Source organism: Hydra viridissima, unplaced genomic scaffold, assembly GCF_058129835.1.
Source record: "Hydra viridissima isolate aposymbiotic clone 2 unplaced genomic scaffold, HvirCarnegie_v1 scaffold_6, whole genome shotgun sequence".
Lineage (NCBI taxonomy): Eukaryota > Metazoa > Cnidaria > Hydrozoa > Anthoathecata > Hydridae > Hydra > Hydra viridissima.
This window is the reverse complement of record NW_028324305.1, coordinates 16,262,658-16,406,836: the sequence shown is the minus strand read 5'-3', so window position 1 is coordinate 16,406,836 and position 144,179 is coordinate 16,262,658. Positions and strand designations below refer to the sequence as shown.

Genomic DNA, 144,179 nt, shown 5'->3' with positions numbered 1-144,179 from the left:
AAATTTTTTTCAATAACTGGCATGAAATCTCATTACTCAATACAATCTAAGTTTGAAAAAATTAAATCCTCTTGAAAATGAAACAATGTAATTGCGGGATTAGCATTTGCCTTTGAAAAACAAAATCTTTGCAAATTAAGATCTAAGAGCATTAAACGCATTCTTCATCTCAATAATGAATGTAAAAACATGCCATATATTGAACGGCTGAGTAGAAAAAGAACAATATTCTAAAAAATAAGAAAAATTTACTGAGATTTTGCAGCTGAATTTCATCAAATAAGAGAATATAAAGGAAATAATTTATAAAATTTCTTTAATTTAGTTTCTAAATGTTATGTTACAGAGTAGCGATTACGTATCGTGCGAAAGATGATAAATGAAATTTTTTAATTGTTAAGATTTTGAGATTTGAAATTACATAGGTGGTCGAAAAGCAGTGTGCAAAGCAACAAAGTGGCAGATATAAGGTATGAAGGAGGACTCATCGATTTTTGAGAAATGCCTCAGAAATTCTCTAAAAAAAAATAATTAAAATTACAGGTTTTCCAACAGTTATCCAATAACATTTAAGATCTATGGAATCTGAAGGCCATAAAAACTGCAGAACAATGAAACTACGGAACGCAAGAATAATTTTATATTTTATGAAGAGCTTTTCCAATATTAAGTTGTAGTGAACTCACGTAAACCTTCAACGAAATCCGTGAAAAATGTAATTCTTAAAATACAGTTAGAATTGTTTTAAGAAGAACATTGATGTTCATACAGACGTTAGAAAACCGATGACGGCCAAAAACCAAATAATGCCACCGCCACCTCGCAATCTTAACTAAATTTTATTGAGTTGATATTGCGGGGGCCGTTTTATTTGGAGAATATTCTAAATACTATTTTTGAAGGTCACCGTTGTTGCGCCAATTTTAATTAATTGCAGTAGCTTTTTTTAATCGATTTATTACGCTATTATGGTGGCATTTTAGAGTACCATCATGTTTCAGTATGAAACGCAAATATAACAGTTCCAGGAGGATAAAAAACTTTCTCAATAAAAAATTAGACAATTAAAAATTAATTAAAAACTAAACAATTTTAAGCATGTTGGACAATTAAGTTTTTGATTACAGAAAAGAGATCTGAAAATGACTTGTAAAAAATGTTTACATAGAGAACAAAGCAATAAAATTGCTATAACAATATAAAATATTGTCAATAGCAATTTTATTGCTTTGTTAGTTTTGGAGTTTAGATATTGGTGATGAATTGAGTAAAGTTTTTTTAAAGTGTTTAGGTTTTTGTTACTTCAGTCCCAATGGACTACATGCTAGCCACTTTCCAACACTGCAATCATTTTTCACTACATACTGAAAATTGTGTTTCAATAACCAAAACGAACATTAACGACAACCTAAAAACCCTCATTGTTTCTCCATGAACACTATGACATCAGTATCTCAATCCACCATTAGAAAGAGAAATGTCAATACTTACCTCAACGATTAAGATGCTACGTTTAAAAGATTAAGCACTTAAGAAAGAAAGTCGATACCTTCGTAAAAAAAAGTCAATTAAAAAAACAAAAATAAACAAAAATGTGTATTTTAAACATCAACTATTACCAATCAAAAATAGTTTCAAAAAATGAATTTAATGAAAAAGGACTTTTGGGTAAACAACGGATTGCAATTCTAAGGATTAATTTGGTCCCGGGAATCCTCTAAAACTACACCAAACTTTTTTCATTCAACCTTGTTTATTGATTACTTTGTTTAAGCTTAATATATACTTTGAAACATAACATATTATTGTTTTATAGTATATATTATATTATGCTTATATTATGCTTGTTTATTGTTATGTTTTTATTGCATATATCATTATTACTGCACATTATTAAAAGAAAAAAGACTTCTTATTCCTCCTGAGTTAATAGCTCAACTTCCCATCTTTCCATTTTTTGCACAACTTTTTAATTTTTTAAGAAGAGGTTAGAAGTTGTGTTTACAAAGTAAACATGAAAATTCGTCTGTTGCGTCTCTCCTAACGTAAACACTAAAATTAAAGCCCCACATGATCGAATTCAAAAAAACGTCAACATCTTTTCAATAAGCTTTTGTAACCCTTTACAAATGTTAAACACCGAGCTTCAGATTTTAGAATAGGAAAACAGTTCAATAAATATCATCGGGCCATTTTCAACAGCATTCTTAACCGTTGTGTTTCTTAAAACCATGCGTATCAGGATTTGGATGGATTTTGCTTTGTTGGAATGTAGATAAATGAAATGTAGAGACTTTATTCCTATTTAGGTTGTTAAGAGCAATTGACATAATGTATAGGAAAACGTTTATACGTCTATTGCAAACTGTCTGACACGTTCGTGAAGATTGAGTGATATTCATCTTTTGAATATTGCTTCCGACTTTGACGTAAAATGTTGAAAATCATCACCAAGAGTTTAAAACAAATTCAATATTAAAAAAACTTAATATTGAGTTGATTAGATGAGTTAGCCGTCTTTGTTTCTTTTTTTTTTGTTTTTGATCTTCAGTTTTTTTTACAAATAACAGGTAGCTAATCACCCCTGATCAGCAATAATGTATGCATGAATTTAAAACAGCTTAAGGTTGTCACCGTACCCGGTTTAGTCCATCATTTATCACCGTCTTTGCTAAACCTTCTTCAGTAAAGTAAGATTTCAGTTCTATTAAGAAAAGAAAAACAGAAGCATTGAAGCTGTGATGCCTTTTTTAAGAAAACCGCCTTACTATGATATGTTTAATATTTAATTGCGATACTCATCCTTTTAAAGAAGGTTAATCTTTATGTCTACACATTTTTTCTTGACAACTGAGTTACACAACAAACTTATGTTATATAACATATACTTTAAAACTGTCCGAAACAGTAAATGTAAGATATTTGTTTCTTTATCTTCATATAGTTTGACTTTGTTTTCACCTATCAAATCGGCATTTAGGCGTAACAGTTTGAGATTGATTTTTTCTTTTCATGGAAAGAGCTAAATAATAATAGTTAATAAATGAAAACAAGCAGGCAAAAATCTCAAATCTATTACACACCGTCAAAAATAGCTTCAATCAAAGTTTAGTTGTTAGCTAAATTGTAAGCATTTCAGACTTAAGTTAGCAATCTGTGCACAGAAGATAAAAATAAACCTTATAATTGCAAACATTATTGAAAAAAATAAAAAAGAGCTAAATAATAACCCACCCAACATGAGACGACTTGAAGACGTATGTAACTTATCTTTAACTCGTCTAGACGTCTACAACTACTTAAAGACGTGTTTATAACGGCTTTTCCATACCTCATTAAGACGTCTTCCGACAACCAGTTTAAGATGTCCGTAAGATATCTTAACAAGACGTCTTTCGGAATGACCAGTTGAAGATGCCTTTCGGAATAACTAGTTTAAGGTGTCTGTCGGAATAACCAGTTTAAGACGTCCGTAAGACATCTTAACAAGATGTCTTTCGGTATAACCAGTTTAAGACGTCTTTAGGAATAACCAGTTTAAGAAGTCTTTTGGTATAACCAGTTTAAGACGTCTTTCGGAATAATCAGTTTAAGATATCTTTAATCATGAACATTTCCCACCCAACAACAAGTTGTCTTAAAGACAAATTCAAGACGACTTGAAATTGGTATTAAAGATGTGTTAAACTGGTCTCAAACGAAACACTGTAAGTCGTCTTATTTAAAACGTCTTAAAGTTGTCTTATTTAACACCTATTAATGACGGCTTATAAAGACGTGTGTCTATATATATATATATATACATATATATATATATATATATATATATATATATATATATATATATATATATATATATATATATATATATATATATATATATATATATATATATATATATATATATATATATATATATATAGGACTAAGCTGGCGAATGAAGGACCAAGGAATTGAATGAAATCAGATCTTGATAAAAAAAAGTATATTTAAGCTTTTTTATATTTAGCTATACTTTTTTTAGTCATTTTAAATTTATGCCTACTGGTCTATTTTATCATTCACAGACTTTGTTAACACGAAAAAAGTTCCCAAATTTACAAATGTTCATCTTGAAAAAATAAACATTTCGTCGCCTTAGAGGGCAGAGGTTCTATCTCCATTTTGGGTAGTTTTGAAGGAGAACAAAAACAAAGTTTGAGCATTAAGCATAAATCAGCAATTTCATTTTTTGTTAGTGTTAATGTTTTCTTCTCCTACTATGTGGAGATAGACCCGCTGCTAATCTGATTCTAGCACTTAAAATAGATGTCCCTAAAGTCATAGTTGAATTTGAGCACAACATGGAGATAGAACCTCTGCCCTCTAAGGCGACGATTTGTAAAATATTCAGTTTTTCAGTGACTGAATTATACATAGACAACTAGACGTGAAACACCTGATTTTAAAAACAAACTTTTTTTCAATAGCCGCATATGAAGACTTCAGTGAAAAAACCAGCTACGCTACATTTTTCTTAATTTGAGAAAATCAGTTTAAAGTTTAAAACGTTTCTCGTAACTTTGTTCATTGGTTTTTTATATAGAATAATTGCAGCAATCTTATCACTAAAAAAAAAAAAGAAGAAAACCTTTAAGGTAATTTTATTTGAGAAAATAATGTATTATATCACTACATAGATATCATGCTTTTTTCCTTGAAAACTATTTATTAGACGTAAATCTTGTACAAAATTTAATAATTGAAAAACAGAATAATGATTGAACATAACCAATCAGAGCACAGAACACAGGTTAACATAAACGCTAAAAAACTTGTAAACAATAATATTTTCTAGTATTTTATTGGTGAAACAACTGAATTGGGATCTTAAAATAATCGTGTATTATCTTGAGATGAGTGGCTTTATTAAACGAATCGTTGCAGGTTTTAGTAATCACGTGATCTTTCAAAACAATCAAAGCTACGGACAACGTTCTTTGTTCCAAACGTAACCCTGAAGATTACTCATTACTTAATCGGGTTCCGTTTCATTTTACCCTCTTTTGAAAAGGCTGGGATGATTTTCTCACTTCATAGTTTAAAAAATAAATGAAATAAAACACGCTTCTTTGAAAAACAAAAACAATTCAAAAGTTTTAAACATGCGACATGGCTGTTGTTTCCAATAAGGCGAATATATTTAACATATTTTGATTCCTCAATTAAATGAAAGCCATTGTTTTGAGCAAAATCAAAATTTAATTCTATTACTAATATTTTTATTTTATTCTAAACATTTTTTGCCTTTATTTAAATAGCATCTATTCTCCCCAAATTATTTAAATAGTGCCCACTCCTCCCGAATTCTGTACCTTAAAAAAATTTTACAACTGTTTGAAAAATTATTTTTCAAAGGGATGTGTGAGATTTACAAAAGTTTATTAAAAAAAAATAACTTTTATCAATATCACAACCTAAACTTCACAACTTTATTCATAAACCATCTTGCGTCTTTATATCATCTTGGGCCTTTAAACCATCTTGCGCCTTTAAATCATCTTGCGCCTTAAAAAATGATAACAATACTTCATTAAGAGTCTCTAAAGTAGCTCTTTTGTGTTTTCTGTTAAATGAAAATTTTTTTTTTTAAAGTTTTACTCAACTTTTCATTTAGCTGTTGTAAAATTTAAATGGTTAAGGTTTTGTTTTCAACTGAATTTTTTAGTGATGACATAAACATAATTTGATATCAATTTTAAAGACTTTTCCATAGAAGCATAGATATTTTTACTGTCGCAACATGTTAATACATAGGTTTTTATTGAATTAAAGGAAACCTCACAATTGAAAAATAGCAAGTCGACTAGAAATTCTAAATACAATTGATTCATCTGTGATACAGATCAGTTAAGCAGCAGTCATTTAAAGCAAAACGTTCTAGAAACAGAAGAACCTTTTTTCAATTACGGCGCAAATAGAATTTCTTCAAAACTTTGCTCATAAAGAATTCAACTTTACAACTAAATTTGATTTAGAAATTCTCTGTCGTTCTCTTTTAAGTCAGAATTTGGTAAAAATAACTGTACCAGTGTAACTTGTGCACTTAGATAATTCTCCGGCAGCCGAAATCTCGCGAAAGTAAGTGAATTATATATTTTGACATCCAATGATGGTATTTCTAGATCTAAGGTTTTACTAACCTCCAGAAAATGATTTCATTTTAAACCTTTCGCGTACTAAGTAATGTTAAATTATATGATTCGCCCCTCTTACATTGTTTCATTTGGCAAAATATGAATCTGTATAAAATGATGTTTTGACCCCATCCCCATCCCCCCACCCCCACCTCCACTCCCAATCCAAAAAAATAATTTACTGAAGGAATTTATCATTTTCTCACTAAAATGATTTGAAAAAATATACAGTTTAATAAAAAATATAATATTAAGAACATGGTAACTAAAAGGTACATAATGATAAAAATAATATAATTCGTACAACTGCAAGTTTACGTTTAAGTCAATTTATTTAAAGTTAAATAAAAGTGGAAATCCTTCTCAGTAGTGGTCAACAGGAAAACCACTCAGTTATTTGGAATGGGCGGGGGTCATTGAAGACAGGACTTTAAGTGTTTCTTAATTCTTTTCTTAAATTTTTTCTTTTCTTTTCTTAATTCTATTATAAATAAGGTAAAATGTTATAATTCTTGAAGGTTTCACTATTCCTTTGATAATAGTCATCAGGTCATTTTGACAATTAAGTTCTTCATGCATAGTCCGAATAGTAGTCATACTTCTAGCCCGAGATCTTTTTACAACCTAAAACTTTTTTCACTTTTTTTTTTTTAACTGATTAACTTAACTTATCTGATAATTTACTATATATATATTTTTTTTAAACTGAAAAAGTTGCATATAAAGTGTTCCAGTAGAGTTCACTTATTTTTTTTTGCTTCGTGAGCGCAACCGTAAATGGTTGTTGTTCTTTGACAACAAATCTGGTAGTTACTTAATCCTAAAATCACATGGAAACATCTCATTGGTCAGACTGTAACAACATGGGGAAAAGTCCTATTGGTAAGAATGTAACAATAGTGACACTAACATAACTTATGCTTTCTCGGATTTAAAATCGCCTATCTAAATAAACTAACCGACCAATCCCCAAAAAAGGCTGTAGCTTCTAATTAATTTTATTTCATATATTTTACTTGTTATAGACATATACATGTCGTACATACATATACATAACAGACATAACATACATGCATTACATGGCATTGCATTTTATTACATTACATTACATTAATATTACATTAACATTACATTTACATTTTCATTTACATTTTCATTTACATTTACATTACATTACATTTAGATGTATAGGGGAACATGGGGCAAGATGACGAACGTTTTGAAAAGCGCCTATATCTTATTCAATAACTGTTTCAATAAGTAAAACTTTATCAAAAAGTGGAAAAAAAATCATTATGCGTCACATATATATAAAAACCAATATGAAAATTAAAAATTACCAAAGTTACCTCAAATTATCATTTGCCCTGTATGCGCGGCAAGGTGGCGACTTTAAATAAAGTAAGTTCCATTATACCATTACCTTCTCAATTAACACGATATCATAAATTCTAGTTAATAAGGTAGGTAATACAAACGGTTATGTAATTTTTTAAACAATTAAACTATATATTTATATAGGGCTATGCAAAAAAAAGTCTACTAATCAGTTCATAGCAAATTCCAACACAACAAAATAAAGCAAATGTCAAACAAAATATTTTAATGCATAATAAAGCAATGTAATAATGACTAAGCTACACAAAAGTTATTTCAGTACAGGTTTATGGTAAAACATGTACTTTGGCGAAACGACAAACGAGTCATCTTGCCCCGTTCATCTTGCCCCTAGGCTACTTAATCTTCAAAATGACTCAGAACTCTACATAAATAAGTTATCATACTTAATACTACTTGTGTGGCTTCCAAATTGAGCAAACTGAATGAGAACTTTTTGCTTACCTATGGCTGGTGATGTAATGATGAAATAAATCAAATACAAGTGGATAAATTTTTTTTTTCCTTTATATTGGAAAAAACCTTTTTAATAATTATCTTTTATTCCGAAAGCAATATTTTAAAGAAAGCATTTATAAATCTAATAGATGTAATCTGGTTTCCTTTCAGCTACAGTCAGATTTCATATTTAGTTGAGTTTTGAAGATAACAATATGCTTTCATCTTGCCCCATTCGTCATCTAACCCTATGCTCCCCTACTAGATGAATTTTAGTTTTCTTTTTGATCCAAAATTAAAGCAGCAACAAATGCTTCACATTAAAAAAAACTTGTTGCCATGTATTGATTGCGTTGGTCAGTAATATTTTAAATCCCAAATCACCTGCTGGAACGTCCTCAATTTCTATTTTAATTTAAATCTACCGAACGTAAAAATCGCTCATTGATAATTTTGTGGTTTGAAAATCAATTATGGCGGAATGTATTGGTAAAAGTGCATCAAAATATTCATCTGTTAAGCAACATTTAATTTCAACTTTTCGTGTCTTAGCCTTTCATATGCTTCAGCGTTGGTACGGAAATTTTCTATAATCAAAAAAAAAAAGGAATCCCAGCTTGGTTTTATTTCTATTTTCAAATAGTGTAGGCTTCACTATAATTCCCCTCCTTCATTTTATAAAGCGCCTATACCAATTTCTTTTATTTGATCAAGTGTGTTTTGGAGAATATTTGATGTCTTCGTCATGTTCTTTCCCTGACCTGTGCAAGTTGCTAAGATATCATTAGCATAAAAATTTTCCAATTTTTCTAATCACTTTTTCTAACTAGGCAGCAAAAGTCTCGCCAAACTGTTGACCTTCTTGAGTAAGCATGTCTAAGGTTCTGTCAGCTATTTACCCGTCCTTCACATATCTACAGCACTCCAAACACGCTTCTTCCATATCGCGACGCACTATCAAGCATCAACGAGACAGGAACATTTTCAGTTTCTTCTCTTATGAGCAAAAAATATTTTTACACGCAAGTTGAATGTAGCGTTTCATGCTGTGACAGTTTATAACAGTTTTGAAGCCTTTGAGTGCATTTTTCACTGAAGACATTTTGTCCGATTTCATCAGCTGACAAGTTCCGGTTCATCATTAATCGAATCATTTCTCTAATTATTATAATTATTATAAATAATATAATAATCAATTAATTGATTTTTAACAAATTCCAGCTTGATTCGTTTCATTAATTGAATCTCATCATCATTTCTATTTCATGTTGCCGAAGTTGCTTAAACTAATTTAATTTCGTCCGCTTTTTCTTTATTTTTTCAAACTAGGTGATCTTTGAGGTTACTTATATTGTCTTTGTAAAACTTTTTGTACATTTTACACTTTCCTTCTTCATTAATTTCAAATTAACTTTTCAATGTTTTATGCAATCATTTATTTCCTACAATTGGCTTTAAATTATAGCAATCATGTTTAATACAACCGTTTTAATCGCAAAAAATCAATTATTCGATAAAGAATCGTTTTTTAGTACAGGGAGGAAAATCGTTTTAATACCTCAAACTTTGATGCGGGCTTTCCTTGGCATCATACTTTAATCGCTTTAATTGAAAATTAAATTCAGTGTTGCCAACATTTTTTACATGTGAAATGCCAAAAGCGTGAATGTAAAATGCTTAAGTAACGCCATTTTTCAAATCGTGGCTTTTTCAAAATGATTTCGTCACTTTATTTTGAACAAACTTAAAACCTTAGGCTCGAGCGTTTTGCTTCTAAAAAAACAAATGCTATTTAAATACATTTGTGTTAGCTTAGTGCTTATTTCCAAGTTGGATCAACAAGTTAATCTTCGGATTGGAAGTCCAAAGGTTTTTTTTTTATCATCCTTAAAAATCATGAGGAGTAAAAATTAATTTCCCCTTTTTTTCCAAAACAAATACTTATTCAAGATATTTAATTTTTCTGTGTCAAAATGCTAAAACAAAGCTAAAAAACCGTAAAATGCCTTTGGATCAAAGAAATGCCAATTTTCCAAATATTAGCGTCCCATGATGCCTTATCGCAACGGCGGTCTAATTTAGGGGAGCAGAAACTTATAAATATTTGATTCTAAGGCTTTTATTAGTAGTTCATTTGTTTGAGTTGCATCAATTGCAATCTGGAAAGTGATAGTTTTTCTTTAAAAAACGTGCAAGAAAAAATTTGATATTTGTATTATTTGAAATAAATTTTCGGTTAAAATCACAACTCTTCAAAAAACAATTGTAACAGTTCGGTTAAATTAAACGATATATTTTGGCAGGAGATTTTTTTACGGTTAAAATCGTGTTCTAACCGCTGCTTGAGATTTTCAATTGTTTTTTAATCTTTAATATTGTTATGATGCTGACCAATTAGTTGACGAAATCTTTATGAGTAGTTTATGTTATAAAGATAAATTATTGTAAGGATTGAGCCAAGAAAATCATTCATAGTGGTTTTTTTAATTCAACCAAAATGTCTGAATATTGAACCTAATTTGTTGTATCACATAAGCTTAACTCTTAACTTACTGTATGTAGCACCACTTCATTAATGTTTCCTTTTTCTCGTTATAATGACTGATGGTTGATGTTTTTTTAAAACAAAAATGTTAAGTTATTGTGTTATGGAACTCAGTTAAAGATGCGAAAAAGTTTTATAAATCTGCTACCCAAAAAAAGTTTAGTCGCCCCATCTGCCCCCACCAATCTACGCCACCTTTTTTTATTAATTAGATTTTTTGGTAATTTTTTGCTTTAATTGTTGTGAAAAATTAAAGTTCTATTTGTTTCATAGCATCTAAAAAACAAATTGTCAAGCAACATGCAAGTGTATGATTATAATATTCAAATATTATAATCATACAGTTTAATGTTGCTCGACAATTTTTTAGTCGAACTGTTTGAATAAAAAATTTTACTCAAATATTTTGAATGAATCGACTTTTAGTCGACTTAGTCGATTTAAAACTGTATTAGTCAATTTTGGTCGACTTTAAAAAATACATATATATATATATATATATATATATATATATATATATATATATATATATATATATATATATATATATATATATACAAGGGTTGAATTAAGGCATCGCGAATTGCGATATCTGTGAAAATATCTGGTCTCCAAAGTTTCAGTTTATGGAAAACCACGAAATTTACGGAACAGGCGAATAAACTTTAATAAAGTTTATTCGCCTATTCCGTAAATTTCGTGGTTTTCTATAAATAAATATTAATAATAGGCGAATAAACTTTAATAAAGTTTATTCGCCTATTCCGTAAATTTCGTGATTTTCCATAAACTGAAACTTTGAAGACCAGATACTTTCACAGATATCGCAATTCGCGATGCCTCAATTCAACCCTTGATATATATATATATATATATATATATATATATATATATATATATATATATATATATATTAAAGTTGTATTTATTTCAAATACAAAATCTCGTGCTTGTATAAGAGTGCTATATTTCCTACAAATATATATATATATATATATATATATATATATATATATATATATATATATATATATATATATATATGTATATATATATATATATATATATATATATATATATATATATATATATATATATATATATATATATAATTTATTTAATTTTTTCATTTGATCAAAAATAATTTCAACGGAAGCTGTTCAACAGTAAAAGTACCGCTTGGAAACCGACGACGTATTTCACGATTACCGATTGTTAAATTCGCCTATGTGTATGTAACAACTTATTATAATAGTGCTTCATTATTATAGAAAGAAATTTGCTTTCTTTCATTGTTTGTTTATTTTGGCCCTCAAGATTAAACTGTAGGTGATTCAAAACAAACAAGTCAATAAAAACCAAGGAAGATGTCGTAAAGGTTACATTAATGTAATGAGATAGCTTGCTCAACTTCCACACTCAAATCTGGAAGTTAAAACTTCTTAACAAGAAGTAAGAACTCAAAATTCCCCTTTCAGAAGCATGAACAAGAAAAGCGCGGGAAATAATTAGAAACTTAGACTATTTATAGCCAGAGGAAATAAATTTTTGTGAAATGAATTTATGATACACCTTTTTTTTTTTTTTCTCTTTGACCAAAGGAATAGTGTTTAATTAATTATAATTAGATATGTCTAAACAAACATAAACAGATTTTATAAATTTATTCTTTCTATAGGATCAACCTTCATTATCCGTTCAAATAATTTGCTATTTCTTAATTACTCACAAAATAGATTTTTAAAAAATTAATTTTTTCGTGAACTTTTAACAACTGTCATTCATTATCGAAGTATTTTTTTAAGACTTTTTGGTTCTTTTTAAGTAATTGTCTGTCATTACCAAAGTTTTTTTTCTTAGACAGGAGCAAGCTAATCCTAAAAATGTTTAAGATCATCTGTATTTAATTTGTAACAGTTATTCTGACTTTTTTATTAATTGAACAACGCTGTATTTAGTTTTCAATTGTAATATCTCCGTTAGGTGTTATCTCAGTTAAGTATTATCTCAGAACTAAATCTTTATTTGAGTAAGAGTATACTTACCAAAGGATACTAAGAAAAATGAATAATCTATTTATTAGTTAGCATTTGTTATTTACGACGGACATCATGAAAGATATTTAAATACTTTGAGGAGCATAAATAGTTTCTATGATATCTCAGGATCTATTAACGAGTGCCATTCAGTAATCCTCTTATGAGGAGTATTTTCAACGCTTTTCCAATGAGATGCAGTCGCAGAATGCGGGAAACATTCGCTAAATATAACGTGCCCAATAATCTGATCTCCTCCAACAGCTTTACTATTTACTAAAGAAATCACCAAAGTGTAAGATTGAAGTGGTGAATCGACATTAGTATATAGATCAAATTCTAAAGATTCGTTAAAGTCCGCATGACTGCTGTAGAGTTTTGTAGCAGTATCTTTTCTTTCAAAATAATCGTACTTTATTAAAGAGACTACCGCGAAGATATCTAAAACAATCATAAAATTACTTTTTTTAAAAAAAAAAGAAAAGAAGTCGGTTAAAAAAACACATCCAAAAAAATCCGAATAAAACCTATTCGCTTTTAAAACGCCAACCATTTTTACTTACGATTTGTAGACTTTGGAAGATTTTTGGCTTTGTGAATAATTACTTCGAGTTTACTAGATGTTGCCTGATTATTCAATGAAACCATTAGCAACGGCCTCGAACCCTTCTAAAAATGAGTATTATAAACATTTTATATAAACTGTATTTTCTCAATAAGATAACATGTTTTGGAAACAAAAGAATAAAAAAAAGAAAAAAAGTTTGAAAGATTCTCTTACTTTTTTCGCTTTTACGAAAAGGTCAACTGTAAACGTCTCTGAAGCGTTTAAATCCAATGAACTTAATGCAATATCAACCTCGCCTAATAACTCGCTGCGCAATAAACGCGAGTGGTTGTATACTTTTAGTTTTAGCTTGTATTTATTCATATCTTCTTTCAAAATATCCGGGAAAACCATTCTCTCGTCAATGAAAGGGTTTTTTTTTCCTATTTGATATTTGCTATTTTGCTTGTGCATTTTTCCAGGTATCAAATATGCTCGTACAAATGGATTCACTTCGTTTACCGGTTTTTCAGAGGCTAAGTCCATCAGTCTCAATATATGGATTGTTAAAACATTATATTCTTGAGAATAATCCGATCTGAATGTTAAATGTCCTGCCAACTTATACATTTGCTTTGAATTAGAGTTCCTTTTTCTATGAAACCTCGCGATTCGTTTTTTCGATTCACCGACGGTTGTACTTTCAAATAGTTCCTCGTTCTGGCTACCTCCACTTTGATCAGTCAAACTGTAATTGCTGTCTTGAGAAGATCTTCTCATAGAATCTAGAATTATCACAGATTCAAAATCCTCCTCATTAACTGTAATACAAAACAAAAAACACTTCAAGTAAAAAAGTTCAATAAACTTAAATAACTTTAACCTTTAGATAATAACTTTAAATAGTTCATTAAGTCGTTTGAAATTAACTCTTGCGATTCTCTCTTTCCCGGCTCGATAGGCATCGAGTTAACACTTGTTGCATCGCAACTTTCATAGCCGTCGCTAACAGATACTCTCTTCGTCAAATAATCTGGAATTAATGAATTAGAAAATCTTTTCGTTGAGTTAACAGGCTGTAAAAAACAAAAGTAATCCATTATGGTTAGTATCTCCATTCTTATTAATATACAAAAATTTAATATGATATAAAGTTTAATATAATATGAAAATAGATAAGATAAATAGGAGATTATTTTCATGCTTTTTGAAGTAGATAAATTAATATATTATTATTAACATGACGTATTCTATGATATTGTTTTATTGCATTCACTGTATTTAATAAGTTATATATATATATATATATATATATATATATATATATATATATATATATATATATATATATATATATATATAATCAGGCGCGGATCTAAGGGGTGGCCAATTGCCACATAGTTTAAACTTAACGGCAGCCACATTAGTTTTGGGTTTTTTCGCTTAAGGAATATCCCTAATAATTTAAATTTGTCTGCATTAATTTACGGATTTCGTCTCTAGAGATTCCTGCTATGGCCACAACGGTTCTTATTACACCGTTACCAACGTTTTATTCAATCAATAAATGCTATGAAAAATTTTTAAAATACCGATCTTTTATTAAAATTTCAACCGTGAAAATAAAATTTGGCCACACAGTTACAAATTCCGCGCTTGTATATATACACTAATCTACTACTTTTTAAATACAGTAAATGCAATAAAACAATATATAACATGAACTATATTATTTAATGTTATTTCATTTTATATTATGTTACTGCATTGCCTTAATATAATATGTATGATTCATATAATATAACATAACACAATAATACGATTTTGCAATAATACAATGATACAATAAAATAAACAATATTCATGTTATATATTCTGTAAAATATTCTGATATTCAAAAATAAAAAAATCAAAATCTCACCAATTCATTTCCTATATAGAAATCCGATTGAATAAATGGTTGCTGTGCTTTTACAGTCCTGTAGGATAGAGGAATCTCAAATTGTTTGATATCAACAAGACTGCCTTTTGATGGTTTTGCTTTGTGTTTAAAAAATTCTTTCGATTTCTCTACATACCTCCACAGAAAGTAAACAACAAGCGTAAGTACAACTGCTAATATGATTCCAACTATTGCCAAGATGACTAAACCAAAGTAACATAAGTTTTTTTCAAGAAAAACTTTTCAGTTGTTACAAACATACACACACATACACATATACATACACATACACATACACACACACACACACACACACACACACACACACACACACACACATACACAAACACATACACACATACAATCCAAATAGTTTTAGAGCCTTTAAATGAAGAAGCAGGTCAAATTGTATTTAACAAATGCTAGATTTTGTTTCATTTTAGAATTATACTTTTCTAATAAAAACTTACTGATGATATTCATATATGAAATTTATTGAAAAAAAAAGTTTTTTTTCAATAACATGAAATCTCATTACTCATTACAACTTATGGAAAGTTTTTTGAAAAAATTAAATCCTCTTGAAAATGGAGCAAATTAATTGCGGGATTAGCATGTCTTTGAAAAATAAAATCTTGGCAATTAAAGATCTATCAACTAGCATTAAACGTATCCCTTATTTCGATAATGAATGTAAAATCATGTCATAAATTATATCTTGAAGTTTTATTTACTTGTGTTCATTTCTTATTTAGTACTTTTTTTAAAGCAATATTAATTTTTTTTTTTTTTGGCTCTATTTTAAACGCTGGTATTTGTTTTATGAAAGACCGTTTTTTAACTTAAGCATTATCCTGTCATGTAAGCATAATGAAAGGACATATGAATGGATTATTTTCTTACTTAAATTTATTCATTTTCAAAAAATAGCTTCTTAAAAAAAAGAAAAAAGAAAAAAAAAGAAGCATTCAAAAAAAACTTTACGACGCCACTCGTCATTCACGTCATCTGCATCAAAAAAGTAAATGACGTGCAAAAGAGGAATTCCAATTAATAACAAATGCATAGATGACGTGCAAAAAGATGAATGTCACCAAGTAATAAATTCCCACCTTATTTTTAATAAAATTTTTTAACTTTTTTACTACTTTTTATTTACTTGTTTGTTTCTTTTTTTATTCAGTTTTATCGAGTGTATATCTAAAAAAAATGCCGGAAAATATTGTAAAAAAATATTTAGGCCTACAAGATTTTAATTTGGTTTTTTCGTTCTATTTTCTTCTCAAACCAATTCTTATTCGTTACTATTTTCTGACACGTTTTTTTATATAAGAAACTTGTTTATAAGAAACTAGTACTAGAAGCCCAGAAATCTTTAGAAACTATTTATACTAAGTTACTTTTTGATAAAAAAAAAAAAAAAGCTTTTTTTATTAAGAGTTCGAGAAATATTTCTTAATTTGTGTTTTGTTCAGGGACAAATCTGAGGATTACATTGCATTGAATTGACTTTGATGGAATGCAAGTAATTTAAGTTGACTGTAAAACATATTATCATAATTGTTAACATTTTTTCAAATTGCATTTTACTTACTTTTTTTCTCTTTTGATAATCTGAATTTTAAGAAACTCTAAAGGAACTTTTAACAATAGAGTTGTGAAAAATTAGCCTTAAAACAAGAAACTCTCTTGTACTAAGGCATGCTATCGGAAAAATCTGCCCACCTTTCTTGATCAAAAAAGGATGTAAGAAAGCTTAAATGTATTTAAATCAATATATTTCTGAAAAATTAAGACTTTAAAGATTACATATAAATAGGGAAAAAAAAAAATTTAAGTTTTACAGAAAATTCTGACTTTCTTTTTGATACCTCCCATAAGTTTCTGGACAGAGTGATTTTTGTAAGTTTTAGCAGCATAATCCCATTTTTTCTTCAAATCTGTAGCTGATTTTACTGTTTTTCCACTCAATTTCAATTTCTTTTTTATGATGGCCCAATATTTTTCAATAGACGTAATTCGGGGGCAGTTTGGAGGATTCATCTTTTGAGTAATGTATTGTGGCTAAATCAGGCCAAAACAATACTGAAGTACTTCTATGAGCTTTAATTAGTCGTTTTATACGAGAAAGACAACATTTCACGTATTTCGAAGATTTCATTGTGCCCAAACAAACATGAATTGGCGATTTTTTGCCGCAAGAGCTAAATGCCCTGCCAAATCATCAATTTTTTCGAAAATTTATCAATCATTACATACTTGTATTTATCACTCACATTTTCTCTTATTTTAGAAGCATAGTAGCACTGCCCAGGAATTTGTTTAAAATCCATTTTAACATAAGTTTCATCATCCATCAAAATGCATCCATTATGTTTTGTTAACAAGTTGTCATACAACTTTAGAGCTCGACTCTTTGCGGTTGAATTTTGTTTATCGTTTCGATTTGGCATTTTAACTACTTTAAAACTTTGATATCCAAGTCTCTGTCGCCATTTGTGTACAAAAAAAATTGGAAACCTTCAGTTTTTTCGCTCAATATCTATCAGACCAATCAGGATGTTCTTCCAATGAAGTCTCTAACCGTTCGAGAGCTCTAGGATTTGCTGTTTAAGGCTTATCACTTAAACGACGATATAGCTTTGTAATAAATAATCCAGCAGCAGAAAAAGTTCGTTCAGCCTCCACAGAGGTTTGTGGAATGGTTAGCAGGGTATTGTGGAATAGCTCTTTTGATTTGGAGTTCGAGTCTCGGTTGCTACAAAATATTGAACTCTTTGTTTATAAATGATAAAATATTTGGCAGTTTCTTGCAGGTTAAACTGGTTGACTCTTGTAATAAGTTTTCAAGTATTTTTGTGACTATTTTTTTTTTTTGTTCAATCCTTGTCTTTTGATCACTAAATCGGCCATTTTTTTCATTAATGAAGTACCATCTGTAACTGTATAAACAATTGAAGTTTCAACAACAAGACCAAACACAGCCAAATAATTTTTAAGAATGCTGAGACATTTTTCAGCGGGAAATGTACCTGATATCCTAAATATACTAAGATTGTTTTGACCGTTTTGGTCATAAACATTAACATTCATGTATCATCGATTCCTTGAAGAAGTAATCATCCACTGAAATACTGAAACGCTCATTTTTTTCGATTTTTTACTTCAACTTTATGTTTAATTTCTGTCCGAATCAAGCCATGTAAACGATAGAATAGCGACATTACCAATGATTCACCTTTAGGAAGTTTTAGTTCTTTATGCAATAGGGCTGATTGAAGAAACTTACTGCAGCAAATTGAATGAATACGTATTCTCTTTCTTTAGAAGTTTTAAAACAATACCTTCTAAGGTGTCTGATTTCTTCTTGAAGAATAATGATGTTCAGGTTTTCGTTCCTGTTTTTTTTTTTTTTTTTTTTGTTTTTTTGTGGTAGTTTTTCACAATCTCATTTATTTTCAAAAATTTCATGTTTTGTTTGGAGATGACGAGATAACCAGCAATTAGACCATCCTTTGCAAGCTGAGATCTTATTACTGTCTGTCAATCGACTGTAGTACTGCCAAACATAAGATTGATTTTGTCGAACAGAAATTTTAATTTATTCTTCAAAACGGTTCTTTTTATTTACACATTCAATGTATTACACATTCCAAGACCATCCTAAATCCGGAACGTCACAAAAAATACGGAGTGCGAGAATAATCTAAAATTATTGTAAACTCACTTAAATCTTCAACGAAGTTCGTGAAAAATGTGATTTTTAAAATACAATTGGAAACATTTTTAAAAAAATATTGATGTTTATGTAGTCTTTAAAAAACCGATGAGGCCAGAGATCGGCACAAAAGACTAAGATGGTATAAGAAGAGAATCGTGTTTTTCTAAAAGCCAAATAACTCTCTAAACAGAGGGTTATGATTTAGTTAAGATTGCGAGGTAGCAGTGGGAGTGTCGGTATTTGGGGCGGCTTTAACTCTAAATGAGTAGGTTTGTATAATATCTATACAGGTCAAATCAACCAAAACACCTATATAGACGTTAGAGAACAGCAAATAGATTTGGAGAGCAGCCTTAAGCAAAGTTTGCAGCAAATTGTAAAATCGATGTAATAGATGCATAGCTTGCAAGAAAGCAAGAGGGGGATGTTTTAAACACTTTTAAAATTGGCGTAACAACACTAAACTTTTGAAGTTTATTGTTGTTGCGCCAATTTTAATTTACCGCAGTTTTCTTTTTTATTTTATTTTGTACTTTTAATGTTTTAAAATGAAAGTAAAAATAAAAACTTAGGTCAAGATCATTGTTATGATAACTTTGATTTATTGATTTATTGTTATTATTTATGTAAAAAAATTTTATATAAATTACAGACTACAAACTATTTAGATAATCTTCGATCAATTTCATTTGCTTGACTTTTTCTTTTCTTTTTATAATTAACAAATTATTTTTATTACCAAATACTTTTATCAAACAAATAATCCTTCACGGGAAAAAAAAAAAAAAAAAACAAAAAAACAAATCAGTAATATTTTGGATGCTCTTTTTTTTTTTTTTGACTTTTGAAAAATTAGATTTCAACTTTCGATAACGTTAAAATAAATAGATCAGGTGTTCAATATATATATATATATTAATGTTTGAGAGATGGTAGTATTTTAACAGATTTCTTCTATAGCCCAAAAGAGCAAATAAAGAGATAATAACAAAGTTTTCAAAAGGGCACTATATACTATAGATTATATTTTCGCAAATATAATAGTTCCGGGAGGATAAAACACTTTCTAAATTAAAAAAAAAAGACAATATTAAAAACTAAACAATGTTAAGCATTGCTAAACAATAAAGTTTTTTTGATTACAGAAATAAAACCTGAAAATGACGTGTAAAAAGTGTTTACATAGAGAACAAAGCAATAAAAATGCATCATAATACATAATAGTCTTACTCTACAAAAACATATTGGAGTAATTCAAAAAAGGACACGCGTTAAAAGGATACACAATTAAAAAAGTCACACGGAATAATAAAGCCGCCTTAAGAAAGAATAAACGTTTGTAAATCATATTTAAATACTATGACGTTAGCCAATCCGACGTTGCTATTAATACCCGAAATGAATAAAAGAAAAAAAAAAACCGCTAGAAAGAAATGTTAATTGGTTTAAAAAAAGGTATCTTTATATGAATGGATAACTGCAGAAAAGCTACTAGTCCACAAATCCTGATTTTACATGAAAGACAAGAAGCTGTTTTGACACTTTATTTTCAATCTTGGTTTTTTTAAAAATTATTTTTCAGTTATCCAACGGTTAATTCTAACTTTTTTTGTCTTTCCTGTATAATCAGTATTTTTCCCGAATTTTTCAAATGAAAGAATATTCTTTGACAGAATATTCCTTTGTTCGATTATTTTTCGAACGAATATTCGTTAGAGCGAATATCATTCGTTTCAGCGAAAAAATAATCTCGTACAAATATATTTGTTTAAGTTTAAATATTGCATACATGGCCGCCGAGAGGGGAAGGTAGTCGAGGAAGATTTCCGGTGCCCCGTGTGTGTACAAATAATTTTTTGAAATAATTTTTAAAAGATTTAAATAGTTTTGACTATTAAAAGATTTAATTAACTTTCATTTTTAATTTTCAACGACCAGAGTACGCTTCTATTGGTTTTGGGTATATAGTTGATTATAATGAGAGCCCCTTAAGAAAACTTCCCCAGGGCCCGAAATATCTCTCGGTGACTATGATTGCATATGATTCGAAAAAAGCGTTAGTTATAGCAATGAGATCGAATAATTGAAGTTCAAATTCCCTTAACATAGTTAGCTTATTAATAATTTAACTGTGTCAAGGGAGTTATTTGCAGTATTTAAAAACTATCGCATATTAAATATTCTGATAAGTAATCTTTTTTTATTACTAGATATTAGGATTTCTTTGACATTGGCGATAAGACTTGGCTAAATATACCAAATTTACAAATGAATTTATCAATAACCTACTAAATCTAATATTTTAGGAAGGAAATTTTTTCCCAAAGAAGCAAAAAAGTAAGAAGAAATTTAGAAGAAAGAATAAATGTAGCCAATGTTATAGAATAATCAGCAGCCTAGCGATTAGTTTTATAGAAAGTATTCTCTTAACGAACATTTATTTGTTAAACGAATATTCGTACGAATACGAATGTAAACGATTATTCCTCAAACGAATATTTGTTAATGGAACTCTACAAAACACTTAAAAGAAGGCATACTGATCAATACAACGCTATGCGTAAAAAACTCAATCAATATTTTAGACCAAAAAATATATATATATACGATATATAAAGATTACATTTTTACGAACATAAAACAAATTGAAGAGGAGAGCACTATGAACTTTGTCACTCGATTAAAGATTAAAATTGAGAGTGATAATTACGTAAATACGAATTACATAAATGAGTTCGCATTATAAAAGCGCGTTATAAAAACGCACAAAGAAGATGGAATTGTCACCTTAAATTTAAATACAACGTAATTAAAAGTTTAAAGATTAAAAATTGATTGCAAATTATGAAGATAGGGAAACATGGGTTAAGATGAAGAATGGGGGAAAGATGACGACATACCGCTATTTTCAAAACTTAACTAAATATGAAAGCTGACGGTAGCTGAGAGTAGATTATATCTATTAGATTTACTTATGCTTTCTTTAAAAAGATTATATAGTATAAAAATATATATATAGTTTAATTGTTTTAAAAATTACAAAACCAATAATATTACTTATCTTATAAATTAGAACTTTGATACCGTGTTATTTGAGAAGGTAATGGCATCATGGAACTTGCTTTTTTTTAAAGTTGCCATCTTGCCCAGCATGCGAGCTGCAGGGTGCGGCAGCGATTCGCGAACTAATTTTTGGCTAGGTTTTGTGATGTAAATATAATACTTCCGCATTTTAGTTTTATTGATTAATGTTCAATCACCATCTTAGATTTTAATAAAATTGTGAATAAAAAACATCTTAGTTAAAAGTTTTACAGTGGAAGACAAAAGAACCGAAGCTTTGAATTTGATACACGCGGGTTTGCCTGCACGTGAAGTGATTAGTGTTTCTGGAGTGTCTAAAACTATATTTTATAAAGTGAAAAAACGTGACAGTGCTGAGAGAGGCAAAATGCCATCTTCAGTGAACAATAAAGTTTATTGAAAGATTACAGAAAAACTTAAAAGGCATGTTGAAAATAATTCTATTGTATCCATTAGAAAGACAGCAAAATTGTTCAATATTGATGAGAGGACAGTCAGAAGAACTCTAAAAACACTTAGAAAATTCAGTGTGGCCCAACCTTCATGTCAATTTTTGACAGAAAGACTAAAAACTTTACAATTGGAGCAATCAAAGAAAAAACCACTTGTGCTCAGTGTGCTTCCAGCTTACTGAGCACAAGTGGTTTAACGAAAAAGAAGATGAAAGTTCAAAAAAATAATGTTGTATCGTCTTTTGATTGTGTTAATATTTCTGATCGCCGTGCACTCTTCGTGGTTGGAACAGTTGCTCAGGCTCTTATTCACTCTCTAAAAGATTTATCATTGTCGTAAAGCACAATCCGCAGAGAAAGGCGATCTGTTCGTGAAGCGCTGACTACAGCTGACAAGGTTGATTTCTCTCCTCATGATCCACTTCTTCTGCATTTGGATGGAAAGCGCTTACCTGATATCAAAAAAAAGTGGATAGAATTGTTATTCTTGTGACTGGTGGTGGGGTGGAAAAATTGCTGGGCGTTCCAAAGATTGATCGAAGTACAGGTGAGCAACAGGCTGATGCTTGCATGAAGGCTCTTAAAGATTGGAAATTGGAAGAACTTGTTCAGGGACTGGTTTTTTACACTACTTCATCCAACACTGGGTTTAACATTGGTGCCTGCACAATAATAGAGCAGAATCTTGATCGTAATCTTATATGGATAGCATGCAGACACCATGTCTTTGAAGTCATACTTTCCACCAATTTCATGACTGCATTTGGAAGCAGTGGATGACCTGAAGTTGGAATTTTTAACCGTTTCAAGAAGCAATAGCTGCAATCAACAAGGATGTGTTCACTATAGGGAATGAAGAATTGTATAACTGTGATTTTTTTCTCAAACTCCGTGAAGAAATGGTAGTGTATTATAGTGAAGCAATTAAAGGTCAACAACCCAGGGATGATTACTTAGAACTCTTGAGTTTGTGCCTTATTCTTCTAGGAGAATCAACTGCAACATCGGAGTTGATTGTTAAGTTTCGGGCACCAGGTGCAACACACAATGCACGTTGGATGGCAAAAGCTATATAATGTATGAAGATATATTTGTTTCAGAATCAATTTGTTATTACTGCAAAGGATAAGAAAGGAATAACAGGCATAAATCTTTTTGTGGCATTTATATACGGACAGTTTAGGAATGAAGCTTCGTTAGCTGAACGAGCACCATTCAATGATGCCAAGCTTCTTCAACGAATTCAAGAATATCCAAATCGTACAATTGCAATTAATGCAGCAAAAGCTTTTCATCGCCATCTGTGGTATTTTTCTAAACATCTAATAGGATTGGCTTTCTTTGATTCCCATGTCGACAACAACACCAAGAGAGACATGATAAATAACCTGAAGCAACAGCCAAAACAGATATCTCTCAAAAGACTTGATGCTGCCACATTCAATTGTCACAGTATATTGTCTTCCTTCGTTACACAACGCACTGCAGAACTTTTCGATCTAATTTTGAAGAATGGCAAAGAAAAAGCTGAATCATTTTTAATGAAAGAATCTTCAGAGTGGGAAATGGATTCAATATATCTTGAAATGAAGCACAAGGTTCGTCAAATAAAGGTCGTCAACGATTGCGCGGAACAAGGCATAGCACTTAAAACATCCTTCAACAAAATATATCATCCGATTTGACTCAAATTTTGGAAAATAATTACTATTGTCATATAGAACAAGGGCAAGCTTGAGGACAACTAAAGTTTTGAACCTAAAAATTTTGCATCACCCTAATTTGTATATTAGCTTACTAAAACGTTATGTGGTGCCATGGCTGAAGAAGACATTCCCAGAAAACAATTACATCTTTCAACAGGGAAATGCACCTTTTCATGGGTCCAGAAAAGCTCAACAATATCTTCAGGACAATATGGCTAATTTCTGGCCTAAACACTTTAGGCCACCATCCAGCCCTGACCTGAATCCCCATGACTACAGTATGTGGAGCGTAGTTGAGAGTAAGGCTTGCAAAAAGACCCACTTAAGTGTCAAGTCACTAAAGTCATTAATTACCCATGCTAGGAAATCATTGTCAAAGGACTCTATAATAAGCACCTGCCAGTCCTTCCGCCCTTGGCTTGAATCAGTGATCAAAAAAAAAAGGGAAGCTAATTGAATGTTAAGGTGGGAAAAGTATTTATCTTCAACTTTTCTCCTATTAATATTCCATGAATGCAATTTTTTAGTGCTTTAAAAATTCATTTTGAAAAATGTTCTAAAAAGTTCGCGAATCGCTGCCGCACCCTGTATATCATTTATTTAAAAATTGATAAATCCTCGAAATCCTGATGGGATAGACAAAATTTCAATTCGTATTTGTAATCAACAGTCCAAATTTAATTAGAATTTAGTTTAAAATTTTTTGCCTTAACTTAAATACAACGTCAATTTTTTTACGAATTAATTAGTAATACGCCGTAAGTGATTTAAATCAATCTGTTCGATGTTCGATTTAAATCAATGGGTTCGATTCTAAAAACACTTTATAATTATTGTGTAACAGTTAAAACTAGAATATTTGGTAAGAAAAAATCATATATTTCGTTAAAAAAAGATTTCAATTGAGTTTTTATTGCGTCCTGAAAAATAATTAAGATGAATTAAGTTGTATTTAAATTTAAGGTGACAATTTCATCTCCTTTGTACGTTTTTATAAGGCGAACTCATTTACGTAATTCGTATTTACGTAATTATCACTCTCAACAGTTTCTCCTGTTTGAGAAGACTTATTGCACTGATATCGCTTGGGATACGATTTTCTATCAGCTTTCGTTCTATCGTTATCATTAATATGTGTTTCCCTTTGTATAAATATATATCAGGTTTTAAAAGATTTTTTTATAAATTTTATACAGTTAAATTCCAGTAACTCGTACACTGGTTAGTTTGAATTTTTATTGTCTTGAACTGTGGTCTCTTGAAAAAAAAATTATGGAAAAAGAATCGCTTAAGTGGAACCATTTCTTTGGTCCCTAGAATTTCGACTTACCGGGATTTAACCGTATTACGCATCAACTCGTTTCTTTCTTCAAATGCTACAGTAACTAAAATTTGCTTTCTCTCTTTAGCTATGTATTTCTTGTTTAGATATTTTGAATCTAATTTTCCTCGACGTTAATAACTTTTTTACGAAAATCTACTTTAATATTATGTCTCTTCTTTGCATTTTGCTTCTCGTATTTTTTTTTGCTTTTGCATACTTTTTATCTTGATGTTCTCTCACTTCTCTCACTTCTCTCACTTCTCTCACTTCTCTCACTTCTCTCACTTCTCTCACTTCTCTCACTTCTCTCACTTCTCTCACTTCTCTCACTTCTCTCACTTCTCTCACTTCTCTCACTTCTCTCACTTCTCTCACTTCTCTCACTTCTCTCACTTCTCTCACTTATCTCACTTCTTTAAACATAAAAAATAAATGTCCTTCAATACTCGTTGAAAAAATCACGTGGTTTTTTCAACGAGTATTGAAGGACATTTATTTTTTATGTTTCTATTGAATAACAATGTGCTGATGGTTTTCCGGTTATGGTATGAGGAGCACACCTAGGGGACGGACGGGCAAAAAGGATAGATCGGGCATAAAGAAGACTTGGTCTAGTTTACCACAGAATTGGTTGAAAATTACAAATGTAGTTTTACTGGCCACACTGAAAGGGTGGCCGGGTAGTAGAACGAATTTCTGCATATAGTTGGAGAATTCTCTAAACAGAAAGAAAATTCTGGTGTTTTTTCCAAAAATACAGCTGGCAAAAGGTGGTTTAAGAATTTCAAGCTCCGCCACCCAACACTAGCCCTGAGATCTCCTGAATCAACATCTATAGCTTGAAAAAGTTGTTTTATTTGAGGAAAATACTAATTGTTTTTTTTTTAACTTTTAATTTTGATATGACTATTTTTTATCCAAACATTGTAACCAAAAAAGTAAACTAAATGTATGACTATAATATCTATTTTTTATTCATTTTTAAAACTAACATATCCTCCTTGCCCGTCCGTCCCCTATAATTTCCATGTATAAATTGAAGATCCAAATTCTACCCATTAAATGAGTTGTTTTCCCTATTACTTGCATGAATCTTTCTACTATACCGTATGCTTGCGAATATCGCGGTGTTATTTTAATATTTTTTAAAGTTTACATTTTCAAAAAACGTATGCTTGCGAATATCGCGGTGTTATTTTAATATTTTTTAAAATTTACATTTTCAAAAAACAATTTTTAAGATTCGTTTTAAAATCAAAGTAAATAATTTTTCTAGTTTATTTATAATAATTGGTGCTGTCGTGAGTTTCATTACATCAACAAACGGGTATATGGAGTATTTATCTTCCCAGCTAGCCTATACAGACGGATCCCGTGCGGTATTGAACCGGGAATCTGGTATGGTTATCATGTGGGTTGTGGCACCGGGAGTCAGACGGGAACCGTACGGTTTTCCTGGGTGCTAACGCTACTCATCGACTGTATTAGAATTTATCTCATGTGCGAAGCTTGAAATTGCCTTATTGTTGTGTGAAAGTTTTTTGCGATATTTTGTTAATATTATATTTCTTTTACGCTTTAATGTTGTTTCTTTTTCAAATAGTGGTGTATATTTTTTTGTTGTGTGAAAGTTTTTTGCGATACTTTGTTGATATTATATTTCTTTTACGCTTTAGAGTTGTATCTTTTTCAAATAGTGATATATATTTTTTTGCATATGTTTTTCAAATATTTCTTTAAAGTATCCCTTTCTTAAATTATGATTGTCGGGTAAGAACAACTTTTTTTGCTTTTTGATTGCAGTAAAACTTTTTTGAGGATAACTTTTTTAGTGACAGTATTTTGGGTATTGTAGTTTCATTATTATGTTTTGGTTATGTTTGCAATAACTATTAATTGATAATTCTATGTTGATTTTTGAAAATTGATTGAAACATTAAGTTGAAAACACTGGTTTTGAGTTGTCTGAATGAGATACTGTAATTACACTACGTGCGGAAGCAATTACAAAGAATGGATATTGCGCAGTTTCCTTAAAATCCCATAAACATAGTTTGAGCGGTATTTTTATGGACATATTTGAGTTGATTTGTAAAGTATAAATTGAAGGTAAATTTTTTGTGGAGGGGAGTTTTTTATTTAAATAGAAAATGAAGAATTGAAACGTAGTTTTCACTGCGAGAAAGCAACATATACGTAGTTAATAATTTTTACCGCAGATAGTTTATAAAATCTATCTTCATTTAAATTATAATAAAGTTATTTTAGTAATTGAGAAATATTTATAACCTAATAAGATTTTGTTACCCATATACTTTTTTTATACTATTTGTTATCATATTATTATTTATTTAATTTTTACTAATTAATTAATTTGTTAATAGAAAAATATTTTGTAAAATTAGGAAGATATACAGCTGCGAAAAATAAAATAGCACCACCACCAAAAATTGGTTGAAATTAGAATTTTTAACTATTTTTGATATTTTGAAAAAATAATTTTTATAGAAAACAAAATATACAAGTTTTAATATATAGTATTCATTTATTGAAAAATTTTTTTAAAAAATCAAATAAAACGCGAAAAAAATAATAGCACCACAGCTTTAATGTATACTTTAAAATAAGGAAATATTATGAGATCAATTGTTTTAAACATTTTACTATAAATATTAGTTATTTCTTAACATATTAGTATTTTGTAGCGTGACCTTTATTGGCAATGACGGCTACACAACGTCTTGGTATCGAGTTAATCAAGCCCTGACATTGCTTTGGCCGAATTTTGCTCCATCTCTCCTTAACTACGTTCCAAAGTGACTCCTTCGTGGTGGGTTTGGCAGCAGCAATCACCTCCTTTACGTCAGCCCACAAATTCTCGTTAAGATCTGGCGACTGTGCTGGCCACTCCATAATGTCACTTTCTGCTCCTCAAAACCAATTCTTCGCCTTCTTGCTAGTGCGCTTTGGGTCATTGTCTTGTTGGAACACCCAGGACAACGGCGTTTCATAGTCTGCATACGGCAACATCACTTTATCCAATATATCAACATAAACGTGTTGGCCCATAATAGTAGTAATGTGATGAATGGGCCCTACTCCGAAATAAGAAAAGCATGCCCATATTATTATACTACAACCTCCATGTTTAATAGTTTTGATAGTATATTTTGGATTGTATTCTGCATTCGGCAGTCTTCTGACATACGCCCGAGAGCCTTTTCCAACATAAAGCACTATCTTACTTTCGTCTGTCCTTAAAAAATTCCTCCATTTTTCGAGTAGCCAATTTGAGTGTTTTTTAGCAAACGCAATACGGTTTACAACATGTCTGGCTCTTAGAAGTGGAACTCTTCTGGGGCTACAGGCTTTTAATCGATTAACTCGCAGACATCTCCGAACTGTTTGTACTGTTGCATCGATGTTAAAGTCCTTTTTCAGCTCGATAGCTGTTTTAAAAGGTCCCTTTTTAGCCTGTCGGACTAAGCGATTGGCCAGCAATGTTGAAGTTGAACGTTTTCGACCACGTGTTTCAGGCTTTTCTTGAAATTTTATGGCATTTCTTACCATTTTATTGGAACACTCAACTAAACGACCAACTTCTCTATAAGATTTCCCTGCTGATATCAACTTTTCGATCAGTTCTCGTTTTTCTGCACTTCAATGCTTTCCGCGTCCCATTTTTATATGTAAATGTCTCCTACTAATAAAACGAATAAAACAGCGAAAAAAACCCAACGCTTGGTATTTTCACAATTATTTTTACCGTTACCAGAGTATTTTACAACAAAAGAGTGTGTGGTGCTATTTTATTTTTCGGTCAGAATTGGCATTTTCGATTAAAATCGAGCAACACCAAGCAGTTTTTTTCCCAAAATGATTTGTTTTAGAAAATAGCCATGTTAGCTAATATTTTAAACAGCAAAGCTACAAAAAATATTTATTTTGCATGGTGTTTTCTTAACAAAAAGGAAAATACGCTTAGTGGTGCTATTTTATTTTTCGCAGCTGTAAGTAACGTTACAATGCGTTCAGACAGAAAAAAAGTAGAAACTTGCCGCTGAAATAGCAAGAATCGTGAAAGAAGTATCATGCAATGAATCCGAGTCGCTGAATAATATTTCAGACTGCAATTCTTCTAGTTCTGTAAGTAGTTGTCAAGCATGTCCAATTGTCAACAATACTTTGTTATCCGAGTCTTCTCCTAAAATTCCTATAAATTCATGCAGGTGGGATGCTGGTAACAATCTAAGTTTACCTTTTACTAACTCTATCTTTAGTTTCGAAGAATCTAGTGATAACATCGAATGGAAAGCTTGTTTGCATGGTGATTTAGACACTGATGATATTGATGGCAATAATTGCGTAACAAAAGTGAATGAAAGTGTATCAGGTGAAATAAAGCAATGGGCGGTTGAACTTAACATATCTCTTAGTGCTATAAATAATTTGCTTCAAATTTTCAGAAAAATCAAATTTAGATTTGTCTAAAGAGGCTTGAACACTTCTTAGAACTGATCGAAAAATTATTACTGTTTCTGTAGCTAGTGGTGAATATTTTTATATAAGATTAAAACACTGGTCATCTTTGCTTCTAAATAAAAATCTTCAATTTCATCTGATATTACACAGCCTATAATTCACATAAATATTGATGGTATTCCTTTATTTAATAGCTCAAACATTTCTCTCAGGCCAATTCTTGGTTCGAGTGTAGAACTTGAAAGTAACAATACCTTTCCTAGTTCTTGTCAGTAATGGTGGAGGCATTTTGACACAATTTATCAAGAGAAACATGGCCTATTTAATGGCACCTAAGCTAGCGTGATTGTGTAACTTGACTGGCCAACGAAGTAAAATTAAATTTCGAGCACTGCCATGCTTTCAGATTTTGTTTAGTAAGTATTCACTTCAAATTTGGAGGCCCACATTTAATGGCAACATATTAATCTTGAGTTATTTATTTAGATCACAACATTTAGCCCAGAAAAGTAATACTTGCTAAATTGAGTAATAACAATAATTATTTAACATGTATATTGCGGCATCAACATAATTGTTTTATATGTATTTAGGTGCTGCTTAATAAAACTTTGCCACTAAGGACACAACCAAGGAGATGCTTGAGAAGAAACTTTTTAGGTGGTTTGGAAATTCCAGGGACCGTAGGGAAGGGAGGCGAAAACCGAAAGAGAAGAATGCAACAGAACCCGATAATGTAATACAAGAGCCTGATGGTGCAGCTATAAATGTTGGACAGTAAACAATGTTTTGTGATCTAGCATCAGTAAAGAGCTTAAAAACTGTTTGCCATAGTCTAAGTTATGATTGAATGAAATTAGTGCACAATGTGATCTGTTTTTCAAGCACTGTATTCATTATACTAGTTTGTTCAGCCTGTAAATATATTTTGCCTTATAGCCCACAGGGTCTGAAATACTCTTATTTTTTCAATTCAGTTATGCTCGTTAAAAGTTTATTTAACTAACTGTTATTACCTGTAAACATTCATGTATATTTCTTGGTATATTTTCAATCAGTTATGACTTGCAGTGATGCAGAATTGCAACTTGCATCATTAGTATGTTATATGACAGTATTGATGCATTTTTTGAAAACTTGATGGTTTACGACTTCTATATTGCTTTGTTTTTAAATAGACTTATCAGTTTTAGCAAATATTTTTGGAAGCTTAATTGTTTCCATTAATAAAATGCACCTTATCTGCCAGCAATAATAATAATAATAATAATAATAATAATAATAATAATAATAATAATAATAATAATAATAATAATAAAAATAATAATAATAATAATAATAATAATAATAATAATGATAATAATAATAATAGTAATAATAATAATAATAATAATAATAATAATAATAGTAATAATAATAATAATAATAATAATAATAATAATAATAATAATAATAATAATAATAATAATAATAATAATAATAATAATAATAATAATAATAATAATAATAATAATAATAATGATAATAATAGTAATAATAATAATGAAAATAATAATAATGATAATAATAGTAACAATAATAATAACAATAATAATAATAATAATAATAATAGTAATAATAATAATAACAATAATAATAATTATTATTATACCTTCATTACCTGGGATTTATGTGGGATCCATGCGGGTTATTCCAGCTGAATACCAACTGGGTCCCGTATGGGTTTCGTTTGCTATCCCGGCTAAATACCGTCTGGGTCCCGGCTGTGTTTTCTGGCGGGAATCCCGGACGGGTCTCGTTTGGATCCCGCGGACAAAAACCGGCGGGATCAAGCTGGGTTACCCGTACGGGCCCCGTCCTGCGGCCCAGCCGGGACCCACCCACAAAAAGTTTACATAAGCCGCCATTTTATCTGACTTATTAGGTATATCATTTTGAATACAGTTTCTGGATATAAAATCTGCTATGCTCTCTACTCTTTTTTTATATGCTATGTTAAAATCGTATACTGCAATTTGATTTGCCATCTTGCAATGCATAAATTTAGTTTATAACCAGAAAAAAAAATAAATTTAAGCGGTTTGTGGTCCACCACAACCTTAAAGTTTACATACAGATAAGAATGTAACTTTTCAATGTACCATAACAAAGCAAGAGCTTCCTTTTCTGCAATGCTATATTTAAACTCAGACGCTGTCAATGATCTACTTATGCGGCAGATTGACTTGATTCCAACATCTTCTTTTTTTAAAAGTAGTCCTCTTATAGTATGATTACTCGCATCGATAACTAACTGCACTTCTTTGTACGGATCGTAAAAAGTTATCATATAATAATTCATGTTTTTTTCACCTTTTTTAAGTCAGTAATTTTTGAATTTTTGGAAAACGAAGTTTTGACGAGTTAAATTTTTGTGAAATGAGTTTGATGCACCATTTTTTTTTTTTTTGACAGAATATATGAATAGTTATGTCTAACTAATTATGTAAAGTTACGTCTTACAAATTGTATATTAAGGCATCCCTTTCCATCCCGTACTTTTCAACTTTCATTAAAAAGGTTGGCCCCTAGTATTTTTTTACCTTTAAGTACAAGTGGGTACCCAAAAGGGTGGGCATATAAATTTATCAAAATAAAAGCAACACTCGCAAAATTAGACCATAATTTTTGTAAATACTAACTCAAATGGGGGATGGCGGAGCAAAATTTAAAATGTGTAAGAGTAACCCATGTGGATGGAATAAAAAACGATTTTTTTTTTCAACAGATTGGATGTTAATAAATATGGATTTTTCGGAAAATTTGGAGAAGTGCGTAAGCCCCCTTATACCCCATTTAACGGTGGCAGGTTTCATAAATGCTTATTCAACAATACAATTTTAAGGTTATAAAATTTAATGAACAAAAGTTAAACTCATTTTGAGCAAATCTCCATAATTTATTCAGTTAAAGTCACTAAAAATGACTTTAATGAAGATTAAAATCAATAGAGGTCCGTCTTACTACTAAAAAGAGGCATTATCGCTCTATTTTCTGCTCTTGCTCGGATAAAACCATTTCTTCTCTCGAAACCAAAGACTGCTTGAGATGTTCCAGTTACCTAAAAAAAAACTAATTGATTTAAAAACTATTTTCATGAGAGCAAATTTTTTCTTAAATTTTTTAAAATTAAAATACATTATTAAGCATAAGGAAAATTAATATTACCTCCTTAACTACCCTTTCAACTCCTTGGGTGTGAACAGGGAAATATGGAAATGCGATTGGACACTCCAGGAATTTTTTGTAGGTCATTATTGTTCATTTGACAGATAAAGATAAGTTTATAGACTTCTTTCCATGTTAAAAGTTCAGCCTATGTGATTGGATGCAAGTTTAAATTAGGAATCTCGTATGCTCTGGGAACTAGGCTTCCCATTTCCTGATGTTCTCTAATTTCCAAAATTATATTAACAGCGAATTCCTTTTCAATCTTGTTTTCAAAATTCCGTTTCAAAAGTTTTGGCTGCAAAGTAATGTTTGCAATAAGATTTCAGAATAAGAATGCCACGATGAAGATCTCACATATTTTTGAATAATTTTCTGTACATTTTCATCTTGAAGTTTTATCAAACAGAATACCAGAAACATCTCCAGACTCAAATCTTTTCTATCCAGTAATGACACTCATATCTACGACTCTATACACTTTATTTTTGTCCAGCAATAAAAAAAGAGCTAATTCTGAAATAATTTTAGCCTCCGCCAAATCCTTTAGATAGCCTGAAGCAATTGGAGCAGTGACAATGTTTGAAATATCTAGTTGCAATAAAAGCCATATTTTGAATCTTCATAAAATTTCGCATTACTTTAAAATCCTCACTTTTATCTAATTCATCAGTATTTTCTATTGAAAAGACGATTTTCTGTTGAAATGATGATTTTGTACAAGTACTGCATCCCGTGCTTTTACAAATACATTGTTTTTACCATAAACACTTGTTCCCAATCAATCTTCATTATCTGTTCAAGTTATTATTTCTTCATCACTCAAAAAAGTAGTTTTTCCAATTTAAGACTTTTTGGTTCTTTTTAAGTAATTGTCTCTCATTACCAAAGTTTTTTTTCTTAGACAGGAGCAAGCTAATCCTAAAAATGTTTAAGATCATCTGTATTTAATTTGTAACAGTTATTCTGACTTTTTTATTCATAGCACAAACGCTGTATTTAGTTTTCAATTGTAATATCTCCGTTAGGTGTTATCTCAGTTAAGTATTATCTCAGGTAGGAACTAAATTTTTATTTGAGTAAGAGTATACTTACCAAAGGATACTAAGAAAAATGAATAATCTATTTATTAGGTAGCATTTATTATTCACGACGGACATTATGAAAAATATTTAAATACTTTGAGGAGCATAAATAGTTTCTATGATATCTCAGGATCTATTAACGAGTGCCATTCAGTAATCCTCTTATGAGGAGTATTTTCAACGCTTTTCCAATGAGATGCAGTCGCATAATTTGGAAAACATTTGCTAAATATAACGTGCCCAATAATCTGATCTCTTCCAAAAACTTTACTATTTACTAAAGAAATCACCAAAGAGTAAGATTGAAGTGGTGAATCGACATTAGTATATAAATCAAATTCCAAAGATTCGTTAAAGTTCGCATGGTTGCTGTAGAGTTTTAAAGCAGTATCTTTTCTTTCAAAATAGTCATGCGTTATTAAAGAAACTATCATATAGATATCTAAAACAATTATAAAATTATTTTTTTTAAAAAAAAAAGAAAAAAAGTTGGCTAAAAAAAGACTTTCAGAAAAAATCCGAATAAAACTTTTTCGCTTTTAAAACGTCAACTTTTTTACTTACGATTTGTAGACTTTGGAAGGTTTTTGGCTTTGTGGATAATTACTTCAAGTTTATTGGACGTTGCCTGATGATTCAGTGAAACCATTAGCAATGACTTCAAACATATCTTATAACAAACATTATATAAATTTTATGTGAACTGTACTTTCTCAATAAAATAACTTTTGTTTTGGAAACAAAAGAAGAAAAAAAGAAAAAAAGTTTGAAAGATATTCTTACTTTTTTCGCTTTTACGAAAAGGTCAACTGCAAATGTCTCTGACTCAAATATATCTAAATCCAGTGAACTTAATGCAATGCCAACTTCGCCTAATAACTCGCTGCGCAACAAACGCGAGTGGTTGTATACTTTTAGTTTTAGCTTGTATTTATTCATATCTTCTTTCAAAATATCCGGGAAAACCATTCTCTCGTCAATGAAACAGTTTTTTTTTCCTATTTGATATTTGCTATTTTGCTTGTGCATTTTTCCAGGTAACAAATATGCTCGCACAAAAGGATTCACTTCGTTTATCGGTTTTTCAGAGGCTAAGTTCATTAGTCTCAATATATGGACCGTTAAAACTTTATTTTCTTCAGAATAATCCGGTCTGAATGTTAAATGTCCTGCCAACTTATACATTTGCTTCGAATAAGAGTTCTTTTTTCTATGAAACCTCGCAATTCGTCTTTTTGATTCACCGACGGTTGTACTTTCAAACATTTCCTCGTTCTGACTGCTTACACTTCCATCAGTCAAACTGTAGCTACTCTCTTGAGAAGATTTTCTTCTTGAATCTAGTATTATCACAGGTTCAAAGTCCTCTTCATTAACTGTAAAACAGAACTAAAAACGCTTCAAGTAAAAAAGTTTAATAAATAAAAATAATTTTAACCTTTAGATAATAACTTTAAATAGTTCATTAAGCCGTTTGACATTAACTCTTGTGGTTCTCTCTTTCTCGGCTCGACAGGTGTCGAGTAAACACTCGTTGCATCGCTACTTTCATAGCCGTCCCTAACAGATACTCTCTTCGTCAAATGATCTGGAATTAAGGAATTAGAAAATCTTTTCGTTGAATTAACATGCTGCAAAAAAACAAAAGCAATCCATTATGGTTAGTATCTCCATTCTAATTAATATACAAAAAGTTTAAAAAAAAGGTAAATAGGAGCAGCTTTTTAGGATTTTTTTTAAAAAAACAATCTGCTGCTCGTTGAAGTTGATTACATAAATAATAATAAATATAACATAAATAACATTACAATAACATATAACATTAAATAAATTATAATAATAAATCATTAAATAATATATAACAATGTAACATACGGTAGTTCCATAAACCGTAGTATTTTACATTATTTTTATTGGATTTACCGGATTTAACTAGAAGTACATTGGTTATTATTGATAAAATGGAAAATGAGAAGAAAAAAAAAAATTAAAAACATCATCTTGTTTTACCCAACTCAAACATATAACATTCAATCGAAGATAAGTGCGAGACACCCGAAACACCTAGGCGGACGTACATGTACAGTTACGTGAAAAATAAGTCAGTCACATCATTGAAGTTTAAAACTGTTCTCACCAAAAATAAATATAACATAAATAACATTATAATAAATGAAACTAGAACTTCAATTGTAACTACACTGATAAAACGGTAATAATTCAATTAGTAAGGCACGCGACAATTCTGTAATTCTTTTATGATTTTTACAAACAAGTCGAGATCAGAGACAAACGCTAATCAAAAGATAACTGGTAAAACCTGTTTCTGAGAGTCATAATTAAAAGGTTGAAATTAATTACACTGACGAACTTGAATATAAAATTTATTGTTTATGCAGCATCTGAGGAAACATTTGAAAAAATCTCGAGGAAAAAAATTAATTTCGCATTTTTTTGTTTGTTGAGATTTTAAGGAGATTCTCCTTTGGGGAGAACTTTATGAGATGATTCTCCTTTTGGAAGAATTTCATGAAAAGAAGTTTAGGGAAAAATTAAAAAGAGAATTTTTTTGAGGAGGATTTTAAAAAAGAGTTTTTTGGAAAAAAAAGAAAGAGAAAAAGAGAATGATATCAAAGTAAGAATAATTCTGATATAGAAAGACACTTTGGTCACGAGTCAAAAGGTGGTAAGAAAAAATATTTGAGTGACTTTGAGTACGTATATTACTTGTATTCATAAATAAATATTCATAAGATAAATAGCTGAGAGTATTATCAGGAGATAAACTGTTGAGAATACATTCATGAGATAAATAGCTGAGAATGTATTCAGGAGACAAATTGTTGAGAATACATTCGTGAGATAAATAGCTGAGAATATATTCAGGAGATAAATTGTTGAGAATACATTCGTGAGATAAATAGTTGAGAATATTTATTAAGTAATGTAAGAAAAGAAAAACCAATGGTAATTATTTTTGTTATTTTGTACTTCGATTTAGGCGTTATTATTATTATCGTTACTTTATTAATTAACATTTTTTATTTAAAAGTTTCACCACCAACCTCAAATTTTATTCCCGCACTACTCAAAAACACCACCCTTACAACATACTCACCGCCACACCTCACCGCCACACTCCCATCATCCACACATAAAAAATCCCACCCTCACATTATATTATAGTGCATTATATATTATGGGCTAATATAATATATAACATTACATTATCATATATTATCATACATTATAATACATCTAATATTGTATTACATTTTATTATAATAATATAACATAACATATAATATAACAATAACTTAATTAGTATAGCATAATACAATAATAGATTAATTTAACAATATAATAAAATATATAATATTTAGATAAACAGATTTGCAAAAACAAAATATTCTAAATCTTACCAATTCATTTTTGCAATAGAAATCCGACTGAATAAAAGGTTGCTGTGCTTTTACAGTCCTGTAGGACATAGGGGCCTCAAATTGTTGAATATCAATTAGACGACATTTTGAAGATTTTGTTTTTCGTTTTAAACCTTTTCTCGAATTTTCTACAAACCTCCACAGAACATAAACAACAAGCGTAAGAACAACTGCTAATATGATTCCAACTATTGCTAAGATGACTAAACCAAAACAATAAAATATTTTTCAAGAAAAACTCTTCAGTTGTCAGACACACACATTCACACACGCACGCGCACACACAGATATATCTAACATATTGTATGTATATATATATATATATATATATATATATATATATATATATATATATATATATATATATATATATATATATATATATGCAAAAACCCATATGCTTTTTAATTATTGATACTGTTTCTGATGAAAACTTACCAAATAGATTCATAGTTGAAATTTATTGAAAAAATGCTTTTAAATAGCTGGCATGAAGTCGCATTACTCATTGCAAAAATAGTAAAGTAGACAAAATAACGTCTAAAAAATAAGTAAATCTCATTAATGATTAAAACCTAAGTTTAAAAAAAACTAAATCCTCTTGAAAATGGAACAAAGTGGGATAAGCCCTTGCATTTGGAAAACTTTGCAAACAAAATCTTTGCAATTTAAGATCTAACACCATTAAACGCATTCTTCATCTCGATAATGAATGTAAAAACATCCCCCTCAAATTAAACAGCTGAGTAGAAAAAAAATGATATCAATCAAATCTATTGATAAAAGTTTTGTATTTGTAATTAATATGTGTAATTGATATTTCAAAATATAGGAAAAATAAAGTGAGATACTAATTGAACGCCATTATGAAGCTGAAAAGAAAGTTAACCGAAGAAGTGTATAAGAGATAATATTTCATAGACTTCCCTTAATGTAGTTTCTGCATTTGATGTAAGACGTGCTAAAGACGTTCAAAAGATGTGCAAAAGATGTGCAAGAGACGTGCAAAAGACGTGCAAAAGACGTGCAAAAGACGTGCAAAAGATGTTACCGAGTAACAAGTAAATTCACACTTCGTTTTAATAAATTTTATTAATTTTTATTTCTTTTTAACTGGTTTATTTTTTTTTCGATTGTTTATATAAAAATATACTGGAAAGTATTGTAAAAAAATGGACCCTCAAAATTTTTAATTTGTTTCCGTTCTATTTTCTTTTCAAACAACAATTTATTGCCATTTTCTCAATCAATGTTTGTTTGATTTATTTCTATAAAAAAAACGCTGCAAAAAATTGCTGACTAGTTTACTCATGCTTAAGATTTTTCTGCTGTTGAGATTTGTTGAAGATTTTAAAGATTAAATACATAAAAGCTGTTCGAAAAGAAGTAAGCGAAGCAACAAAGAGGCAGATAATATGTATAAAGGAGGACTCGTCGATTTTTGAGAAATGCATCAAAAATTCTCTAAAAAAAACTAAAATGACAGTTTTTCCAACAGGTACCCAACACTTTTTAAGATCCGGTTTTCCAACGTTAAGTTATGGTGAACTCAAGTAAACCTTCAACGAAATCCGTGAAAAACGTGATTCTTCAAATACAGTTAGAAATATTTTTAGAACAATATTGATGTTCATAAAGACGTTAGAAAACCGATGACGGCCAGAGATCGGCCCTAAGTACAAAATGACGCTCAGAGATCGGCCCAAAGAACAAAATGATGGCCAGAGATCGGCAGAAATGACTAAGATGGTAAAAGGAGAGAATCGTGTTTTTCCAAAAACCAAAATATGCCACCGCCACCTCGCAATCTCAACTCAATAAGATTGAGTTGTGATTTACGTGAATTTTATTGCGCGAAATTATTACATTGCGGTGTAATATAATAAATTTGCGCAATGAAATTCTTTATCTTTGCAAAAGAAAAGAATGAAATGGATTATCTTTAAAAAAGAAAAAAAAAGATGCTAATAACTTTAGCATAAAAATCGAAATTAAATCAAACATTTTTACTGGCGATAAATGAATTTTCAAACAAAAGAAGTTTAAAAAGACGGTGAAATTTAATAGACAATCTATTGTTATCGAGGCAGTCGTAAATAACTGACATTTTTTATAGACATTCTATTGTTATCATGGCAGTCGCGAAATACTGAGGATAGTAGATTAAATGTATATGCAAAACGACGCGCATTTAAATATTTTACTGTTAAATAATTATGAAATTGTAGTATAGCAATGTACACTGGAAGGAGGGGGGATGGAGGGGGCAGCAGTGAAACATCTCTCAAGACTGCAAATAAACGTTTGATAAGCTTATTCATTAAAACTATTACAGTTTTGGAAGATAGAAAAGACCAAATGCACAGACTAAAACTAGAAATGATTGAGTTACAAAAACGTCTTTGTAACCCAGTGATTCCCAACGTTTGGCGCTTGCCCCACCGGTGGAGCGTAGGAAATTTTCAGGGGGCAGTTATGAAATTTATTAAAGTTCCAAAAAAAGGAGGCAAATTAGATTCTAAATAAATTTTATAATTGCCTCCTTTTTTTCGAACCTAAATAAATTTTGTAATTGCCCCCTGAAAATTTCCTACGCTCCACCGGTGGGGTACGCGCTCCACGTTGGGAATCACTGTTGTAACTCGATGTGGTTATGTGATCTTACAGGGAAGTGAGGTGGAGTAGTGAGGTGGAGTAGTGGAGAAGTGAGGTGGAGTAGCGCATAATGAATGCACTTTAAGCTACATATGTGCAATGTATTTACATAATGTAAATATAATAATAGTGGTATTTTATACAAAGTGCATCTACTATGTTGAAGAAACATTCAGCAAAATCAAATTTATCAATAAATCAGCTTGATTAGTAGAAAACACATTTTTTTAACTATTTTTTTTTGACAGCAATACTAATTATAACGATTATTCAGAAACTTTTCAATGTCCATGAAACTTTCTTTAGAGCCATCATTTACAACTCAGATGTTGTGAAAAACGAGGAAATGTAAAAGTTAGTTTTAAACGTTTCACTCTATTTTTCCATGCTAGTATTTTTCCCTATTAAATTGTGCTTCGCTTAAAAAAATATTTTTACCTGTGCGTATTCAATCTTAACTGAAGTAAATGTTTAAAACTTTTACATTTCCTCATTTTTCACAACATTGAAAATAAAACAAAGTAATTCTGGGATTATCCTTTCCATTTGAAAAAAAAAATCTTTGTAATTTAAGATCTAACAGCATTAAACGCATTCTTCATCTCAATAATGAATGTAAAAACATGCCATAAATTGAACAGCTGAGTAGAAAAAGAATGAAAAAATACGAAAATTAAAGTGAGATGCTCATTGAATGCCATTATGAAGCTGAAAAGTAAATTCATCTAATAAGCATATATAGGATTATATTTCATAGACTTCCTTTAATGTAGTTTCTACATTTAATGTAAGACGTGCAAAAGGTGAGAAAAAGACGTGCAAAAGACGTGCAAAAGATGTACCCGAAAAACAATTAAATTCAGACTTTATTCTATTAAGTTTTTTTGTTATTTTTTAGTTTTTTACTGGTTTATTCTTTTTTTCGAGTGTTTGTATAAAAGTATACTGGAAAGTATTGTAAAAAATTGGACCCACAAATTTTTAAAGTTATTTCCGTTTTATTTTCTTCACAAACCAACTGTTATTTATTTTTTATTTATTACTTTTTTCTTAACTAATTTTAGCTTGATTCGTTTCTATAAAAAAACGCTGCAAAAAAATTTGCAAATGATGACCAGTTTACTCATGCTTAAGATTTTTCAGTTGTTGAGATTTTGAAACTTGAAAGATTAAATACATAAAAGCGTTCGAAAAGAAGTGAGTGAAGTAACAAAGTGGCAGATGATAGGTATGAAGGAGGACTCATCGATTTTTGAGAAATGCATAGAAAATTCTCTAAAAAAAAAACTAAAACGACAGGTTTTCCAACAGGTACCCAACACTTTCTAAGATCCAGTAGATCAATAAAACTACGGAACGCGAGAATAATTTATATTTTTTGTTATCTTTTGAAAATATTTTGCATTTTACATTTTTAAAAATTTCAGTCAAAAAATTTTCTTTCAAAATTCTCTTAGTTTTTTATTCCAATCAATTTTTAACTGTTATATTACTTGCTTGGCCGAAAGAAAATAAAAGTTTTCAATAATATATAAAACGCATCGACGTTTGGTTTTTAACGAGTAATAACGAGTAATAACCGAATTGGTCTTTTATCAATTTATTTTACGCGTTTAAAACAGCAAATTTTCTTCGGTGTAAAACGTTTATTTTCATGCATAAATTTGTTTTAAAACTCGTTATAAAATTAAGTTTAACGGTTTTAATCGAATAGCAATTCTGCGCAATGAAGGGTTTTATGGTCTTGAAGGGTTGAAACGAAACAACAAAAGCATTTAACGTTTTGCAACTTTTTTTCTAGAATCTTTTAGTATCGTCAATCTAAATATACTCAAAAAGCGAAACATTTTCTAAAAATATAATTTTTTAGTGACGAACCTAAGAGTCAAACTTTTTCGAAAGATGACGATCGGACTTTATGAAAAAGTAAGAATTCTTGAAAAAATCGTTGTTTTGAAAAAACTACCCTTTTTTCAAAAAGCACAATTAGAATTCTGAAAAAGTCTGACCATGCTATAAGCCCAATGATATATTATATATACTAGATGTCTAACTTGCGGGATTTTATTGGACGAAAAGTGAAGCCGCTTTTTTTGTTTACAAATTGAATCCGCCATTTGTAATAAGGGCAAAAACTATATCCGCCATTTGTAATAAGGGCAAAAACTATATCCGACGCACAGTGGTGTATTTCAAAGTAATAGTCGATCAAAAGTCGATTACAAAAATCTTGTAAAAGTGTACTATTAACTATATATCATGAAAGATTTATAAAGGCTACATCACTAAACAACAATTTTAGTGTTGCCCACTCCCCCTTCCAGGTATAAAAAAAGTTTAAACTCGGACTTCGCGTGAGCTCATTGTATTTGTTTTTTACGCTTCCTGTCAAACACAACTTTTAAAAGTATTATTTAAGCTTGTATGCTGTAAAACCTTTAATAAATCACGATGAACGTTGAAGAAGAAGGTATGTACATACAATATAAATGTGTAGTTTCTTCATTTTACTTAACAAAGTGAGATTTTTTAAAATATATATTCGAGATTAAAATTGTTAGATTTTTTTTTGTAAATACCATATTCAAAATTGTTTTCGTATATGAATTAAGCCGAATTTAGCAAAGATTTTTTATGTAACTTAAACATTAGTTATTCTAGTTAGCATTTTTGAAATAAAATGTTCCACATAAATCTTCCATTTTTTAAAATTTAATTTTGATTAAATAATACGACAAAAACGTTGTCTTTTGAATAAAAATTTATTTCATTTTTTTTTTCAGAATCCCAACCAATGGTGAAAGAGATGACTAGAAAAGAACTCTACGATGTTATGAAACAATGCCCAAAGAAAAAAATTGATGACAAATTTGTGTTTTTAGAAGATCATCTCAAAATTACTACAAAATGTACTGAAAATGAACAAAGTTCACTAAAAAACGCCTTAAATACTTTCAAGTTTCATTTTAAACAAAAATGGATAGCTGCTAACTAGATAGAAGAACGTTTTTTGAAGCACAATGAACTATGGCTCAATGGTATCATAAGTTTACCCACCTGTATAATAAAAAGGCCTGGTCGACCATCAAAAGATTTCGAGTTGTTGAGTTCGCCAAGCAAGAGGCGTAGAACAAAAGCTTTGAGAGACCAATAATCTTATGCACAACTAACCTATGCTGCCCAAATTAGTCAGCGTGATGCAGGACATTGTGATGCGTCTAGAATAATGAAAGATATTAGCTGCTCACCGGAAAAGGCAAACAAATATATAGAAAAATTCAATTCCATTCAGACGAATGTTAGAAAAAAACACACACCATCGGAAGCATTATCAATTTTTGTGGAAGCCAATATGACAAGGAGACAATATGAAATAATTCATGCAGCTAATAAAAATATTTATCCATGTTATTCGCTTTTGAAAGAATCAAAAAAACAATTTTATCCTCCACAAGAGTCAATGACAGTTTCAGAAACATGTTGTGAAATTAAACTACACATATTCTAGACCACACAACTAGACGCTTGTGTGAATATTTAGATGAAGTTTTGGAAACCTTAAACGAAGAAGAAAGAAGCAATTTAGAAATGTTATCAAAATGGGGTTGTGATGGCTCACAGCAGCAAACATTTAAACGAAAATTCCAAAATAGTACAGATAGTGACTCTAACATCTTTCAAAGTTCATTTGTGCCTCTACGGCTTATATGTCATATTGGTAGCCAGAAGATTATTTGGCAAAACCCTGTGCCCTCTTCTACAAGATATTGTCGCCCAATTCGAATTCGTTTTATCCATGAAACTAAAGACATAACAAATGAAGAAATCTGCTATGTAGAAGATCAAATAAAAAACTAAAAAAAAACTGAAATATCGAAGTTTTTAGGTGGTATTATACATATAAAGCATACCTTGGCATTTACAATGGTTGATGCAAAAGTATGCAATGCTGCAACCAACACGACATCTACTATGAGGTGCTATATATGTGGACTAACATCAAAAGACTTTAATAATTTAACCATAAAAAACATAGATAATCCAGATGCCCTTAAATTTGGTTTATTGATATTGCATACAAGGATTAGGTTTTTCGAATCTTTACTACATTTATCATACCACATTCCCATAAAAAATGGCAAGCGAGAACACAAGATGATAAAATAATTGTAGCTGAAACAAAAAAAAACATTCAAAACAAATTCAAAGAGAAAATGGGGCTGCTGCTGGATATTCCAACTGCAGGTTTTGGGAATACTAATGATGGCAATACATCAAGAAGATTTTTCTCAGATCCTCAAACCTCATCCTGCATTACAGGAGTTAACATTGGACTTATTAAAAATTGTGGTATCATTTTAGAAACCTTGTCAAGTGGATATAAAATAGATATCAAAAAATTTGAAAAGTTTGCAGAACTAACAGCAGAACATGATATTGAGACATGGTGCCACAATAATTGATCAAGCTATATTGCCTATTGGTCAATTATCGGAAGAGGCGGCTGAGGCTCGAAACAAGCACTTCCGTGATTACAGACAGAATTTCTCGAGGAAATTTTCAAGAGAAATTTGTAATAGGGATATCATAAACAGACTTCTGTTAAGTTCCGATCCTTTGTTGAGCAGTGTCAGAAAGAGGCTCAAGAATAAAAGAAATGCTATTTCCAGTGAGGCATTAGAGTTCTTGCAACCAGAAACATTGAACGAACTACAGCAATATGAAGAGGAGGCATCTAGCGAAAATGAATCAGACTAATGTTTATTTTTTATCGTTTTTTAAGTATATTTTTTTATTTTATGTTGTTTTTACCTTTACAGTAGGGTTTATTTCACCTTTATAGTATGTGTATTTGTATATTTCCTTTTGTTTAAATTGTTTGTATTTGCATCATTTTTTTAAAACATTTTTACTCTTAAGGCATTTAATGTTTTAATTGAAGTTTAACAGTTTATATTGTTGTTTAGTTTTTTTTTTTTATTTTTTTATTTTTAAACTTCTTTTTGTATGGTTTATATGCAAAACTGTGTTTTGAGTAAAAAAAAACCTGCACAATCATTTTAAATATTATATTATGATTTCAAACTGCTTTTAATTGTTTATCTAATTGTTAAAAGCCATAAAATAATTTTGATCAACTTTTTACCATAAATACTCCACTGTGCGACGTGCGAAATAAAAGTTAAAAATGCACGTTTTTGCCCGAATTAGAAATGGCTCCCACGGCTTCACATTTCGGATCGAAGTTAGACATCTAGTATATATAATATATCATTGTATAAGCCAAACTTTTTCAAAAGGTGACGGTCGGTCAGCTTTTTCAAAAAAATCACAAACTTTTTAAAAAGTCCGACTTTCTGAAAGGGCTATAAAAAAAGTAGCACTTTTTCCAAAAATCCAAAGTCGAGGTTTTCAATGGCGAAACTCTTCGAAAAATAAATCGGTTTCGAAAATTTTAACAAATCAAAAAAAAAAAAAAAAAGTCCAATAAAATTTTATTAATTTTTTTATTTATATGTATACGAATGCGTCGTGATTACAACATGAATGAATGGACAAAAAGTATTTTTAAAAAGATTGTAGTTCGTTGTCTAAAAAACCTCTTGATCAACATAAAAATACAGTTAAAAAAACTAACTATAATTATAATATAATGCGATAACTAAGTATCAATAATCTTGTACAACATACGTCTGTAATATCTTGTACGTGTCATTTAAATATGATAAAAATAATTTTAGTTAATAAAAAACAAAATTTCATCGATTAAGAATCTCAAAAGATAATAGAAACCCTAGCATTCTTAAAAAATACAAACCAGATTTTAAAAGAAAACGCTGCATTGATTGCAGTCAGTCTGCATCTTTATCAATCGTCATCTTTAAGATTAATACGAAAGAGTGGGTTATCAAACATTTTATTAGCTGGATGTGACTGGTTGGAAAATATTTCGTCTGGTTCGAGCAAATCATAGAGTCCTGTGGTGATAACTTCGGTTCTCTGTTGCTCTTCTTCGTCCACACCGTACAAAGGATTAAACTGTCCGTCCATTAAGTCAGCATCCGACAAATGTTTTGAGTTTGAACGCAAAGCCATAGTAAACGTTGGCATGTCGTTTTTCATTTTATTTGAAATTTTAAAAACGTCATAATTTTGGTTATTTCCAATTCGCTTGCATTTGGTGATAAAAAGTACAATGATAAGTACACCTAAGGTGCTACCCACAACGCCGATTACAACGATTAGTTTTGAATTTACTTCTCTATTTCGTTTTGATAGCCCCCAAGAAGGCTTTTTCACAATAGGATTTTGTGTAAGAAATTCATTGACGTGGATGCAAACCTTGCAGCCAAATGTTTTATCTAGTTGAGAACAGTCAACATAGAGTTCTTCGCACGTTTTGTTGATCGAATAAAACAAAATATTGTCGGGAAGTATTACATTCTGTACTACAGTGAAAAATTGCACTAAAGTTTTTCGTTGATTAGATGTAACAGCGTTTGACATGAAACTATTTTCTATAAGTTTTTTCTCTGTTGGTCCGTAGTAGAGAATAAATGCGTCATCTAACTTATATTCTACAAAATCATCGTCAAACGCTAGTTCAAGCCAAGGACCAGGAACTTTAACTTTATCAAGTAAAAATCTTTCAAAATGCAATTTCCAAAGAGAAGCTGCAGTGTCAGGAGACAAGACCGCAAAACTTTGTTCCATAAATATCGATAAAACTCGCTCTTTTGGAACGCATCGGTATGTGCTTTCGGAAATTTCCGATACTCTTTTTGGTACACATTGGGACTCTCTAGAGCACTTTTCAGATGTGCATACTTTTGAATTGCGCTGGCAGCCAGTTCCATAGTATTCCGTAGGGCACATACACAAAAAACCGTCAACTTGATCTGTACAATTTCCATTTAAACAGGGTTTTTCTTCACATTCATTTATCTCCTCTTCACAATTAAACCCTTTGTATCCAGGGGTGCATTGACAAGTGTAGTTGTTAACTTTATCTATGCAGCTGGAGTTATGGAGGCACGGTTTCACAGCACAGTCATCAAAATCTATTGAGCAATCAAAACCAGTAAAACCTTTTTCGCACTTGCACGAAAAATTCAAATGAAGATCGGTACATATGCCGTTGTTTACACATGGCGAACAAAGGTGTGTCTTATTTTTCAGGCAAGTGTCTCTGTCATCACCAAAACATTTTTCACAAGTTGGCTTACAGTCATCAATTTGTTGACACACACCGAATTTCATTTCAAATCCCGGCAAGCACAAACATTTTGCGTCGGTCTTGTTGACTCTTATGCATTCGGAATTCGTTATACAAGACAGTGTACCACAAACGCAAGGATCAGAGCGAAGTACAATAAGTCTAATATAACCAACAGTGGAAAGGGGTGGCACTCCATTGTCGCCTACCAGGACAGAAAGGGTAAAATCATTAACATCATCATAGTCTAACTCTTTTATCAACTCAAGAGACGATGAAAAATTATCGTAATGCACAATCCGAAAATACTTCTCATAACTCAACAGCCTGAAGACAAGTGTTTGGTTAGCACTTTCAGGATTATCAGCCCAGAGTAAACCAATTTCTGACCTGGATGTTGTGTTTTCTGTAAAGAAATGAGTGTCAGCAAGAACATTATTAACAATATACTTAATATTAGTGGGAGGTTCATTGATGTCTCGAGCAACAATTTCCAGGGTTCCATTGTAGGCTAATGGATGCTCTGAGATATCCGAAACTTGTATGTTTACATATACTCGTGAGAATTCCGGAGATTCAAAATCAAATATACTTAGATTTTTCACCACCAAAACATTACCATCGTCAATCTGGAGAAAAAAAAAAAAAAAACACAAAAATATTTTAAGACGTAAACTTCATCTCAGAGAGCAAATCTTTAAACAAACAAAAGACATCATTATTAAGAAACTGACGTCATTCTTCGAATTTCTTTATTATTACAAATGGTTTATGTTTTGAAAAGCTTGTGATGTGCTAAAACTAATTCCGATAAAAGTCTTCACCAGAACTTGAGTTTTTTTTTTTTTTAAATACACCCTATGGAATATTTGAAGATTTTATATTCTGGTATATATCATCAAAATTTATTTTGAGCAAAGTAATAGATTAACTAGATTTTTAACTAGAAATCGGAAACTTTATCAGAAATTTTGTAGAACTTAAATATCACTAAAAGGTATTTTAAATGTTATTTTGTAAAATTTAAATAAAATTTATTAAATACGTGGCAAAATGTATTTGGTAAAACGAAAAAATGATTAAGATCTATATCCATAATTACTGTCATCGCTTCTTTAAGCACTTAGAAATACCTGAAACTTAAAAAATGATTCCCCAAGTAAATAATATTTGATTGTTTCCCCAATATCTGGATCATCACAGTCCAACTGCCCGATTGTTGTTCCAGGCATTACGTTTTCATTCATAAAGATGGAACTCGAATTTGATATCAAAATTTTAGTTGCTGGTTCATTGACATCAATGACTGAATACTCAAGTTCACCTTGAATGCTTAATGGTGGTATACCATTGTCGTAGCAAATAATTAGAACTAAAACATTTTAGGTTAAAATTAATAAACAATATACTACACATGACGCATTCATGCAACACACTAACTAGTACTTGTACATACTACATAAACTTAAATAAATTACATATTACATAAATTATATATTACATAAATTATATATTACATAAATTACATATTGCATAAATTACATACTGCATAAACTACATATTACATAAATGGCATATAACATCAATTACTTGTAACAAATTAAATGTTACATAAACTATATATATAACAAATTACACTTACATAAAATTCATATTACATAAATTACATATTACATCAATTTACCTGAAATATTTTTTTCAACTTCATAATTCAATTTTACTCTCTTTGAATTCAAAAACATGAAGATCTTTCTACTTGTTTCATTAGTAAAGTAATACCAGTCTTTAGTTGGTCCCACAGCTTCACATATGTGCGACTGCGACTTGTCTTGATCTTCAATGATAAGCTCAGCAACCAACTGATCTGAGTCAGCATTTTCGGGGACTGAATAAATAGTGGAATTGATGGCTGATGGGGCATCGTTGGAATCCAAAATGTCAAAAGTTAATGATTGCTAAAAATTTACAAATAACAGTTAATTACAAATAATTGCTTTCTTTTATTAGTAACATATAGCTTAATAGAAAGTGGCGGAACATACCTTAATAGAAAGTGGTGGAACACCATTATCGATGCATTCTACAAAGATGGTAATTGACTGAAAGCTTTCATAATCTACCTTATCTGTTAGCATTAGGTCAACTGATCCATTTATAGAGAAAAGATCTAAATATAGAAAAATCAATAAATAAAACTTTTAGAAAATATATATGCAATACACAAAATAAAGTTGCAATTATTCAACCAAAAAAGTTAAAAAAAGCAAAAACACTTACTAGCATCATCCAGAAGTTTGCAAACATGATTTTGATAAGAATCAGGATCTTTAACAAGGATAGTAGCTACAATTGTTCCAGGAAGAAGGCTTTCATTGAATGATATTGAGGACAGTGATATGGATATAGGAGGGTCATTCAAATCATTTATCTACAAGCATACATAATGAATTGAATGATCTAAGTGCAAGTAATATATATGTAATAAAATTCTTTAAAAAATTCCACTTTTTATACTTATTTTAACTTATCAAAGTCTTGATGCAAAAGTAAAATTACAAAATAAAGCTTACATAAATAGATATATTTTTAGTCAAAGATAGTGAAGGTGCTCCGTTATCTTCAACTGTCACTTCAATTGTATAGAGGGAAGCTTTCTCATAATCTAGTGTAATATCGGCCACCAGATAAAACGGACGTTTTAACATAAATGGACTCCCAAATGAATTAAATGATGTGATAGTCAGATTGTCAACCATTGAGTTCTAACAAATGCAAAACAAATGCAAACAAAATATCTGAAATAATACTTACTAAAACCATGAAATGCATTTATTGTTAATTTGAACTGTTGTTATCATTTTAACAGTTTATGTTTTTTTTCATATTTAATGACATTAAAAAAAGAGAGGCACTCAAATGTAAAATATATTCTCAACCTTACCACGTTATCTGGATCTTTACAATCGAAAACAGCCACCACATTTCCAGGATTGTTGTTTTCATCTATTGAAGATGGTTTTAAACTAATTGAAGGAGCTTCATTGATATTCAATACTTGAATGAAAAATATTCTTGAAATTCTCTTATTCTCAAAATCCAAGTCGAAGCATGAAATCTTTAAAAAGTAAAAAACCATTTACAACAAAGTATAAAAATTTAATTAACAATACAATACAATCATCAGTTAACAAATCATTTATTGCATTCTAAATTATCTGTATAGTGAAATACAATCATCAGTTAACAAATCATTTATTGCATTCTAAATTATCTGTATAGTGAAATACAATCATCAGTTAACAAATCATTTATTGCATTCTAAATTATCTGTATAGTGAAATACAGAGAAAATTGAACTTTTGAATGTCACACATCAAATGAGTACTTAACACAAATGCATTATTAAGATACAAACTTTAAGGAGATTTGATTTTTGTAGCATTATCTTTTGGTGATTTTTTAAAATCCCCAGTTGGTAAATCATGTATAATGAATATTATTTTTTACAACATTTATTTTTTTTTATGAAACTTTTGATTTTTGTGTTCTTTTACAACTTTCAAAGCTTTTAAGAACAAATTTTAAATTTCAACACAAAAAAATATTCAAAAAAAAAGAAAAAAACGACTTACATTTAGTTCATAGAGCATAATTGCTTCAAAGTTTAAACTTGCTGACTTTACAATCAACTGATGGTTGTTATTTATCTTAAATGGCAATATGAAAAAGTATATTAAAATAATCAATTCCTGTGAAAAAAAACCTTTTGAACAAAAGTAATATTTGTAAACAGAAAATTTTTTTAAACATACTTATGTTTAAACCATACACATATGTTTAAATATACATATGTTTTAATACAGATATATTACATGTTTAAAACACACATGGTTAAAAATACGATTGTGTACATATTTATAGACAAACTTAATTTTTTATCAGGTTATAAATTTTATATGGTTAAATTTTTATCAGGATAAGGTTATATTTTTGATAAAAATGCAAAAACAGTTTGAGATATTGTTTTTAATTTTTTTTTTTTATTTCTGATAGAAATACTAATTTATTAGAAACATAAAAAAAATTTTTTTTTAGCTTTGAAAAAGAAAAAAAAAAAAAAAAAGGATTACAATTAAGTACTAAAAAACGAATGCTAAGGTCAGCATTTGAAGAAGTAGCCATCTTTGGTAAAATAGCAGGGTCTAAGACATTTTGGCATTAATTCGATTAACTTCATACAGAGCTTTTTTGAAATTTCAGATCAAACTCTTTTTAATACTGACAATCCCATGAGCTGTAACTCTGTCCTGCTGGAATATCCATGTATGGCTTTTACTACAAAAAAAAAATTAGCAAATGGTAAAAGTCCATTTTCAAGGGTGTCTATAGATAAATTGGTTAATTTGGCCTGTATACACTTTGCAACATTTAGTACCCTTTCAGAAAATGCAAACCCAGATACTAGCTGAGCCTCCTCCACATTTAAACCTTGGTATAACAAATTGGTCCACATATCATTCAGAACTCAATCTTTTTAACATTAGTCTTCATTTTCATTTAAAGACCTCAATATTTGATTCATTGCTGAAGATGACTTTGCTCCAATCAGTTCAGTGAAGTCATTCTCTACATCATTTTTGCCTTTTGAGCCTATCCGTGACTTTGACAAATGGCTTTCTAGCTGTTTTATATGAATCAATACCTTTTTATCTAAAATTCTTTTAACTGTTTGCCTGATACTAATAATACTTTTAAACTTGGTATTGAACCCACTTAAGGAAGCTTACTGCTGCTAATTGTAGAGTTTTTCCTTACCGCTTGAAATAGATGACTTGTATCTTTGCCTGTTGTTTTAGGCATCTTATTAATCCTGGGTAATTCTTTAACTATTTAACACTTTTGTTAAAATCTAATTATTTTTCAAACAAAAAAGAATTAAAAAAAAAAAAGGTAATATACAGATAGGTTATAAAAAATTATGTTAAGATTAAAATTGGTCATTTATCTCCTTTCATTTTTACTTAAATTAAAAAATCAATAACATTTATCTGTATAAAAATTATGTGTCTATAATTATATGTGCAACTGTACATCAATAACAAAAACTCAGTAAACCTTTCAAATAGTAAGAATGTATTATAGGAAGTCATAATAAGAATAACACTAATTTCTTTAAATGAAAAACATACCTCAAACAAAGCACTTGGAATATTTTTTTCAGTGACATTGCAAAAGTGTGTGTATTGGTCAGTCAAAAAGTTATCTGGGTCAATTACATTTACTGTGCCAACAATAACACCAACAGCACTGTTTTCGAATACCTGAATTATAAAATTTTTAAAAGAAATTTTACATTTATCTTCAACTTCACAAAGCATTATTTCCAGGTTTAATTTTTTTTATTTTTAAGTTAAAAAAAACTTTTCCTAAAAACAAACAACAAAAAAATTATCTTTACTGTATTATTTGATAGTAAAATGTCAGTTGGCAGTCTTAACACATCATCAATGTTGATTGTAATATTCTTTTCTAAGCTCATTTGAGGCGAACCATTATCAGTAACCTGGACTGTAACAATGTAACTGGATGAGTACCAGTAATTTAATTTTGCATCTCCTAACACTAGCATGCCATTTGATAGATCAATCTTGAAGAATGTGATACTTTTCTCGCTGGAAAAAAAAATAAATTTGCAATCAAAAAATTTAAAAGAGAATAAAATTGTTAAAATATTAACAAAAAAATAAATAGAATTTTTAAAAATTTAATTTTCTTAAATTGCCAAATCTTTATTTCACATGGGGCTAAATGCAGGTTGCATCTTTTTTTTTTTTCTTCGTTTAGGTTTAATTCAGATTAAGATCTCATCTAGAGACAAAATTTTAGATGCACAAAAAGGAATTTAATTTAAAAACATTTTTACACAAACTAAAATCAAATTTTTTTCGTAAACATTAAAAGCTACGATAGAAGTTTATAAAAAAGTAGACATATTAAGATTTTTTTTAATTTAAAGCTTTTTTTATGAAACATGAAATATTAATATCTTGACTTGATTTTTTTATATTTTCAAGAACTTTTCTTGAAATTAAAGAAAAAATCAAAAAATCTTGCATCAAGGTGTCATTCTGAAACATTAAAATGTATTTAATCATAATAGTAAAATAATTATTGATTTATTTTATGTTTAAAAACCTTTGTAAAATCAAAATTGCAACAACAATAGTAAACATCAATTTAATAAGATTGTTGCAAATTTTAGTTGGAACTGTACTCTGAATAGTATTTAGTTCTTGTTCTAGGCTTCTGAAACTTATTTGGACCTTGACTACTTATTTGTCTATTCAGGTTCAAATAGATTTGATTCAAATAATTTAAATAAAAAATATTGGATTCAAATCAAGTGATTGAGCTAGCTAAGGGATTAACTTTTTTTTTTCCATCCAAGCTTGATATGGCAGGAGCCATATCTTGTTGAAACTGCCATTATACATTTTGATGAATGTGAATGTATGTTGATAGAACAAGGGAGCTAGTACCTCTATGTATGTCTGTTGGTTGATTCATATTTTATAGATATTACCAAACCTACTCCATTAAAGTTAAGGCAACCTTAAACACCAATACCTCTAATACCTTACAACTTTACAGTTCAACAAAACTTATTACTATAGTATTCAGATCTAAATCTTTCAACAAAAAGTTTGGCTTTCTTATTTATTACTTCAAAGTTACATTACCCACTGAATGTTGCTTGCTTCCACTTTTCCATAGATCAACCAATTCTCTTCTTACACTGCCTTAATCATGTAATTTCTATCTGCTGTATCAACACCAATGTTTTTGCTTAGTAAAATGTTTTTAACTGTATTTGAAGGTTTTGTAAAGTTCATAATAACTTTAACTTGGAGAGGCTCTTACATGAAGAAATACAAAAATGTTCTTGTGCTATGTAATTCCGGACCCTTACTTAAAATATTTTCAGGCATTTCTGATGTAATTATTGGAAATTAATAATCTAATTGATACTTCTCTGCTGCTGACTGTGTAGCCATTCTGGTACTTTGTTGCTTCAATAAATGCTTTTTGCCCCATTTTTTTATAAGCAGGGATTTCTAAGTGCAAGGATTGTAAGCACAAAGCTAGTCACCATTAGCAATTTTTTCAATCTTTTATAGGAAATGATCAAACTAACACTTATCAGTTATGAATAACAGTTGGTTTGAGAAGAAAATGGAACAGAAATCAATTTAAGACTTTGTGCTTCAATTTTTTTTTTTTTTTTTTTTTTTTTTTTTTTTTTTTAATTATCATTTTTCAGCATTTTTTTCATATACAATTGATAAAACTGAATTATAAATATAAATATAAATAAAACTGAATTATAAAAAGATAATAAACTAGTGAGCTTGTTAATACACATAAAAGTTGTAGAGAGATTTTTATTTTTCCTGACATGCAAAAACTACCCTATAAAACTGCCCTATAAAACTGCTTTTTATAATGTTTTTGAAAATTAATAATCAAAGCAAAAATTTTAAAATTTAAAAAATTTTGTGAAATCACTGTAAAAACAAAAGGATGATTAATAAAGAGGTTACATAACAGATAGCATACATAATGTAAATGTAAGATAAAAAACAATATTTAAAAAACTTCTTTTTGGAAAGTGGTCTAGACCTGCTATCTTCTTTTGGTTGCACCACTGCACTCTGTTGAGAGATTATTTAATTTATTTTTAATTTTTAGGGTTAACTTGTGAAGATGGAAGAAAAATAGCATTCCTACAAAAGCTCCAAATTAATTATTTATTAATTATAATTAATTATTTATGTAATGCTTGGCAAGGGATTCAAACTTTAAAAAGCAACTTGTTTCTATTTAAAAACTAAATGACTTATTTTTATTTTTTCTGAGTCAGGCTTTGAATTAGAAAGCCACACTTTGGATATGAGTTGGAAGAAGAATGGGCTAGCAATAAAGTAACATTTTTACCATTAAATATCAAGTTAACAAAAACTAATAGAATCTTACACATATCCTAAGTTAACAAATGCAAATGTTTTAGTAACATTTTTACCATTAAATATCAATTTAACAAAAACTAATAGAATCTTACACATATCCTAAGTTAACAAATGCAAATGTTTTAGTAACATTTTCACCATTAAATATCAAGTTAACAAAAACTAATAGAATCTTACACATATCCTAAGTTAACAAATGCAAATGTTTTAGTAACATTTTTACCATTAAATATAAAGTTAACAAAAACTAATAGAATCTTACACATATCCTAAGTTAACAAATGCAAATGTTTTAGTAACATTTTCACCATTAAATATCAAGTTAACAAAAACTAATAGAATCTTACACATATCCTAAGTTAACAAATGCAAATGTTTTAGTAACATTTCCACCATTAAATATCAAGTTAACAAAAACTAATAGAATCTTACACATATCCTAAGTTAACAAATGCAAATGTTTTAGTTATCAAGTAACTATGCTTTTGATAGATGTCCTCATCCACTGTAATACATTCGCCTATGAAAGTTCCAGGAAGAGATGTTTCTGGAATACTAGTCAATGAACAACTGATCTCTGATGGCGGATCATTGCGATCTTCTACTTTAATTTTGATCAATTTCTTGAAAAACAAACCTAATAAAACATATTTATTACAAAAATGTCTTAGTTTAAGCAACTGAAAAGCAGTAGCTATAAATATTTGTGTTTATAGCTACTGCTTTTGCATTGCTTTAACTAAAACATTTTATTATAATTTAAATATAATTTATACCCAAAAAATTTAAAGTAAAAAATTTTGCTATAATTTAGATATAATTTATATCCAAAAAAAACTTTATATTTCAAATAGATTTTTAAATCTCTTGATAATTATAAATAATATTATAAGTATCAAAACAGACTTACCAGACTGTGAAAAATTAAAGAGAATAATGGCAATTTACAGCACATATCTTAAGTTACTTTTTAATGTCTTTTAAAAACATGTCTTAAGTTGTATATTTCTTAAGCCATTTTTGTCTTAAAAACATTCAAAAAACGTAATTTTTAGATTTTTCTTCATTTAACTGTTTATACCTTTTATATCCATAGCAACAACTTCAATCAGATAATCACTTCTGTTTTCAAAATTCAGGAGATGAGAAGTTTGTATCTCATTTTTAACTATCTCAAAATCATCTCCACCTGATGTTAGTGTAAAGTTATGTAAATCCCCTTGATCAGGATCTGTTGCTGCAAAGTAACCTACTATACACTTGCAATTCTCAGGTACATTTTTGTTGGTTATGGAAATATCTGTTGGTGGTTCATTTACATCTAATATTGCTATTGGAAATGACATCTTCAGACTTTTAGGTGGGTGCCCAGAATCAATGCAGATAATGTTTATGGTTTCTTGAGAGGACTTTTCATAATCTAATGGAGCATTTGTTAAAAGTGTTGAGTTAAAAATTATAAACTTGGGACTTGTTTCAAGAGAACATGAATGAGATTGATTAGCTAAAATATCTGGATCAATAACAGATATAAAACCAATAACTGTATTCAGCTGTGAGTTTTCTAAGACTTGTTGGTTACTAAGTATAATATTAGAAGGGGCTTCATTTACGTCCAACACCTACATTTAAATAATAAGATTAAAAACTCAGTAAGCTAACAACTAAGAAAAACAAGAACAATATGTGTTTAAAGAAATTTAGCTTTGCTAATCAATAATTGTCACCAATATCCCAGTTTGGTAGTTTTCAGCAAGAAAAGCTGACAAATCTTAAATCTTTTTCAAAATCTGAGCAGTTCCCTTTACAACATTGATTTGACACAGAAGTTAGTAAAGTTCTTGAAATATATACTTATTTTGAGGTGAACAATCAATTGCCCTCATTTTGGGAGGGAGTCCTCTATTTGTAAGTTCTGTCCTACCTTAAAAAGTGTATGCATAATTACATAACTATAAAATGTATACATAATTATAAAATGTTACAAATGTTTAATAAATCTTGTATTTTCTGAGCAAAGACAAGATTTTGCCATATTATTTAATTTTTACTGCCTACAAGTTTTTAATCAGAACATATGGAAGATAATTGACACTCAAGAAAGAAAAGACTGATAGTGAAACACAGTATCAGAAAGTAAAATTTTTTTAATTCAATTTAATTTTATATATATATATATATATATATATATATATATATATATATATATATATATATATATATATATATATATATAATTTAATGTTTAATTTGTAAGCAAGTATGAAATCTCAAAAACTTTCATCACCACTAAAGACAAAAAGAAAACAAAGAATAACAAATAAGTGTAACAATATGTTGCATTATACACTTGTGTATACTATATTATAAACATTTCTATTTATTTAAAAAAACTCACATGGATAACAATTTGTTGATAAAAACTTAATGCAGGAGAACCATTATCTACAGACTGAATGATTAGCGTGTGGCTCTGTGCTTTTTCATAATCAAGAGTAACAAAAGAAGTATACAACTGTGATTCACCAGATATGGAATTGATAATGAAATATGAGTTGTTAATAACGGAATACCTAAAGAGAGTTCAATTTTTACTTTCACATCATTCAAAGAATATAGGTAAAATGAAATAAAAAAACTTTGCAACATACATAAACTTTTGATTTATGTCTTCATCAGTTGTATCCAACGTGCCGATAGCTTTATACTGATCATTTTCATGAACAAATGCAACATGTTTCCCTTGCAAAGTAATATTTGTTGGTTCGTCATTTTTATCTAACACAGTTAGATTAAAGGACTGGAGATGAGTAAGATTGTGAGCATCTTTAACTTTCACAGTAAAAACAAATGAAGCAACTTCTTCAAAGTTCAACATGGCGCTCGTCAGAACTTTAATGTAACACATTGTGTATGAACCTGCAAAGAGTAAAAGCTTTTATGAAATGTGTTAGGTGCTGATTTAATTTTGTGTCATTTATTTGTGTTTAGCGTAATAAATATTAAAAAAGGTATTACAACAAACTATAATACTAAGAGTATAAATACACAAATCTTCATAATCCATAAAAATAATTCTTAAAAAAATGTCACTAAAATGAAATTTTGATTACCATTTTGTCTCTGAAAGTAAGAAGTGCAAATAGTAGAATTTTGCTCAAGCATCAGATTTTCATGATTATCCAGAAGCTCGAATGTCAAAAATTCAACATAATCATGATCTATTGCTTCTAAAGTTCCTACTAAAGTTCCTGATGGCAAATTTTCAAAAATTTGGGGTTTATTTAAAGGAAAACGTCCCGAAGCATTTTTATCAGTCATGTAAAGTTCAGCAGGGGCTTCATTGATATTTTGAATGTATATGGAGAATGATTTTTCATACTAAATGAAGTTGTTTGAAAAAATGAAGTTGTTTTAAAAAAAAAAATGTTTAACAAGTTGGTGAAAAGAATCTTAGAAAACAAAAAAATTTAAACAAAAAAAGTTATAATAGTTAAAAATAGTTTGAATCTTATCTGCTTTGTGAAAAAAAGCAATGAAAAATAATAAGGAATATTTCGTACTGATAATGAAGGATGACCATTATCTGCAACTCTAACTTTAATATTGTAAATTTCTTGAACTTCAAAATTAAGAGTTTTCTTTAAAACAAGGTTAACATTTGATTTTATTTCAAAAGTTCCCATTGCATCATCAACCAAGTAAAATGTTAGAGTTTGATTCACATCTTCATCTAGAGCAGAGAAACTGCCCACTTGAAATCCAATAGGAGAATTTTCTTTTGCAACATTTGACGAGAGAGTTAAATTCCACGGGGGATCATTAACATCTACCAAATAAACAAGAAATGATTTCTCAAAAGACTTAACTGGCTCACCATCATCTATCACTTTAATCTTTATATCAAATACAGGGTTCTTTTCAAAGTTTAAAATGCAAGTTTGACTTTTGGAGCATTGGTAGTAATCCTCAGCAATTTGCAACTGATTGTCAATAATTCTGAAAACGCCTAGTGAATTTTCTAACAAAGAGAAAGTATGCTGTTGATTATCTCCAAGTGGCGACCGATCAACATCAATAGCGGTTAGATAAGCAACTATAGTATTCTTGCCACTGTTTTCCTGGACTTGAGATGAAGACATCAATATATCTGTAGGTGCCTCATTCATATCTAGTAAAACAACAATGATTAAAGAAATCTTTTTTAAAGCTATAAAACCATAAATACAAAAGTGGTAAAAGCATCTTTTTTGTTATCAGAGAGCTGGCTTTTTTTATTAAAAAAGAATTTTAAACTTTAAAACTTTAGTGATCTCATCATCTATAACATACCAATAACAAAAACAGTAAAATTTTTTATGATAGACATAGGAGGAACTCCATTATCTGTAGAACTAACAAATATGATCCATTGGGATTGAAATTCATAGTTGAGCTGAGATTTAGTTTTTAACTCATACCCAAGTATTTCAAATGGACTGCTTGCATTTAACAATGTGTAATTGAAGAACTGTCTTGAGTTTGCCATATTATCAGGATCTTGGGTTGAAAAACTACCTAATATAGAGAAACCAAAAAATATTTTAAAATCACAGGTTCGGTTTTTCCAAAGGTGTTTGAGGATTTAGAATGATCATAACTACAGTGTTTTTTTTGTTTGTTTTTAGCGATAACTATTTTGTATGAACTTTTTAAACCTGATTTTTTGGGCTTTTGATGAAAGAAACCAAAAAATTCATTATTATTTGAGGTACATTTAATTGTCCTAATTAAAAAAAGCTCAAAGAAACTGGATCTGTTTTTGGGCTTCTTAAAACCTCCCTTAGAGAGACTAAAAACTATCACTTAAGCTAAAAACCTCCCATAGAGAGACTAAAAACAGCTGTCACTTAAGCTAAAAAAATCTTTATTTACCTATAGTTGTTGGTTCAGTGTTTTCAATAATTGAATCTGCACTCAGTTGAACATCATATGGAGCCTCATTAACATCAATGACATTTATAGCAAATGTTTGCTGGACTACTAATGAAGGAATGCCTGAATCTTTACAACTAACAGTGATGTCAAAGAAGGTAGCCTAAAGAATCATTAATTAATGTAACAGTTCTTAAATTTCTAAAACATCAAATACAATTTATATCACTTTTTTAATGGCAAAACACGATAAAAGAGAACCCAAAAAAAAGTTCAGAACAAAAACACTTTTTTGCATTTAAAGTTTATAAAAAGAAGAAGCAATTTAGAAAACAAAGTAACTTGCCAATTCATAGTCTAATCCATCTTTTACAACAATAAGTTCATTTACAACATATCCTTGCAGCATTTTATAAGTTTGAACTTCAAACAATAAATGAGATCCAGTGACCCAACATTCATGATTTTGAGTTAAGGATTTAAAATTATCTGGATCTGTTACATTTATAGTGCCAATTGATGTTGTAGAAGGAGAATTCTCAGCTACAAATAGGTTTGAAACTTCTATAAATAAAGGAGCCTCATTAACATCTTCAACAAAAACCAAAATTGCAACACTTATATTTTCTTGAGGAGTACCACTGTCAGTTGAAACAATAGAAAAGTTATAAACAGATTCTTGTTCATAGTCCAGAGCAATCTTATCCTTTAAGAAAAGTTTGTTGTTGCGTATTTCAAATAACAGTAGAGCATGCATTTCAACAATTTCATAACTATAAAATTGATTAACATCTTCATCAATTGTAGCAATATCTGCAATAAATGCACCTGGAATGTTTTCATGAACAGCCACATTATGATTACCATTTAGCAACAAATTGGTAGGTTTATCATTTAAGTTAATTACTGTAACAACAAACTTTTGTATGTGTAATAAACCATTCTGATCTTTAGAGTGCACAGTAATCCAGTGGTGATTTGCCTCTTCATAATTGAGAAAGTTACTAACAAGTAACTTGACCTTACATGTAGTACCATCTAATTTAATAGATGTATTGTAGCACAAGATGTAATCGTCAAGTTTAAAAAAACTTTGTTGGCTATTGTCTAATGTTATATTAAGTGTAGCATTTTTGTCTGGATCATAAGAAAACACTGTTCCAACAACACTACCAATTTCACAATTTTCATTGATAATAGGAAAACTATCATTAAAAACAAGAACTCCATTTTCACTGGTTATTATTGTAGCTATTGGAGCTTCGTTTATATTAAGAACCTCAATTGCAAACTCTGATACTGCCTAAATATTAATATTTTTAAAATTATCTTATTAAATATAATTTTGAAAAAAATGAATAAAAAAAATGAAAATAAAAATAATATATAAGTAATAATATTTTTTTAATACTATTACATTTTTTTGTATTCTTTTTTTTTTTTTTTTTTTTTTTTTTTGACCTTTTGAACATTTTTAATATACTAATTATGAGCTTGCAAAAAACTTTTTGAATTCAAATAAAATCAACCTTCAATGGAGGGGAACCATTATCTAAGGCTTCCACTACAATTCTGTAAACACCAGTATGTGTAAAATTAGCTGATTTCACTAAGTTTTGTGTTTCAATTGAAAAATACTGACTGTCACCGTCAACTATAGAATAGGATAAACTTTGACCAATGTCTTCATCATTAGCATTAATTCTGCCAATGATTGTACCAAGAGGATCCATTTCACTAATGTTATCATTGGACAAAGTCAAGTTGTATGGTGCATCATTTGCATCTAATACATAAATAGTCAAATTTTTATTAATACTATATTGAGGGCTTCCATTATCAGTGCAAACAATAGGTATCATCAAGACAGAATTTTTCTCAAAATTTAAAGGTTCTTTTCTTGCACCATCCCATTCAACCTAAAATCAGAAAATAAATATTAACATCTTAATTAAAAAAAAAGCATGAAATCCTAATGTGCACAAATAACATACCATTATATCATTGCCATAAATCTCTAATGGACTGGAAATACTATCAGTTATAAGGCAGGTAAAATTTTGATTCTTATCTTCATCCACTACTGTTAAGCTGCCAACAGCTGTGTATTGTGCAGAGTTTTCAGTAACTTTGTCATTTGAAATCTAAAAATTATCGTGAAATCTAAAAATTTTATGATGATTATTAACAATATAATCAATATTATCAAAATTATTAAAACAGTTTGCACAGTTGAAAAATAACAAAATAAAAAGGAAAAAACAAAAAAAAAAATAGTAATTATATATACATAAATATAGTATTGTAGAAATTATGTATAACATTTCCAGTGAGAGTGCTCAATGCAGCGTAGTACAAGTAGAGCGAATATATTATTACTATGATTATTATTATTATTATTATTATTATTATTATTATTATTATTATTATTATTATTATGATGATGATGATGATGATGATGATGATGATGATGATGATGATGATGATGATGATGATGATGATGATGACAAAGACTACGATGACGCCAACAATGATGATGATGATAATGATGATGATGATGATTATATGTATATAAATATATGTATGTATGTATGTATGTATGTATGTATGTATGTATGTATGTATGTATGTATGTATGTATGTATGTATGTATGTATGTATGTATGTATGTATGTATGTATGTATGTATGTATGTATGTATACACATATATAAGTAGTAGAAATATTCATACCAGTATATCAGAAGGAGGATCATTTTGATCAAGTATTTTGATTGTCTTTATCTCAGTTAGAGTCAGATTTCCAGAATCAAAAACTTCTATTTTAAAACTAATAAAAGGCAATACTTCAAAATTAAAGGCTTGCAGTGCAATTAAATTGGATCCTTTAACAGTAATCTGATCTTGGTTTGTAAGAACTTTATATGTAAATGATTGCTGATTGTGATCCAAAGAACTATCAGGATCAAGAGTTATAAGAGTAGCTATTACCTGAGGAGGGGATATGTTCTCAGCGTACTCTTGTGTTGAGAGCATAATTGCAGTTGGTGCTTCGTTGATATCGTTAACAGTTATCACAAATGTATACTCCACATTAATAAACTGATCTTGGCAGAGTAAAATCACAAGAATACTACTGTCTTGCTCAAAATCTGCAGCCATCGACACATAAAGAACATTGTCCAGCATTCTAAAAAAAGTCCTGTTCAACAGAGAACACGGGTGAGATGTTGAATCAGGTGTTTTTGTATCTTCGTCGAAAATAATTACTTCAGCAAACTTTGTATTAGGTTTTACATTTTCATCAATTTCAAATGAAGAAAGAGTTATGCTTGTTGGAGGATCATTGATATCCAAAATGTTCACTATTACCTTGTCTACTACCCATTGTGATGGAATGCCGTTATCAAACGATTTAATACCAATTATAAAATATGATTGATTTTCATAATCAGCTGAAATGTTTTTCTTAAGCTTTAATACATTATCATTGATTTCAAAGTAGTTAAAGTTATCTTGTAATTCATACTTGTGCTGCTGCTCTGAATCTGGATCAACAGTTGTTAACAAACCTACCGTTGCACCTAAAGAGTTTTCGTAGATTGATGCTGTTCTAACACCATTGATTAAAATGCTCGTTGGAGCATCATTGCAATCCATAACGCTAACTTTGAAAGAATACTGAATGCTATAGTCACGATCCAATATTTTTATATCAACTGAATAACTTGATCTTGCTTCAAAATCTAGATTTTTATTGAGATATATATCAATATCACACTTTGATTGAGCTCCAAAGTCAGTGCTGTTCACACAAGAGAAGTGAGTTGCATTAGGCAAACTGAATGTCCCATTAAAAGTATCAAGGAGTTCAGCCTCAATAACCTCGATGTGGTCTGCATCATAAACAACAAACTTGCCAATGTTGTAGTTAGTTGTAGTCATGTTTTCTAAAACTCTGATTTCTGTTTTGTTATGAAGAGTCACTTGGAAATTCGGTGAAAATATAACAACAATAGGAGGCTCGTTTTCATCTTCAACATTGATTATAAACCATTTGGCAAGCTGAACAAAAAAAATTTAACTTTATAACTTGCTGATTATGCTAGAAATCCAAACATACTATAAAGAACCAAAGCACAAAAATGCATAATAAAAAGTTTTTGAGCTGGGTCTCAACATTAATTACATGTATATAATATATAGGTAAAAACATTCTTAAAAACAATCTTATGTAAAATTAATACAATACAAATACAAATAATTCTACTGTTCTTAAGTTTTATCCATGTGAACCATCTCAAACCAAAGTTCCGAAATATATATATACATATATATAGGTATAAAAGATTTCAATTGGTTTACAAACATTATTAAAAACAGTAAACAACATTATTTTTTTCCAAATATTTTGAAATTGCATTTTGTAAGAAAAAACACGACTATGGAAATTTTTATATTCAGGATCTCTTAATTTGAGCCCTGAAAAATATGCCTCACAAAATAAATTCTAATAAAAGTGATAGAAAACTATTTGTTTGCCAAACTTGTATAAGCTTTGAAACAAATTAATCCTGAAAATTCTTCTCTCTATTTTGTTTTTAAAAATAACTTAACATAAATAACTAAAATTAGCATAGAAAAGTATTATCCTCATATATTGGCCAATCTTTATATCATAGCAAAGCGTTTTGAATTACACAAAAGATCTTAAATGGTAACAAGAACATTTTCACAAAGCATTTTTGAAAAAACGCTTACTGATTTGACAGGATGGCCATCATCAGAAACTTGAACAAGCACACGATGCATTTTTGTAGTTTCATAATTAGATGATTTGGATTTGTACAGCTTTCCTGAACTAAGAGTGAAACTTGAATTATCATCATCGAGCAGTACAAAACTTAACGTTTGATTTTCTTCATCTTGTGCAGAAAATTGGCCAATAAAAGTATTTATGGCACTATTCTCCTTGATTGAGTTGCTGGAAAGTTGAAAATTGTATGGAGGATCATTGACATCAAGTAAATAAATGCTAAAGCTTTTAACAAAGGATAAAGATGGAACACCATTATCCACAACCTCAATAGTTACATTGTGGACCTTTTTAGATTCAAAATTTAACAGGCAAAAATCTGCTGGATACAAAGGTGAAGTACATTTTGCATTTCTTAAAGAAGTCTAAACAAAAAACAGACAGCATTAAAAACAGAATTCTAAAAAAAGTAATTCTTTTACTTGAGGTTTTTGTGTTTATTTTTCTTTTTTAATTTTAAACATTTAGACTGTTTAAAGCCATTACCTTTAGCTCATTATTTTCAATAACAAATAAGCTGTCAGAAGAATCAATCAACCGAAACAAAAAAAGTTGGTTTGCATCAGCATCAACTGCAGTCAGAGTCCCAACCAAAACATCCTCTTTGCTATTTTCTTTTATGCTATTGCCAGATAACTGTAGAAATAAAGCATCCTCAGGAAATTATTTAAATCCAACAAAACTACTCAATTTTTAAAACATAATTTTGCATCTACAAACAAAAATTTAATACTAATACAAAAAAAACATAACAGGGCTCGAATTAACTCTCTAGGTTCATTTATCAAAGTCTTTTATAAATTTAGGTATTTAGTAATTTACAAATAAAAACAGCTTTAAAAAAATATGTTTATTTTACTTACTCCAACTAAAACTTGAGCACTTAAGACAGAAAATTCAAACTTTAGAATAGCAAATTTAGAGCTCTCATTTTATTGAAAAACAGTTTTATTGTTCACAAAGTTTTAATTTAACTTGGAATTGTTTTTTTCTTTCTTGAAAATTTTCTTATAAAATGTAATTTGGATTATGTAATGTAATGTGTATTAATTTCACCATAAATATTTCAAGCAAAAAGTAAGAATAAAAAAAATTCATAATCAGGTATTGATTTTTTTTAAAAAATCTAGATTATTTTTTTCCAAATATTTAGAAATTGCATTTTTTAAGAAAATACATGACTATGGAAATTTTTATATTCAGGATCTCTTAATTTGAGCCCTGCAAAATATGCCTCACAAAATATCTCACCAAAATATCAATTGGATTCTCATTTACATCAATCAGAAAAAGGTCAAAAGTTTCTACTAAGCTCAAAGGAGGAAATCCAGAATCTGTGCTACTGATTGTTACTTTAAAGCTATAAAAATATTATTCCATTTAAATTTTGATTAGAAAAAAAAATTCAAAATTTAATTCTTACCATTTAACATTTTAACCATGGTCAAAAGGTTCATTAATAAATTTTTCAAAGAAAATTCATCACTAAAGCTTTCAAGATTTCAGATTTCAAGATATCATCACTAAAGCTTTAAAGACAAAACTATTACCGTTTATTTTTTTCTCCTTCAAAATTGAAAACTTTTAAGGTTTTAAGTTGGTTATTAAAAACTGCAAAACAACCACAGTCATCTTTCACAAGCATATAGGTATGGGTATCATTTTTGTTTTTATCTGATGAATACAATAGTCCAATATCAAAGCCAGATGGAAGATTCTCAGCAAAATCATTATTTGATAGAGTAATCTAAACAGATGAAGTAAGGATTTCTACTTGAAAATTCATTCATAACACTTTATTTAATATATGGTTTATAATTAATTTTTTACTCAGAAAAAGATTATACAACCTTGATTAGTCATAATAAGCCTAAAAAGTATTTTGATTAAAAGACAAAAAAGAGAAATAAAGCAAAAAAAATTATTGAGGTATTTCAAGGCAAAATACTCTTTGTGGTTCCTTACCACAAAAGACTGTCAAATTATTTATTTCTTTATACTTAAAGAAAACAACTTGTATTACACATTTGACTTTTGAAAAGTTTTGAACCTTTGTCTTGTAGGAAATGCATAAACCATACCTGTGACGGTACTTCATTTAAACTTCATTTAAATTTTCTTAATTTTGTTAATGAAATCATTTTAGCTAAAATTGTCATTACAATTATTTCAATAAACGCTTCACCGTCAGGTATAAACAATACCCACTTAAGTTAGTCTCACTTAAAAAAGTTTATCAAAAAACCTGTGATGGTGCTTCATTCAAACATTTACAAATACTTTGAACATGTGTCCATTGAGCTGTTGCCTGACATGAGACTGTCTCCTCTCCCAAAAGTTCAAATCCAAGAGGACATTCCAATTTACATGATGTGGGAAATGCTGTATTGTTACCAGGGCAAAGCACAGCTGGATTTTTACATAATTGGTCTAAAAAAAAAAATCAAATTTTATTAAATTTTTCTCTAAAACTTGTAAAACAACTTTTTAGAACAATTAAAATAAAGGAAAATGAATAAACTTATAATTTTTCAATTTAAATAAATTTCAAGTGATTATTGAGTTTATTGAAAGACTATAATTTTCCTTAATACACATAAACATTCTAATAATTCAAACATTTAAAAAACGAATAAAGCAAGGTTTTATATTTTATTACCTGATGGTTGACATAAATCAATCTTGAGCGAACCGCAATCTTTTGGAGTACACTTTGTTCCATTTACAACAATGTAACCAGGGTAGCAAGAGCAAACTCCTGCATTGCATATATGCTCACAACCACCATTAACCTGACCACATGACAAGCTTTCCTTAAGTAAAAATATTGAATAAATTGCTAGTTTTCTGCTATTACTTCTCAATTACAAGAAAATTAACTCAATTAAAAGAACATCACAAGAAAGAATATTTGGAAACCTCTAAGTAAGGGCACTTTTTTCCCATGCAAACACTTGGTGAAACAGCATATCGTACTCGCTTCCTAGTACTCAGTGAGCAATTTGACTGACAGGATTCCCAGGAACCCCATTCACTAACCTGAAAAAATAAAATTTGTAAACAAAATCTAAGCTTTTTTTTTAACTTAAGCATCTAATAAATTTGAATTAACAAATTTTTTAAAACATAACATATTACCAAACAGTCTTTATTGCTGATGTAACTAATACACACTTTACTTTCAAGTAAAACATCACATGGTTTTCCATTGCACTTTGGTGACTGAGTAACTGATCTGACTCTTTGATGTAAACCAGTACCGCATCCTGTAGAGCAATTGGACCATGCAGACCATTCAGTTAATATGCAGTCCAAATTAATGGCTTCTGTGCATTGCTCACTAGCCTTCAATTGATTACATGCTGTTCCACCACATTTCCCATTAGTTTGAATTACACGTGCTCTACTTCTTATACCTAAATAACAACTATTTATTTATCTTTTTAATTTTTAAAAGGAAAATCAAAATTTGCATAAAAATACTTTTAGAACTCTTTATAGCATTACACATAAATGTATATAACATTAACAAATATTCAGTACTGACTACTTTATTGATTTTCTGTTAATCTTTAACATAAAGCTCAGTTGAGTTGGGTTTGTGAGTAAATATATCCATATCATTCAGTGAATCTCAACCAATTTTAAATAAATGTTTAAGAAACATTTGGTGCTTTCATATTAAATTTTTAATAATGCTTTTTTAAATGATTTTTTATTAACTCTTTGATGTCATTTCACAAAGTACAAGCTCTTCAAAAACAAATATTTCTCCTTGGTCTCAGATCAAAATTTATTACTTTATTAAAGATATTTAATTTTTTATTACAAGAAAATCATGTCTCTAATGAAAAAAAAATCCACAGGATAATTATCTCAAAGTGATATCAGAAAAGTTAAGAGGCAGTGAAACATCTTCAGAAAGAGACAGCCGGCTGGCTGATCTGAGGAAAAGAGCTGCAACCATCAGGGCTAATGATTCAAAGTCTCCTCCCTGGTGAATGTAGAACTTACAGGTCTGTGGATACTGTGATAGATCCAGCTCAAGCAGTTTTCTATCCAACAGAATTTCTCAATTTCTTGGAGCCCCCAGGACTTCCAATTCACATTCTTGAACTCAAAATTAGAGCACCTATAATGTTGCTCAGAAATTTGTTCCTTGACCAAAAGATGTGTTTCATTGCCCACCAAAGTTGTGCAATGAAACACATCTTTTGGTCAAGGAACTGTTTCCTAGCATCATTGAAGCAACAGTTTTAACAGGATGTGCCAAAGGTGAAGATGTTTTCATTCCCAGAATTCCTCTGATACCTTCAGATCTGCCATTTGATTTTAGACACCTTCAGTTTCCAGTTCGTCTTGCATTTGCCATGTCAATCAACAAAGCACAGGGTCTTTTAAAGTTCCATTTGGAAACCCCATGCTTTTTAAATGGACAATTGTATGTGGCATGTCGTTGAGTTGGAATGCCTCAAAGTTTGTTTATTTAAGCACCAGACAGAAAAACAAAGAATGTTGTGTATCAAAAAGCTCTTATCTAACACCCAGGACAGTTGTCTTTTTCATTTATTTTTTTGATTTGATTCTTTGTTAGGATAAATAAAATAATTTGAAAGTTATTATCTCAATCATTATTTTTTAAGGACTTTGTATATGCTAAATTTTTACTTTCTACAATTTGTAATTCAATATCCCGGGCAACACCTGGCACTTCAGCTAGTAACAAATATAGTACAAAATATTTAATACTTTACATCTACACCATTCATTTGAAATCAACTTTCACTCAATTTTTATATTTAGACCTATAAAGTTATAAGATTTCAGAAAAAAATTTCTGATGCCTCAAATATAATATACTACTTTTTTGTTTCAGCTTTTTAAAAAAATTGCCCAAATTGATCAAACCTTTTAAAGTTATATTTTAAAAATAACAAATTTTATATAAGAACTTGATACAGCATAAACTTTTGTTGTTTTAAATTAAAGAGTTCCATTTTAGTAAACTTTAGAAAATTCAACTTATTTTAAAAGAAAATTGTACTTCAGTTGTTATCAAATTTATTAGCAGAAAAATCAAACACATTTACTGATTGAACAAATATTTTTTACAATAACTATTTTAATGACTTTACAATAACTATTTTAATTATTTTAATGTTTTGAAATCTTTATTAACTTTCTTTAGCCTTCTTTAGTCCTCTTTAACCTTCTTTAGTCTTCTTTAGTCTTCTTTAATCTTCTTTAGCCTTCTTAATTAACCTTCTTAATTAACTCTCTTAAGCTCAAATAATGAAGAATTAAATGTTTTAAACATTTTTAAACTAATTTTCTTTATAAACTTAAAAAAATCTATAATTTTAAACCTGCTCCACATTCATTTGAACAGTTTGACCAGTTTTCCCACTGCCCATAAACGCAGTTTACTGGACAACAACTAAACAAGCAGCTTTGCTGCTCTGATAGATTTTCACATGGGTGACTGCACACTGGGTTTTTTATAATTGTACGATGTCTGACTTGTGTCCCATTACCACATTTCCCATTTACAGCTGTACATGATGACCAACGTTGCCAAGCTGAAACCTATTTGTGAAATAATTGATATGTAAAGTTTTAGGTTACAAAATATCTAGTTAACAAAAAGTTGAAATACTTAAAATAAAAAATTGATACAAACATAGGTGTATGAATATTACCCCATAAGTTTTTTTATCATACTCTGCTAACTTACTTCACAATTAATTGGTACAACATTACAAGTTTTTGTTTGGGATAGTTCATTACTGCACACACCATTGCAAGTTGCTTGTTTAGTTATTGATCTCAATCTTTTCTGTGATCCACTTTGGCAGTTTCCTGTAAAATATAAAAAAAGATTTCCAAAAACATCATGATTTGTGTGTGTATATATATATATATATATGATATGTATCATACCAGAACATACATCCCAGGATGACCACTCAGAATATTCACAATTACGGGGGCAGCAAGATGGACCATTACATAATTTTGTCTCAACTAAGGCAGGGCATGATTTTCCATTGCATAAGTCATTTGATACCACAGTTCGCCCACGTGTTACAATTGAAGTTTTCTCACATGCAGCAGAACACAATGACCAATCACTCCATTCACTTACCACACAGTCAACAGGACAGCATCTATAATAAATTATGAATTACTTAGTATATAGTATGTGGGTATGGGCAAACCCAAAATTTGTCAAGTCATGCTTAAAAAAGGTTTTCTATATGCATATATGACCTATTGATAAATAGGTAATGTGTAATTTCTCAAAAATGTTGATCAATAAATTTAAATATTATTATCTATGATTGTACAGGTAGCAAAGTTAGAGATCATCAAGAACTAAGTCTAATTTTTTTGATTTTCTTTTGATTTTCTTAAATAAAGTGCATTTAAATGTTTGAATTGAAGATCAGAAGACCCTCAATATCATGTGATCTTTTAAACGCAGTTTATTTAGAGACAAGTGCCATTTTTATAAATGTCTTTTCTGCACTAAAGTTTAACTAACCCATATCATTTTCAAACTTAAATTCTACACAAAGTGATGAGCATATAGCTAAATTCAAATACAGCCTTTGACTGAAAAGAAAAAAGAAAAACCAAACTTTCTTTCTGCTAATTTATATTCAGATGAGTTTTCTTCAAATACATCTTCAGTTTGTTTATAATAGGGAAGAAATAATCATGCCTAAATTTTTATTGTAGTTGGTGTACTGCCTTCTTAGCTTTTTCGTGCTAGGAAGGAAAAAGGTAATTTTGAGATAAAAGATCAGTTAGTTTTAAAAAGTATTTTGAGGATAGGAGTGGTGTTATTTAACTTTTTTGATAATAAACAAAAGATGGGGTCAAGCATTAGGGATGAGTTGATCCCAGGAAATCTCGGTTACCTAAATATATTTCACGTGTTTTTTTCTTAAATTTCATTTTTGTTTTTAAAATGATGTTCATTATATTTCAAGATATTCTCATCAGGCATACTCATTTATCAAAGAAATTTACTTTGGTAACGGATCTTTGGAAAATCTACTGTTTTTAACGATAAAAACTAATTATTATTTAAGATAATATTTAACATAAACATGTAAAGGACGGATCCTATGTTGACTAAAAAGTTTAAAATTTCACTATTTCTTTTTTTTTTAAAAAAAAAAAAAAAAAAGAAAAAAATTTGTATCTTGCAATTTTAGATTAATTACTTGGATTCTAAATAGTTATGCCATAAAAGTAGAAAAGTTCAATATTTTTGTTTAAAGGAATCTTTCTTTAGGGAAGGTCGGATTTTTCTTTAGTGCTCAAAACTTATTTTGCCGTAGAATTAAAACTTGATGTTTTATAGATGGCTTAAATTTTAAACGGATTTTCTAGAGTTTCTTTTTCTTAAATCATGTCAAAAATCAACGGAGAAAACTTAAAAAATATTTTCCACAAACCATTTATACAAATATTCGGTAATTGCCTAGGCAGAATTTGGTCGAAAAAATTAAATAATGTGTAATTCATTTTTTCAAAAGTTTAAAAATTTTAAAATTATTCAAACGGAATACTGGCAACCTAACGAGTTTAAAGAGTTATACACAGCAGTTTTTTGCAGAATTTAACTTTTTTAGACAAGACGACCGTCAAAACAATTGTCATCTGGAATATCTGCCCGAAGAACAGGAAAAAAAAACACAAAAAATACAAAGCAAGTCTATCCACGAAGCTGGTATTGTTATGTCGAGCCAGATAATTTGAAGATAGCTGATAGAAGAAAGATTGATGTATTATCGTCCAGATAAGAAAACAAAACTTACTCCTTCCTGAAGAAAAAAAAGTTGGAGTGGGCTCGAAATCACCGTCATTGGTGTGTTAAGGATAAGGAAAAGGTATTTCTTGAAAACTTTTTTATTTGCATTCAAATTTTATTTAAAACATGTCCATGTCATTTAAAGTAAAAATTGTTTTAGATTTGCGTTTTCGACGAGTCAACCTTTCAAGTAGTAGTTAAAAAACAGCATTTGTACGTCGTAGACCAAACGAAAAGTATCATCCTGAATGAATCCTTAGTAATAATCTGTTTTACCATTTGTGGTAAGGAGCAGATCGTTTCTACAAAGTGGTTGAGGCGATGAGATATAAAAATAATTTTCTTATTTCAAAAAATAGAAAAAAATAATGTATTGTCAGGGCCAGGTAACTCTCCAGATCTCAACCTGATTGAAAAAATTTGGGAGCAAGCAAAGCGGGAGATAAGAATAGCGGAATAGAATTTACAACTAAAATGGCGGTTTTATAAAATATTAACGTCTCAAGTATATTGTTATATAACCCAAAAAAGATTCAAAATGTTTAACTTTTTTGTTTATTTTTTATTAAGTAATACTTTGATGAAAAAAAAAATAAACAAAAAAGGTTGTTCATTGACAGAAATCATTGAATACCAGCATTTTACAAAACTATTAATAACATCTAAAACTGGGTTTAAATGCCTGGGCTCAACTGGGAAAAATTTGACATCAGTGGATTATTTAAAACTAAAACTGGATGCAATTTGTAAACGTGTACCAACAAAGTTATAAACAACTAAATTAACTCAATGTAGAAAAGAGGATACTTTAAATGCTAACAAATATTTAAAATATTTCTTAAAAGGCCCACTTGTTTTTGAAACAGCCTATTTTAGTATTATAATATATATTATAGAATATATTGATTTTACTTAGTATTATAGTATATATTCATTATATATATGTATATATATATATATATATATATATATATATATATATATATATATATATATATATATATATATATATATATATATATATATATGTATATATGTATGTATGTATGTATGTATGTATGTATGTATATGTATGTATGTATGTATGTATGTATGTATGTATGTATGTATGTATGTATGTATGTATGTATGTATGTATGTATGTATGTATGTATGTATGTATGTATGTATGTGTGTATGTATGTATGTATGTATGTATGTATGTATGTATGTATGTATGTATGTATGTATGTATGTATGTATGTGTGTGTATGTATGTATGTATGTATGTGTGTGTATTTAAAAAATATATATTTATACATTCAAAATCGGTTGATTGAATTACAAAAAACATAGTCAATTTATTTTTTGTTTAATTTAAACGATAACAAAAGTTACGCAAGTAAATCTTTCAAAAATAAAAAACAAGAAACTTCATGATAAAACATGCTATGAGCAAACATTTCAGTCCTATAATTAAATATTGCGGCGTCATTGAAGCCAATCTAAACTTGTATACTTTGAGGCCACCCAAAACAAAAGAATGCATAATCACGTTCTGTTTAAAACTGAGCAAAGCTAAGCTAATAAAGTAAGTTTGGCTTGAGGATTACGTTGTTTGAATGACTTTTTTTAATATACATTTTCATCCTTTTGTCTTAAAATCAAGACTGAAATAGCTTTTCAAAGTGGTTATTTTCTAAGTTCTTTAACTCAAAGCCTGCTCTTTGCAATTTAATTTTTTTGATTAGGAATACAGTTTGAAACACGGTTATTAGCAAGCATTGAAAGAATTGAAAAAGTTCGACAGAAAACTATTTCTACATAATAATTTTAATAATCTCAATAATGCTCTCAAATGAAGCTGTTGGACTCTAAAAACATATAAAGTAAAATAAAAAGTAACAAGCTTTTTTATAAGTTAAGTCTAGTTAATTAGAATGCATAAAATTTGCACCAAATATGATACTTGTGAATGCTAACAAAGCATCACATATAGCACACAAACTATCACAATTAGTAAATTAATAATAAATTTAATAATTTAAACATAAAATATTTTTGTTATTTTGTTTACTTGCACATCTTAAAATTTTAAAACTCAAATGAACTATTTTTTATGAGTTGCTAAACTCTAACTTTGATGTATTATATTTTATTAGAACCTTAACAACTAACCTCTGAGCCACACAACTTTCCTTTTCCACGTCTGGACCAGGGCAAGATCCACCACAAGATGCCGGCCTCTCAATGATTTTATTTCTTGTTCTACTACCCTGTGAACCACATCCTGTGCAAGCGCTCCAATCGTCATACTTATAAATACAGTTAAAAGGGCAACATTTGTCAGTGTTGCAGTTTTCAATGATTTTTAATTGTTCATCACATCTTCCGCCGCACTTCGGATCATCAAGAACATGTCTTACTTTTTCGCGTGCTCCTGAAGGGCCACATGTGGCAGAGCAATACGTCCATGAACTCCATGAAGATAAAATACAGTTTATAGGTTTGCAAGACGAAGAGCATGAGAATGCTTCTTTAAAGAGAATAGTTAACAAGAGGTTAGTTGCTGCCAGCATGATTCTCCTAGTTTTTAATATTTTAGTATGACATGTCGAGACAACTTGATTAAGCCACGTTTTTATAAGTTAATCGCAATGTTTACCGCAGAAAAATTTTTGTTTTCAAGTTTCTGCAAATAAAGCCATGCACATAATGCGACAATCGTACGTTTTTTAATTTTATGGAATTATTTTCTTTCAAGCAAATTACTTTTAACACGTAAGCTAACTGTAAAATATTTTGTGTGATATAGTAAAGAATCACTTAACTATTTATATATTTTTATTATCATATATTTAAATATAAAAATATTTAATTTTATATGCAGTTAACATTCAAATTTGTATCCAAAAAAGTTACATTTGTATATATATATATATATATATATATATCAATTTATTTAAAAAGCACCTGAACTTATTAAAGAATACTTTAGCCATGTAACAAAAGATTATTCCTGGTGTTAAAACCGAAGAAACAGTTCTTGAACCATTCTATTAATTCCTTAAACTACTATAGAACTAAAAGTATGTTAAAACAGTTAGAACACAAACCTTAAAAGTTATAAAAACTACTAAAAAATTAACAAAACAACGAGGAAAAAAAAAATTACACCTTTATTTAAACACCTCAAAAGTTCACACATTGCCTTTTAAGCATCGTAAAAGTCAAAACATTCAGTTCACTAGAAAATCCCTTTGTTTATAATTCGACCACAATATCTGATATACATTTTTTTTATTGCTTTATACACCTGTTAACTCAATCAGCGAAATTTTTTTATTATGTTACTTAAAAAGCATTAATATTGAGATATATACATATATATATATATATATATATATATATATATATATATATATATATATATATATATATATATATATATATATATATATATATATATATATATATATAACAAACCTTTTTTTTCAAACTAGCTTTTTTCTCTCGTTGCTCTCTAATGCAACTCTCAATGTCATTTATTTTGTCAATCATTTTTCACTTTAAGTTTCGTTGTATTCCATAGATATGAAGTTTATATTTATTATTTTGAGGGGAAATTTTAACAAGTGTCAAATCAACGTTGTTCATATTTTTTGTTTTTTAATCTTGTATTTAAAAAGTATTGTTTCAGATTTTTAAATTTCACAATAACTACGGTTATATAACGGATTTTTAAAATTCACTATAAATACGGTTACGTATTTTTAGAGAGCCAAATTTAAATTTTTAACAATCCCGATCCTTTTTAAAAACATTTGAGTCGTGAAATTAATTTTTGTTGGAAGACAAACATAATGAGCTATTATATATATATATATATATATATATATATATATATTTTCCTTTTGTCCATTTTTTTTTCCTTTCATCCATTTTGAACGAAAAATGAAAACAAAGAAGCCGTCAACTTTCACGTTTATAATGACATTTTGACATTTTTTGTGTCACTCATGACCAAAAAATATAAAACTCAAACAGTGAGTTTTGAAAAAAAATTGGCATAGACATCGCTGAAAAAACTCCTTTTCACACAGACTGAATAAATTAAGATGAATGTGATGCAGGAAAATGAAAGGGTTAAATATGGATTTTTCTGAAAAAAATATTTATAATTTTCCAATTGACAAAAATAACTTTCAACAGTTAAAAGGATGGTTTCCGTTTTCAGAGAAAAAATTACTGAAACAAATTAAAAAGAAGCAGTTACATGCTTGTATGTAATGTTTAAAAGTCAAACTGAAAATTAAAAAGAGAAATAAAAAGCAATAGAAAATAATACAGTATAAATAGTTCAAAGTAAAGTTCCTTTCATTGCTTTAATTATGGATTTTATTATTAGAAGAGCAATTTAAACATTTTATATAATTATTTTAAAAGAAATTTCTAAAGATGGCCACGTGTAGGTCATGTGTAAATCTAAAGAAGGTCGCAATTAAGCATCAGTGTTTTACGTTCCATTATTTTCGGCTCGGTTCATAACAAAAAATTAGTTTTATTTCCAAAAAAAAAGCGATGAATTATATCTAACCAAAAAATCTTTTTTAAAATCGTTATTGTGGTTTTTTTTTTATCAAAAAGTGTTTTGAACAAAATTGATCAAAATTTTGTTAAAGTCAAAATTCCCATCTCCAGACTTTTATTACGTCAACTTTTCAATTTCCGTTTTTTGGCAAGTGTTAAATTTGGCAATGATTAAATTTCAGTTATTCGAAAAGTCAATAAGAATATTCCGGTAGAATATTCCGATAGAATATTCCTATAGAATATTCCGGTAGAATATTCCGATGATATCAAATATGTTTGGAAAGTTTTTCGGTTAGAAGCGATTTAACGGAAACAGAACTTCATGAACAAAACTCCATTTATCAATTAAATGGAATGGAAAAATTATGACGTAAATTCATTTATGACAAATCACCGGTACGAAGAAATCAATAACAACTTTCTAAAATTTAGATATTATTTCATATGAAATAATATCTAAATTTCTGAATTTAAAACTTTGGTCCTCGGCTTTAAAATATTTTAATATATGATAATATATATTTGAACTTTAGTTCTTACTTTTTAATAACATTTAAATATTCTAGCGCGGATTCAGCTGAGGCGATCGCTAATTCCCCCTCTTTGGCTAAATTTAATTAAGAAAAATATGACATACGTTGTTTTAAATAATAATGCATTTTAGATTTTACTTAAAGTTGTTATTGATTTCTTCGTACCGGTGATTTGTCATAAATGAATTTACATCATAATTTTTTCATTCCATTTAATCGATAAATGGAGTTTTGTTCATGAAGTTCTGTTTCCGTTAAATTGCTTCTAACCGAAAAACTTTCCAAAAATATTTGATATCATCGGAATATTCTACCGGAATATTCTACCGGAATATTCTATCGGAATATTCTATCGGAATATTCTACCGGAATATTCTTATTGACGTATTATCATACGATCAATCAATTTTTACAAAAAAAAAAAAAGAAAATTGTTTTAGTAGATTTTAACAGCAAAAACTAAGATTAAGCAAAGTTTTAGCTTTTTACTTAAAAATAAATTTTTAAAGAAAGAATTATGAGATTTAAAAATTTAAGAACAGATTTTTAAAGAATTTTCGGAATTTTAATTGGCAGGATAAACCATTTTAACATTTTTTATTCTTAAAAAAGATAAAACTTTATAATATTTATAATATTTACAGATAATATCAATAGTTATAATAATAATGATGATGATGATGATGATGATGATGATGATGATGATGATGATGATGATGATGATGATGATGATGATGATGATGATGATGATGATGATGATGATGATGATGATGATGATGATAATAATAATAATAATAATAATAATAATAATAATAATAATAATAATAATAATAATAATAATAATAATAATAATAATAATAATAATAATAATAATAATAATAATAATAATAATAATAATAATAATAATAATAATAATAATAATAATAATAATGATAATAATAATAATAATAATAATGATAATAATAATAATAATAATAATAATAATAATAATAATAATAATAATAATTATAATAATAATAATAATAATAATAGTAATAATAATAATAATAATAATAATAATAATAGTAATAATAATAATAATAATAATAATAATAATAATAATAATGATAATAATAATAATAATAATAATAATAATAATAATAATGATAATAATAATAATAATAATAATAATAATGATAATAATAATAATAACAATAATAATAATAATAATAATAACAATAATAATAATAATAATAATAATAATAATAATAATAATAATAATAATAACAATAATTTACACGCAAGTCAATAAAAAATATATATAAACCAATGCGAGCAAATGTTTTTGCTTAGAGGAAAACCTTAATGAATGGGACAGTTTTTGCAAACTGCTTTTTAAACGTAAATAAAATTGTTTAATATATATATATTTAAATATGTTTGATAACCACTGACTCTTGCTCAATGATATAGCAAAACAAAAAAATTGGATTTGCATTTGGTTATTGGTAAAGAGAGAGTTTTATTGGAGCAAGACATTTGTCCCATTCATTAAGTATGTCTTATTGAATGGGACAAACATAAAAGAATTAAAAATAAACGTATTTAATTCAATCATTTTTCAAATTAGTTTGTTAATTGTAAATGTAGTTAAATATATAGATACATACATAAAGACCACTCAAAAAATATTTTTAACTTTAAACATTTTAACTCTAATTAAATTTCAATCAAAGCGGAACTTTCTCATTTTAGAATATTATATTTAGTTATTTTTATTTAAGTAAAATATTGCAGTATAAAAGTGTGTAAATAATACCCATTACGCATGGGGATAAAAGTAAGGGACTGAAGCATCCCTCTGCTGAGCTGTAAATAATGCTTTATTAAATTCATTCAATAGGTAGTATTTTGTCCCATTCAATATGCGCATCACTTTATCCAAAAATGATTAGTCACACCAAAAACACCATTATTTAAGCTTGAATTTTTTACTCACTGTAGTACTAGAGACTGCTATCTATTTAAGCATGGAACTTTATTTTTCATAACTTCAAAAACTGCCGCAAAATCAGAAAAAAAAAACAGTTTTAAAAATTACTTTTTACATTCGAAACCACAATAACATCCATTGTCATTACGGTCATAGAGCAATAGGATGGATGAGTCGATCAGCTGAGTTCTTGTTTCTATCACTCTTTGTTACAGGAATTTGAATATCCTTACATCGACGGTTGTATAAGAATCTGAGTTTGTCCCATTCAATAATCGTCCCATTAATTAAGGTTCTCCTCTACAAGAAAACACAAGTCAAAGACAATAAGAATAAAAAGAAGTTTACTAGAACTTGTAGAGCTTTAAGATTTTTGCTTAATTTCAAACTGTGCTTCTGCGGACAATATAACCAGGTTTTATATCCCAATGATCGGTGGGCTCATTGGCTATTTATCCTGTAAAAAGGTTTTTTTTGGTCACAAAAATAAACAATGCTCTATATAAAGTAAACACTCCGTATATAATTTGTCCTATGTCTCGTTTGGCTCATCCAGGGCCAAACGAGACAAACAATTCTTAGTTTAAAATCGAAAAATTTACTTTTTAAAATTTTGCCCCAACTTGGGTCAAAAAAATAAAATTAAACTCAAAAAATGTTTGGATTCAAAATATTGAAGTTTCCTTGTGAACTTTTCTTTCAAAAAAATAAATCTCAAATTGCGTTAGCGAACGACCATTTTCAAAATTGTTTCCGCTCTAGCATACTACAAGAAAAATTGATCTATGTGTTCTTAATTTTGATTAAAAAGGATGTTCTTCTCAAAACTGATTTTGATGATATCATTAAAGAATTTTCTAGAAAAAGCACAAAAATGTCTCAATTTAAAAATTGTTAAATAAATTTGCTATTATATGCTATTTGATAGTCTTTAAACAGTGTGTTTATCGTGTGACCTACTATATTTAATAAACGTGGAGCTTATTACCTTCAAAAATTAGTCTGTTTTTTTAAAGGTAGAGTAAGACTGAATGAAAGTCTATTAACAATATATATCAATTTTGTTATGCCAACCTTGCTGGTTGGTCTTGGTAAAAAGTATTGTAAATAGAAGTTGTTCCTAAGGGACCAAAGTGTTAGCAAAACCTTTTTGGGATAGTAGTCTGCCAGTGAAAATATTTTTGAAAAGTGAATATTAAAATATCAACAAAATATGACTCCAAAAGATTCTGGGCATGTTCCTTAGACCAATATCTACAATATATAAACATAATTTCTTTGCTGAAAAATTACTATTTAAAAATGCAAGAGGAAAATTGTCAACATTTCTGCGGGTTTCTACCTCCGGTGACCTTGTCAAGACATTTAATTTATCAAGAAAGGTCCATAACATCTCAAAACCATGAGGACTATGATTAGGGTTAGGGCCCGAGACATGAATATTCCAGAGAAGACTTTTAGACGGGTTGTTAAATATTGTATTAGAGCCAAATCTCGAGCTTTAAAAGTAAAATTCTTCTTTTTCTTCTCAGACAAGAAGAATTTTACCGTTGACCACAATAGCAGTTTTTTTCTTCTCAGACAAGAAGAATTTTACCGTTGACCACAATAGCAGTTTTTTTCTTCTCAGACAAGAAGAATTTTACCGTTGACCACAATAGCAGTTTTTTTCTTCTCAGACAAGAAGAATTTTACCGTTGACCACAATAACAGTTTTTTTCTTCTCAGACAAGAAGAATTTTACCGTTGACCACAATAGCAGTTTTTTTCTTCTCAGACAAGAAGAATTTTATCGTTGACCACAATAGCAGAACAAACAAGTTCATCTCTTCTGAGTTAAGGACGTCCCGGTATGATATTAAAACAATTAGTCAGACAAATCACACATCACAGTCAGGCTTTGCTTTAGGATGGGTGTTAAAGAGTTCCTAGGGAAAGTTTTTCAACCTCGTGTTATTCTCTGAATACAAGCAAATTTTAGTAATAATGAAAACTTCGTCGTAATGCATGATGGATCACCAAGTTACATGGTCCAAGACTGGCTTAGAAATAATACCAAATCTGGCCACAAGATATGTGGCCGCCTTTATCCCTTAACTTTAACTCATTGGATTTATCCAAATGGGCTTAAGTTCAAACATTTACAATGCGCATTTATTAATTTCATTTCAAATTTGTTAGTTTATCAGTGGGTAAATTAGCTCCCTGCATGCAGTGCACAGAAAAAGGAATTCAAATATCGCTTTTAATAAATATACCTCTTAGCATCTCCTAAATAACCCTTAATGGTGTTACTTGCTACTAAAATTAGATCAAAGTTTCTGTTCTTAACTATCAAATTTCAAAACACAATTAGATAGCACTGGTTTACAAAGAAATTGAGGCAAGAACAAAAATACCCTTTTTTAACTAATTTTGGGGTAATGAATTCAAACTTGAAACCTATTTTTAGTAATCACCTCTAGTTTTTTATATGTGCATTGTGTACATTTTGAGCATATACGGTACATAAAGGCGTATATGCATTCAGGGTTAATTATAATATCCCAAGTAGCAGCGCTCGTATGGGCCAGTTCTGGCGATCCATTTACGGGCCATTAAAGTTCTATGAATGGCATGCCGGAGCCGATACGAGCCATTGTTGTACCGTGAAAGATTCACCAGAGCTGGTTTGCCAGATAGCAACTGCCATGTGGTCCGTTTGCGGCATGCCAGTCCTGGTTAGCCAATAACGGGCCGATATATTTACACAGATGGCACGCCAGAGCTGGCTAGCCACAACTGGACCACTGCTCTAAAACATCACCAATGATATATATTAACTAGATGTCTAACTTCCGAAAAAAAGTGAAGCAAACTTTTTTTGCCACCAGCATATGATTGGATAATAACTTGCTTTGCTACCAGCATCTGATTGGTTAACAGATATTACGGAAAAACGAATAGCAAAAATAAAACAAAACATCGCCAGAAATTTTTCTTCTTTGCTGCGGCTACCGGCTTTACAACCTTCAAAAACTTGCTTCACATTTTCTTACGGAATTTATGTGAAGTTAGACATCTAGTTAGTATATGTCATTGAACATCACTGAATCAATGATATATTAAAAATAACTAGATGTCTAACTTCCGCGTATTTTTTGAAGCAAAAATAGGACATTATGGGGGGCAAATTTCAAAAATCTTAAGCTTCGTACTTGTTTTGTTTTGATAAATAGCGTAAAGATTTTACCCCCCCATAATGGCCGATTTTTGCTTCACTTTTTCTTATACCGATTTACGGCAGTTAGACATCTAGTTGTTGTTAACATATCATTGCACTGAATTACGGTGTTGCGTTAAAAAAGTTAGTCGTTAAAAAAGTTTATTTAATGTGAAATCTGCGCATGCGCAAAATAATTAAAAATTTTTTAACGCCTTACGGCTCACAGTGGAAAATAAAGGTGTGTTTCGGACCAAAAATCGATAGCTTTTTTGTTACTAAAATTGGAGATTTGAAATTTTGCACAAATGTAAAGTAGCATCCCAGCAAGCACACAACGTTGAAACAACGTTGAAACAACGTTGTAACAACGTTGATCAACGTCGATCAACGTTGTGTGCTAGCAGGGATATGACTCTTTTAATGAAATACTTTTTATAAGAATTTTTTGTAATACAATATTAAAAATAAATATATAAAAATCAAAAACTTCAAAATTGGCAGTTTGTTAATTTATACTTAAACATAATACTTTATAAATGTATGAAAATACCTTAAAATTATTAGAAACGACGAAAAATGCATAAAATGCTTACCTACTAATTATAGAAATATTTAAAACAGTTTCTAAACAACAATTTTTAAATAGTTGTTTTTACGAAATAATGTATAGGTATGTTAAAGGTACTATATCATAACTAAATAGGGAAATCAGTTTGTTGACTTTCAAAAGCTGCAGAGTATCTTCATCAAGTTTTTGCACATTTTTTTAATACGGTTTTCTAATGCTGGTGATGTACGGATCGGAAGTGTACAGAAGAGTATGAAATACATTCTCATTTTTAACTGATCGAGAACATTTTCTGGCATGATGAAGGCGAAATTTTTTATAATCATTATTACGGGATTCTTGCACATATTCTGAAAGTTGACCGATAGGATGTACTGCAAAATGTTTTATGATATAATTTCTCCGTGAAGTAAGATTTTGTGTACTGAAGATGGCATATAGTATCATCCATAATTGGTCACATAGATTCGGGCAGTTTCTGCAACATAACTACCAAAACTTTCAGCATTTATCATAACACCTGAGGAGACAGCTTACAGAATTATGTAAAATCGCTTAATCAAATTTTCATCCAGTGATTTCAGCAGAGCAGCTTGCATTGTAAAAAAATCTTCTAGCAGTATTACCGTCATTGGCATTACCACTTACTTGTCTTGGTTTGTCAATTATCAACCCTAGCTCCTCACGAAAACGTTTCTGCACCAAGATCTTCTTCTCTTGCTTTAGCTGTTTCTTTTCTGCACTTGTGGCTGCCCATGTTTGGAAAGAAAGGTTGTAAGAAATATGTAATATCATTTCCATACAACGATTCCAGGCATGTAATGTAGACAATCCGTATTGATACGAATTTTCATTTTCAGGCCTAGAAGCCACTTTAGTCAAATCGTTCATTTGCCGTGGAGTAGCTCCACATATTGTACATATAGATCCAGAAGGCGTATCCGTTAATGCCTGAGCTACTTTTCCATCTATCATTGTTAGAAAAAGCTCATGTTTTACCTGAACACTTTTACCATTTTTAATAATTATAGACGGCCGCAAAGAGTTTATTTGGCTCTTTATTTCATCTACAACGGCTTTAGTTTTCTCGGGAGTCTCTTTGCAAAATTCTATGCATATAGGTCGACAAAAACGAACAGATGAAGGTGCCGGATTTTTCCAAACAACTGCGCCAGTTACTATATCAATTAGTTTGATAGGTACCAAAGGACTAGTAAACAAATTTGCATCAGAAATAAGTTCAGATTCCTCTGGAAATTTCTGCTTGTATTGGCTTTGGCCAGAGGAACCATCACAGCCCCATTTACTACATAAAAGTAAATGTTTGAATTCAATACTGTACACGGAATCTATGGTCAAAATTCTAGTTACAGTGTGATCCAATAAATCTTGCAGTTCCAGAATTTTCGCATGTGTGTTCGTAATTTCTATTGCAGAAGATGGTGGATAGCAGGTCTGTTTAATTTCTTGAACTTTACAATATGGTGGGAATATGGAACAGTTTCGTTCATTTGTCACCTTCCACATGTACAAATATTGTGCTTTTGTTAAATCTAAGTCAATAAGACACGCACGGTCTTCCACGTTTTTCAAAAGAAGTAGAAGGCGTGAGTCGGTAATTGCTTCTTCTGAGTTAGATAAAGGTACACAATATTCAGAATCCAACCAATCAGTGTTCTTAGATAAAAAAAAAAGCATCCTTTTTCCGTGATGCCTGTATCCATCGTTTATCAAACGACGGAATAATGTGCCTTTGAATATCACTAATGATGAAACACAAGTTGTCCTCAGAAAGTTGATAATTTTTTTTTTAAATTGTTGACAGTGCCTCAACTGTCCTTCCTCCATCAATATAGGAAAGCAATAATTTACGTTTCGAACACTTAAAAGTTGTCATTTTAAAAAGTCACAAAAGTAATGTACATAATATTCAATAGTCAAACGTGTCGGCTTAATTTCCACTGTGAATTTATTATACTGATATAAATGTTTCAACACTTTATATATTGGCAGTGTACATTCACCACAAAATGAGGGCAAAAATAGAAGAATGCCATGGTATCAATAAAAAATTGATAATAAATTAAAAAGCATATACCAAGCTATTGTTATAAATGAACAAAATTTAAAACCACGATAAAAAGCGGTTTTCTGTTTTTTTTTTACTTTTATCACTCTTTTCTCGATAATTTCGGAAACCGCACGTTTCTGCAACTCATTCTTATACATGTTTTTAATAAACACCTAGGCTACAATACTATATTAAATGTAAAGCGTGGGGAAGCGTGGGTAACTGCCAAAAGTCTCAGTGAACTTGAAGAATATATTTTTTTTTTCATTTATTTTATTATTCAAATAATTACTCCTAAACTGAACCATTTAAGTAAAAATGTATAATTTTCTTAAAATCTCCATAAGATGAGCTTTTCAAAAAGGTATAATACTTTATATTAATTCCTAGAAAGTTTTATAAAAAATTAACTTTTAAAGTGATGAAGCAAACAGGTTTGAAATGAACATCCGCAAAAGTAATAAACAGTAGGGCTTCAAAACTTTTATTTTTACATAAAATTATGTGATTAAATTATTATCCAAATTAAACCATCCAAACACGTTTATATGGGATAATGTGTAAGCGATTAAAACATGCAGAAGATTACAATTATGTGGAAACAAAATGAGAAATGTAAAAAAAAGACATGATAACATTAAATTGTTAAAAATTTATTTTCCAAAATAAATTTACATTCAACTTTGTATTGTTATTAAACTTGTGTCCATTTAAATATACCTCTCCTAGATTGTCGGTTGTTTGCCTTCTCAAATAAACGCCAGGGATCAAGGTTTACCTATCAAATATACTTTTAACATAAGCGGTGGAATCTTTTTCTTTAATTACTCCTAGCCATAAGAGCTTAAGTTGTCGTACCTAAAACTCAAAAAAAAAAGAAAGAAAGTTTTCATTCTTATTATAATTAGACTTATTTACTAGATAATTATAATAAATTGACAGATGAAACAAACAAAAAAGACAATTATGTTTGAATTTAAAAAAGTACTTGTAACCTGAAATGTAATCAGGCAATCTAAAGTTAAATATAAGAAAAATAATATTAGAAAACTATTTTAAACTTTTTTATATTTATAATTTATTAATTATAACTTTTACTTAATAGTTGGAGTGATGATACAACTAGAGTTTAAAATACAGTAACAATTTTTTTAAACAATTATCTTAATAAATCTAATTTTAAAAACTCTACAATAAACTCTAATATAAAATTTAGTAAACTTTAGTCTAGTTCCATCTTTACAACTTATAACTTTAGTTCTAACTCTAACTTATAACTACTACTTATAACTCTACTTGTTGTATCTCTACTACTTATAACTCTAATCTAAAACCGAATCAATCAAGACACTTAAAATAAGTTTTTGTTTAAAACAGGTTTTTGTTAAGAAAATATTTTTATGTATTTAACCAAAGGATTTCAAGTCATTATGCTCACAAAACAAAAATTAATAAACCAAATATCTAACTTTTATTAAGGTTTTTCAAAAAATTATTATTACACAAAGTTTGTAAAATAACTAATTCACTTACTAAAACAAAATAAATAACTGAAAACTGCTATTACCACATGATTAGGTCAGTATAATGTAAATATAAACTCAAATATTTTTACTATTTTATAATCTAAAAAGACACTACATCAATATTATTTTATTGTACAGTGACAGAAATTATCACATTGAAATGATAATTAGCATACTTTTTTTACCATATGATAAAGAAATATAAGGAAACATCTCCTTTTTTTTTCTCTCAATACACTGCAGGAAATGAGACCTCATACTATTTTTGTCCCAGATAATTAAACTTGAATCAAAACCATTGCATAAAGCAGTAGCATTTGCAATAGCATAAAGCCCACAATCATTTCCATTGTCTTGCTTTTGACATCTTATGACCTCCACATTCAAAGAAGAAATACATTCATTTATTAACAGCGATCGTGCAACTCTGTGTACCAGTAATGGAACAGTGCTTTTATTAAATCTAGAAAACAGTGAATCATAATACTGAACAGAATTAGAACCATTTTCAAATGTTAAACTACTTATTAGAACCCAATGCGAATTTCTAACATTAAGTATCTGAACAAACTTCCCTGAAATAATAACCACCAAACTTTTTTGAATTAAAAATCCAAGAACTTTAAAATCCACCTACTTCAGGAATCTGGTGTGAAAGAAAGCTTTGTGCAATATCAATTAAAGTATCATCAAGCCAACAAGATGGATGTTTTAAAACATCTATGCACAGCTTGACTGACCGTGCTGATAATGTTGAATAAAAATTATTATCTACAGAAATTGCAGGACAAACTAATCTTTTGGATTTAGATATACTTTCATCAGTTAGAGAAGTTGGATGCTTTCTCTTGCTGGATTTTTTTAAAATTATTTTTAAATCATCTTTTTCAATTAATTATTTAGTCATTTTAAGACAATAATCATGCTCTTTTAAAATCAATTAAGTGGACAATGCTTGCTTTTCTGATAAATAAGGCTTTATACATAATACAATTTACCATCTAAAGTATTTAAAAATTTAGATTTAATTCAATGATAATAATTATTTATTCAACAAAATATAACGTAATGTTTACATACCACAGAGTTTGGATTATTTTGCATACTTTAAAAGATTTACGCTCTGATTTGTAATTTTTCATCCTTACATCAGAGAGATATTGTTTAACAACTTCAACAGAATTGTTATGAACAGGCATTTTTCAAATTAAATTTTTGACTTGTAAATAAGAAATTTAAGTAACTTTGAATATTTACCTTACGGTGTTGCGTTAAAAAAGTTAGTCGTTAAAAAAGTTAACAAATAGTTCTGCACATGCGTTACGCATGCGCAGTATGGTCAAAGGAGTGTTCGTTAGGGAATGAAATTAGACGTTAAAAAAGTTGCATTGTTTCATTAGGGTATGTAAAATAATAAAAATTAGTATATACTTTATATTAAAAATGGCTGTCCATGTTTACTCAGTTGCTGAAATTATTTTATACTTTATGTTAAAAATGGCTGTCCATGTTTACTCAGTTGCTGAATTCATAAGCTTTACTACTGATATATGGACCAGTAGTTCAAATTAAAGCTTCATTAGCCTGACAGGTCACTGTTTAGACAATACATTTAATCAGAAAACTGTTGTACTTAGAGTAGCTCCTTTTCCTGAGAGGCATACAGCAGCAAATATTGCTGAATTGATTGAAGATATTATGGCTGAATTTAAAATATCACCTTCAAAAATTCATTTAATAGCTAGAGATAATGGTACAAATATTGTTAAGGCTATTAAAGATAGCCCATATGATAGTATGGCTTGTTTTTACACACACTGCAACTAGTAATTAATGAGTGTATTTTTGAACAAACAGTTGTCAAGAATGTCATTGAAAACTGGCATTCAATTGTTGGGCATTTTAGCTATTCTCCCCAAGCTTGCCCTAAACTTAAAGCTCTTCAAGAAGCAAACAATGTTCCTAAGCACAAACTTATTCAAAATGTTCCAACAAGGTGGAATAGTACCTGTCATATGTTAGAACTAATTTATGATCAAAGGAAACCTCTAACCAAATATGCACTTGAAAATGGTAAGCTTCCTTTATTAAATGCAAACAAATGGATGATTATTGGACAGTTTTGTGTTTTGCTAAAAGATTTCCACAAAACAAGAGTTCGCTTGAGTGAAAGAAATTCTATTGTCTCAGACATTATACCACAGATACAGTTTTTGAAACATTTCATTAATAAAGCTTTAATTGATGACAACTAATTCAATGGAGAATAGTTTCAAACAATATACTGATAACTATAACATCATCTTGTCAATATTTCTTGATCCCAGATTCAAATTAAAAATGTTCAAGAATGAAAACACCTTTTCAGCTGCTAAAAAAAGTACTGAGAACATAACCATTCAGCTTATTAAAACCCATGAAAATATAAAAAACATCAAAGTTACTGAAAATGATCGGTCTGCAGCTTGTGACATTGAAAATATTGACTCAGAATATGAAAATAATGGTACAGTACTAATGGAATAGAAAGATATAGTAGAAGTGGGTTTTGACAATTGCTTTGAAGAACATGTAGGATTTAATTCTAAACAAATCAGTCAACCACAAACTTTAATTTCAAATGAAACTTTATTAAACAAAATTCAACTCAAATGAAGACCTTATTGACAAAGAAAGCAATCTTTTGTTGTGGTGGAAATCACAGAAAATCAAAATGCGACTATTAGCAAAGCTTGCTTTAAAGTATTTAAGCTGCCCACCGTCTTCTGTGAAGAGTGAAAGACTTTTTAGTATTGGTGGAAAGAGAAATAGCTTAACAGGAGCTCATGGTGAAATGTTAATATTTCCGAACTATAATATGAGAAATTAAAAATATTTGATTTTGTATATATTGCTATAGTTAGTATAGTATAATTCTTTTAGAAGTGAGTATCTATGTTCTATTTTTTCATGAAATATAATTTATTTAGGAGTTTAAAAGCTTTGATACTATGAGGAGGTCAAATGAAAAAAAAAATGTCATGAAAATTGTATAACTTTGTAGAATTAGAAAATTACAGGGAAAAAAAATTTGGAAAAAATAATTGAAACTCTCTTTGAGAGCTTTTGCTCAAAAATAAAAAAAGAATGCCTCCCAATGCCTTAATCAAAATTTCAAAGCATATTCTGTTGTGGATTTGAGGGTTGCGCAAATTAAAGAGTATCGTTAGCCAGGGTAACTTTGGTCAGTTTTGGCAGTTTTTCTTAAACATCTCTGAATCTTATTAATTTTTTACAGTTTCCTCTTGTGGTAATAACATTATAGGTCTTGGCTATAGGCCTCTATATTTATTTTTTTAATTTTTTTATTACAAATATTTATTTTTAAACGCCGAAAAGTGGCCAATGTTACCCCAGGTTTTTATCATGTTTGATCAATAATACCCCTGCTATGGGGTAACATTGGTCAATTTTTGGAGTTTTAAAAAGTCATCAGTCCTTAAGCACTTAGAGAAACATGAAAAGAACATTTAAATGGACAAAAAATTTTGCAACTAGCTCCCTGTTATTGTGCAAAAGTCATTAAAAGTCATTTTCTAGTAGGTCATTATCGTCATCTGAGGATGATGACACTTTTTCAACTCTTGCCCTTTTCTTGTTATTCTTGGTGTTACTGTTATTCTTGGTGTTATTGTTATTCTTTGATGTGGTAGGAGTTGTGTTATTCACCAGATCTTGCGGTGTTATCGCTTTGCCAGGTGTGATCTTTTTCCCTCTGGTGCGATTTGTTTTCCCATCCTGTCCACAATGTTTCACTAATAGACCTATATCTTCATTGAATACTTCCTTAACAGTACTACCGGTACCTCCTCCAATGTCTTTGTTAACCTGTGGCAAACGCTTCATGACTATTTCTTTATCGAAGGGAAATATTCCACTAGCCTTGAAGTCAGATCTCAAATTATCGCTTTTCAATTGACGTTGCAGTAGAGCAAGAAGACCGAGGAACTGATTTTTTGGTATTGATTTTTTGATGCGCGTTTCTATCTTTAGCGGACGGAAAACAGCAACGTCCAGCGGTTGAAGCAAATGGGAAGCGTATATTCCGAACTGTCGACTAGCCTTTCTCACGCTTATTCTTCCAGTTAAACATTCTTTTATAGCATTGGACAACGTTTCTTGACTGTATGAAGTTGCATATGCTCTTGAACCATGCTTTCGCTTATATTTCCTCGGCATTTTCACCGGCTAAGAATTCAAATGTATCAGAAGTGTCAAAAGATGCCAAAATAAACTCAATGTAGTCTACGAAGTAACTGTGCTATATTCACAAAAACTGTTGATATACCAAAATTGTTGATATAATAGTCGATATATATTGTTGGTATCTCTAACAAAATTAAAACATGTTATCTTTGTTAAATTTTAGGAATTTTAAAAAAAATCAACAATTGACCCCGGTGTCACGTTAAATAAGTAGCCCGTTAAAAAAGTAGACAGATAGCTCTGCGCATGCGATAAGCATGCGCAGATATGATGTTAAGTTTCCATTAGGTAGGTGAAATCTATCGTTAAATAAGTAGCCTTGTTCCGTTAGGTAAATCTTCAAAGTTACTTAAATTTCTAATTTACAAGTCAAGAATTTAATTGGCGCTACTCCACTTTCTCCCCCCCCCCTAATTTTATGATTGATTCTGATAGAGAATTTTATGCTGATTAAGAATCGTATAAAAACATGGGTCTCAAAATCAACGGAAAGTGCTCTAATCTGATGTCGAAAGTACAAAAATATACCACAAATCGCTAATATTCGCCATCTTGAAAAGTGATTTTTTTTTGTTTAAAAGTTATCCTTTCAAAGTATCAACAGCCTGGTTTTTATTTTTTATATAAAAGATTTCGAATAAAAGAACAAAGAACCGGTGCGTTAAGTTTCATAATCAGGTGTATTGACCGCATTTTTTTTCTCTTACCAGGTAATGAAATTCAATGGCATTTACTCTTATCGCGTCAATTTGCTTCAACTGGATTCTTAGTTTGTTAGCTTGAGTGTCTTTTAAAACTTTTGTCAAATAAGTTGAAAAATTCTTTCATTGATTATATTTTACAATTCACTTTAAAACAAGATAAAAATTTTTTAATTATAAAAATAATTCTTTAAAACTATTGACTTTCTTTTAAAACTTCAAGTTAACCCCCCGTGAATTCATTTTCATTATGTTTGTCATATAAAAAGGAGTGCTTCAGAATAGTTTTTCTGCTTCTTCATTTATCTACATATCATGGCTCTTCGAAGACCAACAATAGACGTTTTTGACTCACTTTCTTTGACAGAAATAGGAGCAAAATTCAAATACGATATCGAAGCTACAATTCACTGGTGCAGAACTTATGGTTTACTCGCTGAAAGCATGAATTGTAGTGTATGTAACGTGCCCTGCACACAGCAAACAAAGAATGGGTCAGTTGATCAAGTTATTTGGAGATGTCCAGTCAAGCGCTGCAAAAGAACCTTTAACATTAGAAAAGGCAGCTTCTTTGAGAAATCTCACCTACAAATATTGGGCTTAACTTACGCTTGGAGTAGAAGTGCAGGTAAGAGCCGGGGATTATCAATAAGTGATTTAAGGCAAGAGTTAAATATCGGAAACGACAGCACCATTGTTGATTGGAATCAATTTTGCAGAGACATTTGCGTCTCATATTTCCTCAATAACCCTGATCCAATAGGCGGTCCAGGGTGCATTGTTGAAATAGATGAATCTGTTTTTTGTCGAAGAAAATATCAAGTTGGTAGAATAATCCCGCAGCAGTGGATATTTGGTGGGTATGAACCTGCAACGAAGAAAGGCTTTTTGATTCCTGTCCAGAACCGCGATGCTGCAACATTAATTCCTATCATACATCAATGGATACTTCCTGGCTCTATTGTCTGGAGTGACATGTGGAGAGCATATAATGATTTGCAAGCTCCAGCATATTTACATGGTACCGTTAACCACACCCTCAACTTTGTAGATCCACAGACAGGTGTAACAACAAATCACGTGGAAGCTATGTGGTGTCGAGCAAAAGCGAAATTCAAATCAATGATGGGGCCAACTAATCGCGAAATGGTAGCTGATTATTTATCCGAGTTTATGTGGATGCAGAGATTTTCCGAACACCGGTTTTTTCACTTTTGGGATCAAGTTTTAACAGCATATCCTGTTTGACATCCTGTGTGCATCAAACGTAACATACATTATAATTCATGCCTAAGGTTGTGTAAATCAAAAAACGGCTATTTTCATAGCCACACAAAATTATTAAGAACATTTTTTGCAAAGAACATTAAGAAAGCCCTTTTTTATTACTCCATGAAAGTTTGTCTTTCCAATTAATTTTTTTCTTTAATAACAAAAAAAAAAAAAATAACCGAAAAAATAATCGTAAATTCTGTTACAAAACTAAATTTCATAAGAAGGAATCGTAATTTCGCAAGAGCGACACGTTTTATAACTTTACAACTCGATCGTCTGCCTGATAGCTCTGGAAAGAACTTACGCGTCTATATTAGCCATTCCAGACGATTTTTTTATAATTCAAATAAACATATACAATGATTCTTACGTCGCGAAAATAAAAATAAAAAACGTCATAAAATATGCGAAGGAATATAGATATATATATACATAATTTCTGTATACAAATCCTTAGAATCTATTCTTCAAAAAAACATAAATAAATACTTGTTATAAAAAGAGAAAAGAAAATAAAAAGAAAATTTCGTGTTTTTTGTCAAACGTCAGATGTTTTTCGTTGAGCCGTGGAATCGCTATCTATATTAAACCAGAAAAAATTCCTTATAGTAAAAACCAGGCTGGCAATGTTTTGCGGTTAAAAACAATATCAACCGTAAAGTTAGTGAATTCAAGATGGCGAATATTAGCGATTTGTGGTATATTTTTGTACTTTCAACATCAGATTAGAGCACTTTCCGTTGATTTTGAGACCCATGTTTTTATACGATTCTTAATCAGCATAAAATTCTCTATCAGAATCAATCATAAAATTAGGGGGGGGGGGAGAAAGTGGAGTAGCGCCATTTAATTTGAAAAATGCCTGTTCATAACTATTCTGTTGAAGATGTTAAACAATATCTCTCTGATGTAAGAATGAAATATTACAAATCAGAGCTTAAATTTTTTTTAAGGTATGCAAAAAATTCAAACTATGTGGTATGTAAACATTACATTATACTTTGTTGAATAAATAATTATTATCATTGAATTAAATCTAAATTTTTACATACTTTAGATGGTAAATTGTATTATGTATAAAGCCTTATTTATCAGAAAATCAAGCATTGTCCACCCAATTGATTTTAAAAGAGCATGATTAAAATGACTAAACAATTAATTGAAAAAGATGATTTAAAAATAATTTTATAAAAAATCCAGCAAGAGAAAGCATCCAACTTCTCTAACTGACGCAAGTGTATCTAAATCCAAAAGATTAGTTTGTCCTGCAATTTCTGTAGATAATAATTTTTATTCAACACTATCAGTGCGGTCAGTCATGCTGTGCATAGATGTTTTAAAACATCTATCTTGTTGGCTTGATGATACTTTATTTGATATTGCACAAAGCTTTCTTTCACACCAGTTTCCTGAAGTAGGTGGATTTCAAAGTACTTGGATTTTTAATTCAAAAAACTTTGGTGGTTATACTATTTCTGGAAAGTTTGTTCAGATACTTAATGTTATTAATAAGCATTGGGTTCTAATAAGTAATTTAACATCTGAAAATGGTTCTAATTCTGTTCAGTATTATGATTCACTGTTTACTAAATTTAATAAAGGCACTGTTCCATTACTGGTACACAGAGTTGTACGATCGTTGTTAATAAATGAATGTATTTCTTCTTTGAATATGGAGGTCACAAGATGTCAAAAGCAAGACAATGGAAATGATTGTGGGCTTTATGCTATTGCAAATGCTACTGCTTTATGCAATGGTTTTGATTCAAGTTTAATTATCTGGGATAAAATTTGTATGAGGTCTCATTTCCTGCAGTGTATTGAGAGAAAAAAAACGGAGATATTTCCTTACATTTCTTTATCACATGGTAAAAAAGTATGCTCATTATCATTTCAATGTGACAATTTTTGTCACTGCAATAATAATTTTTTAAAAAATCTTAATAAAAATTAGATATTTGATTTATTAATTTTTGTTTTGTGAGCATAATGACTTGAAATCTTTTTGTTAAATACATAAAAATATTTTCTTAACAAAAACTTATTTTAAACAAAAACTAATTTTAAGTGTCTTTGATTGATTCGGTTTTAGATTACAGTTATTAGTAGAAATACAACAAGTAGAGTTACAAGTAGTAGTTATAAGTTAGAGTTAGAACTAGAGTTATAGTAGTAAAGATGGAACTAGACTAGAGTTTACACAATTTTATATTAGAGTTTATTGTCACTTTAGATTGCCTGATTACATTTCAGGTTACAAGTACTTTTTTAAATTTAAACATAATTGTCTTTTTTGTTTGTTTCATCTGTCAATTTATTATAATTATCTGGTAAATAATTCTGATTATAATTATAATGAAAACTTTCTTCTTCTTTTTTTTTTTTTTTTTTTTTTTTGAGTTTTAGGTACGACAACTTAAGCTCTTATGGCTAGGAGTAATTAAAGAAAAAGATTCCAAGTATACTTGATAGGTAAACCTCAATCCCTGTTGTTTATTTGAGAAGGCAAACAACCGACAATCTAGGAGAGGTATATTTAAATGGACACAAGTTTAATAACAATACAAAGTTGAATGTAAATTTATTTTGGAAAATAAATTTTTAACAATTTAATTTTATCATGTCTTTTTTTTTACATTTCTCATTTTGTTTCCTCGTAATTGTAATCTTCTACATGTTTTAATCGCTTACACATTATCCCATGTAAGTGTGTTTGGTCGGTTTAATTTGGATAATGCTGGTTTTTAATTGTAACGTTATGGAAGGTTTGAGATCATATTTAGATCAAAACCTAGAACTCGTTAAATTTCAAACTTTAACTCGTTTTTCAGATCAGAAATAGCTTCCTAGGTTTATTCAGTGTTTATTAATAGACTTTAAACTTTTTACACTTATACGAAAATTTTCATCAGCAGAAAATTTATAGATTAAGCTGCTTTTTTAAAAATTTTTTTAATTAAAATAACTCTTAGAAATACTATTACATTAACAGATAACATTACTTATCCAGGAGGCACCGTGTGGGGTGCGCGCCAGATAACAAAATACAAACTTATTGTAACATTTATATCACAATCTATAAACATAAGACACAATGCAATATAAGATCGTTAATCAAGGGAAGTGCGGCGCTCCTAATTTAGGAATTTTCATTTATCGTATTGTTACATTAAATATTAAGTTCTTATAAGATTATTTTTAAAGTCATATATATTTCAATAAGGATTTTATAAAAACTTTAACTTAATCTTAACTTAACTTAAAATTTAAAATTAAGTTTAAAATTACGTTTGGTGTTAAAAATATTGTCTAGATTGCTCATTTTGTCTACTTTTTTAACGGGATACTTATTTAACGCCTATAATGGCGTTAAATGAGTATCCGTAAACTAACGCATGCGCAGATCAACATTTTGTCTACTTTTTTAACGGGATACTTATTTAACGCCTATAGGCGTTAAATTAGTATCCGTAAATTAACGCATGCGCAGATACAACATTTTGTCTACTTTTTTAACGGCTACTTATTTAACGTAACACCGGTCAACAAAGTCACCCCGGCAACCAAAGTTACCTCGGTTGACGGTACCATTTTGAATACTTTTTTAACGGGCAAACTTTTTTAACTCCGTAAGGCGTTAAAAAAGTTTTAATGATTTTGCGCATGCGCAGATTTCACATTTAATAAACTTTTTTAACGACTAACTTTTTTAACGCAAAAACGGAACAAGGCTACTTATTTAACGATAGATTTCACCTACCTAACGGAAACTTAACATCATATTTGCGCATGCTTTTCGCATGCGCAGAGCTATCTGTCTACTTTTTTAACGGGCTACTTATTTAACGTGACAACGGGCTACTTATTTAACGTGACACCGGCTGACGATACTCTTTTATTAGCTCAACCCTCAAATCCACAACAGAATATGCTTTGAAATTTTGATTAAGACATTAGGAGGCATTCTTTTTTTATTTTTGAGCAAAAGCTCTCAAAGAAAGTTGCAATTATTTTTTCCAAATTTTTTTTTCCCGCAATTTTCTAATTCTACAAAGTTATACATTTTTCATGACTTTTTTTTTCATTTGGCCTCCTCACAATATCAAAGCTTTTAAACTCCTATATAAATTATATTTCATGAAAAAATAGAACATAGATACTACTAAAAAAATTATAATAATATGTAAAAAATCAAATATTTTTAATTTCTCATATTATAGTTCGGAAATATTAACATTTCACCATGAGCTCCTGTTAAGCTATTTCTCTTTCCACCAATACTAAAAAGTCTTTCACTCTTCACAGAAGACGGTGGGCAGCTTAAATACTTTAAAGCAAGCTTTGCTAATAGTCGCATTTTGATTTTCTGTGATTTCCACCACAACAAAAGATTGCTTTCTTTGTCAATAAGGTCTTCATTTGAGTTGAATTTTGTTTAATAAAGTTTCATTTGAAATTAAAGTTTGTGGTTGACTGATTTGTTTAGAATTAAATCCTACATGTTCTTCAAAGCAATTGTCAAAACCCACTTCTACTATATCTTTCTATTCCATTAGTACTGTACCATTATTTTCATATTCTGAGTCAATATTTTCAATGTCACAAGCTGCAGACCGATCATTTTCAGTAACTTTGATGTTTTTTATATTTTCATGGGTTTTAATAAGCTGAATGGTTATGTTCTCAGTACTTTTTTTAGCAGCTGAAAAGGTGTTTTCATTCTTGAACATTTTTAATTTGAATCTGGGATCAAGAAATGTTGACAAGATGATGTTATAGTTATCAGTATATTGTTTGAATCTATTCTCCATTGAATTAGTTAAATTATATGTCATTAACTAAAGCTTTATTAATGAAATTTAAATGTATATAAATCACATCTTTTTGATATTTTTATATAATAATTTATATTATATATTATGTCATATTTTATATCATATATATTATTAACAATTTACATTATATATAATAAACAATTAAGTCAAAAATAGTTTGTTTTTGTTAACAAATTCTTCTTTATAAGATTTATAAATAAAATTTGTTTGTTGAATTGGGTTTTATTTTGATGAAGCAATTTATATTCATTTTGTTTTAAATTTACAAATTGAAAAGAGTGATATAATCTAATGCTACTTTCTTTATTCCCTTAATAAGGAACATTTAAATTGCTGGCTTTAATTTAATTAAAATAAATTAATAATCTAAAACTTTGTTTTCAAATTTGAGTGATATGTACATGCAATATATAAAACTGATGAAGAGGAGCGTTATAATAATAGCGATTTACTATTTTTTGCCCGTCACCGATTCAGCTCTGGTGAATCTATGGGCTTGCAATTGTGTACAAATAATTTTTTAAAGTAATTTTTAAAAGATTTAAATAGTTTTGACTTTTAAAAGATTTAATTAACTTTTATTTTTAATTTTTAATGACCAGAGCACGCTTCTTCTAATCCTGGGTATATAATTGATCATAATGAGGGCCCCATAAGAAAACTTCCCCGGGGCCCGAAATTTCTCTCGGCTGCTATGTGTATATATATATATATATACATATATATATATATATATATATATATATATATATATATATATATATATATATATATATATATATATATATATATATATATATATATATATATATATATATATATATATATATATCTATAGTTATGTATCATAAAGGATTTTGGCAGTTAAGGCAGCAGGTCTCAATCTACATTCAGTAGTACTCTGGCAGTCATTGGAATAGGTTGTTTTGCAGGTGGCGCAGGAGGTTGGTGTCCCTTACTTATTGTGTTACACTTCTTTTTGGTAGCTAAATATTAGTATTACATTTTCCAATGCACATTTTTTTATTGCCTTGCATATGATTTAGTTTTACTTTGTTATACTTTCAGATTCTCCAATGGCTTCAAGCATGTCAAAACATCAAGTATGCCTTAACAAGACCAATTCTTTCTGCTACGTGTGTGGGAACTTCACAACAGTTAAAAAGAGTCGAGCGATCACTTCCCTCCTCAGAACCACCTACTTTCACTATTTTAGCTGTAAAATTGGTAATCAGAACAAGTCTTCGGCTCCACAGATCTGTTGCAAACCTCAGATCCGATAAGTGCTGAAGAATACTAATTTTGAGGAGTTTCCTAACTTAGAGTAACTGAGAGCATTAGAAGCTTTTAAGTGAGTCTGTAGTGGCTGCCTTGTTAACACACGCGTACCAGATTAAGCCTGTATTAAGAAGTTGCTAAAGTCTTACATGATGAGCATGGAGGAAGATTTCAAGGTAAATGGAACCCCGGCATGATTGGAGACTTCTGCTGGATGCTCTTGGGTGACATCCCGGAGGCAAAATACACCAGATCTTCTAAGAAAATTTATTTTTGACTGCCTGTGGTACTCTGAATTGTGTCACAATTTAAAACAAGGAGGTTTGATTTACTGCACTAAAACAAAAAAATAAAAAATAAAAAAATGCATCTTGCCAATAACTAAACGATAACTAGGCATTTATAAAAACAACAGTTGTTATATTGCGCGTTGCACTTAAAATTAGCACGGTATTTCGTGCACTCCTAATTTAATCGCGGGAAATGACAGCACTGCTCACGCGGCTTTCGTTAAAATTAAAAGGCAAAAACGAGTCTCAACCCCAAATGTCTCTTATGATTAAAATTAAGAACGACTTTTTGTGCCAGTTGCATTTAAGTAATATCAATATTTTAGAAAATAAAGTCATTATACAGTATAATTTTAAAATCATAAAATAATTTTTTTACAAGTTATCACCTACTTTCATATATATATATATATATATATATATATATATATATATATATATATATATATATATATATATATATATATATATATATATATATATATATATATATATATATATATATATATATATATATATATGTAAAAAATGCGCAATATAAAAAAACATATTGTGAATGGACAAAGTTACTGTTCAAGAGTTAGAATTTGTTCTTCCTTGAGCCTAAATTTTTTGCAGGTGCATTGGACCAGCAAGCAGGGAGGTTGTCCCAAGACTTCTTGATGGATACGTATGTATGTATGTATGTATGTATGTATGTATGTATGTATGTATGTATGTATGTATGTATGTATGTATGTATGTATGTATGTATGTATGTATGTATGTATGTATGTATGTATGTATGTATGTATGTATGTATGTATCTATCTATCTATCTATCTATCTATCTATCTATATATGTATCTATGTATCTATGTATGTATATATGTATGTATTTATGTATGTTTGTATGTATGTATCTATGTATCTATCTACATGTTAATCCCATTATAAATCTTTTGTTTATTTATCCAGTTTAAAAAAATGGGAAAACCTGCTGAAAATAAATATTTAAAAGAAATGAAAAAGAAAAGCAAACTGAAAGTTAAAAAGAAAAATACTGATGATAAAGTTGGAAAAACAATCTTTTGTGCTAACAAAAATTGGGAAATATTTTTGAGTTCTCAGAATAAAAACTTAACTAATGGTTACAAAAAAGAAATTAAAACAAAATTAGCAAAAAGTAAACCAGTTCAATTTTGTAATAGTAAAAATAATACAGGTAAACATGTGAATGAGCAAGAAAAATTTGATACAAAGTCAGTTAAAAGTCAAATATGGTTTGATGATGTTGATCCATCCTTATTAAGTTTACCAAGTAATAATACCAAGAATGATGCTACAAAAATGACTGCAACTAAATTTTCAAATAATATTACTCGATATATTGCTCTTGATTGTGAAATGGTGGGTGTTGGACTGGAAGGAAAAGAAAGTGTTTTAGCTCGTGTTTCCATAGTAAACTCACTTGGTGAGTGTGTCTATGATAAGTTTGTACGCACAACTGAGTCTGTAGTTGATTATCGTACTGAAATCAGTGGTGTCCGACCAGAAAATTTAAAAGATGCTCCTGATTATGAGAGTGTTCAAAAAGAGGTAGCTGATATCATAAAGGGGCGCATACTGATTGGGCATGCATTACAAAATGACTTGAAAGTTCTAATGCTCAGTCATCCAAGGAAATATATACGTGACACTGCCAAGTATAAACCCTTCAGAAAGTTATTAAAAACTAATAGACCAGCTCTGCGAAATCTGGCTTCAGAGTTGTTAAAAGAAAAGATCCAGGAAGGAGAGCATTCTTCTATTGTGGATGCTCAAGCAACCATGAAAATCTATCAGAAATATAAGAAAGACTGGGAAAAATCACTTAGATTAGGTAAAAATTTAAAATGGCAGGATAAATTGAACGTTAAATCTGAGGATATATTTATGGGCAAAGAGGAACCAAAAAAACGAAGCAATAAATGGACTAAAAGGAAGCAATTACAAAAAAAAAAAAAGAACAAAGAGAACTTTTGAGAATCAAAAAAAAAAATTTTAAATTGTAATTTTTTGCTTTGGAAAATAACAATGTTGTAATGCTCAATTTTTGCTTCTTGAATGTTGTTTCATTTGTGAAATTGAAATAAAATCTATAAAAACTTTCTGTTAAAATTTGATATAAATTAAGCTAAGCCTTATATATATATATATATATATATATATATATATATATATATATATATATATATATATATATATATATATATATATATATATATATATATATATATATGTTTTTTAAAGATTAGGAGTTTTAATTTTTTTTAGTAAGATAAGTTGAATGGGATGGCATCAAATGGAATTAAGTTTAATGGAATTGTCCAAAAGAAACTGAGATCAGTTGAAACCATTGATTTGACAGGTGAAACACCAGTCATCAAGAAGAAATGCATAGAAGAAAATATAACAGTCGTTAATCTGGATAGTGAGCCTTTGACAGTTAAATCAAAGCTAAATAATCTGGATAGTGAGCCTTTGACAAAAGATTTAAAGCTAAATAAAAGGCACAAAAAGTATTTTGTTTTAGAGATTTTAAAATCTCTTTCTCTTTTTTTAACTATTAGTTATTTCTATATCAGTATTTTAATTTGAATAAATGATACACTCCACATGTGCTCTAATAAACTTCTCTGAGCCACATACTTTATTAGTTTTATATTATTAGAATTCTTTTTCTTTTGTTGCACCATGTTACAGTGTAGTCTGCTATAGCAGATGTTTGCACCAGTCAATATAATATTCCCTGCAGAATTATGAAATTTTTATTTTCAGAAAGCAATGTGAAATTTGCTTTAATGAAGAGTCTAAATATACATGTCCTTGCTGTAAAATGAAAACTTGCTGGTAATTTTTTATTTTTCATCAATTTTATGTGCTTTTTCTATTTTTTTTTAACCAAAAAGTTTTGTTTTTGTTTATTTCTTAGGGGAAATTATTGGCAACAACAATTTTAATTTCCTTAAAGTAAAAAGCAGGAAAAAGTAACTTTTTGACACAAACATTTGCTAATGAAAATTAAAATTTTAAGGAATAAGAAAAAATGTTTTTCATGAAGAAAAAACTAGAATTTATAGATAAACTTGCAGGGTTTAATTTGCTGCTTTATCATTACTATCTATCTTTAAGTTGGTGCATCATGCATCCTTGATTACTGTTTATCTGTATTTTAACACTGGATACCCTCAATAGGTTGTAAGGCATTCACTAGAATACCTTTTAACCTATCAATTTTAAAATTCACTAATTATTTAGTAATATAATTATGTAGTAATAAGTAATATTTTCTTATGTTTTAATCTGTTGACAAATTTAGCTTGTCTTGTGCTAAGAAACATAAAAAGATCAAAAATTGTTCTGGGGAGAAAAAGAAAGTGGAATTTGTTGCTCGCTCTGATTTTAATGATATGCATCTTTTTAAAGGTATCTGCTTTTCTTTCTCTTTTTTTTTTTAACTAAAATAGTTTTAACTAAGTAAATTTGTAAAATAAATTTGTAAACTCAAGCAATCATTATTTTAAAAAAATACTAATTTGATGTTTTTAAATAAACTTTTTTTATGTAATTATATTTTAAAGACCTGAGATTCTTAGAAGAAGTAAAACGATTGGTAGATAATGCACAAAGAGATCACAAATCTAAGCCTGTCAGAAGAGTTTCTAAAAAGGTAGTTATCTCTAACTTCTAAAAAGCTAATCATCTCTAACTATTAAAAAGCTAGTTATCTCTAACTTATAAAATATTTTGAAGAAAAAAATAGTTTACTGATAAATTAGCTAATTAGACAAATATTTCTTTGTTTTGTCTTAAGTCATTCAAATAGCAAATGAAAGTGACACTCTTTTACTTCTGATTTTTATATATATTATCAATGATTAAATTTTGTCCATTTACTACTTTACACTTAGATTAATAAAGTTTCAGCCCAAAAGATTTTAAATAGGCATTAAAAATCTCTCTGTTTGACAGTAAGTTATTGCTGACTTTTAAGCAAAGTACTTTTTTAAATTTAATGATTTTTTGTACAGAAGTACAATAATATGTAGTGCCTTATTTATGTACCTAATAATAAAATAAAGAGCAGGGAAAATAGTTTGGTCATAATGAAATAATGGGTGATAGCTAAAAAATCCAAGTAAATTTGAAAGAGCATTACTCCCTTTAATAGATAAAAATGTAAATAATAGAAGATAAAAGTAGTATATTAAATACTTTTTTTTGTTTACTACATCAATGTTTTTTAATACCAGCATTCATGTGAATATTACTGAATTGGCCCCCTTTATTGATTAAGATGGCTGCATACAAGATTCAGTTTAGTTCAGTTTTTACAATTTTTTATTCTGTTATTTGATTGATACTTTTAGTTTTTAAATTATGCACATATACTTTTCCTGTTAGTATACGCCAAAAAATCTTCATCTGGACTTTTCTGTTTAAAATTTTTTTTTTGGAACAAAGCTGCAATAAATAAATAAGGATGTTTATTTTATCAATTTAATTTTTTTCCCCTAACAGGATTGAAATAGTTTTACTTAAATTGATAGCATATGAGTTTCCTGAAAAAATGACATTCTACAGTTCGGCCATCTACAGATTTGTAATCATCAAGAAAAATAAATCTTACAGATTTTAATTTTATCAATGACAAAATAAGTTTTAAAGAAAAAGTTGTTGTTGTTGACTGTTAGACCTTTTCAAAACATGTTTTTGTTTAATTTGTGAATGCAAATGTAGAAAGATTTTTATATAAAGTTAATGTCTTACTTAATCTTTATCAATCTACAGTTTGTAAGTCTATAGTCTTATTGGTCCTACTTTTTAGGTACATTTACTTCAAAAAGCTGTTAAAAACAGGGGTTGTAAAGTGTTTCGCATGGCAAAAGGAATGCAACGTTGGAAAGAAAATAAAAACTTTTATAATGTAAAGTAAGTTGCAATTTTTATTTTGAAAAAAGTAAGTGTAAGAAATGTATTTTTAGCACCATAAAAATCCCAACAATATTTAAAGTTCAATCCTCTCTAAAATCCTAGTAATTTCAATATTTAAAAGTCTTTTTTTGTCATCTCATGTGATCTTCCAGTGGCTGAAAAAAATAGTTTTATTAATTTCAACTAAATATAAAAATTATGTTATCATAATGTGCAATTATAAATGATTGAAACCTAACTTATAACTTGGCAGCTTTTATAGTTATTAACTTTTATAACTTAGTAGTTTGTAACTTGTTACTTTTTCAGAGAGGACATTTTACATTGGACAATCAAGTTTGTGTTTGAAGAAATTTATGAAACCATTATAACCAAGTGAGTGCATCAGAAAGCTGGTGGTCATATGCAAAAAAAGCAACCTTTTCTCTAAATGTGTTGTTAGATATTTAATATTGAGTGCATTGTTTTTTCTTTTATTTAGACACCCAGAAACAGAAACATTTAAAGATATTCTGTCACCATTCGTTGATAAAGAAAAAGTATTACCAGAAAATAAAATAAGGTTTACATTTTAGATTTTTTTGCAACTTGAAGTTTTGTGTTGATTTTATAAATACAATGGTTTCTTTAGTGGAAAACGTTCTTTGTATTGTCCTACTTCAATCCACAGTTTTAGAGAGTTGTGTCAAATATTGTTAGTTTTTGAAAAGTAAAAAGTTTAAAATATGCAGTTTTAAAATGGCTTTCTCAACCTTGTTTGGTTTTCTCAAATTTCTTATTCACTGACCACTTGGAGAAAAGTGTGATAAAATAAAATCACATAAGATAAATTCCAGAATCTATTGTTTATATTAACTTTGACTGTAAGTGCTTTGCAGTAACTATTTATTTAGGTTTCTAGAGTACACCAACCGTCATGCAGACCAAAAAATATTAATATTTTTCAAGCACGAACTTGAGCAAGGTCAAGGCAATAAAAGGTTACTTATAATTTCGCGTAAACTAGACAAAAAGCTTTTTTGTTTAATATGGAATTTTTTCTACCCAATCTTGAGCAATAAATAATGCATTTGTTTTTTTTAATTTTAGATTCAGTGAAGTAAATATAAATAGCACTATAAAAGAATCTCTAATGGGTATGTCTATACTTGAGTACCCTGAATACAAAGTAACGTTGTCTTCAAATGCTCATCGGGTTCGAAATGAATTATTTATACGAGGTAATTGAAGTATTTTTTTAAATCTTTGGATAATAATAATATTTTAAAGTAGTTAATAGATGTACGGGATTCATATGTTAGCGAAGAAACTGTTAAAAATTAAATATATTTATGATGCAGCATTGAAACCTATTAGTGGTAAAGTAATATTAATTCTCAGAGGGTGGGGGGGTGGGTGGGGTGGTGCAGTTTCGAAATTAAATTTTAGAATATTAGTAATAAACCTTTAAAACGTGTCAATTTTATATTATGGTCTAATTTTTTTTTTTTTATATATATATTTAACAATTTAGATAATCTGTTAAACATAAAAGAAGATCCAGGAGAATCCTCTAGCGAATCTTCAAGTACCACTGCAAGTGATAACGAAGAAATCGACGAAAGCTCTAAAAAAACATTAGAGGAGGTCCTCCGAGAAATGCAAAATGGTAAACTGGAAACTTAAAGCGAAGAAAAGTTGTAAATTCATAAAAATCTATTTCCATATTTCAAACGTTTTTGTGGGGTCTGGTGCAGTTTTTGGAGTGTCAGGTGCAAATTATCAAAACACTGTTATTGACAAAATGTTATGATGACTAGGGATTTTCCAAAATCGACTCTCGACTCCTGAGTCGCTTTTGGAAAATTAACTCCCGACTCTTATTGATGACGTATCAGTTGGCGCATCAGTAGGAAAAAGAAATTTGAAGTCATAAAACAAGAAAGAAAATAGACAATAGTAAACTTTTGGTATTGTGTTTAATATTTAGTGGATTGTGAAAATGAAGACTTACAAGAAGATTATAACTGACTTACCTGAAGTAACCAAGCGTACGCATCTAAGTTCAATATTCCTATTTTACACAGTTGTTTAAGTTAAACACAAGCTGTGCAGAAACTTAAATTTGAATAATGGAGAGGAAGGGTATATAATTTACCACGATTATTCTACTTTTATTCGCCTTCACCCAACAGTAATGCAACTGACTGTATACATTAATTCGGTAATTACCTTACTTGTGCATCCGAGTTTTAATATTGTCAGTATTTTTTTTACACTTGGTTGCCTTTCATAGTTGATATCTCTCTGGGCATTACTAATTAAAAAATTATGTAAAGGGGAACTAACGATGCTGAATTCCTGTACGTTATGTGAATAAGTAGATAAATAAAATTTCTTTTCGTCGATAAAATAAATTTATACCAAATAAGGTATAAATAGGTATTACTACGCATTTTCCTAGACAAATTTCGTAAAAAGGTATGTAACAATAAACAATAACATTTCAGTTTAGCTCAAAAATGAAGTATATTTTTTAACGAGTATTACGAAAATAAACGAATATTATGAAATATTCGTTAAAGAATATTCAAAAAAGATATTCGTTGGAATATTCTTGGAACGAATATTCATTTGAACGAAAAAATATTCTTAAGTTTGAATATTGTATTTAGCAGTTTTTATCTTGGCAAGTTCGAGAAAAACGTCAGTTATGACAATAAGATCGAATAATTCAAATTCCCTTGACACAGGTTACTTATTAAAAATTTAACTGTGCCGAGGGAGATATTTCTAGTATTTAAAAACTATCGCATGGTAAATCTTCTAATAAGTCATCGTTTCTTATTACTAGAAAATTGGTGTTCGCGATAAGGCTTGGCTAAATATACCAAATTTAGTAAATAATTTACCAATATCCAACTAAATCTAATATTTTAGCAAGAAAATTTAAACTCAAAATGTAGTACACAAAGGAGCAAAAAAAGTAGCAAGAATTTTAGCCAAAAGATTGCAGCCAGTATTATAATCAGCAGCCTAACAAATATATTTGTAAAAAGTATTCGTTTAACGAATATACGATTCATGAATTTATGTTTAAAACATAAATCGATATAAAATTCATTAAAAGAATATTCGTAAAAGGAAGGAATCCCAGCAAGCACACAACGTTGAAATGATCAACAAGAAGTATTTTCAAATTTGTTTTTGAACTAAGTAGATTTTTATTTTTATCTTAAAATTACACAACTTTTTGAATCGTCATGTCATTAACGTGATGTAAACAAACTGTTAACATTTTAATAACACGACGATCATAGATATAATGGAGTATTTAAGGAAAAAATCAAGCCCGTGGTAACGGGGCGTCCTTTTAGTACATTGCTTAGCTCATTGAAGAGCATTTTTATATTTTAATTTACGTAAATTTTTCTTGCGCTTTTACCTGAATTTATTTATAATAAAATTTTTTCCTTTAATGGAAGAAAAAACTAAAATAAAGTGACGCGAAATAAAACCAATAAAAATCGTTTGAAACGTTTATTGAAACTAAACTGTAACAGCGATTATTCACGAGTTCAAAGAAGCATTTTAAATTATTTAATAACTTGAATAATTGAAGAATATTTTTTTAAAAGCATCTGGCAAATCTAAAATTAAACTGAACCATTGGTATTTTTATATAGTTATTAAGTCTTGAAAGAAAATGGTTGATTTTTTAAAAAGGGTTTTAAGTTTTGCATTTATATTTACCTATGTAGCAGTAGCTCTAGTTTTAGCCAAACAAAATCGCTGCTATGATAAAGATCGCCGCTGTGAAGAATGGCTTCATAATGGCGACTGTTGGAAAAGCGATGTGAAAACGTTGTGCAGAAAAAGTTGCAAACGCTGTGTCGCTAACAACGACGACCTCGTGTATGAAGTTATAACGCGGGGTGTAGAAGATACCTACACAGTGTTATATTGCATGGGTTTTTTAGGCGTTCTTGGCATTCTTATTGCTGCAATCAAGCTGGGTAATACAGGTGCTGTTTGCAAATCCAAGGGTAGTCTTAAAGGTAAGGTGGTGATTATAACGGGAGCCACAAATGGAATTGGTTATGAAACAGCCGTTCGTTTAGCATTAAAAGGCGCAAAAATAATTTTAGGCTGTTCAAACTTAAAAAAAGGATTAAAAATAGCGAAGTATTTGAGAGATAACACTGGTCAGAAATATGTTGAAGCTAGAAAATTAGACCTTGCATCATTGGCGTCGGTGCGTGAATTTGCCAAAGATATTTGCGAGGACTTTCCGTGCATTGATATTCTTATCAACAACGCTGCCATAATTTCGGGGAGTAAAAGATATGAAACGATAGATAAAAATGAAAGTACTTGGCAAGTAAACTATCTGTCTCATTTTTTGTTAACAAAGATGTTATTGCCAAAAGTTAAACTAAGTGCGCAAGGTAGAATCATTAACATCATTTGCGACAGTTATAAAAAGGGCCACTTTGACTTTACAGACTTGCAATTAAAGAAGAACTTTTCACCTTACGTTGCGTACAATAACAGTAAGCTTGCCATAATGCTGTTTACTCAAAAATTGGCTACTTATCTTAAAGGAAGTGCAGTTACCGTAAATGCAGTCAATCCCGGTCGAGCTTCTACGCTATTATGGAGGAACATTTTCCCATACAACTGGCGTATAGTAGGCATAATTGCTGAAATATATCCTTATGTGTTTTGGAAATCACCAGCCTCGGCTGTCGAAACAATATTGTACAGCTGTTTAGAAAAAAATTTAGAAGGAATTTCAGGAAAATTATTCGAAGAATGTGTGGAAACGGCTGTTGAGGAATTTGATAAAACTGTTGTGAATAAGTTATGGGACGCAAGCGAGAGGATGGTCACTCCTGAAAATATAACTCATCTTTTATAGTTTTTATAAATAGAAAAAAATTTCAATACTTTTAAGTTTTTATTTTAAATTAAAGAAAAAAAAAAAAGAATAAATTCTTTTAAAATATTAATTTATGCATCAACACAGCAATTTATGCATGATAATTGCGAGGATTTATTCGAAGTGCAAAACGTGTTTTTTAAAGTTACAAAGAGTCACATTGTTTGCATAGCTAAAGTCTGAAATACACGAAAGTCACGCGACAATTTTGATCTACAAGCTTTCATTTTTTTAAAAATGATGCATTAAAAAAAAAATGATGTACTCTTAAATCACATAATAAGGTAAATTACTATTTTTAAAATGATGATGGAGTTTGTTTTTTTTTGAGTGTATGATTTGTAGAATTTTTCATAGGGTTTAATCTCCAGTTCTTAAATTTTGTGCGTTAGTTTATTTTATTAGAACTCTAGAGCTTCTGCTCAAAATATAAAACTGTACATAGAATATCACAGGGTTAAGCTCTGGCCTGGTTTCTCAAAAAAAACACCCGGTTTTTGTACCCTTTAAAACTCTTGAGTGACATAATAATGACATAATCTTAAAATTATGGAAAAATTCAGTTGTAAAGAATAATCATACAAAAGAACAACTTTTTTTTGATGACTTTATAATGGTTAACCTTTTTATGAATATATTTTAATTTATTACTAACCCAAATAAAACTATTTTTCATGATATGAAATCTTCCTAATCTACAGGGAATTCAAAATAAAACGATTGAGCTGTACATTTGATGAAGAGGGTCTTTACTTATTTAAAAAAAGTTTGTAGCCATCAATAAATGTTTTCTTTTCAATTTGTAACAAATCTTTCTTCGGCTAACGCCGTATTTTGTTGAAGCTTGGTTATGTCTGCTTTTTATTTTTATCTATTAAAACATCCCGAAATGTTTTCCACAGATAGTGAAGGAAGTCAGAACATCTCCAAGTATAATTTCAAATGTTTTGATCGACCAGGAAACTTCGTCATGAGAAATTTATTCAATATTAAAAAATATTCAACTTATTTTGAACTTTGATAAACCTAAATTTAGGAGTTATTTGGTTTTTAAAGTTAACTTTTTCCAGTTTGGTACTTTTAAGAATATTTAAAAAATTCTCCCTCCCGTTTTCTCCCCCACGCCCTGCACTATTGGTAAATAATGTAGCCTTTCCCTCCTCCATTTTCTACTCAACCCCCTCCCACTCCTCTTTCTGTTAATCCGTACCTGGTTAGCACCAGCTAACAGTAATTAAGGGTTGAATTGCCGAACAAGTTCTTTTGATTTTTTTTTTTTTTCCTAAAGTTTTGAGTTTTTTTTTTTAAAGCTTTTTTTTGTTTTTTAGTTTAGTAATTCTTTTTTTTTTTTTTAAAAGAAAAAAAAAAGGATTATTTTTAAGAAAAAAAAAAATTTGGAAAATTTTTAAAAAAAGAATTGATTTAAAGAAAAAAAAAAAAAAAAAGAATTACTCATAAAATATGTTCAAAATAATTACTTTACTACGCGTGTGTTCCTTGAAGTCACGAAACGAGACTGTTCAACAGTAAACTTTGTAACGTTTCTATCTAAGTAAATAAACCAATGCTGACGTTTAAATACGTATTTATTTTAAGAAATAAGCTTAAGGAATAAAAAAAGGACGTACGCAGCTCAAAAGTTGATTTAAAGGTCAAAAAACTTAACCTCTCCTTTTAATTAAATGAGATTATAAAATATAAATAAATAACGCAAGAAAACTACACTGCTTTTTTAAAATATACGTTAAATCAAGACTCAAATAACTTTCGTTGTGCAAAACCTAAAACAAATCATTACAAAAACTACCAAAACGAGGAAACTAAAGGTAAGGGGCATTGTTTTTTGTATCATCAAAGTATTCTTGGTGTAAGAAATGTACACCGTAATTTTGCACTTCAAATTTATTTCATTTTTCTCCTTTTTTTCCCCTATATTTAAGACAAGGTTTGAAAATGTATTTTTTTTTTTTTACTGGAGCATTAATTACAAAATTGAAAAGCTTTTTTTAAAAAAGTTTACTGCCCATCATGAATTTTGTCTTCATAAAACTTGGTTAAGCGCCCCCTCCCCTCCCCCCACTTCCTAACTATAAAAGTATTTTAAAAGTTTTAGTAACCTCTTGAAACTTGTATCGCTATTTAAACTTAAGTACCCTCTTCGAATCTTTGATGATTTGCGTAAAAGATTGAAATGATTTTTCTGTTTACTGAAGTCTTTAGACTTTAAAACCGTATTTTCAAAAACCAAAATGGAGAATTTACCGAACTGATTTGTTGAAGGTTTGTAACTAATAATACAAACTAATTTTACATATCGGATTTTTCACGAAATAAAATTATTTGGATTTCCTTACAATGGGTTAAATTTGTACCGTAGAACATAAAATTTTCAGTTAGCACCAAATCTTTAGTAAGTTTTTATTTCTTAGCTCTAATTATGTATAGCTTCTTTATCCCTTGCTGACCTACTCGCCTAGAAGTAGGGTAAAAGCGGGGGTACCGTAGATAAGTACTTAGCTGTCCCAGTAATAAACTTAGAACTTTTCTCTCAAAACAGTCTAAAATATTTTCCAAAACCAGTTCTCTGTGCACTGAAACTTTTAAAGATTTTATTACCATTATGAAGAAAGGTTGCTTTGTGTCTCTCTTAAAAATGATTAATGAAGGTTAAAGTAAGTTCGGGCGAGACAGACACTTAAAAAGTATCAATATCGCGCTTAGAGATACATTCTTTAACATTAAAAACAATTTGAGAGTGTCAAAGAAAAGAGATTTGATAAGCTTTTAGTTTTGAAAATGATTGCTCGCCAATGCAATTCGAAATCATCATTGAAAAAAAAAATTAAAGCAACCCGATTATACGAATTTTAAATCAAAAGCACGTACACAACTTATAAAACACCCTGTCTACAATGCAAGTGACTAATCATTTGTATACTCAGGATGTTGATTGAACTTTTTAACCAATGATAATGAAAGTTCTGATGATGTGTTTCAACCACTTCACTTCGTGTTCACTTAGTGACCTAAAAAATATTTTGATGGAAAAAAATCCCGAACTATTTGGAATGATGAACTTCTCTCAGCCAGTTATTGAAAAGCATCCACATTTTGAAAACTTTTCAACGCTTACTTTCCTTGAACTTTTCCCCTTTTCTTTTTTTTTTTTTAAATTTCAAGGGAAGTGAGGGTAGGAACTCTGCTCAATATTTTAATATGCTTTCCGTTGATCGGTATTTGTCCAATTAGTTTCCAGGATCTGGAAAAAACAACTTGCAACACCTAACAAAATATGTAATTTGATTGGAGAATGATGCCAGAGATTCAAGTATCATCAGATGCAGAATTGATTGGAATATGAATGATCTTGCCAGTTAGTTAAGCTTTACCTAAGACGCTTTCTGAATTCATGAAATTTAGATAATCAGCTTAAATAAACCTGCTATCAAAATTTTGGAACCTTGAGAAATTTGTCTTCATGACTACAGAGCTTTTAAGGTTTTTTGAATCAGAATTGCATCATCTGGAAAGATAAGTGTTAAAGTGTGCCTGGAGACTTAGCAAAATGATTGCCGTTTTCAAACCACATCAAATAATTGATTCGATATCATTAGCCCTAATAAGGGACCAAATTCGCTGAACATTTACGTAAGTCTCAGGTAGATTCTTTGCAAAAGCAAATTTTATTAGACGCGTGATGCTTGTGTTTTTCACTTCTAAGAAGAAGACTTCTCTAAATTTTCAGTAAAAAAAGATTCCCATCAACGACCCCGAGACAAAAGTTCAGAAACCTTTTTCCACCATCAACGACATGCATCAACTTCTTACCAAATGAATTATTCATTGATAGTAGAATTGTTTTTAAAAGATCTGCCGAATTCTTGCAATAAACAGCTGTATCACTTGAAGTTTCTATTGCTATTATTCCCAGAAAATGATTTCATTTCATGATAAGTGAAGAAATCACTCAATTGGCGACAAGCCTTTTAAAATTGGCATAGAAATAGGGTGGAACCAGCTTTGCACTTGATGATTGATAAACAATTTCAATGTTAGACAAAAACGTGTTGAGCTGAACATTGAGCCTTGGCTTTTCAACAACGACTCAAGTTGCAATGTGTTCTGTAGTTTTAGAATCTTTTGCAGCTAAGTCCCTAAAATATTCCCGAATGGGAACTTATTGCGGTGAGGCAAGTCCTTACTTAAAAGACTAAGGTATTTGCTGCATTTTAAAGATCGTAGCTTCCCATCAATTTTGGAATGGTCAATCGAGCTCCTTTAATTGATTTATAAACGTCTTATCTTGCAAATGACACAGTAACATGTTTGTCCACAGGATTCTGCTCTGATCTTAATTGATATGAAGTCAAACTAAACTGTAAGGGTCACATCTTTGTCTTCATCATTTCTCCTCGTAGTTGTTCGGCAACTTTAAAAAAGGCCCTGCAGTACACGGGCATCAGAAAGATCGATGCTTGTTTAATAAACTACACCAACGATGTTAGTTTGAAATTCTGTTAGTGGCTTGGAGCAATTTCTCATGCAAAAAAAACACACAATTTTCCTACTTCCATCATGATTAATTAGGGATTTAGATTGTAGATTTTTTATCTATTATGGAGAATAGGTTTGATTTTGATATCCTTAGAAAAACATATTATTAAAATATATATTAACAAGAAAATGGAAATCAAATTTGGCAATCTCTTAGAAATTTTAATATATCTTACCTATAAAGTAATAAAAACATTTGTTTTAGCAATCATAAAGGTTCACTGTCGCTTTCCAAAAAAATGAACAACTTAATGTAACCAATATCATCGAAGAAAAAAAGCATATAACCAAGAAACCAAAAACCATACAAGATTTGAATAAGATTTGAATAAGATTTGAATAAGATTGTAATATCAAGACAACTAAATTCTATGTTTGTTGTATATTTTCTCATAATGTTCATCCGCTTTTACAATTTAAATATCATTTCTAAATTCATTGTGCACAATGAATTATGCACAACGAGCCATATATAGTCATTGAACTACATATTCATTGTGCACAATGAATTACACAATGACGCAACTACAAAGATTTTATAAACATTGATACTAGTGAGATATCCTCCAACTTCCAGGTGGGTGGTGTCAGTTGGTAAGATTTAATAAGGATTTTTCTAACTCTCATTTTAGGCACAAAAACTAGAGTTGCAATAACTTTAAAGTCAACTTATTTCTAAGGAGGTCGTAGTTGAATTTGAAAATTTATATTTCTGGACAGTGGAATGTATTTTTCTTTCACCTCATTAAGGTCCCATTTTTAGGTCGGCTCAAAAGACACTATCCCAATTTTTAACTACAGGGTTCATTTTAGCGAAGTAAAGTATTGTGAGGAGGGAGAAAAGTTAAAAACAGTGAAAAGACATACGTACAGAGACCTTTTCACCCTGTCATATAAATAAACGATAACACGATAAAACGTAACGAAGAAAAAATTAAAAATAGCGATTAAAAAAAGACCTACACGCAGAGACTTATTTACCTATCAAGTAAATTAATGATAAGTAGACAGCGTGGAAACAAATAATAATGAACTATAAAAGCTCTAAAATAGAGTTACGAAGGACTTCATGATAAACAAAAAAATAGAGTTATGAAGGACTTCTTGATGAACAAAAATATTGAGTTACGAAGGACTTCTTGATGAACAAAAAAATAGAGTTATGAAGGACTTTTTTGATAAACAAAAAGAGAGAGAGAAAGACTTCTTATTGAATAAACGAAAAAGAAGGAGGAAAAGGTCCTCTTTTTATATAAATGAAGAGAAGAAGTCAGAGATTTTAAGATTTTTAAGAAGAATTTTTAGAGAAAAAGAGTTTTTATTATTGAAGAATTTGAAGCTGTTGATAAAACAGAAGAAGTAAAGAAATAAATAGAAGTCAGAAGAAAAACTGATTGAAGAAAAGTAAGCAGAAGTTTCGCCGTTTTTAATAAAGAAAAAAAAGAGGAAAGATATTTGTTTAAAGCTAGAAGAGCTGAAGAGGAGTTATTGATAAAAACAGTATTGAACACTACAAGTTGAGTAAGAGAGCATTAATTGTATTTTATAACTTAATGGTAAAAAGAGTGCTAACCATTACACACTAATAGAACATTTATTGAAATATATTGAATAATCAAATAAACTGAGGACGGCAAATATAAACTTAATCTTTTTAGACTAAACCTTGCCCATTCCTAACCAAGCTATTCACAAACCTTACCTTTTCCCAACCAAGTAATCCCAATACCATCAAACTCAATCCAAGCTTCCAAATACCCCTTCCACATAAACCTAGACCTAAACCTTCCCTAATACTCAACCAACATCTTACTCATACTCAAACAAACAAGCTATGATCATATATAAAACCGCCGCCCTTACACTATAGTCTGTTCAGCAGAATCCAAAGTCTATTTCCGTAACTGTTTTGGTTGAAGATTTTCTGATGTTTTCAAATTTAAACAATTATTAAAAATAAATGAGGAAAGGTACCTACTAACGCACGTAGGAATACTTCCGGACCAGCGTCAATTAGCTTAACAAACATTCTCTGTAGACCCAATTAAGTACTCAGGATGGCAGAAAAATTGAACATGAGAAGAGTATGTAGTTTTTTTTTGGTATACTGCCTGAATTAACCAGTTCGCTTATATATTATCAAAAGTAATAGGTAAGCACTAGTACATGAGGAAAGGAACTCTAACACGAAAATTTGCGAAGTGGGACTGTGTTTGCCTGTATTCTTCAGACCATTTCAATCTAGTCTAATTAGGGGAAATATCTTTTACAAAACATTCCATATCATAGACGTATAAGAGATGGACGTGCAACTCATTGTTTTACATCAAAGAGGCCGTAGAAATCAGTGAGCCATGCGAGTTTCCGACAAACTCTAAATTTTCACCCGTCAACAAAAAATCTATTAAAATAGCTGCCGACAGATTTAAAACAGAAACTCTGATTAGGTGGTATTAGTTTAAACTTTTACAGCATTTGTTTAATAAGACTGTTCAGGATTAAGTAACTACTTCAGGTGTTGACAAATTACTAAACAAATTACACCTAGGTAAAGGAAATTAGTTGTTGGCACTAACAGATTTTATCATTTTTTCAAGATGAACATTTGTAAATCTGGGATCCTTTTTCGTGTAAACAAGATCTGTCAATAATAAAAGAGACCGGTTAGGTTAATTTTAAGATGACTAAAAAAAGTATAACGAAATATAAAAAATCTTAAATAAAAATTTTTGTTAAGATCTGTAATCATTAAATTCCTTGGTCCTATATTCACCAGCCTTAATTTTATGTATTTTGTTAGTATTTTTTCCTAAATGTCACCATTTTTTGCCTCGACTACTCTTTAAACTCCACAATATACATTCCACTACGCATCATTTTTTTAGTAGGTGTATTTTCTAATGGGCTTTTTTACAATTCATTTGATAATGTAAAATCTTTAAAAAAGTTTTCCAAATTTCTAATTATCTTGCAAAATATCTATATCGGCTAGATATTTCATGTTTTCGTTTTTCATATTTCATATATTATTTCATTTAGTTTTTGTCAAATAAAACTTAGTTTATATATAGCTTGTAAATCATATTAATTGATATGAAATACTTAATTATTCTTGCAGTTTGCCATAAATTGTCTTTTGCTGAATTCTTTAAAACTGTGACAAATTTTTTTTTTTTATTGTATTTATGTTCATTTTAGGTATAAGTTAATTATCCTTAACTGTATATATTTCTGTTGTTATATATATATATATATACATACATACATACATACATACATACATACATACATACATACATACATACATACATACATACATACATACATACATACATACATACATACATACATACATACATACATACATACATACATACATACATACATACATACATACATACATACATACATACATACATACATACATACATACATACATACATACATACATACATACATACATACATACATACATACATACATACATACATACATGATATTGGAATCCATTGGACTTAAAGTAAGGCCAATAGTGTCTGATGGAGCAAACCCAAATAGAAAATTCAATAATATTCATAAACTGGAAGACTGCAGCAATATAGTAGATGCAGCAATATAGTAGTTGTCAAGTTATATAAAATTAATCTTAAAATTTGGTTCCATTGCTGTCATCTTTTATAAATAAAAGGAAGTTTGTATGAGTGGTTAGTCGAGACCAAATATTTCCGTCGAATCCGACTGACTTTAAGAGAATTAAATTTCTATCGTTTAAAACAAAAGATTTGTAACAATGCGCAACGAGCGTGATTTGCAAAAAAAAAACGAAGTGTCTTCGTAGAGTGCAATGCGCACTACGTAGCCATAAGCAGGGCTGTGGAGTCGGTAAGCTGCTGTTCCGACTCCGACTCCTTGATTTTATCATGGACCGACTCCGACTCCGACTCCCGACTCCGACTCCGACTCCGACTCCTTCATAAGTAACCAATTTCTAACAACAAATAGTTGTTTGTTTTACTACAGTTATTTGTTCGTAACAACAAATAACTGTAGTAAAATGTTAACATCGGCTATTTCATCACTATGATACAAATAATCCAACCACTTAGTGCTTTAAACAATATTTATAAGAAAACAATTTCTGAACAAACAACTTTTCTGAACTCTGGTTATGCAATAAACTCTTATGCAGTCGCTAATAACATTATGAATTTGTCAAAATCATGTTTGAAATATTGTCAGTTGGACAATATTTCAAACATGAAAGAACTTGTTCTTCTTTAAGTTCATATTCTTTAAGAATCTTTTCTACTGAGACCTGGAGAAATTCGCTGGTGTGATTAGTTTTGGCGTCTTTTACTGCCAATCTCTTGGTAACTGCTTCATTTTTTTCAAAAAAGAATTAAACATTGATTGCAAAATAGTTCACTCTGTTAAGAAACACAAAGCGTCCCTTGAGACATTCATTAAGTTCTTCTTTTTGTTTAACAGCTTTTTCAATCACTAATTTTCTAATATTCTCTCTCTCCAGAGAAACAAAGCTAATTGAATACTTACAGTCTTTCTGTTTGTGGAGCAACTCTTTGGTGCTTGGTGGTGGCACGGCTAGCTTTCTACTAAGAATATGTAGCGCAGTGCCAGACAATTTAAGTTGGGAGTTAGGGGATCACGAAGTTATATAGTTTAACGGAAGCTAGAGGAGAGCGCAAGGGAGGTGATATGTGATTCTCAGTGATAAGCAGAAAAATACCCTATTGCTTATCACTTATATTGCTTACAACTATAAAATCCTTATGAAAATTATGAAACTTTGAAAGATTTTTTTTAAACCGGAGTCGGAGTCGGTACAATTTTTCCGACTCCGACTCCGACTCCGACTCCAGCCAAAATGAGCTCCGACTCCGACTCCGACTCCACGACTCCGACTCCAACTCCACAGCCCTGGCCATAAGCTGCTCAGAGAGCAATATTGTACACGCATGCGCAATTATTTTATTGTAACAGTGCGATTTATATTTCACAATGAAGCTGGTTAGATAGGCGATTAGGGTAAGGGTTAGGGATAGGGATAGGGATAGGGATAGGGATAGGGATAGGGATAGGGATAGGGATAGGGATAGGGATAGGGATAGGGATAGGGATAGGGATAGGGATAGGGATAGGGATAAGGATAGGGATAGGGATCGGCCAACGGCCAAAAAAATAAACAACTTTGCACGTCCATCTCTTAAATGTTGTTGTTCCATATTTACGAAAAATTGAACTTTATGAATCTTTTCTATTCTAGATGACTTTTGTTTGAGTGTATCACTGTTGTATTTTGAACTGTTTGTGTTTTGAGTAGTTTATATAGAAAGTTACCTAAAGTATACTCCAAGTCAAAGGCAAGGGTAGTATAGGCTGACAAGAATAGGTAATATCCGTAACTAAAGTAATGAAATAAACAACTCATTACCTTAACAAGGCTCTAAGCGTCACGTTCTGTTGTATTATTTAGATGCATAATAATAAGGTTCGATTTTAAAAATGCATAAACGAAAACAGTGTAACGTAAAATTTTGTTTAATCATTTATATTGAGTGGTAAAAAGAAGTCTTTCTAAAAGAAGAAAATAAGCGCCATTATCAAATACTTGCAACAATAAAATAGGAAGCGCTATTGCGGGCCACTGATGGAAATACCCGCGTGATGGAAAAGTATTCATTTTGTTTTTTGTTGAGGTTAAGCAAAATTTGTAAACAAGTTTCTTCTTGTTTGACTGCACGTATTTTTTTAAATTAGAAAGGTTTCGGACTGCCAAAATCGAAAAAAAAAACAAAAAAAAAAAACAAATAAATTGATCATGAGAACATCAAAAAAATATTAAACTATAAACTCATAATTTTAAAAATATAAAAGAAATTATAACGAACGGTTGTGTTTTAAGACATTTTATGCAGTAACCAAGGATGTGCTAACCAAAGAATAATAATTACGTCAAATTTTATTCAATACATTTATATATCTGAAAACCAACTTTTAATGAATACACAAATTGATTACATTTGATTATTCGAATTATTCTTTTAATAAATGGCGCCTTTTTATATTGGGTATAAAGAAAAAGGCGCGCTTTGTAAATGTAACGATCCAATGAGCTCTTAATTAAAGTTATTGCAGAGATGAGTAATAAGGTAAGAATACAAAGCATGACTTCTTTGGAGATCACTTGGAGGAAAGCTTTTGTTTTGAAGGTAAAAACACTCGCTCCTCCCTACTTTTGTTTTTGTTGTGCGTGATTATGAAAGAAACATGATTACGGCTTGTTTTTGGCGATGGACTAAGTAAAACATAGAGGAACCAATTTTCTTAAAAACCTTTTTATATAAGCAAGAAAGTATTTTACAATTAAAAATATTTTAAGATAAAAAAAATTGTCTTCATGAAAGAGTGCATGCCTTCTTTTTAATTTTGTAAATCGTCTTAATTTGCGTAAAAAATCGGAAAGCAAATTACCGTGGTGTGACCAAACAAAGTCCTATACTTTAAAAACGTCCAAATTTAAGAAATGACAATTTTCATATATGTAAGATAAACATTAAGAGAGAAAAAAATTAGCTATTTTAACTAACTAGATATCTAGTTAAGATAACTAAGTAATTTTCCCCAAATGTTTATTTTTATATACGAAATTTGTTATTTCTTAAATTAGGACTTTCTTAAAGCATAGGACTTTGTTAGATCACACCACGGTGAATGGTTTGTTTTTCATTCACATAAACTATTGCAGGATTAAATTATTACATAATTAAATTATTGCAGGATTAAATTTAGAAAAATTGAACAGAGTTTTACACGAACGAAGTTATTTATAAATGAGATCAAGCAAAAACGTAACTAGCTAGTTTTAGAGAAAACGAAAATATTGTTAGTTTTAGATATGAACCACGTCAAAGTATCTCACTATACATGTGCAATGCTTAGGTACGGCAAGTTCTAATTTTTAGCTAACTAATAGTACTTTGTCAATGTCTTTTGAGCCGTCGAAGAGGATAAGGACAATCTCTTTATGTTCTAGTGATGCTAGAAATCATGATCGAAACTGTTGTAGCGAATAAAAATCAAAAAAACCTTAAAGTTCATTGCTAATATCAGCCTGTTATTGACATCAACCCTTTCATACATTACTTTTTACACTCGTATATTACAGTTAAAGCTGGATAGAATAACGCTTACTATTATTCAATCTACAATTACCCCTAGCTAAAAAAATACTTCAAAAATAAGTATTTTAAAAGAGTAATGGTTCATTTTCATGTCTCCTCCTACCTTACTCTCCGCCCTTAACAGCTAGTTTTGTATGTCTCTTCTCCCCTTACTCTCCGCCCTTAATAGCTAGTCCTTAAATCTTATCATTAAACAATAGTTCGATTAGTTTCTGTTTTATCTGTTTCTGCTATCTCGAACAAATCTTCTGACAAATCGATTTTTAAGCAGATTTTGCAGATTTTAAGAGAAATTCATCGAGAAAAAGTGTAAAAAAAGAGGATTACTTTGACAAGTTTGGTTTCATGAGTATCAATAATCTTTATCACAAAAACAGCTACATCAGCCACACGATTGCTAGAAACTTCAGTGAATTTTGGTAAAACTGATAAAAAAAGTTCATTAAACAAAAGGAATTTTTAAATACATTTATTTTGTCAAAAACTAAGATTATTTTGTTAATCGATTAATCAAACCAAAGGAGCAAAGTAAATCAAAGAAGAAGAAAAGGCATCAACAGCATGGCAAAAAAAGAAGAAAAAGAAAAAGAATTATACAAAATTAAAAAAAACAAATTTAAAAAATGACTAAAAACAAGCACTCAAGAAACATAATCTTGTCAAAACATAATCTTGTTATATATTTTATAAATATAATGGCACTGTTTACATTGTTTGTAATCGCAGAACAAATAAAGATCCCTTTCTAACCTGTCGGCTTTCTTTAGTCGTGGTGACGTCAGAGTACAGACGTCATATTAAGCTAACAAAACCTTTCAAAAAATATTTGCTACTAACTAAAGAAGTTACACATTGCCACTTTAATTTTGTAAATTTGTTATTGATTTTAATTTGCATACGAGCATTACTAGATGTTTATGGATAATAACAAAAAAAAAAAAATTTACAAAAGCCATCTATGATTTCAGCAATTTACTTTACTTTTTCAAAAGATGAATTAGTTCTTAAATATTTGAGAGAATATTTTATAGCTACCGATAAATTTCTTTGCGCATTTGTTTCTTAAGTAGGTACCAAAAGAATTGGATCTTAGTTGTCGATAATATTTAGCGATTTTTTTTATTTTTTTTTTCGCTTTAGCTTTAAATGAAGTTTTTCCTTCGCCAACTTTGAATATAAGCTATTTTGTAGTAAAAGCTATCACATGTTGAAGATATATTGTGGTACATAGCATACTTACTTTTATCAGTAAATATTTCCTGAAAAATTACATTACAAGTTTCCTATAAACAAAAATAATTTGTCGGACTTGTTAATTAAAACGATTCTGGCAGTATGGGAAGATAACACGAAGATCTCTCAACGTTGCATGTGCTCATTATTTGAGCATTAAAAATAAAAATCTTTGCAATTGCCAATTATTTTATACAGGAAATGATAAGAAATGAGATTTTAAAGTGTTATAAATAATTAGCTTAAAGAAAGGAATTGAACACAATTAAAAGAAAGATAAAAAAAAAAGGAAATAAAAAGATTTTCTCCTCAAAAAAGTAGAGGGTTTACTTGCTCTATTTTTCATTCCGTCTTTTCAGAGTTTTATAAAACAATGTAACTTTTCTTAAATGTTCAGGAAAATTGAGCAAAATTTTCTCAAATGTTTAGGAAAATTGAGCAAAATAAATGTAAAACTTTTTTCATTTTTGTTTTTTCGTCAAATGTCAATCTTATTAAGAAAAAAGATAAAGAAAACGAAGAACTTTTTTTCCCAATCATTTATGCAGAACTTTTTTTCCCTAATCCATGTTATGATTTTTCTTTCAAATGTGCAAAATAGGAATTAGCAGTTTTATTAAGAAAAAAACACAATAATGAAAGCTATATAATAATTGGTTGTTATTACATATTGTTTACGTAAAAAAAATGTTTGTACGTAACAACAACTACGAACAGAATTAAAACGCAGTTCCACTATGAGAATTATAGCACGTGATTGTTACATGTTTTGATGAATGAAAAAGTATTCTTATTGGCTAAAAGCAAAAACTGAACAAGTTTTTTGACGAATTAAATAATTTATATTGCTATACATGAAATTTGTGAATATACCGAGTGTAAGAAGGCTCTTATGAAATACAAGAAAACAAAATACAAGTTTATCTATATACTAATTTATAACTATCATAGTGTCATCACTAAAATAGAGTCGCACTGTATTTTTAACCTTAAGTGTCTTGTTTTAAATAAACACTCGAACAATAATTTATTAGTGTAAAGTGCTTACTTGTTAAAAGTTCGCTTTTAAAGAGTGTTTTTACCCGATGACAGTTTTATTATGCGTTGACTTCTTAAGCCTGTCAACCAATGACAGTATTTAACAATTATGTTTTCATGGAAAAATTTTCGAAAAGTAGAGTTTCTCATTCATCTTTCTATTAACTGTTTATTTGGTAAGTTTCTTTAAAGAAATTCATTGCAATTTCTTTTTTGTGATGTTTGACTTGATTGTGCAATAGGATAGCCATAAACATAGCAATCTGCTACATATATGTAGTTCACTCAGTTATACAAAAATTTCAAATTAAATTCTCTTTTCATGATTATAGTAACTAAAAGTATCTAATTTCTATTTTTATTTATTTTTATTTTCATTATGTGTGTGTGTGTGTGTATATATATATATATATATATATATATATATATATATATATATATATATATATATATATATATTTGGGGGGGGGGGGGAGGAATTTAATGGAAAGGATTTAGCTATAAATGAACTCAATCTGTAAAAAAACATAATTTGGTGAAAAAAAATAAACAAAAATTAAATTATTACAAAGCATTACATTAGTGTTTTTTTTATTATACAGCGCTTCCTGTTAATCTAACTCAACCTCATAAATGTCTTGATGCTAATTTGGCTAGAAGTGAGAAGGATTCTATTTGCTTTCAAGATGAAACAAAATGTAATGAAAAAGTCTGTGATAGTGAGATGAAACAATGCCAAGCTGTTTATAGGAATATTAGTGGAAAACTTCAGCATTGGTATTTATCATGTTTTAATCATGGACAATTGGAATGTGGTTTTGATAGATGTCCTTTACATTACTTGCCTAATCACAACCTTTGGTACTGTTGCTGCAGCACATCAATGTGTAACAGTAGAGTAGATCATCCAACTTTAAAACCTTATTTAAGTCCACCAGCTGATGGTATTTTTATTTCTGTTTTTGTTTTTATTTTTTAATTTTCTTTTACACTTTTTTTACTGTTACTTTTTTTCTTGTTTCACTTCAACTTAACCTATATACTATCAATTGTAATACTACAACTTTTATAATGATAATACTATTGTATATTTGATAGCCAGATTTTTGCCTTTAACAAAGTTGAAATCTGAAAAATATTTTTCCAGCCTAACCTGTCTCTGTTCTTCTCAATAGATAAGACCCAAAACCTAAATAGTCTTCCTGGAAAGGTCAGTGGCGTAGAGGTGCCATAAGGCTTTGTTCTGCATCAAAAATTTTTTTAAAAAAGTTTTTTTTTAAAACTGCTTTTCAATACAAGCTTAATTCATATATATATATATATATATATATATATATATATATATATATATATATATATATATATATATATATATATATATATATATATATATATATATATATATATATATATATATATTATATACATGTATATCAACCTAATTTTTGCTGTATTTAATTTTCATTTTTAAAAATTAACCATTTTTTATCTGCATAAATTTTTAGGCATTGTTTTTATTAGATTTTTTTTTTAATTTCTAAAAGAACACTATATGTTGTTTGTTTTTTTCAGCAAATGTTATTTATCCAACCCTTATGGTAAAGATTATTAATTCAACCCCAAAGAAAAAAGTTGTGAAAAGAAATTCACCTTATCTTGTGCTTGTGTATATATTAGTACCACTTTCTATAGTTATTGCTGCACTAGGTATTTTTGCTTTTATCAAATGGAGGTATAAAAATGGGAAAAACATTAACCTGATGGTTTATGAGCCTGTATTACCAAAGTATGAATACTTAAATATTATTCATCAGGGCCAGTTTACTAAACATTGGCTTGTTCAAAATCAAGATCGAAAGATGGTAGTCAAGCTGCTAATGCCAACTTTGCATGATTTATGGATAAATGAAAAATCAATTTTTTTAAACTATAAATTAAAACATCAGCATGTCATCAATTTTCTTGCAGCTGAAACTGAAATCATGAACAATAAGTTGCAGTATTTATTGGTTGTAGAGTATTATGAAAAAGGTTCGCTAATTGATTTCTTGAAGAAAAATGTCATAACTATTCCCCAGCTGCTAAAGTTTGTTTTTGGTATTGTTCGTGGACTTGTCTATTTACACACTGCAGACAATATTAAACCTCGAATAGCACATCGAGATCTTAAAAGTGCAAACATATTAGTAACAAATGATTTAGATTGCGTTATATGTGATTTTGGATTAGCAATTGCAGTCAGTCGAAACAATTGCAAAACTTGTTTTTGGAAAGCCCAGGTTAGTGTGAAACTAGATTTCTAAACAGTTTTCCTCCTAAATGTCTTATCAGTATTTTTTTGCAATAAAATGTTATTGCCTAGGTTGGAACTAGAAGATATATGGCCCCTGAGATATTAGATGGAGCAATTATGTTTAATTCAGAATCTTACTTTCTCATGGATATTTACTCGACTGCTTTAATTATTTGGGAACTCCTTTTAAGGTGCAAATCAGAATCTGGTTAGTTTTTATTCTTTGTTTTACATATATATTCCTGCGGTAAAAAGTGGTCTGTTTCTATTTGAGTTAAAGAATGCTATGAAGAATGCTTTTTGCATTATTTAGAAAATCTCTGTGTTTAATTTGAGTTTCTTATGTCCACTTTTTGAGTTTGTTAAAGTGAATTTTAATTTGGTTTTTTGTTATTGAAGTTCTAAACTTGATAAAGTAGCACTTCATAATAAAAAGCTCATTTTTATGAAAACTCTTGAAAAAAACTGCTTGAAAATACTGCTTTTATGTTTTATTATTGCCCTATGGTTTGAAAATAAGAGTAATAAGAGTATCAATGTAAATAATAAATATAGATAAAATTAAAAAAAAATAGAATAATATATAACAAAGTTACTTGAAAATATTAATGTAAGCTAGTAAATTTATATACTGATAAAAATTGTTTATAAATATTTTGCACTTAAGGACTACCAAATCATTACCAGCCTCCTTACTTTGATGAAGTTGGTGAAAATCCAAGTATCTGGCAGATGAAAGATTGTGTAGTTGACCGAAATATTAGACCACAAATCCTCACAGAGTGGAGAAACAATACGGTTTGTTTATTTTTGTGTTTTTGTGAAGAGAAAGTTACCAGTGCAAAGTTTTGTTAGTGAATGTTGTTATTAGAAAAATCTTATATTAATAGTAAAAGTAGATGTAACAAATACTGTTGGCTAAAGTTCATGTTTAATTATTGACATTAATATTGCTAAAATACTTTTGTAGATTTTAAATACAATCTGCATTACTATGGAAGAATGTTGGGATGGTGATCCTGAGGCACGTGTTTCAGCTAACTGCATTCATGAAAGACTACTAAGTATCAAAGAACAAACAGGCATGGAACTACCATTACTTCAAGAAGACACTATGCAAAACCCACTTCTTGTCCAGGAGTAGTGAATAAGCTAAAAGTCTTTTTTACATTTACTTTGAGCCTTGTGAGTTGGGTGTAATAATGGAATATCAAATACCATTATGTCAGTAGTCTTTGCCATTTACAGCTAACCATCTGTAGACCTTATGGATAGCCTTTAGACAAATGAAGCTTTACAATCCACTAGCGAGATAATTTTTATATTTGACATTTTTGGTGTGAGATGAAAATTCATTTTTTGGGAGAAAAAAGATTTTTTCCATATTCAGTTATATGCCATTATTCTTTTTTTTTACTTGCAGTATACAAAGTTACTTGCAATGTTAAAAGTAGTACTTTTACGTATATTATTTCACATATATTTCTTTTATAAAACATATTTATACTGTATTTAAATGTAACATAATTTTTATTATAATTAAATAATATAACTGTATTATAATTATAAATGATTATTGACAGCGCTGTATTTTTGAAACTGAGATTTAGTTTCAATAATTTTGTTATACATCAAACATGACATTAAACAATTTTTTTTGTATTTCTTTCAAATGCTTGGCAAAAATCAAAGATAAAAAATACACTCCTACTTTTATTTCATGGATTGTTGTCCTAATAGGAAAAAAAGAAAATCCAAATATGGATATTCAAATGTACGATTTAACGTTATTGTTAGTTTATTGCAATCAAAATTTTACACTGCATTTATCTACTAACTCGCACCCAACATTGTTTAAAATTTCAAATTACACAGTGAAACCATGGTTTGAATAAACCAGAGAGACTTGTGTGGCATATAGCTTAAGATAAAATGTCTAAAAAATAAATTAGAAGTCATTAAAATATTGGTCATAAGGTAAAGTACAGAAAATATTGTCATAGAGTAAAGTACAACCCGAATAGGTCGGTCATAAAATAAAACTTGAAACAGGTAATAAGCTAGCGTGAGTAAATATTGAATTTATCTTATCTTGATATATCAACAGAAGATTACATTTCATTGAACCTAGTATGACATAGTTTACAAAAGATCATTTACAAAACATATCAATAGATCTAAAAAACTGCTCAACCACTATATTTGTTTCCAACTGTTTATGTCAATGGATAAACAAGAACACTCTCAAATTAATCATAGTGTTTTTAAAAGATAAATACTCTGCTTGCTTGTGTAAGCTTAAAAACAACTGATTCAAATTTAAGGATTAGTTCGTATCTTTGAAACAGATTATTTTGGAGGAATGTTTAAGATGATTATTATCTTCAAACCTTACAATGTACATTTTTGTTTTCTGAAAAAAATTGGCGTTGCTTGCCTTTTGAGTCATGTGGTCTCTGATTTATTTTTTTTGTTCAAAAAATTATATGGAAAAATATTATAAGGATTTTTAACCGTTTTTGACCCGTTTCCCTTTCTTGTAACTGGTTGCAAAAATTTTTGCCACCCCCCTTCCCTAAAATACATCACTAATTTTGAGCCCCCTCCTTCTCCTCTTCTAATAACTTTTTGTTTAAGATATATAGTGATATTTAAGTTCTAATTTATTAAGTGAATTTAATATATTAGTTGTACTTACGTTGCATTTTATTAAATAAACAACATTAAGTACACTTCTGCTATATATAAATATATATATATATATATATATATATATATATATATATATATATATATATATATATATATATATATATATATATATATATCTTATGTTTAGCTATCTCTTTTATTCGGCATCTCTCCATGGTGTGCTTAAGTGTTTATCCAGCGCATGAATTTGTATTGAATGATTGTCTTCAACATCTTCATTGGGAATGAAGATGCCGTTCTGATTTTAAATGGTGGTATAGACCACCATTTAAAATCAGAACGACAACTAGTTTAACAAATTAACCATTTTTTGTCAAAAATCTCTGAAATCGTTTAATATTAAAATCATTTATATGTTAAACAGCTTATTAAAATCGCTTATATATTAAACAGCTCATTAAAATCCAGGGCGTGAGTTAAGGCATTCGACGATGAGAGTCTTCCAGATCTGATAGTAATATTAGTGGGACCAGAGTATCCAACTACTATTTGTTTCACTAAACCATATTTGTACACTTCAACAGCATCATGTACTGATGGGATCAACTTGAGTTGACTGGCAATGACCAGCCATGATCTAGTAAAGTCAGTCGATACTTCAAATGCGTTAGCAAAGTTACCTGGTTATTTGCAGCAATCAGACCAATTGGTACCTGAAAAAATTTAAAGATGAAAAGATTTTTTTTTTCATTTTGTAAAAATCTTTTTTAAATAAACTTTTTTTAATACCCTGGCTTTTTCGTCCTGACGTAGGAAAAACACTTCATATAGACCTAGGAATGATGCATTCTCATTAAGAAGTCGTCTGCTTTCTGTACAGAATTCCCCATCAATATGCCATCAATTTGCATTGTTTTGTGGTCAAATCAGCCGAACAGGAACAGTTTTTATGTCTTTTCCATTCAAGCATTGCGCTGTTTCTAAGATTTAAACGAAGATATATTCCTCTTGGAAATTCCTTCTTTGAAAGCTTGTATGAAGTCAATATATATTCCTCTGGAACTTCTTTGAAAGCTTGTATGAAGTCAATATATATTCCTCTGGGACTTCTTTGAAAGCTTGTATGAAGCCAAGGTCTTTTTGATATTTTGATAAAATTTGAAAGTTTAACAGTAAAAGTTATTCTCATTGTTCTCATCAAAAGTTAAGCCAATTGCGCTTTAAAAATAATAACAACTGTGGGCTCTTGAAGTGCAATTGTAGGATTTAGGTTCAGGGGCTTAAATGAGGCAGGGTTTAAATAAAAGGCATGGGTGCCAGTAAATGCAATAAATATCACGTTAATGGTGTTGGTAGCAACTAAAAAGCAGTGTTTTAGCATTCGAGCTAAATTGAGTAAATCACCCTTTCATTAATTTGGAAAAATATTTATCAACTATTTGACTTTTTCGTAAAGCCTTTTCTCATTTTTTATTTTATTCTAAATGTAATTTATCTCTTGAGGAAGGTCATAGGTCTGAGGACAAAGGTCATATGTCTGAGGACGCCTTTGCATCAACTTTACTTGAGTATAAATAGGAGAATCCTTAAAAGAATTCTTAACACAAATTGCCTCAGTCCATTTTGCATAGATTTATCAGTTTTAAAAAATTTTTTATATACAAACGAGAATAAAGAACTATTGTTTAGAGGAGGTCTGGGCATTAATATATAAAACAACAAATAGCGAGCAGACGATTTTTAGAATCTGGTCCTTAAAATAAAGCAAAGCATTTAAAAGATTTGAGAAGCCTTTTGTTCGCAATTAAAAGTTCTTTTTTAATTTTTTTTTTTAACAAGCTTCGATTTTTAAAGTCCTCCAAATAAGTGAATAGTTACTCATTTTTGCATTTCAACGAACTAAGTTTTTTTAGAATTTGAGTTCAACCCATGATATGTACAAATCTTTTTTTATATTTTACAGCTAAAACAAAATCTGTTGTGACCTGTGTCTCGAAACCACATTTTTTAGTGTAAATAAGTTTTGAAAGTTCAAAGTTTCAAAACCCGTGTTTTTGACGGCTGTGATAAATCGGTAGCTCAATGTCTTTTTATACATATAAAATCGGGAAATGATACAATTATTATTACAAAAGCTCAAACTACTTATGAATATTTTTACTTATGAGTCTTTATGATAATGATCCCAGCTAGCACACATACATTGAGCCAACGTCTGGCCGACGTCGAAAAATTGGTTGGCCGATGGTCGGTAACCGACGTTGGCTTAACGTCGATTTGGTAGTCGGCGCGACGTCCAAACCAACCGTTGGGCTAACGTTGGCCCAACGTCGGATTTCGACGTTGAGCGAGCGTCGCATTCTGACGTTGACCCAACGTAATATTTTAATAATAATGATTATTAAAATATTACGTCTGATATTACTATTAATAGTTTTAACTTGTTTGCGAAATCATTGCTTTTGATTCAAAAGATGTGCATACCTTTTGAATCAATAATAAAGTTTTTGCAAACAAATTAAAACTAATTCTTTATTTAGTAAACTATTTGTTTAACTAAAGTGGAACTATTTCTTTAGAGAAAACGCAGCTATTTCTTTAAATAAAGTGTAACTATCAATTTAAGTCAATCGCAACTATTTCTTTGTAATGTTTATTAAAATGTCCAAATAAGTTAAAACTTGGCGCTAAGAAACAAAAGTAAACATTGATGCTGATTAATGAACCAACTTTAATTTAATAATTACGCAGAGAAAATCAAAATTTGTTATAATAATCATTATAATTAAGTTAAAATAATCGTATAAATTATACACATATCTAAACATAATAATGTTCTTTCTAACTGCTTCGCATCCTAACGAATCTTGCATCTTTACTTCGCTTGAGAGCAACTTCAACGTTTGAATGCTCTTCGTTATACAATTTGATAGTCTTTGATAATCATTAATTTGATAATCTTTGAATTTGTATCTTTCATTTGATGAGCTTTAGGCATTGCCGTAACTACTGTTAAAATTATAAGCATTATGTTATATATGTTTGTGTGAGTGTAAAATGCACATAAATAAAAACATAATTTTTTTTATGTATTACCTGCACAAAATTGGTGAAAAAATAATAGGTTCATTTGTTGATATTGCATTCATTTTTTCAAGTCATGGTCTATACAGAAAATTTGAGAATAATAGTATTAGTATTTCACTGCAATAATTTCACTAAGACAACAAGCTTCAAAACTCTGCTATAAAAATACTAAAAGAATTCCAATTACCATTAAAATGCCACAAATGTATATAGTTAATACACTCCCAAATAATTGTCACCTTCTCCCTCTTTAACAGCTACCAAGTGAATTAAAAAAACAAACGCCCCTTTGAAAATAACTAAAAAAAAAGAACAATTTAAACAAAAGCTTTATTCAGTAAATAATTATAAATGTCAATAAATAATAATGAAGCAATAAATAATAAAAACATACAATACAAAAACTATATAGAAACAAGAAGTTATATAATATATTATAGCTTTAGGACATTTTAACAACATACAATTATAATGCAGATAAGAATTATAATACAGGAATGAGGTACACGTATATTTACTACCAATATCTTATCTTCATAAAGCACATGCATTTACTAATATCTTTGTAAAACAAAGCCATCTACTAAAAATATGTTATCTCTGTTAAACACATGGATTTACTAATAAGTAAATACTTAACATTAATGCTGATCAGAGGAGCATCTTTTATTTTGTAACACAGAGAAAAATCAAAATTTGCTGTAACAATAATTACAATTATATTAAAATATTTGTACAAATCATACACATATTCAAACATAATAATATTCTTTCTGCTTAGCATTCTTACAAATCTTAACTGCTTAGCATTCTTACAAATCTTGCATATTGATTTTGCTTGAGAGCAACTTTAACGTTTGAATGCTCCTCATTATACAACTTTATATAAACATTTGAACTTGCATCTTTCATTTGATGAGCTTTAGACATAACTACTATTAAAATTATAGGTAATAGGTTACATATATTTGTGTTTGTAGATAACAGTAACATAATTTACATATTTTTATATTCAATAAATTATCTATATCAAAATAAAAATCTATATTTGAAGTAAAAAAATAGTTAATGACAAACACATGCAAAAAATATTTAGTTTATACAAATAAAATGCATATAAAACATAATAAAATAATTTTTTCGATCTACCTGCATAAACATGGCAAAAAAATGTGATTTAAAAAATACTAATCATACATACATACATACATACATACATACATACATACATACATACATACATACATACATACATACATACATACATACATACATACATACATACATACATACATACATACATACATACATACATACATACATACATACATACATACATACATACATACATACATACATACATACATACATACATACATACATACATACATACATACATACATACATACATACATACATACATACATACATACATACATACATACATACATACATACATACATACATACATACATACATACATACATACATACATACATAAGCTTCTCACAAGTTACTTCTTGTTTGACAAATTTTTTTCCCATTAATTTTTTTATTTAATAGAACTTCAATTATTGGAGCTCACAAAAGAGTTATATGAAAATTCTGTTAAATTCTTTGAAGAAAGTTTAAAAGCAGCTACATTAGATGAAACTTTTAGTATAAAAATTGAAGGGTTTAAAACTCCAGGAATTTATGCAGCTGAGTTATCCTTATGTATACTAGAAATTGCTGTGGAAAGAAAGATTGAATTTTGCAAAAATATTTTTGAAGCATTTCTTCCTATTGTTAATTTGAGGGGAAGCACATGTCAGTTAAGAGAGCAACAGTGTACTCTTTTACACTGTCTTTTCAAAAATGAAATATTACGCTCTACATGGAATGAACTAGTTTGTGACTTTTCTAATTGTAAAGCTGGGTTTGACCTTCTGTATTCATTTCTATTAAAAACATGGTTTCAGAATGTCATTGAGTGGAGAAATCATGTATTGTTGGAATCAAATTGTAAAGAATTAGATTTAAAATTAATACCAGAAGAAGAAGAAACTGTTCGCTACGTAGCTGGATTTATTCCATTTTCATTGCGAAAAATGTATTCTAATCGTAAAAACACTGATTTGAGTAAAGCTATATTAAACCTTATTAAGTCATGGGAATCTGATTCTGATAATAAATTATTAAATAAAACGTTTTTAGAATATACCAGAGGTTGGACAGATAAAGTAAGTAGAGGTGGAATATTTTCAGTAAATGATGATTTTTACATATTCATTCGAAGCGTTGAGAATGTTGCCAGGTCAGTATTGAACTCTAGCCTAATTATCAAATACAAAGGTGAAGATCTGAGAGATGTTTTAATGAAAAAATTCCAAGCAAGTTTTCTCATTGATTTGAGTTGGACATCTCTTACAAAAAATGTAGAATCTCAACCTTTGAAGGATTTGTTAAAAGAAATCATACTTAGAAAGTGGATGAGTATACGTACACGCTCATTTTTGAAAGCCTGAGTCCGAATAATAAATAGAAAAAGTGGAAAAACAGGAAATAATGTTTCTGAAAAAGGTGAACTAGCATTAAGAAAAACATTGCATAAAAAGAAAAATTTTTAAAAATAATGTCAATATAGGAATTAGTATATTACCTAAATCTTACATATTTATTCTATATCTTATGTTTTTAGTGCATTTTCTTTTTGTTAACAAAGAATTATTAACAAAAAACATGAATCAATTTTACAGCTATATTTGCTTGCTTTTTTTGAAATATTTTTTGTTTTGCTGAGTTGAGGTTCTCATTATGTTTTTCTTTTTTTACATGAAATTTAATGAAGTTTGTTGTATTTAGATATTTATCGGAAAATCTACTTGTACATACAAGTATATCTAGAATTTCAACATGTTTTAGCGATAATGTGTATGTTCTGAACTATATCTAATGTGTATCTTGATTTACTAAATAAGCTGAGTTGATTTTCAACGGGTAAATAGCTAGTTTTATATATAAACAAATTCAATATCTGGCTCTCATGAGCGTAACTTTAATTATATTTTTTCTATTCACCCGTTGACGGACTATTACGTTTTTAGCTGTCAAAGCGAAGTTCACTATGTGGCATGACGGTTATAGCCGCAACCTAATTAAAAATGCTGAATTAATCAAAATTCAGTTTAAGCAGAAAAAGTAACACTATACTTCTAATATTCTAAACATTACAAAAACATATAGTGTTAATTTTCTAACTTCACTTGTTCCTAATGTGTTAAAAAACAACGGCGTGATTTCAAATTTGATTATACCATTTGAACATCCTTTTGGCATATATGTTTGTTTTTTAGATAAATTTGGATGAAAAGGAACTTTTCTTTTGCAGCGTGAAGTAAAAAAAATGGCAGAAAAAAAAAAACAAACATAAAAAATATAGCAAATGTAACATGATAGAAATATTTTTCGTCTCCACAAAAAAAATATGACTTAGTGAATATTTTCTCTCCTTGTCAAAAAATGGATCCACCTAGACCAAATCTTATTAAAGGTGCGTGTTTCTGAAGATTCAAACTTCTCTTTAAACTAAATTAACGTTTTGGGAAATATTTACAGAGGCAGAATAGCAGCAACACTTGTTGAATGAAAACAAATTTTATATCAAAAACATAGCAACAGACATTTTTTTTTACAGATGCGTTAATTTTCCAATGTCTGTAGATTATCTTACAAGTTATGTTGGTAATATTAGCTGAAAGTAATACCAGCAAGTGACACTGAGTAATTAATGATATAAGAACTTAGTCATTTTGTCTCACTCTTCCCTATAGCCTTTCCCCGGGTGAGGCCAGTATCTTTCATGAACAATTAATTTTAGTTAAGAAGTACGACATCTTTTAGAAATGCAGTGAAATAGGTAAACAACCCAAAAAACCATATGGTCTGTTAAAAAATATGAGATCTGAGAATTTAGTCTTTACAAGGATTCGAACTGGGTTACCTACTACTTAGTAAGCGTCCTAACCGCTAGACAACCGAGACTAAGTGGTGCTATAAAAATAACAATTTTGACATTTAAAGTGGAGTTACTGATTGATGAAAGTAATATTTTTATGTAACTTAGAAAAGATTTACATTAAATCATTTTTTTCGCTTTTTAATTGAAGGTAGATCAGTGTCCTTCACATCAAGCATTTGGAATTCATCCTTTCGGCCCTTTGCACTTGAACCAAAAACACGAATTAAATTATCTCCTGCAACATTTAAGCCAAGGGCATTGGAATTCTATTCAATTAACGTAGGATTGTCATTACAACCTAATCGCATTCGTTGCTTCCCAAAGTATTCCTCTAATGGATCTTGACAGAACTTTTCGGACAGAATGTATTCCGCTCCTTCTACAAGCAACAACTTTCCAAGGGTTATAAACGAATTCACTAAAAAAGAAATAAGTTTTTTCTTGAATTTATTGTGGCAACTAAGTTTTCAGAGCATATGCAACTATACAACATTTAATGAGAGCAATTTAAAAATATCTATGGAAGAAAGTTTCATATTTGCATAACTGATATACAATAAATTGAAATAAATATATGAAAATATAAAATGATTATAACATTCTCTGCGTAAAAAAAAGGCATCTAACTATTTATATTCAATTGACCAACGTGATACAGTAGAACTCTATTTACCAGTAAGACGAAGTCCCTCAAGAGTTTGTTTACTTAAGCAAAATCTGTTTTTTTCTGCTTGAGATAAATTAGGAATTAATTGGCACTGTTCTTCCCAATTATTGATAAATAACAGATCAGCCATGTAAACAAAGGTATTGGTACTCCATATACTACAAAAGAACTTGAATTTTTTTACATGAAAGAGCTTGATATAATCATAAAATAACTTACATTAAGTCTAACATCATCTATGGATTTATAAATATCAAATCTGGCTTTCGAGTGTAATTATAAATCTTTGAAACATTTAAACAATTAAAAACTTTGTCCATCATTCTAATAAATTTGATTAACAATTTTGTAGAATGGAGCCCCTGTTCTTCTAACATATTTGCCACTGTTGAACTCAATACCTTTTTGTATATAAAATATTTTATAAGTAGTGACAAAAAATATACTTTTATTTCTTCCACAGCAGCTATTAACCTAATATGACAAACTACAAATAGGCTATGGGAACATATATATCGTTAATATAACCATTAAGAGCTATTGTCTGAGAAATCTAGGCAAAGTCTGGAAGTGATGTCTTCAAATTGTACTCATTTTTAGATATTTTGTAAAAGATAATGAAAGTAGGCCACTGGTAATTTTTTTTTCTAAAATTTTTATTAATTTCGGAGATATTGGGTCCCAAAATTTGGCCCGTTTTGAGAAAATTTTGCGCATTGAGTGCAATCGCTACTTTGAGGAGTAGTTTTAGCAACATGAATATGACAGAAACATTTCTTTTTTATTTTTTAACTAATCTGGGTAGATTTCTACAGTAAAAGTAAAAATTCAACAAGATTACATTTTCAATTGTCTAGAAATCGTGGTCCGAAACCACAACGTTTGAAATTTTACCCTAACTTTGAGCTCTAATATCTCTTGAGCCCAATACTTGCACGTAGTTTTTTTAGGTGTTTTTGAAAGACACTAAGACATACATTGATTTTTTGGAACAAAAACCATGTGCATGCAAGGACCTGGGAAGAAGTAACCTGCCAAAAATCACTTTTTGCGTTCAATGCGCTTTGATATATTACCCATAACAACCATGGCCTTAGGTCCACCATGAACAGTATAAGTTATTTATTTTCCTTAAATATGCATCTTCAAATATCTGAAAAAAAGTCTATGTGCACGGGTCATAAAAAGCCTACAGAAGTCCTAGAAGCAGCCTTATTTTGCCAATTTTTTAACTAAAAAAATACCCTAGAAACGGTATAGATATACTTAGCAACAGCTACTTTACAGCCTTATTAATTAGTACTGCTATTAAAAATTTTAACATAATACTTTTTTATAAAGGAACTGTACAAGAGAACTTGAAAAAAAAATTTTTTTTAACTTTATCAATGAAAGAAAGAACCATTAAACTTCAAGATCGTTTTTTTCCGTTTAAAACTGATGGGAAATACAGTTTTCTAAGAATTACCAAAAAAATATAATAAATTTATTAATGGCCGATCTGAATCTCCACATTGTCAATATCATCTTTTGAGAGTCAATAATCTCCTCTTTGATTAGTTTTTATTGGTGCATCAATCTTACAAACAACGTCAAGAGACAAATATTGGAGAATATTTTCTTTGGTTGGCCACTTAAAGCAGTTCTTTCCAGGTGTAACAGACAATTCCATAAAAGAAACATACATACCATCATCATTGACCTAATGGTTGAGGTAAAGTAACTTCTAATCACTGCTGCTTCCTAAATATTCCTTGAAATTAGTTAATATGGTTAATAAACCAATAATTTTGTAATAGATCTCAATACACAAAAATACAATATTATAGTGTTAAAACTTCTTACATTTTTAATTATTGCAGGATACCATTGCATAAAGTATTGAAAAATAATCCAATCAACAATTTGAAAATCAGCTGCTAAGTCCTTTGCAATCAACTGAATATCGTTGTTTAAATCATCTTCTTCATTTTCAGGTGCATCTTTCATATCAACAGTTTCATCAATCACATAATCAGTTAAGTTAGTCTCTTCACAAAAAGTGGTTGCCAACCTTCCTGTTCTTTTTTGCTAACTCAATCTAAAAAATTACACTTGAAGGATAAATGAAATTGCTAAATATTTATCTCAAGCCCCAAGAAAAGAAAAAAGTCACATTTTTTAGCATAAATACTTTGGGTATTTGTAAATATAAAGTTCATTTACTTGCCTACAGAATAATGATTGAGTTTGTTGAGTTGTCACATATTCACTTAGCTTTAAAATTGTCCTCAGCTGCTGGTGAACTTGTTTTATCTTAAAGGACAGTGGACTTGCTCTAAATGCTTCACACAAAGAGCTAGCCGCTTTTTTTGATTCTTTGATCGTTTCATCTGAAATGATTATTCTATCTGGAACATGTATGTCATCAGCAGGAAAGCAAGACTTTATTGGTGTTGGAGCTGGTTCTAACATGTCAATATTGTTACCTGTAGAAATACTTTTTAGGTGGCTGAAGCAAAATACGGCTCCAACAGGAAGTGATAAATTCTTTTCATTATAAGCAGCAAGGGTGTTCAAAGGGATGGATCTAATTTTTGGTGCTTTTTTACTGATTTAAAATTCATGTCTTGGGTGTTGACAACTGTTTGGCTGCTTCCAGCCAATACCAAAAGAAAAACGATGGTATGCACATAATGAGTCATAGCGTAAAAGATAAGCTTGTAGTCAGCTTTCAATCAAGGTTTTTTCATTCCACTGGTTTGTCGGTAGTAGCTATGAAACAGTTACGTTAGATTTTCTGCCTATGGAGTAAGAAATCCTGTTTCTTTTAATAAAAAAGCAAATAATACTCTAATATTATTCATACCTTTAAAGCTTGTAAAAGATTAGTTACGTCAGCAGTTAATTCATTAACTTGAAAAATTCCATCTTTGTTCCAACGCTTAAAAGGACCACAAGAAGTCTTCTCTTTATTAAAATATATGCATTTCTCATAAGGACTGACTTTATCCTTGCTCTCTGACATATTTTGTTTATTGTTAATTATTTATTGACTAATATTAAATAAATGCATTTTTTACTAACAAATTTCAATTCTTCTACTGAAAACTACTGAAAAAAGTTTACGTTATGTAACTCAAGTAAACCATGGTATGTACCAAGTATATATATATATATATATATATATATATATATATATATATATATATATATATATATATATATATATATATATATATATATAAATACAATGTTCTACCTGATATAATATATTATATTAGATAGAACATTATATTTATTTATATATAATTTTTATTTGTTTTTATTTTAAGTGCTATATGCATTTTTTTCAAGTTCTCTTGTACAGTTCCTTTATAAAAAAGTATTATGTTAAAATTTTTAATAGCAGTACTAATTAATAAGGCTGTAAAGTAGCTGTTGCTAAGTATATCTATACCGTTTCTAGGGTATTTTTTTAGTTAAAAAATTGGCAAAATAAGGCTGCTTCTAGGACTTCTGTAGGCTTTTTATGACCCGTGCACATAGACTTTTTTTCAGATATTTGAAGATGCATATTTAAGGAAAATAAATAACTTATACTGTTCATGGTGGACCTAAGGCCACGGTTGTTATGGGTAATATATCAAAGCGCATTGAACGCAAAAAGTGATTTTTGGCAGGTTACTTCTTCCCAGGTCCTTGCATGCACATGGTTTTTGTTCCAAAAAATCAATGTATGTCTTAGTGTCTTTCAAAAACACCTAAAAAAACTACGTGCAAGTATTGGGCTCAAGAGATATTAGAGCTCAAAGTTAGGGTAAAATTTCAAACGTTGTGGTTTCGGACCACGATTTCTAGACAATTGAAAATGTAATCTTGTTGAATTTTTACTTTTACTGTAGAAATCTACCCAGATTAGTTAAAAAATAAAAAAGAAATGTTTCTGTCATATTCATGTTGCTAAAACTACTCCTCAAAGTAGCGATTGCACTCAATGCGCAAAATTTTCTCAAAACGGGCCAAATTTTGGGACCCAATATCTCCGAAATTAATAAAAATTTTAGAAAAAAAAATTACCAGTGGCCTACTTTCATTATCTTTTACAAAATATCTAAAAATGAGTACAATTTGAAGACATCACTTCCAAAATTTGCTTATTTTGCCTACATTTCTCAGACAATGGCTCTTAAGCCCTATCTCCTGGCATATATAAAATATATGCCAGAACATTAAAAGTAGAACTTGTTTAATTCTAACCTGCACTGCTAGATTTACTTTCATACGTGTTCTTGAGTTGAGATTTGTGTTCTTTACTTAACTTGTGTCCCATTGTCAACCCCACTGCATCTCTCTCTATTCCAAAATCCCAGTCATACAAGCTGATTATTTAATCCCAAACAAGCTGCTGACCATCAATCTGAAATAAACAAAAAAGTGTTACATATATCTGTAAACTAGATACCTACAATCTTAGTTACAATACTAATGTATATTTATGTGTTAAAAATAAGCATGTGATAATATTCTTCACAAAAAATATATACATACCATAAAATTTCTACTTAAAGAGGTTCCATGTGAATTTTCGAGGTTGTTTCTAGTGGTTTTCATTAAATGAGGTACATCACAAATGAAAAATATCTTATGGTCTAAAGAATAAAAACATGAAGTCTCAAAAATATTTTTAAAAATAACTTTTTTGAACAATTTAATGTTGTGCCTCATTTTACTGGTGCTTATTGAAAACTAACATCTTTAAAGTCATAACTGCCCATGAATTCAGTGTAACTATATTCTTAAAATTTTTTATAATTGTAATGCAATATACAATTATTTATACATACCAGGACAAAACTCATTCCAAGTCCAGTAAATTACACTATCTTTGGTATTTTCTTTAGAATTCCAAGCATGGTGACGCATAAAACTTCTATTTGGAGATGCACCATCAGCTACAATTGCCATCACCTTTAGACCAATAGACTCTAATTGCCTTACACCATCCCATATGGTAAAGTGCAGTTGGCTGCTTGAAAGACCCCCAGGAGAAGCAAAATGGCCAAATACATATTTTAGAGAAGATGTGATGCCCCTTATCATTAACACAGTTAGATATGATGCCAATGGTATGACTGTTGGAACTTCCAAGTTGCTGTTTTCTTTATTTTCTGCATATTTATTTTCAAACTTCAAGAGCAGCTCATTAATTGACCCAGTTTCTGAAAAACCAACCAACTTTCCAGTTGATGAGCTAAAAGCAAGACCACTTTTTATTTTCATTTCATCAACAATTATTGAAACATATCTTTGGTTCTCTTTTATATTTGGTAAATCAATTTTTCTAGTCAAGTTGTATATCACATCTTTGTTAAAACCACAGCCTGGGTCAGTGAAGTTGATATATTTCTGAACAGTATTTTTACAAGGTAGATTTAAAAATGGTGTTGAACAAATATGACGATAGGCACTTGGAGATTTCAAATATAAACTGATACACCACCTTATAATTAAAGGATGCCACTTCATAGACCTTCTGTCTTTAAGTCCAGCCTGGATTTTTTGTTGCTGCCACAACATAGCTTGAGGTGAGTCCTCAGTAAATGGGTTTTCTTCTCCATATTTTTCATGTTTCCTCAATAATTGTCTGTTCCTCCTCTTGAAGAACAGCGCCTTCTTCTATTATAGGTTTTTCAAGTTTCTTTTGCATTTGTTGCTGTTTTGCAAGATTTTCTTTTCTTTCATTCTCTAAAAGTTTAACTTTTGTTAATAGTTCTGATTTAGAAAAGTAGCGGTCATTCTTTTTACTATTAGATGTAATAAATGATTGACTTTCGTTACTCTTTAACCTGGATTCCATTACACGCAAGTTAGTACGGTAGATGGTACAAGAATTACAACAGACTTCTGAACATATTAATGAACAATTTTTATGTCTAATAACTTTAAAGTTTTCAACTGTATTGCCTTCTTCCGTCTCAATTGTTCCAACCAGGGCTGTGGAGTCGGAGTCGGAGTCGTGGAGTCGGAGTCGGAGTCGGAGCTCATTTTGGCTGGAGTCGGAGTCGGAGTCGGAGTCGGAGTCGGAAAAATTGTACCGACTCCGACTCCGGTTTAAAAAAAATCTTTCAAAGTTTCATAATTTTCATAAGGATTTTATAGCTGTTACAAAACTACAAGTCCCAGAATGCTCTGAAAGCTGTAGGATATCCAGACACAATGGAAATTGTAGTTTGCAACAACTGGAGGACAAGGAGTTTGACATGTTATTTTTAGGCCTTTAAAACAGTGATAACCAATAGGGTATTTTGCTGCTTATCACTGAGAATCATATATCACCTCCCTTGCGCTCTCCTCTAGCTTCCGTTAAACTATATAACTTCGTGATCCCCTAACTCCCGACTTAAATTGTCTGGCACTGTGCTACATATTCTTAGTAGAAAGCTAGCCGTGCCACCACCAAGCACCAAAGAGTTGCTGCACAAACAGAAAGACTGTAAGTATTCAATTAGCTTTGTTTCTCTGGAGAGAGAGAATATTAGAAAATTAGTGATTGAAAAAGCTGTTAAACAAAAAGAAGAACTTAATGAATGTCTCAAGGGACGCTTTGTGTTTCTTAACAGAGTGAACTATTTTGCAATCAATATTTAATTCTTTTTTGAAAAAAATGAAGCAGTTACCAAGACATTGGCAGTAAAAGACGCCAAAACTAATCACACCAGCGAATTTCTCCAGGTCTCAGTAGAAAAGATTCTTAAAGAATATGAACTTAGAGATGAACAAGTTCTTTCATGTTTGAAATATTGTCCAACTGACAATATTTCAAACATAATTTTGACAAATTCATAATGTTATTAGCGACTGCATAAGAGTTTATTGCATAACCAGAGTTCAGAACAGTTGTTTGTTCAGAAATTGTTTTCTTATAAATATTGTTTAAAGCACTAAGTGGTTGGATTATTTGTATCATAGTGACGAAATAGCCGATGTTAACATTTTGCTACAGTTATTTGTTGTTACGAACAAATAACTGTAGTAAAACAAACAACTATTTGTTGTTAGAAATTGGTTACTTATGAAGGAGTCGGAGTCGGGAGTCGGAGTCGGAGTCGGTCCATGATAAAATCAAGGAGTCGGAGTCGGAGTCGGAGTCGGAACAGCAGCTTACCGACTCCACAGCCCTGGTTCCAACATCCTCATTTGATGTACTTTGAAAATTTTTAAAATCAGAAAATTTTTCTCTGATTAAACAGTGGAAGTAATTATCACCTTTACAGATATTTATGCATGAAATGGTGGAGAGTATAATAATAGCAGATTGAAGATTTAGTTGATCTGAAAGAGATTTAATAATACTATTTGATAATGCCACTTCACGTTTTAAAACTATTAATCTCCACATCCCATTTGATTCTAATGACAAAGTTTTGTTAACAGCTTGGCAATAACTATTGATTTCAACTTTTACAAAATAATTTTTGTTATTTTCAT

At 29.5% G+C, this 144,179-nt stretch overlaps 11 protein-coding genes, 1 long non-coding RNA gene and 2 pseudogenes across 20 annotated transcripts in view; 7 read left to right on the top strand and 7 right to left on the bottom strand.

The window, feature by feature from the left end:
* LOC149887274 (synaptotagmin-7-like) overlaps window positions 1-66 on the bottom strand; it is a 3,290-nt gene extending 3,224 nt beyond the window's left edge. For both annotated transcript variants that reach the window (XM_090090532.1, XM_090090533.1), the window contains exon 1: window positions 1-66. This exon is cut by the window's left edge and continues 30 nt beyond it. The gene's annotated coding sequence lies outside the window, so the exon portion shown is untranslated.
* A 12,566-nt stretch (window positions 67-12,632) lies between these two features.
* On the bottom strand, window positions 12,633-15,658 carry LOC149887273 (synaptotagmin-7-like). Its single transcript, XM_090090534.1, has 6 exons — window positions 15,553-15,658; window positions 15,062-15,285; window positions 14,024-14,216; window positions 13,375-13,925; window positions 13,157-13,262; window positions 12,633-13,034 (listed from the first exon to the last, which is right to left on the bottom strand). The coding sequence occupies exons 1-6, from the start codon at window positions 15,563-15,565 to the stop codon at window positions 12,709-12,711; spliced, it is 1,413 nt and encodes a 470-aa protein (XP_089946660.1). The 5' UTR covers window positions 15,566-15,658; the 3' UTR covers window positions 12,633-12,708.
* A 17,070-nt stretch (window positions 15,659-32,728) lies between these two features.
* LOC149887272 (synaptotagmin-7-like) lies at window positions 32,729-38,143 on the bottom strand. 2 transcript variants are annotated; one of them, XM_090090530.1, is made up of 7 exons: window positions 38,025-38,143; window positions 37,566-37,789; window positions 35,582-35,774; window positions 34,927-35,483; window positions 34,708-34,813; window positions 33,059-34,585; window positions 32,729-32,951 (listed from the first exon to the last, which is right to left on the bottom strand). In XM_090090530.1, exons 1-6 carry the CDS (start codon window positions 38,035-38,037, stop codon window positions 34,260-34,262), a joined length of 1,419 nt encoding a protein of 472 aa, XP_089946656.1. In that variant the 5' UTR covers window positions 38,038-38,143; the 3' UTR covers window positions 32,729-32,951; window positions 33,059-34,259. The 2 variants fall into 2 exon arrangements, with proteins under 2 accessions (XP_089946656.1, XP_089946657.1); XM_090090531.1 differs by having other exon boundaries at window positions 35,582-35,731; window positions 38,025-38,053.
* A 4,419-nt stretch (window positions 38,144-42,562) lies between these two features.
* Window positions 42,563-44,261, top strand: LOC145193990 (uncharacterized; annotated as a pseudogene). Its single transcript, XR_016453372.1, has 2 exons — window positions 42,563-42,711; window positions 43,025-44,261. The product of XR_016453372.1 is annotated as an uncharacterized LOC145193990 (transcript).
* Window positions 44,262-45,734: 1,473 nt separating this feature from the next.
* Window positions 45,735-75,731, bottom strand: LOC145189976 (protocadherin Fat 4-like). Of its 3 annotated transcripts, none has more exons than XM_090090522.1 (34): window positions 75,193-75,731; window positions 71,154-71,380; window positions 70,948-71,072; window positions 70,580-70,799; window positions 68,352-68,629; window positions 68,133-68,252; window positions 67,873-68,026; window positions 67,459-67,643; window positions 66,764-66,960; window positions 66,465-66,573; window positions 65,700-65,849; window positions 65,159-65,578; window positions 63,131-64,462; window positions 62,393-62,542; window positions 61,928-62,317; window positions 60,745-61,701; window positions 60,399-60,561; window positions 59,817-60,041; window positions 59,048-59,655; window positions 58,598-58,865; window positions 58,136-58,403; window positions 57,883-58,057; window positions 56,566-57,106; window positions 55,917-56,121; window positions 52,916-53,129; window positions 52,647-52,778; window positions 51,090-51,164; window positions 50,399-50,572; window positions 50,028-50,219; window positions 49,735-49,885; window positions 49,500-49,624; window positions 49,142-49,412; window positions 48,591-48,829; window positions 45,735-48,086 (listed from the first exon to the last, which is right to left on the bottom strand). In XM_090090522.1, exons 1-34 carry the CDS (start codon window positions 75,591-75,593, stop codon window positions 46,110-46,112), a joined length of 11,418 nt encoding a protein of 3,805 aa, XP_089946648.1. In that variant the 5' UTR covers window positions 75,594-75,731; the 3' UTR covers window positions 45,735-46,109. The 3 variants fall into 3 exon arrangements, with proteins under 3 accessions (XP_089946648.1, XP_089946649.1, XP_089946651.1); XM_090090523.1 differs by lacking the exon at window positions 75,193-75,731 and adding an exon at window positions 72,446-72,566; XM_090090525.1 differs by lacking the exons at window positions 45,735-48,086; window positions 48,591-48,829; window positions 49,142-49,412; ... (3 more) ...; window positions 50,399-50,572; window positions 51,090-51,164 and adding an exon at window positions 52,208-52,366.
* Window positions 75,732-86,593: 10,862 nt separating this feature from the next.
* LOC149887271 (uncharacterized) lies at window positions 86,594-88,681 on the bottom strand (annotated as a pseudogene).
* Window positions 88,682-92,743: 4,062 nt separating this feature from the next.
* Window positions 92,744-93,676, top strand: LOC149887270 (uncharacterized). The gene has a single exon (XM_090091499.1). It carries the CDS (start codon window positions 92,744-92,746, stop codon window positions 93,674-93,676), a length of 933 nt encoding a protein of 310 aa, XP_089947625.1.
* A 638-nt stretch (window positions 93,677-94,314) lies between these two features.
* On the top strand, window positions 94,315-96,319 carry LOC149887269 (uncharacterized). The gene has a single exon (XM_090089966.1). It carries the CDS (start codon window positions 95,022-95,024, stop codon window positions 95,655-95,657), a length of 636 nt encoding a protein of 211 aa, XP_089946092.1. The 5' UTR covers window positions 94,315-95,021; the 3' UTR covers window positions 95,658-96,319.
* Window positions 96,320-100,347: 4,028 nt separating this feature from the next.
* LOC145189878 (uncharacterized) lies at window positions 100,348-102,177 on the top strand. 3 transcript variants are annotated; one of them, XM_090089961.1, is made up of 3 exons: window positions 100,348-100,414; window positions 100,725-100,780; window positions 101,064-102,177. In XM_090089961.1, exons 1-3 carry the CDS (start codon window positions 100,363-100,365, stop codon window positions 102,108-102,110), a joined length of 1,155 nt encoding a protein of 384 aa, XP_089946087.1. In that variant the 5' UTR covers window positions 100,348-100,362; the 3' UTR covers window positions 102,111-102,177. The 3 variants fall into 3 exon arrangements, with proteins under 3 accessions (XP_089946087.1, XP_089946089.1, XP_089946088.1); XM_090089963.1 differs by lacking the exon at window positions 100,348-100,414 and having other exon boundaries at window positions 100,665-100,776; XM_090089962.1 differs by lacking the exon at window positions 100,348-100,414 and having other exon boundaries at window positions 100,690-100,784.
* A 203-nt stretch (window positions 102,178-102,380) lies between these two features.
* Window positions 102,381-107,297, top strand: LOC145189875 (box C/D snoRNA protein 1-like). Of its 2 annotated transcripts, none has more exons than XM_090089965.1 (10): window positions 102,381-102,637; window positions 102,906-102,977; window positions 103,447-103,553; window positions 103,709-103,797; window positions 104,956-105,059; window positions 105,372-105,437; window positions 105,544-105,624; window positions 105,956-106,042; window positions 106,152-106,282; window positions 106,576-107,297. In XM_090089965.1, exons 1-10 carry the CDS (start codon window positions 102,420-102,422, stop codon window positions 106,725-106,727), a joined length of 1,107 nt encoding a protein of 368 aa, XP_089946091.1. In that variant the 5' UTR covers window positions 102,381-102,419; the 3' UTR covers window positions 106,728-107,297. The 2 variants fall into 2 exon arrangements, with proteins under 2 accessions (XP_089946091.1, XP_089946090.1); XM_090089964.1 differs by having other exon boundaries at window positions 102,381-102,646.
* Window positions 107,298-108,217: 920 nt separating this feature from the next.
* LOC145190405 (retinol dehydrogenase 13-like) lies at window positions 108,218-109,990 on the top strand. Its single transcript, XM_090089960.1, has one exon. It carries the CDS (start codon window positions 108,748-108,750, stop codon window positions 109,960-109,962), a length of 1,215 nt encoding a protein of 404 aa, XP_089946086.1. The 5' UTR covers window positions 108,218-108,747; the 3' UTR covers window positions 109,963-109,990.
* Window positions 109,991-123,895: 13,905 nt separating this feature from the next.
* On the top strand, window positions 123,896-127,694 carry LOC145190268 (activin receptor type-2A-like). The gene is made up of 6 exons (XM_090089958.1): window positions 123,896-124,186; window positions 124,613-124,954; window positions 125,583-126,289; window positions 126,373-126,511; window positions 126,971-127,101; window positions 127,274-127,694. The coding sequence occupies exons 1-6, from the start codon at window positions 124,120-124,122 to the stop codon at window positions 127,445-127,447; spliced, it is 1,560 nt and encodes a 519-aa protein (XP_089946084.1). The 5' UTR covers window positions 123,896-124,119; the 3' UTR covers window positions 127,448-127,694.
* Window positions 127,695-136,089: 8,395 nt separating this feature from the next.
* Window positions 136,090-136,849, bottom strand: LOC149887268 (uncharacterized). Its single transcript, XR_016453606.1, has 2 exons — window positions 136,716-136,849; window positions 136,090-136,460 (listed from the first exon to the last, which is right to left on the bottom strand). It is a non-coding gene; the product is annotated as an uncharacterized LOC149887268 (long non-coding RNA).
* Window positions 136,850-138,124: 1,275 nt separating this feature from the next.
* Window positions 138,125-139,750, bottom strand: LOC149887267 (uncharacterized). The gene is made up of 3 exons (XM_090091301.1): window positions 138,919-139,750; window positions 138,555-138,789; window positions 138,125-138,411 (listed from the first exon to the last, which is right to left on the bottom strand). The coding sequence occupies exons 2-3, from the start codon at window positions 138,696-138,698 to the stop codon at window positions 138,247-138,249; spliced, it is 309 nt and encodes a 102-aa protein (XP_089947427.1). The 5' UTR covers window positions 138,699-138,789; window positions 138,919-139,750; the 3' UTR covers window positions 138,125-138,246.
* Between the last annotated feature and the right edge of the window lie 4,429 nt (window positions 139,751-144,179).

Bases quoted from the DNA above. Each gene is read 5' to 3' on its own strand.
- LOC149887267 (XM_090091301.1), bottom strand. From the start codon at position 138,698: ATGAAAGATGCACCTGAAAATGAAGAAGATGATTTAAACAACGATATT. The intron at 138,412-138,554 runs GTAAGAAGTTTT...CTCAACCATTAG, and splicing joins ATCCTGCAATAATTAAAAAT to GTCAATGATGATGGTATGTA.
- LOC145189878 (XM_090089961.1), top strand. From the start codon at position 100,363: ATGTCTCTTATGATTAAAATTAAGAACGACTTTTTGTGCCAGTTGCAT. The intron at 100,415-100,724 runs GTAATATCAATA...AATTTTTTGCAG, and splicing joins TTTGTGCCAGTTGCATTTAA to GTGCATTGGACCAGCAAGCA. The intron at 100,781-101,063 runs GTATGTATGTAT...TTATTTATCCAG, and splicing joins ACTTCTTGATGGATACGTAT to TTTAAAAAAATGGGAAAACC.
- LOC149887270 (XM_090091499.1), top strand. From the start codon at position 92,744: ATGGCTCTTCGAAGACCAACAATAGACGTTTTTGACTCACTTTCTTTG.
- LOC145190405 (XM_090089960.1), top strand. From the start codon at position 108,748: ATGGTTGATTTTTTAAAAAGGGTTTTAAGTTTTGCATTTATATTTACC.
- LOC149887273 (XM_090090534.1), bottom strand. The intron at 14,217-15,061 runs GTGAGATTTTGA...TGTTTTTTACAG, and splicing joins TCTATATAGGAAATGAATTG to CCTGTTAACTCAACGAAAAG. The intron at 13,926-14,023 runs GTTAAAGTTATT...TGATAATTCTAG, and splicing joins TTTAAAGTTATTATCTAAAG to ATTCTATGAGAAGATCTTCT.
- LOC149887269 (XM_090089966.1), top strand. From the start codon at position 95,022: ATGCTGTGCATAGATGTTTTAAAACATCTATCTTGTTGGCTTGATGAT.
- LOC145189976 (XM_090090522.1), bottom strand. From the start codon at position 75,593: ATGCTGGCAGCAACTAACCTCTTGTTAACTATTCTCTTTAAAGAAGCA. The intron at 70,800-70,947 runs GTAAGTTAGCAG...TTTCACAAATAG, and splicing joins TTGTACCAATTAATTGTGAA to GTTTCAGCTTGGCAACGTTG. The intron at 50,573-51,089 runs GTAAGTCGTTTT...TACTTTTTAAAG, and splicing joins TTATGCTCTATGAACTAAAT to ATTTCATGCTTCGACTTGGA.
- LOC145189875 (XM_090089964.1), top strand. From the start codon at position 102,420: ATGGCATCAAATGGAATTAAGTTTAATGGAATTGTCCAAAAGAAACTG. The intron at 102,978-103,446 runs GTAATTTTTTAT...TGACAAATTTAG, and splicing joins TGTAAAATGAAAACTTGCTG to CTTGTCTTGTGCTAAGAAAC. The intron at 105,625-105,955 runs GTTTACATTTTA...CTATTTATTTAG, and splicing joins TTACCAGAAAATAAAATAAG to GTTTCTAGAGTACACCAACC.
- LOC149887272 (XM_090090530.1), bottom strand. The intron at 35,775-37,565 runs GTAAGATTTAGA...GTTTTTTTGCAG, and splicing joins TCTATTGCAAAAATGAATTG to CATGTTAATTCAACGAAAAG. The intron at 34,586-34,707 runs GTAAGTAAAAAA...TAATTGTTTTAG, and splicing joins CCTTCCAAAGTCTACAAATC to ATATCTATATGATAGTTTCT.
- LOC145190268 (XM_090089958.1), top strand. From the start codon at position 124,120: ATGTTTTCATGGAAAAATTTTCGAAAAGTAGAGTTTCTCATTCATCTT. The intron at 126,512-126,970 runs GTTAGTTTTTAT...TTTGCACTTAAG, and splicing joins AAGGTGCAAATCAGAATCTG to GACTACCAAATCATTACCAG. The intron at 127,102-127,273 runs GTTTGTTTATTT...ATACTTTTGTAG, and splicing joins CAGAGTGGAGAAACAATACG to ATTTTAAATACAATCTGCAT.